At 34.6% G+C, this 122,178-nt stretch overlaps 15 protein-coding genes and 2 pseudogenes across 26 annotated transcripts; 6 read left to right on the top strand and 11 right to left on the bottom strand.

The window, feature by feature from the left end:
- The first annotated feature begins 7,835 nt into the window (after positions 1-7,835).
- Positions 7,836-12,774, top strand: LOC102631468 (methylenetetrahydrofolate reductase 2-like). The gene is made up of 11 exons (XM_006478450.4): positions 7,836-8,423; positions 9,656-9,716; positions 9,817-9,899; positions 10,065-10,238; positions 10,337-10,510; positions 10,600-10,700; positions 10,802-10,913; positions 11,354-11,434; positions 11,530-11,707; positions 11,916-12,250; positions 12,374-12,774. The coding sequence occupies exons 1-11, from the start codon at positions 8,022-8,024 to the stop codon at positions 12,455-12,457; spliced, it is 1,785 nt and encodes a 594-aa protein (XP_006478513.2). The 5' UTR covers positions 7,836-8,021; the 3' UTR covers positions 12,458-12,774.
- Positions 12,775-12,929: 155 nt separating this feature from the next.
- Positions 12,930-15,267, bottom strand: LOC102606872 (uncharacterized). The gene is made up of 2 exons (XM_006478451.4): positions 14,358-15,267; positions 12,930-13,253 (listed from the first exon to the last, which is right to left on the bottom strand). The coding sequence occupies exons 1-2, from the start codon at positions 15,021-15,023 to the stop codon at positions 13,110-13,112; spliced, it is 810 nt and encodes a 269-aa protein (XP_006478514.2). The 5' UTR covers positions 15,024-15,267; the 3' UTR covers positions 12,930-13,109.
- Positions 15,268-15,435: 168 nt separating this feature from the next.
- LOC102607153 (methionine aminopeptidase 2B) lies at positions 15,436-21,315 on the bottom strand. The gene is made up of 12 exons (XM_052437294.1): positions 21,162-21,315; positions 20,797-20,923; positions 20,024-20,063; positions 19,830-19,937; positions 19,520-19,619; positions 19,159-19,304; positions 18,981-19,072; positions 18,759-18,853; positions 17,823-17,919; positions 16,990-17,133; positions 16,671-16,888; positions 15,436-15,802 (listed from the first exon to the last, which is right to left on the bottom strand). Exons 2-12 carry the CDS (start codon positions 20,921-20,923, stop codon positions 15,692-15,694), a joined length of 1,278 nt encoding a protein of 425 aa, XP_052293254.1. The 5' UTR covers positions 21,162-21,315; the 3' UTR covers positions 15,436-15,691.
- Positions 21,316-21,970: 655 nt separating this feature from the next.
- On the top strand, positions 21,971-34,108 carry LOC102607648 (uncharacterized). The gene is made up of 20 exons (XM_006478453.4): positions 21,971-22,419; positions 22,526-22,565; positions 22,686-22,934; positions 23,843-23,942; positions 24,019-24,093; positions 24,422-24,520; positions 24,803-24,919; positions 25,033-25,148; positions 25,346-25,445; positions 25,665-26,023; positions 26,375-26,705; positions 27,965-28,179; positions 28,905-29,123; positions 29,673-29,859; positions 30,681-30,931; positions 31,829-31,921; positions 32,000-32,101; positions 32,349-32,706; positions 32,985-33,122; positions 33,204-34,108. Exons 1-20 carry the CDS (start codon positions 22,203-22,205, stop codon positions 33,894-33,896), a joined length of 4,059 nt encoding a protein of 1,352 aa, XP_006478516.2. The 5' UTR covers positions 21,971-22,202; the 3' UTR covers positions 33,897-34,108.
- A 2,828-nt stretch (positions 34,109-36,936) lies between these two features.
- Positions 36,937-38,571, bottom strand: LOC102607947 (anaphase-promoting complex subunit 13). 2 transcript variants are annotated; one of them, XM_006478454.4, is made up of 4 exons: positions 38,429-38,571; positions 37,823-37,911; positions 37,673-37,726; positions 36,937-37,248 (listed from the first exon to the last, which is right to left on the bottom strand). In XM_006478454.4, exons 2-4 carry the CDS (start codon positions 37,896-37,898, stop codon positions 37,187-37,189), a joined length of 192 nt encoding a protein of 63 aa, XP_006478517.1. In that variant the 5' UTR covers positions 37,899-37,911; positions 38,429-38,571; the 3' UTR covers positions 36,937-37,186. The 2 variants fall into 2 exon arrangements, with proteins under 2 accessions (XP_006478517.1, XP_006478518.1); XM_006478455.4 differs by lacking the exon at positions 38,429-38,571 and adding an exon at positions 38,298-38,369.
- A 551-nt stretch (positions 38,572-39,122) lies between these two features.
- LOC102608815 (WD-40 repeat-containing protein MSI1) lies at positions 39,123-43,842 on the bottom strand. Of its 8 annotated transcripts, XM_006478459.4 has the most exons (9): positions 43,746-43,842; positions 43,519-43,637; positions 43,026-43,091; positions 41,938-42,324; positions 41,155-41,481; positions 40,708-40,860; positions 39,920-40,044; positions 39,639-39,734; positions 39,123-39,518 (listed from the first exon to the last, which is right to left on the bottom strand). In XM_006478459.4, exons 4-9 carry the CDS (start codon positions 42,280-42,282, stop codon positions 39,290-39,292), a joined length of 1,275 nt encoding a protein of 424 aa, XP_006478522.1. In that variant the 5' UTR covers positions 42,283-42,324; positions 43,026-43,091; positions 43,519-43,637; positions 43,746-43,842; the 3' UTR covers positions 39,123-39,289. The 8 variants fall into 8 exon arrangements, with proteins under 8 accessions (XP_006478522.1, XP_006478523.1, XP_015385856.1 ...); XM_006478460.4 differs by lacking the exon at positions 43,519-43,637 and having other exon boundaries at positions 43,746-43,769; XM_015530370.3 differs by lacking the exon at positions 43,746-43,842 and having other exon boundaries at positions 41,938-42,356; positions 43,519-43,739.
- Positions 43,843-43,974: 132 nt separating this feature from the next.
- LOC102609484 (60S ribosomal protein L24) lies at positions 43,975-45,406 on the top strand. Its single transcript, XM_006478461.4, has 5 exons — positions 43,975-44,103; positions 44,288-44,363; positions 44,654-44,755; positions 44,833-44,981; positions 45,073-45,406. Exons 1-5 carry the CDS (start codon positions 44,093-44,095, stop codon positions 45,227-45,229), a joined length of 495 nt encoding a protein of 164 aa, XP_006478524.1. The 5' UTR covers positions 43,975-44,092; the 3' UTR covers positions 45,230-45,406.
- Positions 45,407-48,271: 2,865 nt separating this feature from the next.
- On the top strand, positions 48,272-51,359 carry LOC102609763 (mediator of RNA polymerase II transcription subunit 22b). Of its 2 annotated transcripts, none has more exons than XM_006478463.4 (4): positions 48,272-48,478; positions 49,630-49,778; positions 50,373-50,438; positions 50,767-51,359. In XM_006478463.4, the coding sequence occupies exons 2-4, from the start codon at positions 49,638-49,640 to the stop codon at positions 51,004-51,006; spliced, it is 447 nt and encodes a 148-aa protein (XP_006478526.2). In that variant the 5' UTR covers positions 48,272-48,478; positions 49,630-49,637; the 3' UTR covers positions 51,007-51,359. The 2 variants fall into 2 exon arrangements, with proteins under 2 accessions (XP_006478526.2, XP_006478525.2); XM_006478462.4 differs by having other exon boundaries at positions 48,276-48,478; positions 49,618-49,778.
- A 1,352-nt stretch (positions 51,360-52,711) lies between these two features.
- Positions 52,712-57,015, bottom strand: LOC102610283 (serine hydroxymethyltransferase 3, chloroplastic). Of its 2 annotated transcripts, none has more exons than XM_006478464.4 (12): positions 56,743-57,015; positions 55,599-55,847; positions 55,308-55,503; positions 55,030-55,204; positions 54,828-54,945; positions 54,625-54,737; positions 54,401-54,523; positions 54,179-54,283; positions 53,956-54,042; positions 53,770-53,877; positions 53,368-53,440; positions 52,712-53,276 (listed from the first exon to the last, which is right to left on the bottom strand). In XM_006478464.4, the coding sequence occupies exons 2-12, from the start codon at positions 55,813-55,815 to the stop codon at positions 53,002-53,004; spliced, it is 1,590 nt and encodes a 529-aa protein (XP_006478527.2). In that variant the 5' UTR covers positions 55,816-55,847; positions 56,743-57,015; the 3' UTR covers positions 52,712-53,001. The 2 variants fall into 2 exon arrangements, with proteins under 2 accessions (XP_006478527.2, XP_024954793.2); XM_025099025.2 differs by lacking the exon at positions 56,743-57,015 and adding an exon at positions 56,257-56,276.
- Positions 57,016-58,251: 1,236 nt separating this feature from the next.
- On the top strand, positions 58,252-67,999 carry LOC102610589 (DNA mismatch repair protein MLH1). Its single transcript, XM_052435674.1, has 15 exons — positions 58,252-58,739; positions 58,859-59,104; positions 59,361-59,495; positions 59,615-59,828; positions 60,598-60,746; positions 61,789-61,887; positions 62,792-62,855; positions 63,924-64,059; positions 64,787-64,881; positions 64,975-65,083; positions 65,564-65,729; positions 66,046-66,207; positions 66,450-66,624; positions 67,301-67,464; positions 67,740-67,999. Exons 1-15 carry the CDS (start codon positions 58,491-58,493, stop codon positions 67,782-67,784), a joined length of 2,208 nt encoding a protein of 735 aa, XP_052291634.1. The 5' UTR covers positions 58,252-58,490; the 3' UTR covers positions 67,785-67,999.
- Positions 68,000-68,786: 787 nt separating this feature from the next.
- On the top strand, positions 68,787-73,870 carry LOC102611203 (putative disease resistance RPP13-like protein 1). Its single transcript, XM_006478467.4, has 2 exons — positions 68,787-73,205; positions 73,332-73,870. Exons 1-2 carry the CDS (start codon positions 69,002-69,004, stop codon positions 73,355-73,357), a joined length of 4,230 nt encoding a protein of 1,409 aa, XP_006478530.2. The 5' UTR covers positions 68,787-69,001; the 3' UTR covers positions 73,358-73,870.
- Positions 73,871-74,161: 291 nt separating this feature from the next.
- LOC102611488 (ankyrin repeat-containing protein BDA1-like) lies at positions 74,162-76,061 on the bottom strand (annotated as a pseudogene).
- Positions 76,062-77,102: 1,041 nt separating this feature from the next.
- LOC112498149 (uncharacterized) lies at positions 77,103-78,614 on the bottom strand (annotated as a pseudogene).
- A 14,851-nt stretch (positions 78,615-93,465) lies between these two features.
- On the bottom strand, positions 93,466-97,692 carry LOC102615036 (cation/H(+) antiporter 19). The gene is made up of 3 exons (XM_006478479.2): positions 97,195-97,692; positions 96,114-97,112; positions 93,466-95,975 (listed from the first exon to the last, which is right to left on the bottom strand). Exons 1-3 carry the CDS (start codon positions 97,396-97,398, stop codon positions 94,737-94,739), a joined length of 2,442 nt encoding a protein of 813 aa, XP_006478542.2. The 5' UTR covers positions 97,399-97,692; the 3' UTR covers positions 93,466-94,736.
- Positions 97,693-100,738: 3,046 nt separating this feature from the next.
- LOC102611774 (50S ribosomal protein L18, chloroplastic-like) lies at positions 100,739-102,687 on the bottom strand. Its single transcript, XM_006478469.4, has 3 exons — positions 102,421-102,687; positions 101,527-101,688; positions 100,739-101,078 (listed from the first exon to the last, which is right to left on the bottom strand). The coding sequence occupies exons 1-3, from the start codon at positions 102,622-102,624 to the stop codon at positions 100,929-100,931; spliced, it is 516 nt and encodes a 171-aa protein (XP_006478532.2). The 5' UTR covers positions 102,625-102,687; the 3' UTR covers positions 100,739-100,928.
- Positions 102,688-103,395: 708 nt separating this feature from the next.
- Positions 103,396-109,754, bottom strand: LOC102612063 (DEAD-box ATP-dependent RNA helicase 50). Of its 2 annotated transcripts, XM_006478470.4 has the most exons (8): positions 108,450-109,754; positions 107,599-108,086; positions 106,701-106,895; positions 105,532-105,719; positions 104,991-105,204; positions 104,552-104,683; positions 104,245-104,420; positions 103,396-104,114 (listed from the first exon to the last, which is right to left on the bottom strand). In XM_006478470.4, the coding sequence occupies exons 1-8, from the start codon at positions 108,844-108,846 to the stop codon at positions 103,877-103,879; spliced, it is 2,028 nt and encodes a 675-aa protein (XP_006478533.2). In that variant the 5' UTR covers positions 108,847-109,754; the 3' UTR covers positions 103,396-103,876. The 2 variants fall into 2 exon arrangements, with proteins under 2 accessions (XP_006478533.2, XP_024953987.2); XM_025098219.2 differs by lacking the exon at positions 103,396-104,114 and having other exon boundaries at positions 104,262-104,406.
- Positions 109,755-109,908: 154 nt separating this feature from the next.
- LOC102612362 (rhomboid-like protein 14, mitochondrial) lies at positions 109,909-111,961 on the bottom strand. Its single transcript, XM_006478471.4, has 2 exons — positions 111,579-111,961; positions 109,909-111,146 (listed from the first exon to the last, which is right to left on the bottom strand). The coding sequence occupies exons 1-2, from the start codon at positions 111,792-111,794 to the stop codon at positions 110,376-110,378; spliced, it is 987 nt and encodes a 328-aa protein (XP_006478534.3). The 5' UTR covers positions 111,795-111,961; the 3' UTR covers positions 109,909-110,375.
- Positions 111,962-122,178: the final 10,217 nt, after the last annotated feature.

Genomic DNA, 122,178 nt, shown 5'->3' with positions numbered 1-122,178 from the left:
ACCTTTAAGTTCCCTTCTTTGGAAAGTAATGAAGATTCTTTCTTCCCCATTATTAAAGAAAGAAGTACGTCAGAATTGGATGGCATTCCCAACCTGGCCGTACAATTCCTATACACAATTATAAAATTTTGACCTTTCATAACTCATCTATGGTTTACGAAATATCTATTACCTTCATTCCAGCAAGTCCAAGTTAATCGTAATAACTCCACTTTATTTATGTATTTTTGGGTCCATGTGGATTCTAAATACATACATTTAAATTTTTGTAGGGACCAACCCAAATATTTATTAATCTCACTATATAGTTTATAAAGGTAAAAAAATTTGGCTGTATTCTATATTTTTGTAAAAAGAAGAAAAAGCCCCATAATTGCACCCTGAGTATTATTGAGAGCAGAATCCCACGTTATAGCTAAATATCTCCATTTTTTGCTCTCAATTGATACGTCATTCATTTATTAAATAATATAATAGTAACTTTTTAAAAATTTATTATTCAATAATGAATGAATGACATAAAAAAAGGACACAAATGTTAAATTTCTTTGTATTATTCTATAAATTAAGAGTAATGCTAAGCATCCTAACATTTAAATTCTAGGTTCAGTCTCAATTGATGTAAAATTCATTAGGTAAAAACTTATTTAATTCTTATGTTTTTAGGTTAGTGTCCGCTTAGTCCTTATATTGTTCAAAGTACCTCAAAACATCTCAATTGTTAAACCGTTGACATCACTACCATTATTTTTTTTTTATTCCTCTTGACTTGTTCTTACAATATTATCCTTTTATAATAACGTTTCTTTTTCTTGGACATTAATGAAAAAAAATTAAAATACTAATTTAATCTTAAAAATAAAATAAAAATAATATATATTAATTTTTGTGAATGCTTATGTTTGTCAAAAAATTAATACTATAGAAAAAATTAAATTACCAATTTTTTTGGACACTAAGACAAAAATTAATATATTAACTCTTTAGCTGAGTGTTCCATAAAAATTAATATATATTTTTTTGGGATTAAATTGGTAATTTATTTTTTTATTAATGTCTAAAAGAATCAACATTATTGTAAAAGAGTAATACTGTAAAAGCAAGCAAAAAAAAAAAAACAGAGATGTTAATAATTTAACTGCAGATATATTTTGAGGCATTTTTAAAAATAGGTAAAATCTCGTTTAGTCCTTATATTTTGATATTAGTACCTATTTAGTCCATATATTTTTAAAAATACCTTAAAATATCCTTACTGTTAAGTATTGACACCCTTACTGTTATTTTTTATTCTTTTTAACTTACTTTTACAATATTACCCTCGTACAATAATATTTCTTCTTTATTGGACATTAATAACAAGAAAAATCAAATTATCAATTTAACCCAAAAAAAAATAAAATAGAAACAACAAAAAAATCAATATTAATTTTTTTGAATACTCCACGAGGAATTAATATATTAATTTTTTTATTAATGTCCAAAAAATTAGTAATTAAATGTTTTTAGAATATTTATTTTTTTGACATAATTTCGACAAAGATTAATATATATTTTCTTTGTTTTTATTTTATTTTTGGGATTAAATTGGTAATTTTATTTATTATTAATGTCCAAAAAAGAAACAATATTGTAACAAGGGTAATATTGTAAAAGTAAGCTAAAAGGAATACAAAGTAACGGCATAGGTGTCAATAATTTAAAGGCATGGGTGTTTTGAAGCATGTTAAAAAATATAGAGACTAAATAAGCACTAATCTCAAAATATATGGACTAAACGAGCTTTTACCCTTTAAAAATAAAAGATTAAACGAGCATTAGCTTTAAAATATAGAGATTAAACGAGTTTTTACCCAAAATTCATCTATTAAATAATAAATAAGTAATTTTTTAAACTATGGAATTTGCCATCAGTGACATAGAACTCAAGTTGTAATTCATACTTTTGAGTTTGAAGATAAGCACAACGTAACTGGATAAGTACGGGTGAAAAAAAGTCTTGTGTTTATTATCAAATTTTCATTCTTAATTATTGCAATGCTTTTTTTAATAATATATTAACATCCAATTGAATTAAATTGTATCGATGTTGTACGAATGGATTTGTATGGTTTGATAAGGAGAAATTCAAACAAAATTTTGATGATGTAATTTTTTTTAAATTACAAGATAAAGTCCAAGATTAGATTTGACGCAAAATATATATTCATGTAAAATAAGGTATATCATATCGAGCATGTTTGAGAATTGAGATAGTTTAAGTTGAAGAAATATTATTTCATGTGATTTGAATTTTTGAAGATCTTTTAATGCAGAGAATATTGTTTAGCACATAGCTAATAAAAATCTCTTATAATTGCATGATTTAGGTGGCGTTTGTTTTTTTAACTTAATGACTTAAAGTGACTTAACTTAATTAATTAAGTTAACTAAAAGTGTTTGTTTTTATAACTTAATGAGACTTTTTAGATAATCTTGACTTAATAAAATAAGTCAATTTTTTTCGCTTTTTACTTAATGGAGAAACCTTAATTAAGTCAATTACTTGCTAATGTCAAAAATATCCCTGCTTTATAATTTATTTTTCATGTCTATCCTAAAACTCACCCATAGACATTTACCTCACATAAAAATATCCATGTTTTTTCTTTATTATATTATATACGATAAAATTTGAAATTTATGATATTTTATATATTAAAATTCTAAAATAATTATGTATTCACTTGAATATAGTTTTACTTATAAATGTTAAAATATTGTTGTATTTAATATATTATTTATTTGACATTCAAATTTAATAAGGATACAAATGTAAAAGTACATATTTTCAACTTTTTAAGTTGAAAAAAACAAACAACGTAATACTTATTTTCTGATATTCAGACGAAAAAATAAATATATTATTTAGATTCAGACATTCAGATTTATTCAGAATTCATACTAATTCAGGTCTATTCAGATTTCAGACAAAAAAACAAATGCCACTTACTTGCACTCCGAATCATATCCACGTCGACTAACTTTTTAAAAAAATTACATCATCAAAAATTTGTTTGAATTTTTAAGTTCGTATCATTACATTAAAAAAAAATCATTTAGAGGTTATTTAGTTAAATTTGTAATGATACGATCTTAAAAATTGACCTTTTTCTCTTTCTTTTTCTTTCTTTTTATTTTGAGTAATGATATACTTACAAACTTATCTTATACAAACTGATGTGACATGATACAATTGGTTAAATTAAATATCTTTTGGCCTACGTGATTTATTTTCATTATTTTGTATTTTCATTCAACCAATGAATTGATGCCATATTAATTTGTACAAAAAAAATTGTATACAATAGTTTGTGATTATATCATTATTTTTTTATGAATTACAAAGTTAATTGGTCTTGATTTGACTATGCATATAATCTAATGTAAAAGACTAAAATAGACAGTAATAGATCAATTGAGGATTCATTTGAGATTGGGTTGAAATGATATAAGCTGCTTATTTTATAAGGTTTGACAAAAATGGTGTTTGGTAAATTTTTTTAAAGTTACTTATTTCATAATTTTCTACATTTTGATAGTAGTTTTTGAAAGTAGACAAAGAGTTGCTTTTTCTAAGCAGTATATTTAATAAGTCATCACTTCTTTCTAAAATTTTTAATATAAACTAAATATTTTAATAAAAAGACAATTATGTCTTATTCTTTTATTAATCCTAATACAGAAGAACCTCAATAAATTAATAATCTTAAGACTATGAAAAATCTATTAATTTAGCAAATATTATATCAATAAATTTGTAATTGATTAATTTATTAATAAATTAACAAGGGAATGAGTCGGACTATTAGCACCCCTCCAGAATACTATTGAAATCCCTTTTTTAATTATATTCCATTTAATAGCAAAAATACCCTTTTTAATTAACACTCTTTTTATTTATAATTTTTTCAGTTTCTAATAATTTTCTCACTCTTTCAGTCTTAAAATCTATATACTTCTCTTCAAACTTTTTTATTATTTAATTTCTAAAGAAAAAGTAAGAAAAACATTATATTTAGAAAATAATGAATATTATATGGGTTTAATACAATTTTATCTTACCTATAAATTTTGGGTTCATTGGGTTCAACTATTAGTTTGAGAATCCTTAAAAAATTAGTTGCAATGGGATATAATTTTATTTAATTTAATTTTCCTTTATGTTGTATCTTAATTAAGTTGTTATGTTTATTACAAGAATTTTGTTTTGGCTTAGAGTATTATTTCTTAAATTCAAATTATTTTAATGATAATAAAAAAGTTTATATTGTGTAAGCAAAATAAAAATGAGGAGAGAAAGAAAATATAAATGGTTTAATTCTAGTTAATATTGTCCTTAAAAGTAATTGTAATATAACAGGAGTTTTATGAGATTAATCAAGGGGTGTCAATAGTCCAACTCTAAGGAAATTGATCGAGAATCCCTCAAAATTACACTTAATTTTACACAAGTTCTATGCCTTTAGATTTAAAGCTTATCAACAGTTAGGATTTAATATATTAATGGCATGAAATTTTATTATAAATTAAGGCTCCATCTGGTAGAGTTTATTTAAATAGAGTTTTTGTTAGTAGAACTTTTATGAGTAAAGCTTTCACCCAAAATATTTTAGTTGTTTAGTTGTCAATCAGAACTTTTATTAAAAATTACATAATTACTTTGATATGCAAGTTTTTTAAGTTATATTATGAAAAACATAAAATAAGATTGTACTCCTAAAAACTCAAAATTTAATTTTTTACTAGTAGAGGCAAAATAGCTTATTTAATTTTCAAAAGCTCTACTAAAAAAAACAAAAAACAATAAAAATTTTGATTAAAAACTTATGAGATTAAATAATTAGTTATAACAATTAAATAAGTCATACTAAATAACTACATTATTAGTATCCCTCTTGAGGCTTGCTCTCCAACAATTATCTTTCTTCAATGTTTTTTTCCGCTCCCTCTCTCCCATCTATTTTCCTTCTAACTTTCTTTTTCTTCATATCTTGTTTTTCATCAATTGATTCCTCTTGCAGTTTTACCCAACTGAGAATGTCTTTGAATAAAAAAATAGAAAATATAAATATAAATTTATTCCCCATGAAACTGCAATTAAAGAAAAATTCAGGTGTATATGTGACCAATACAAATGGAGTTAATGGAGGTAATGTTCTGTTTAATCAAGGGAAATTGCAAGGGAAATTTTGATTTTTTTTTTCTTTTTTTTTTTTTTGTAACTTAAATATACATGCCATACATCTTTGAATCTTGAAATTATAAAATTTCAAAGTAAATCTATCAATATCTTCTAATCCGCCCAATTCTAAGAGAGATAAAATAACAAAATAAAAAACAAGAAAGGAGATGAAAAACGGAGGTAACCAGGAGAAAAATGTTGGTGGCGTGCGACCAATTGGGGCAACGGTTTCAGCCGGCTTTGGAATAATTTGAGGAGAAGTTTTAAACCAGTACGTAATTACTTTGATTTTATGATAACGCCCCAGTTCAGTATCAAATTGTTAAAATTTCCGAGATAATTTTGAAGAATTTCAAATTTAACCCTGATTAAAACAAACAAATTTCTAAAATTTATTAGTTTTGATTCTATAAATATGAATTAGCCACACCTAAATGACGACAAAAGAAATTTAACAAAACTAGGTAATACTTAAAAAAATATGAAACCATAAAGTTTCTCTATTTTTTTTCCCTCTTTTTCTTTTTCTTTTTAGTTGTATACATGAAAATATTGTATATAATTGTATCGGTAATGAAACCATCATATATTGTTTTCAAAACACAAAACCTTGAAGGGATAATGGTAATTAATAGCCCTGTATTCATGGTTTATATTATAAGTTGAATGTGCCCCAACTAAAATTATTTTCTAGGTACGTCCTTGGTGACAGAGAGTGGAAGATATTAGAAAACGTTGGGGAAGAAGATGGATGCGAGGAGAGGGAAAGCGTGGATTAATGATAAAAATCAAAAAGATTAATCTCAATTAATCTATTAAATCCGGACTGTTGATAATCTTTTATTCTAAAAACTTAAAATTAGTGTATAATTAAGCGTAATTTTAGGAAGCTCCTCATCCGTCCCCAATTAATAATTATTAACTTATAAAGATAATATCATGCTCATAATAAGTAATTTATGAAGTGCAAAAGTAGTAATTAAAGAATATAGTAACTTTGAGAGATGATTAAATTATTGAGAATGTAATAGAAATAATAAAGAGGAAGAAGCTAAAAATAATAGTTCTACTGTAAGAGTCCGTTTCGAATAAAATAAGCACGCAATACGATAATGACAATGAAAAATTTCTTACTGCAAAGTAACAATATCATGCCCGAACTTCTTTTAGCATTACAGAAAATTAGAGAAGAGATTCAAGTCAAAATCAACTTCAAGAAGAAGCAAGCAACATTGAAAAATTATTTTACAAAATCCTCACAGACGTATCATATGTATTTTATTTTAAAATAAATAATTATTAATTTATTTGCTAATTGCATCCTATAGGAAAATGAGGTCTTTTTGAAATTTTATTATCTAATAAATTTATAGAATTAAAGATTTACCATATTGGCTCCTAATCAGGATCCACAAACACTATTATTTGATTGAGATTATAAAATTATCTAGTAATTTAGAAAAGTTCTATTGTATATGACTAAAAGTAATTTAAACTTATATTTATTTTGTCGTTATATGATAAAATATTATTTTTGTAATAAAATTTATCAAACACATGTATATTGTTTTCGAACGCATACCTACCACAACAATATATTTTATTTCATCCACAAAATTACTTTTTCGATCAACAATTTATTTCATCTGTATAGTATAAACAACTTATTTCGTCAACTACCACAAATCAAACTAGCCCTAAATTCCTTCCTTCCCAAAGTAGTCGAAAATTCTTTGTTCCCCATTATTAAGAAAGAAGCAAGTCAGAAGTGGACGGCATTCCCAACCTAGCCTTACCATTCCTAGTAACAATTGAAAAATATTGACCTTTCTTAACTCTTATATAGTTTCAGTCCAAATTGATGGTAATAAGTCCACTTTATCTATTTATTTTTGGGTCCAAGGGATTCTAAATACACAAATTTAAAATATACTCTAAAATTTTATTGAGACTAACCCAAAAATCTAATAATCACACTATATAATTTATATTAGGAGAAAAAAATTGACTACATTCTACATTTTTGTAAAAATAAGAAAAAGTCATGTAATTGCGCCTTAAATATTGTTGAGAGCACAATTCCACATTAATGTTAAGTATCATATTATTTAGATACCAGTCAATATGTCATTCATTCATTGAATAATATTATAATAATTTTATTAATTTTAAAATTTATTATTCAATAAAGAAAGAAGGAACACACCAAAAACACACACACACACACACACACAAATATTAGAATTCTTCAATATTATTCTATAAATTAAAAGTAATGTTAAATATTTTAATATTTAACCTAAGTTCAGTCTTAATTGACGTGACATTTATCTATTGAATAATAAGTAAATAATTTCTCAAATTATAAAAACAATCATCAAATAAATGAGTGAGATAGAACTAAAGTTGTAAGTTTGTAACTTAAATATTAGAATTTTTGGTGTGTGTGTATATATATATTTTTTGGAAATGTTGGCATATTACTATATTATTTAAATTAAATTACGAATGGCGATGAGGGGTGACGTTACTGACGTAGGAATTGATATCCTCGTCTCCAGGAATCGGGGTTGTTGGGTGCGCCTGAAAACCATTATAAAACAGAAACAAGCCCATGTTAAAAGCACTGTCCCACACCCTCATCCCACCTCACACACCCACTCTCTTTCACTTTCATCTCGCATCCATTCTTTCCATTTTTCTTTTTCATAAATCACCCTCGCAGATCTGAACTCAACCGACAACTCACTCGTAAACGACCTGTCGGTGGCAGCAGTAGCTACTCTCCGAACCAAAAATGAAGGTAATAGACAAGATTCAAGAGAAAGTAGCCTCCGACAAGGTCGTCTTCTCCTTCGAATTCTTCCCGCCGAAGACGGAAGATGGCGTCGAGAACTTGTTCGAGCGGATGGACCGTATGGTGGCCCACAACCCGGCATTCTGCGACATCACTTGGGGGGCGGGTGGCTCCACGGCCGATCTCACGCTTGACATCGCGAACAGGATGCAGAACACGATATGCGTCGAGACGATGATGCATTTGACGTGCACGAACATGCCCGTCGAGAAGATCGATCACGCTCTTCAGACTATTAAGTCCAACGGCATACAGAACGTTCTCGCTCTTCGCGGCGATCCTCCTCACGGTCAGGATAAGTTCGTTCAGATCCAGGGTGGCTTCGCCTGCGCTCTTGATCTCGTAAGTAATCGTAGCACTACTTGGTGGTAAACACGCTCATTCTGATTTGATTAGAACAGTGAAAATGAAAGAAAAAGTTATGAGGGTTCAGAATGCCGTATTATGGTCGAATGCTAATTTAGTCCCTATAGTTTAAACTAATTATTCAGTAAGTCTCTATATTTTTAAAAACTACTTAAAAATATGCCTGTTGTATATACGTTTTCGTTAAAATCTATTTTCACCTATCAAACTATAAATGATGATTAAAAGTGTAGTTAACTGAAGAAGATGATTACAAAAGTGAAAATGGAAAAGATATGAGAGTTCAGAGATGCCATATTGTGGTTAAATGTTAATTTTTTTGTCTACAATTTGAACTAATTATTCAGCTAGTCTCTGTATTTTAGAAACAAATTCAAAAGGAAGATGATGATTACAATGGTGAGAAAGAAAAATTAGAGTAAGATATGTCCTTTCACTAGTAAATGTTACTTTAGTCCCTATAGTTTGAGCCAATTACATGGTTTGTCTCTCTAATATTTAAAATTACTCTGAAAGATCCTTGTTGTATTTTTTTTCTGTTTGAATTAACTTAATTATTTTCACGCGTTGGATGTCAAATTTGTTTGAATTTCAAGTTATATCACATAGAAACAATATTTCATCATTGAAAATTTAGATCCGATTGCTCTGGCTCCGGAAGGACGACTGGTGTTTTGGGTAATTTTTGATAATTAATGTACTAATTGGGTAATTGGATTGGCTCAAATGGCAGGGACTAAATTAGCAATTATCGGTCATGTCACTTGTATGTAGTATTACTTCACTGAAGAAGCAGGGCGCGGGTTATGTTGTTTTTCAGATTTTTTGAGTTTGAAAACATAATTTGGAAACAGTAAATCTGAAAATAATTAATGATAATTTTTTTGGTAAATTATATCATTTAAAATATGAGTCCTCTGTTCTGTTGTGCTGAAGGACAAAAAAAAAAAAAAAGAGCTCTTTTATAGCACTTGATTAAAATGGTACCAGAGAATTGCTTTGTCATATATATAAATGTATGTGAGTTTTTGTTCACGAACAAGTAAATAGTGCTCACATATCCTGTAGAATGGACTAAATATATATGATTTGTGTTGAGAATACTGAAAGTTTGTCTGAACTCGTGGCCGAGTTGTTTGGATTAGCAATATTTTGCCAGTAATGCATAATGTTTTGATGTGTGTTAATATGAGTGAGGGTTGTTGCAGGTGAAACATATTAGGTCTGCTTATGGTGATTACTTTGGCATCACAGTTGCTGGTTACCCAGGTATTTATTATTTTCTTTACTTTTGTTGTTGTAGTAGTGATGAAGGAGTACTTTTTTTTTTGTTTCCATAGTAGTGATTTTTGTTTACATTTATGCTCAGAGGGACATCCGGATACCATTGGACCTGATGGCGTGGCCAGTAATGAATCATATCAAAGTGATCTTCTTTATCTGAAGAAAAAGGTCTCTCTAATGTGTATTTCTTGTAATGCTTTGTCGTATACTTTGCGTGATCAAAACATTAAAATCTTAATTAACAGCTGATGAAAATAGAAAATTGGTGATTTATGTTGTTTGTCATTAATATAACAACGGATGGATTGTGCTGATGGTCAACTTATTTTGTAGGTGGATGCTGGTGCAGATCTAATTATCACTCAACTATTCTATGATACTGACATGTTTCTTAAGTTTGTGAATGACTGTCGCCAAATTGGAATTACCTGCCCCATTGTTCCTGGAATTATGCCCATTAATAACTATAAGGGTTTCTTGCGCATGACTGGCTTTTGCAAAACAAAGGTATGTTGTTAACTGCAAATAACATTATGTTAACATGGTTTTGGTGGTTCTGCTGTTTATATTAACATTAGGTTGGAATTTAATGACATGTATTTTAGATACCAGCTGAGATTACTGCTGCCTTGGAGCCTATAAAGGACAATGAAGAAGCTGTTAAAGCCTATGGAATTCACCTTGGAGCTGAAATGTGCAAGAAAATTTTAGCTCATGGGATTAAGACTCTGCATCTTTATACTCTAAACATGGAGAAATCTGCATTAGCTATATTATTGGTATCCTTATTGGGATTGTTATGGTGTTGTTTGTGATTAGTACTTATCACTAAAGCTTGGTGTTCCTAATGATAGACATACATTTGCAGAATCTTGGTTTGATTGAAGAGTCCAAAATTTCCAGATCCTTACCCTGGAGACCCCCTACTAATGTTTTCCGCGTTAAGGAAGATGTTCGTCCAATATTTTGGTATGAAATAGAAATGAAAATGTAACATTTGGACCAGTATTCAGTTGATTATTAAAAGTGCAATGTGGTTTTCTATAACCTGATTATTGATATGATTGTAGGGCTAATCGTCCAAAGAGCTACTTATCAAGGACAGTTGGTTGGGACCAGTATCCACGTGGACGATGGGGTGATTCTCGTAACCCATCATATGGTGCTTTATCTGACCATCAGGTACACATGATAATTGAACTTCATATCTTGTTTTTCCAATTGTTATGTTAAATTCTAAAACTTTTCAGTGATATTGGAAACTAATGCTTAACTGAAATTCGAATCAAATATTGCAAATAGTCTATGTTATCATCGTTTGTTTATTAATGCTTTTGAACTGCTACATAGTTGAGAGGCACTCTCCCTCGTGTTATCTCCGTCGAACATTGCAATATGCCATGCATGACCCTAGAGATGAACTTTTCAGTGATAATTGAAAACTATACTTAACAGAGATGCAAAACAGATATGGCTAGAAGTCTTTGTTATCTTCATTTGTTTGTTATGCTGAATTATTGCTTTGAACTGCTACTGAGTTGAGAGTCATTCTTCCTGTTGTTATCTCTATCAAACATTGCAATTCGCCATGCATGACCCTAGACATGTTTTTTTTTTAACAGTTTATGCGGCCTCGTTCACGTGACAAGAAACTTCATGAAGAATGGGCTGTCCCCTTGAAAAGTGTTGAAGATATCTATGAAGTAAAGTTTCCATCTGAGATGAATTCTTTTCTTCCTAATCAAATAATTACAACTACAAATGTTAATATATTTCCGATGGAATTGTTGCTTATCAGAAATTTAAGAATTACTGCCTTGGGAAATTGAGAAGCAGTCCTTGGTCAGAGTTAGACGGGCTTCAGCCAGAGACCAAAATCATAAATGAACAGCTTGGAAAGATCAATGTGAAAGGTTTCCTCACTATCAACAGCCAGCCGGCAGTCAATGGTGAAAGATCCGATTCATCTTCTGTTGGTAAGTAGAAAATTTTTGAATGAATGTTAGGGTATTAAAAAGGAGTGACACATTGATATATCCTGTCAATCTTAAATTTTTCTGTGACTTTTTACACTTTGGTGAGACTTGAGTTAGAAGTGAATTGACTATAGCTTTTAGTTTGCCAAATGTTCCATGTTCCATCATGAGAGGACTTTATTAACATCTTTGACTCGTGTATTTGCAGGTTGGGGTGGGCCAGGAGGATATGTTTATCAGAAAGCATATCTAGAGTTTTTCTGCTCACCAGAGAAGTTGACTGCACTTGTTGACAAAAGCAAAGCTCTTCCATTCATAAGCTTCATGGCTGTCAACAAAGAAGGAAACTGGAAAGCCAATGTTAATCAAACTGATGTGAATGCCGTAACTTGGGGGGTCTTCCGAGCCAAGGAGATTATCCAACCGACTGTTGTTGACCCTGCCAGCTTCAAGGTGTGGAAGGATGAGGCATTTGAAATTTGGTCAAGATCATGGGCTTCATTGTACCCTGAGGGAGACTCATCAAGAAAATTGCTTGAAGAGGTTGGCTCTCTTTATTAATATTTGCAGTTGCAGAATCTCTTCTTATTCACTAAAGAGTCACTTGTGCAGCAATTGAGACTAGGATTCATTTCAGTAACCCTAAATCTCTTGTTAAACTTGCAGGTGCAGAGCAGCTATTATTTGGTCAGCTTGGTGGATAATGATTACATCAATGGGGATCTTTTTGCTGTTTTTGCCGATCTCTAGGTTAAGCTGCTGTACTCCATGGAATTACAACCTGATTTCATCAATGGTCATCTTGTACCCTCACTGAAGCCATTTGAAGTGTTGCCTTCTCTCAAGTTAATTTCAATTGAAATTTATCCAAAATTACAAGCTTACTGATTGTATTAATAAGATGATAGGGATTTTGATACCTCCCTGATGCTCCATGCAAATTAAATTGGCAGCTTTCATTCTATTGAATCGCTCCTAATCATTTGTCAATGGAAGTTGCAATCTGAAAATTGTAGCGTTACCTAAATATATTTAATTCCAATAAAGTGAATCTTTGTTTTTCTGCCTTTCGGAAAATGTGCAGCAGTAGATAATATGTGCTTTTAGTGTGAGGCATAGTGTGGCTTTCGAGTGTTTTGCTGAGTACTCTGATTCCAAGTAGAGCCCATATATAAATATCAGGAATTGAAGCAAAATGTACAACTAAGCCAACAAAATCATGTTTCATGATGACGGTGAAAAAAATGTTTGCTTAGAATTGGAGCAACCTAAAATTAAGGCTGGATCCCTTCTGTCTGAAGTTCAAAAAAAAAAAAAAAAAGGAAAAAAATCATATGGAACCCAGGAGTTCGGGGTACCAGGGAGCCGTACAAGACCGAGTGGAAACAAGTTCCTAGTTGGGTTAAGAGATATTTGCATTCTTCAGAGATCTGCTCATCACCGCACCAGCAGAAGTCTGCATTAAATGCTCTCCAAGCATAGCAACCAAAGAAGCATCTGTCTTGAGATGAGGCTGAACCAATTCCCAAATCTTTTTCTTCTGAACCTGCAAAACATATAACAGGAGAATGAAAAGCAACTCTAACAGAATCATCTGCTACGTGATTAAAAAAAAAATGACAAAAACATTAAACTCTTAATACACATAAATAATGCACCCTGTGGCCAATCATCTCTACTCATATGCCAATCTTTTTTCTGTTTAACGAGGCAAGACACAAATTATTCCAATGTGAAAACCAGAGTCCCACAGGCATTTAACATAATGTGGTTCCAACGTCCAATATAATTGACAAAAAGATTAGTGTCTGAAAAAAATAGTCTGACTTTCATGTAAGAGGTTTATCTTGTGGAACAGTCTAAACTATATGCTAGTTACAATACTGAGATTCCACTTTCATAAGTCAAAGTAACCTGAAATTTCCTAGTCTATAAAATGAATTTGGTACACACTTCATTCATCCTTGAGGCCGCAAGGGTATGAAACAACAAAAATTTGACAAAAACTCTCATGTGCTTCTAACCAATGGAGCAAAAAGAGTTAAAAAGGCAAGACATTCATATATAGGATTATAATACTAGTAGAATGTATGCCAAAGAAAGTTTCCATTGGTATGAACAATATAATTAAGGGCATGCAAAGACAATATCACCCACAATTAGAATGCTTAAATTGATTTCAAGTGGAAAATGTCCCTACCTTAACAACCAATCACACATTAGCTAAACTTGTTGCCTAGTCCTTGTCCTGTGGATAATATCACTAACATCACGTTTCATGCAAGCTAGTCTTTTTGCCAGACCCTTGTTACTTGCATAATGTCCCTAACATTCCTTCACATGCCGGGAAGTTTTTATTTACCTAGTTCTTCTCACATGGTAAGAACATGCATGAGTTTAGCTATAATATCATATATAAGCTTATGGGAATAACACATACTCAAAAGTTAGCTCTAGAGTCATGCAGAGTTATGCCTGAGCTTTATATACTTAGCCCAAAATCAATTCTCAACGATAATGTCGCTAACAGGAGCTAGTTGGTTCCACTGATAAAAATAAAATCTCCAGGAATTCAGTTTCTTTTCCATTGACGCAATGTTTAAACTAATTATAGAAAAGAATGCTTCATTGCAGAGAAGTTGATCAAAACCTGATTGGGCGAGGCAGGAGCAGGTTGATTTTCTTTATCCTCTTGGGAGCCAAACCAGATCCTTTCACCAGGGACAGAACCTTGAGGCGGCTCAAGAAGCTCAACATTTTCATGGGCAGCATCGGAGGCAGCCAAGAGCATACCATGAGACTTTACACCTCTCATGTTCCTGGGCTTCAAATTAGCAAGCACGACGACACTCCTATCCTGCAAAAACTCAAGGGGAACGTACTTAACAAGCCCACTGCATATAATCCTCGGCTCAGCCTCGCCCACGTCAACTTCCTCAACGTAAAGGGAGTCCGCCTCCTCGTGTCTCCACGCTTTGATTATTCTCCCAACCCTTATGTCGAGCATGTTAGCTGCATCCTTTACGTTCACACTATTGTCCTCCACTGCTGGTCGTGGCAGTGATTCAGATGTGGTGGTGGTTTCTGCGTTGGCGTTGGTGATTGGAGAAGTGCAAAACGATGACGTTTTGGGATGATGAGGGCGGAGGAGGAGGAGGGCTCTGTCAGTTCTTGTGATGGTTGTTATTGGTGATGAGCGCAAAAGGGGAAGTTGAGGAGGAGTTCTGAAAGAAGCAGCAGGAGAGAAGGAGGAAAGAAGCATGTGCACGCGAGCACTGCTGCTTTTCAAAATGCTGGCGCTAACAGTAACAGCCATTGTCGTCGTTGCCGTAGCTATAAGTTCAGTCAGAAACGGTGATGACTTTTGCTCAAATGCAATCTCGGTAGTTATGGCCTTATGGGCTCCGCCTGTGGATGACGTGCTTAATTAAGATTGCCACTCCGGCTTATGAATCAAGCTTGGGATCTATTGGAAGTAATGCGATTTTTTAAAGTTATCTTGTGAATTATAATAACTTGAGGCTCAATTATTATGCGACGATTCCAACAGGTACCTCAACAATAAAGCAGGCTTTGTTTCGATTGGTATCTAAGTGATATTTATGTTCATAACCCGAAGCCTTGTTCAGTTGTTCGTCACAAATTAGTTAGAAAGATAGTAGTAAAATAGTTGCAACTAGAAATACACATGTGACTTAATAGATTCGTTAAAAACCTGCGCCATAAAATGTTGTGAATAAATTTTATTGAATCATTACCAAGAGAACAAAACCTCTGCCGACCAGCATAATCACATAGGTAGTAAACACTGATCTACTCCTGGCTCTGCCTCAAGCTATAAACCATTAAGCTAAGAGAAGCTAACATCGTCGTCACTTCCACTCAAATAAGAGGTTTCAAACAGAAAATTTTACAGTCCAAACGGTAAAAGGTGTACAGCAATCGTGCAGATAAGTTATTGACAAAATTTTAATATCATCCACTTCAGTAGTCATCTCCTCTGGATATCACCTCTTTGCAGGTCGGCCGTAGTAAGATGGTATGCTCAAACTGAGACACATAGCTGCCCTTAATGTCGCAGAGAGGAGGATATGGCTGCCAATGATAAACACACAACATACAAATACTTAATTTTTAAGAAAATAATTATAGATCTACATCCTTCATTATCAAGAATCACTGTAGGAATGCACACTTATTTAGTAGCTTTTTCCATTCAAAAATCAATTTTCACTCAAAAATATAATACGGCAGAACATGAACTCCCAACATCACATAAAAATGTATGAACAAATAACAGGCTTGAAATAATCAAGGATATCAATAGAATTGTCATATTTGCATTAACCAACATTAAGTTCCTCCCTGCTACTGAAATTTTTGGGGTTCCCAAATGCTCAAAAATTAACCTAAAGATCTTGCAATAGTGAAGCATGGAACTATTTTCACAGAGTTGGATGATACATGTGTTCTCTCCCTCTTTCTCTGCCCCTCTCCCCATCATTTTTTATCCTTCAGTATCAAAAGAATAAGAAAGAGACATTTTTTAGCAGATTATAACTGTAGATATTGGCTTTCCTTTAACCTTGCATCTCTCTTCTCAGGTTCTTTTCATATTTGTTTCAATAAACCCTTTCATTACAAAATATAATATGCCACAATTTAAACCTTTCCCATTCCTAACCTAAGTCTCTATGATACGTGCAATTCTATCTTTCAAAGTTGATCATATGTTTTGTCTACTTTTCCAATTCTGCTAATGTGCACACCTAAGTGTTGAAATACACTTAAATACCAGATGAAAATGGAGAAATTGTTATCATAAACCATTTATAAAGAAGTGGCAAATTAATTAGTTGGGAGAACAGCACAAAATCATATATTTGCAAAAAGCCAAAATTTTGGAGTCAAGTAAAAGGACCGTCAATCCAGTAGATTGGTAATGCCGAAAAGAGAAAAATACCTGAACAATGCCAGTATCACACAAATTCTTCAGGGCCATCAGATATTTAGTCTCTCCAAGGCGATCTAAATACCGTCTACAGAATGCCAATGTAGAGAAATTCTTGTTGATTGTTGCTAATAGTTGCTTGGCTCTGGGAAGCCTCAGTGGGATGTGGCCAACATCAAAATTTTTCATGTAATGGCTGCACTCAAGATCTTCTCTGACATATCCTTTCCCTGAACACAAGAAAAAGATGGTTAATTACACTCTAGGTGGTGATGCAATCTCCTTGCTGGATGTTTTGCAAGATAATTCCTTGACTTGCAAAAATAATCACCTGTTGACGCAAAGGTTTCAATTGCGAAAAATTCACCCTCTTCCATCTTTGTCTGCTCCCCTCCTTTCACAATTGGAACAGACTTTCCAGCATGGATCTGATAACGCCCAATGCTGTGTCCATTCAAGTTCCGGATACTTTTAACTGCCATGAAAAATAATAATTCCATTTATGTATATGAATATAAGCATATAACTATAGCATGTGTAGTGAATCTGGAGACAAAAACTATTAATCATGAATTCATTAGCCAAGTAAAAGGTTAGAAAAATATGGACAGCTCCAACAGAGTTTCCTTGGTGGTTGCAGATACACCTGAAGCATAAATTAGGATGCTGTTAGCCTAATCTTAAATTATGTAACAGAAAGTAAAGACTGGTTTGATAAATTCCAGGACCCTCATTACTAGAACAGACGAGGAAAAGTTTGAAGACAAACATAAATGTTTCGTAGGCCAGTCAATGTTGGGCTTTATTACGCCATTCAAATGCCAAGTGATTTGTGAGTAAGCTAAAACATACGATTTTATTTTTCAAGGACTTGTGAAGATAAGACTACCATCTAGAACAAACCCCACTGATTAGAAGATCTAGTACTTTCTGGTAGATAATAACTAACAACCATTAAATTTGTATGTGATGTACACACACATTGATGGAACCAAAGCAAAACCATCTAGTTTGCTAAGGAGGCCAAGAAGCATGAACCATCTGCAGGAACATGGATACCAACAACATTCACATAAATGTCATAGTTAAAATACATTCCATTATGTACCATATGTTAGACTAACTGAAAATAGTGTAAAATAACAAAACTTCCAAAAATTATACCTTGAAACACCTTTCCATTTATTTCAACCTCGTATGACTCCATGACTTCTTGGATTGCGGCACCAATATCACAAAGTCGGACATCGATCCCTGCTTCCTGAATAGTTTAAACAGTTATAATTGACATTGTTTCAATGGTAAAAGAGCCTTTGAATGTCACAAAATATTTTCAAAAACATTTTAGTGAGTAATTGCAAATTTCAAATAGGTTAAAAAAATTGGAATATATAACAGAGAGATGATAGATGAAGAAAAGTGGATATGTTCTTAGAATTGTGTATCTCAACCGGGAAAAAAAAACCATCGGGTATAGGAAGGAAAGGATAGGGGTAAAGTAAAAGAATAACAGTGATGAGTTAGATAGGGTAAAGTAACAGTCTTGTGAATTAGGCAAAGAAAAAGAATGGAGACAATGAAGAAAACCTAGCAGAATAAACTATAAAAAAGAAGATATTCCTTCCTCTAAATGACCTTTCTGTCAACCCCTCTGCTTAGACGAGTAAATTCTTGAAGGCCTAGAGATAAATCCACTCCTCTCCAATCAAAGGCTACCTGGTAACTGTTCTGATACTAATATAATTATCACACAAATCATAGAAAGCAACAGTTCCACTCAGGTAGTGGGTTAGTTGTAAATTGCATGCGGAAATCAGCTAACAGAATCAGGCAACATCTTCATACACTTGGTAAACTAGTTTTCCAGGACAACTGTAATAATGACAGGAAGATGACAAGACGCTCAAATGCAAAAAGTCCACCAAAATGTTTATTGATATTTATGATAATAAAGTCTTAAGAAGGAATAGATAAGGCTTTTTGGGAAACACAGGAGAGATATCGTGGAAGTTTGTATGGTATAAATCTAAATCGCCAAAGAGACTCAGATTACTAAAAGAATGCATGCATAACAAGCAGTTTGATTAAGAGATCAAGTACCTTGATACCCGTATTGGTTGCTTCTCGTGAAGCTTCAAGCAATGGATCAAACACAGGATTGAATGCCACTGTGAATGCACAGTCAACAATACATCCTGCGAACCCAAACAATCATGTTACATAATAACTCCACTTAAGATAAGTTGCAAGCCAAGAGAACAACATAGGAAGTTAAACGCATTTAAAAGATCAAGAAGGTAAATGGAGTAATCATTGTATTACCATCAATATGAGTCCCAAAATCCAACTTCATTACATCATCATACTGAAGTACAGTCTTATCTCCACTATTTGGGGTCCAATGTGCGGCAACCCTGACAACAGAAAAGAGCTTCAAGTAACAACACAACTATAAATACATCAAATCAATGAAACTTCAAATGATATATAGAGAACTCACCAGTTCAAGGAGCATCCAGTAGGAAATGCAATTCCTGCTTGCAGGCCATTTTCTGATATTAGTTTACGAACTGTGTTCTCCAATGTTTCACAGAGGTCAGTCATTAGCATTCCAGGCTTCAATATGCTTTTAATGTATTTCCGCACCTATAGAACATCAAGAACCAATAATGATGATATAACTTCTTTTTTTTATCCCAACCCACTCTTCTCTTTGTTTCCTATCGCAATTCCCACACATAAAAGATAAAGAAAATAATGATGATTTTAAAATCAATTTTGACTAGGCATAACAGAATGAAAAGAAAATAATTAGTTCTTATTCTATGCAGCGACAAATGCACATAAGACCAAACAGCAACCTGTCGATGAACTTCTGCGGCTTGGCGAACTGAATTGTATTTTGGTTTTTCAAGGCGCTCCAACTCCCTCTTCTCTTCAGATGTAGTCCTCCATAAATTACTGATACAGGAACACCGAGTTAAATGTTAACCTCTAAAATCCTAATACGAAATGAGAAGAGAAGGCACGTGTGCCGATACAAAATTAAATCCGTCATAGTTGAAACAATATACCACAGAACACTAATTCCAACTTCATCTTAGAAACATTATTAAATATAACTGCAATAAATCAAAAAAGTTGTAATCAAGGAAAATAACAAATACTCACTCGTCTTTGTACTGCTGAATTTCACCCTCAGGAAACTCCCCAGATGGGAAAAGATCAACTACAGGAATAGATGGTGGATCAGTTTGCTGAGGCAGTTCCTTCTTTTTCCTGGGAACCAAGACAAGCACAATATGTAATTTTCAAGTCAAATGTTCAAAACAAGAAAGGACATTAAGGTAGAAAAAGGTTCTCACTTGCTTTTGTTTTTCTTCTTTTTCTTCTTTGATGAAACTTCTGCTAGATAACAGTTTAAAATTTTGTGCATATATTAGCAAAGGGCCAGCAAATTTTAAGAACAAAACCTTAAAGGGCACTAGTTATTAAAGTAATAAGATTCAGAAAGACCACCATTCTATTAAATCAGGATAAAATCACTAGGCACAAGAAGGAGGATTAGCTTTGTATTAGAGTAAGGCTACCTTTGAACCAATAGGAGCATGATTACTGTTTAAGTATCATCATAGGAAGTGAAAGGGACATGCTCATTTATAATAACTTCAATGGCCAGATAATTAATATAAAATGCAAGTAGATAACTTGAACAAAGTCTTTTAAGCAAGCAAGCTTTTAAATAACCAGGGGCCAAAACATTTTTTATTGTCATGATAAGTTTACTGTTAGACAAATTCACTTAATTGCAAGTTACCATCAATTTACTTTCCCTAAATCTTGTTGAGAGTTAACATAATTTGCTTTTTCTAAATCTTGTTCACCCTAAAAAGCATCATCAGCACATTATCAAACAACAAAAAGATTACCATACCCTTATAATAAGTACTAAGCAGTGCAGATAAAGAGCAACAGCATCGAAGTTGCTACAACACAGAAGGTGAAGCCTTTCGTTTTATCAGGTATACTAATGTTCTTATGCAGCATTTGAAAGGGTATAATTATAAGATAAAATCAAGCACAACGGCAATTATACGGTGGAAAAAACGTTACAAATCGTTGAATAGCAAACCATCACCTTTTCCCTCCTCTTCCTCGTCTTTTTGCATCGAAGAAACATCAGAGTGCTCTTCATTTCCATTTACCGACTCCAAAGTTCCATTCTCTTCGATAGAAATTTCTTTACTAACATTTTCATCTGCCATCTATATATAAACCAGATTCAGAACATTAGTAAAGTCAAATTCACTTAATTGCAAGTAACCATCAATTTGTTTTTTCGGAAAGCAATGCACAAATAATTTCATAATATCGAATTTTGTTCACAGATAATGAATAAGAATCAACTCGAACTGACTAATATACAAAAAAAAAATTTTGATGATCAATAATCTGTTTAAAAAGGAAAAATAAAAAAATTATAATTAGTAAAGCTATGCTTACCTTGTTGAAGCTGCAACCAAATGTTCTCTACACACGAAGACGAAAAACTAAAAACCCTTTCAAGCCCCTCGCGTCTCAACTAACCGCATTTTATATATGAAACGACAGTCAGCATTTAGCGCCGACCTGTCTTGACTTCAGTGTTCAGGGGCTTCATCTCGGAGGTGCCTTTTATTTTGGGCTTGTTGGGAAATGGCCTATTGGATCCGTATTAGGCCCACCAACTGCCAAATGGACCGAGTGTGTGTAGAGTATAATGCTAATTGCTATATTACCTTTGGTCCGCTGCTTAGTTTAATTAATGTATAAATATTGGTTTAATCTGTATATTTTAATTAAAATCCTTATTTAGTGCATATATTTTAAAAGATAACTTAAAATATCTTTATTATTAAGTATATTATAAAGTTACCTTTTATTTTTTCTTACTTTTATAATAATTCTTTGGAACAATATTTTTTACTTTAATTTTTTAATTTATATAAATTTAATTAACAAATTAGATAATTAATATTTATTAATAAATTAAAAAATAAATATCAATATGAATAATTGATATTTTTCATACCGTTGTAACAATCTTATTATTATTATTTATAAATAAATTTATACAGCTAATTTAGAATAATATTTAATTTTTTACAGTAATTTTATAATAATTATATTACTTTTAAGTCTAATTTAATAAATTTTTTATTAATATTTTTAAGAATATAATTATAAAGGTATTATGATAAAAGTAAAAAAATAAAAATAAAAATAAAATTATAATAGTCTCGTCAAGTACTTTATACAGGAACTAAATAAACAAAATATTGGGAACAGTCATTTAATCCGCGCCGGGAGTACTAACCATCAAGGTAAACGACACCGTTAGGAAGCAGATCTGGAATTGCAAAGCTTCCGTTTTCAGAATTCTTTGGAAATGAGAGATTAATGATGGATTGATGGTAGAAGAAAAATAAGAAGTGAAAAATTCGTAGCTTAGAATTTTCTTAGAAGCTCTTTGGAGCTTTGAGAGAAGAAGAAAAGAGGAAAAAAATGCTGCGGCTAAAAGCATTCCGGCCAACAAATGATAAAATAGTGAAGATTCAGTTACATCCGACGCATCCATGGCTAGTCACTGCCGATGCATCGGATCACGTCTCTGTTTGGAATTGGGAGCATCGACAAGTAATTTATGAGCTCAAAGCCGGTGGCGTTGATCAAAGACGCTTGGTTGGAGCCAAGCTTGAGAAGCTCGCTGAAGGCGAATTAGGTTCGAATAATCAATCATCTTTAAGTAACTAATTAGTGAATTACTAAACCAATTGATTGCTCGATCCAGTTTTCTTAACAGTTTTTATTTTTATTTTATTTCTCAGAACACAAAGGAAAACCAACAGAAGCCATGCGAGGAGGCAGGTAATTAATTGAATCCCTGCATTCGCATTTGCATCTTCATTTCTTCTTCTTCTTCTTCTTTTTTCATATATATGCGTTTGTAGAAACCTGATTTGCGTCCATATGGTTTCGTCGTTCAAGTGTCAAGCAGGTGAACTTTTATGATGACGATGTACGATTTTGGCAACTTTGGCGCAATCGAGCTGCAGCTGCTGAGGCTCCCACAGCTGTCAGCAATGTCACTTCAGGTTTTGCTTCTCCTCCTCCATCAACTAAAGGAAGGCATTTTCTTGTCATCTGTTGTGTAAACAAAGCCATATTTTTGGACTTGGTCACAATGCGTGGCCGTGATATACCCAAGCAGGAACTTGACAACAAGTCACTTGTCTGGCAAGTACTTATTACTTTCACTCATTTTATTTGTTGTTTTATCAGAGATTAGTTCTTTTGTAATAAGTACCTTCTTTTTTCTGAATTGAAAAATGGATGTAATCTCACAGCTGTGGCTGCAGATTTATAGATAATAGCTGTACGATTTTCTGATATGTGTTAGGACTTGTTGCTGTTTAGAACCCTTATACCTTATTTCTGTTTGTTAATTCTTGTAATTTGAGGGAGACAAATGTGTTGAACGACTGACATTTGTGATATGTGCTCTTTTGCTTTCATGTTGTTCTGAAGGAAATGAATTTGGTGTTCTAGTTTCCTCTGTAATGGATAATCTGTCTAATATCAATTATTTAACGCATTAGAAAGATGTTTCCGAAATTCGTAAGGTTATCGTCATTTGTACTAGCATGATAGTAATGACCCTTCAGTGCTATCGTGCAGCCAAAATTATCCAGCAGATATAAATTCTTTAGTTGACACATGTTATTGCGTAGTGTATTTTTCTGTCCAGGCGATGCCTTGAAATTGGTGGTTAGTTTTTGGCGGAAACCATACTATTAGCATATCATTTTATCACAAAAGCTTTATTTTTGGTTTGTTATGGAAAGAAATGAGAACAAAAAAATAGGTATTATTTCAGCTTCTTCTTTTTAAGCAACTCCGGAACCTTAAATCAAGAGTAATCAGTTTTAATATTTATAATGTGTGCATAACCCAAAGGTGTGTTGATGCCAAAAGAGATTATATTTCTGCCAAACTGTTGTTCACTTTGTGATTATGGAAATTATAACTTGTTAAACTCCTGATATTTTGTTTGCCTAAATTGTATCTTCTGCTTTGCTATGTCTTCTTAAAGCGCATGTTACATATTATTCATTATATTTTCATTTTATGGTCATTTATTGCAGTATGGAGTTCCTCTCTAGGTCTGCTGTTGGTGATGTTCCCCTTGTTGCTTTTGGTTCATCAGATGGTGTTATCAGGGTTCTATCAATGATATCGTGGAAGGTTTGTGGTCAGTCAAGTTTTTGCTCTGTTGTGCTAATTCTGATTGTTAGTTGTGTTAAGTTTTATTCTTCTGCAGCTTGTACGAAGATATACTGGAGGGCATAAAGGATCGATATCTTGTTTGATGACTTTCATGGCTTCGTCTGGTGAGGTAATGTTTAGTTTTTCAAGTTTTCATTGTATATTCCACTTTTTGGATCTACTGTCAGGCTTGAAATCTTTGTTTATTTTTGGTCTATATGCTAGAGTTATCAGAACAGTATGAGGTGAGGCTTTCCGACATTTTGTTTTTTCTAAGATAAATGGCTGCACCAATGAGAGAGATGTGTACCTGAAAAGCTGAGGCATCCTTGTAAAAATTACATAAAATTTTACTGAAAGAAATAATGATATCATAAATGATAAAGCGCTTCATTTCTATCATTCTATGTGTCATGAAAATGGAAGTTTGAAGGGATTATTTTTGGGTACTTTTGTAGGCGCTCCTTGTTTCGGGTGGTAGTGATGGTTTACTTATACTCTGGAGTGCAGACCATGGTCAGGATTCACGTGAACTTGTGCCCAAGCTAAGTTTAAAGGTAACCGTTCATTAATATCCCATTTTCTACGCTTTCCATTTTCTGAATATGCTTGTCCTGGCATTTTATATCCTTTCTTTCTGTACTTAAGAATAATTCTAGATTGTTAATGGTTTATATTTTACTGAGATGCGTTCTCTTTTGGTTAATGTACTTTGGACAAATTTATTTCTGTGCATGTACTTGTGGCTTCATGAATGCAGATTGTATTTTATGCAATTGTTGTGGCTCTTTTACCAGTGACGTTTTTTCTTTTTATATTTTTATATACAATACCAATAGGCACATGATGGTGGGGTTGTGGCTGTTGAACTTTCTAGAGTGATGGGAGGTTCTCCGCAGCTAATTACGATTGGTGCGGATAAGACGTTAGCCATATGGGACACAGTCTCTTTTAAGGTACTTTTACAAGTTTGAGGATTCGTTGCTTTTGTAAAAGTGCTTGTTATTATTGAAAGATAAGAGTAAAACCCTGGCATATTGTTTTTACATTTATTAAATTTCAATCACAGGAGCTGCGGCGAATTAAACCTGTTCCAAAACTTGCTTGCCACAGTGTGGCATCTTGGTGTCATCCTCGGGCTCCAAATCTTGACATTTTAACTTGTGTGAAAGATTCCCATATATGGTAAGCTTATACCCTTCACCGGCTACATTTGTTACAGATCTTCTTATCAGTTGTTTATGAGGGTCTTTGTGCTGTGATTAATGAGAAATTCATTGCTGCTCCCAGAAAAAGGATTTAAATATTGATGGAGTTTAACGTAATACCATTTAGTCGATTATATATGAAGGACCTTAGAACATTGTTTAAACTTTTGGCAGGGCTATTGAACATCCCACGTATTCAGCTCTGACAAGGCCTTTGTGTGAACTTTCTTCATTAGTACCTCCTCAAGTTCTAGCACACCATAAGAAACTGAGGGTGAGTAGTAGTTTTTGTACTTGCAAAATTTCCATATTAGTGGCTCCTTTCTGTTTATGATCTCTTATAGTATTTCGATGCTTCATACAGTTTTCTAATTGGGTTTCTTGAATGAAATTTTATTCATCCACTTGAACAAGGCCCTTTCACCAGTATTATTTTTCTTGTCCTTAATTTCTTGATTACATCTTACTTGATATCCATAAATTTCTACTACAGGTTTACTGTATGGTGGCGCATTCTTTACAGCCTCACCTTGTTGCTACTGGTACCAATGTTGGTGTTATTATCAGTGAATTTGATCCTCGGTCTCTTCCAGCTGTAGCTCCCCTACCAACACCCTCAGGAAGTCGGGACCACTCAGCTGTCTACATAGTTGAAAGGGAGTTAAAACTAGTAAACTTTCAGTTATCTAGTGCTGCAAATCCGTCTCTTGGAAATAATGGCTCCTTATCTGAAACGGGAAGGTTGAAGGGGGACTTACCTGATGCATTGCAAATTAAGCAGATCAAAAAGCACATCAGTACACCTGTTCCTCATGATTCATATTCGATTCTTTCTGTAAGCAGTTCGGGGAAGTAAGTATCTTTGACTTTCTCTGTAACGCTGTGGATTATTTGGCTTTTGTGTTGTTCAGTTTCAAATCATATTAAAGCAGATGATTCGATGTACAAATGCAGTTGCAGTGATGTATTTGGTTATTGCACCGTTTTTATGCCATATAAAAAGCGTAAATCATATTTTTGTACTAATATATGCCAAAGCTGAAGAGAACTTCTATTCTTGTTAAAGTCTGTTTTAATTGCTTCTTTTTACATGATAATGACTTATATTGTACTCTAAAGTGAGAAATTTCAGCTGAAATTGAATCCTCTGTATTTGATTTGCATGACATGATAGCTTCTTATTATAGCACAATTTGATCTCAGGTATCTTGCGGTAGTCTGGCCCGATATTCCCTACTTTTCTGTCTACAAGGTCAGCGACTGGTCCATTGTTGATTCAGGCAGTGCAAGGCTTTTAGCGTGGGATACTTGTCGTGACAGATTTGCCATATTGGAATCTGCATTAACTCCTAGGCTTCCTATAATTCCTAAGGGGGGTTCATCAAGAAAAGCAAAAGAAGCTGCTGCTGCTGCAGCTGCAGCCCAAGCAGCAGCTGCTTCTGCTGCTTCCTCGGCTACTGTTCAAGCTCGTATCTTGTTGGATGATGGGACATCAAATATATTAATGAGGTCTATAGGTGGCTCCAGTGAACCGGTATTTGATATCTTTCGGTCTTTCTCCATGTATACCATTTTCTTAGTTTTAAAGAGTCGGATATCAGAATTTGACAGCATTCTATGGTTTTATAGAAATGTTCAATGGATACCCATATATCTCTATGCCTTTCTATTTTCACTGAGTTCTAAAACAGGGACTACTTTTGACTATCATGTTTGTTAAGCTAAGTTAATCTTTTCTGTTATTTATCATGCTGGCAATTATCTGCTATTTTTGAGTCATGCCCAAACATTTGCCATGTGTTTTTGGAAATTCTAAAAAGGAAATTCAAATTCTTTAAGAGGACTTAGATTTATTTTTTTAATGTTCTTTTGCCAATTGTTAATCAACTAACATAGAAAAGAAAGCAGAATTACTTTTGAGAATCTTGATTTTTTTTTTTTTGTTTTCCTTTTTCTTGAAACTATGTAGTTTGTCAAGCTGAAGTTAATCTTTCTGTTATTTATCATGCTGGCAATTATCTGCTATGTCCAAGCCTTTCCCATGTTTTGTTTTTTTGGCAAATTATAAAAAGGAAATATTAATGCTTAAGAGGACTTAGATTTATTTTCTTAGTGTTCTTGTGCCAGTTGTTTAATCAACTAACTTAGAAGATAAAAATGGAGAGATGATTCAGTGCTTGTGGTATATTTAATTTTATAAACTTATTTTAAATCCCCCCCGAATGTGTTCTTTTCACATTCATATTAATTCTTTTAGTGGCTTTATTTTGTCTTCTTTATACCATTAGTTGTTGTCGTGAGCCTGGAACTGAAGTGTTTAATCAAGTGTCTTATCCCTGTTCTAGGCAATGTTGTAGTTGTATCTCCTTTCAACCAGATATGTTTTGGTTGATCCTTACATGGCATTTGCTTTTTCCACTTAAATATATAGCAGAACTGATTTCCTGGCTGTGCACTGAACTGTTATGAGATTTAAATTTTAAAGGTATTTGTTGGAGGAATTTATCTGAATTTCTATTCTTAACATAATAAAACAGTGGGAGAAATATATCTCCTTCAGTGTCTGTAGCTTACTTCGCTCTTATCTGATCTCCTTGTCTGTGTTCTTATATTGAAAGTTAGGTCTAAATTGTAGGTCATGATCAAATTCCAGTTATTGATGCCTAATTTGAAACTGATAGGGCTAGGTACCTCCTGCATCTACCTTTGCATGGCAATGTTCTGATCATTTGACCCACAACCCAGAAACTTCAAGTGCTTATTTCCTTTCTCATAGAAAATTTATTCTTGTAGGTTATTGGCTTGCATGGGGGAGCACTACTTGGTGTGGCCTATCGAACATCTCGAAGGATTAGCCCTATTGCTGCAACTGCTATTTCAACAATTCAGTCTATGCCTCTGTCAGGTTTTGGAAGTAGTGGCCTTTCTTCTTTCACAACTTTTGATGATGGATTTTCTTCTCAAAAATCTCCTGCTGAGGCAGCGCCTCAAAACTTTCAGCTATACAGGTGAGGATGGAAGTTGTTTGTTTTACTTATCTGTCATTAAGAGGCTATTGCTTGTAAAACCTGAAGTCTTCAGCTTTGAGGCATTAATTGTTGGTCTCTCTTGGTTTGTTTTTGGTCATTTTCATTTCAATTTATTGAAGCTCTCATATTAAATTACTCAATAGGGATGGATTATTATCTTTGTGGTGTATGCTAATCCATCCTGTCATTTTCCTTAATGTTTTGTGGAAGTACTAGAAAATAATATTAATGATTTAAAAAGTTGTAGAAAGAAAGCAATTTTTAACTATTCTTCTATTCCCTTCCTTTGCAATTTTGGTCTTGAAAATAGAGGAGTCCTTAGAGCAGAAGAAAAAGGTTAATTTGTTTTCTATCATCCATCATAGGTCCTCACCTCGCAAGCAATGTCCAAAACTATCCAGTTGCATTTTTCCTACGAATCCTGTCAACTTGCAGAGTCACCTCTTAATCCTGTAATCAACATGGTCATTTTGGATTCAGTTGGTCGTTAGACCTTATAATGCTGTGTGTGTTCTCTTCAGCCTCTAGGTTTAAATCAGATTAACTTTTCCCATTGCTATTTACATGATTCTCTCAGTGTTTTCTCTTCTAATGTATCAAATGGTATACATTCGTGTAATATATTTTTTGTCTGCAGATTAATAAGATCTGTATGGGTTCCCTTTTTATTGTATATAATGTTTAATTAAGGTTTTAATGTGCAGCTGGGAAACTTTTCAGCCTGTGGGTGGCCTACTTCCTCAGCCAGAATGGACTGCATGGGACCAAACTGTTGAGTACTGTGCTTTCGCTTATCAGCATTACATAGTCATATCTTCCTTGTGCCCTCAATATAGATACCTAGGAGATGTTGCGATACCCTATGCTACAGGAGCTGTTTGGCATCGGCGGCAGCTGTTTGTGGTCACTCCAACTACCATTGAGTAAGATATTGGTTCAAAACTCATGTTCCTATTCAATTGGTTAAAAAATCTACTGCATTCTTTATCCTTTTTTCCGGTTTTATACTTAAAAGTGCTCGTGACATGGCATATTTGGAATTAACATTTTGATGTTTAGGTTACTAAGGAAAATTCTAGCTGAATTCAAAGAATGATAAATGTCTCTACATTGAATAAAGGTTTACTGTTGCCTTTGTTTCCAAGACTTGAAAAGGGGATCACTATTAATCTGAAGTTTCTTATGTAGTTACATACTTGAAACACTGGTTATCAAGTGTCATACTATTCTTAATTAGCTGTAATAAGGTTCTCTCTTATTATTTTCTGTAGACTGGCTATCCCTCTTTTACACACACACACACACACTCACGCGCACGCACGCACACACAGAGATAATCATTCTCTAGTGAGGGCATCCTCACCCACTAACTGCCAAAAAAACACAGTTTCCAATATATTGGAGTGTGTGCAGGGTGATTTGTGAAATGGAGTAATGAGTATACCATGCACGTTTGGCATGCTATTTTGCAGATGTGTTTTTGTGGATGCTGGGGTTGCAGCCATAGATGTAGAAACAATGAAGATGAAAGAGGAGATGAAATTGAAAGAGGTACAGTCAAGAGCTGTTGCTGAGCATGGGGAATTGGCCCTTATTGCAGTAGAGAGTTCCCAGACTGCTGCTCAAGATAGGATAAAGTTGAGACCCCCAATGCTACAGGTTGATAACTTTATGTCTACTGTGTGCATTTCAAGTTCATCTCTACTGGAATACTGTAAATTGCTATTTAGATTTCCTTTGGCTTGCCGAAAGAGTTTGGCACCTTATTTTAGCTCTGAAATTAGCTGTGTCTAGCTAGAAGGATATTAGTGAAACAAACAAAGAAGGTTAAGCTGAGCTGAAGTTGAGAGAACTCTAGTGTTATTGAGGGTTAGAGAAACATAATTCAATTGTGTTAAGCTCTGTGCTGGTGAAAATCATCATGAAAATTTACTGTTTAATTATCTGTCTCTTTTATTCACTGAAACTTTCACAAATGAGTGTAGTTTTTTTACGCTTTTCTTTATAGGTTATCTATGTACTTCCTATAATTATATGATAACTTATATGAGCTTGAAAAGCATCGTTTTGAAAGGTAAAAGTGGAGTTAGCTATTGTTGAAAGATCTTCCAAAATATATTCTAAATGCTTAGTGCCGCCAAGTGCTTGGCTGAGTGGTTTTCAAGCAGCGTTACTTGGCTGGCCACCTGTGTTCAAATCCTTGGGAAGTAGGGGGCTAAAAAAAAATCAATTTGGGCTTTACCCACCTCCCTACATCTGAATGCTTGCTGCACAGGGTAGCATTTATAAGCAGCATTCTGTTGACTGATATTCTTTTGTTGCTGTGTTTGGTCTAAATTGTCTCAAGTAGTTCATGTGGGAATGCATATTTACATGCTTGTTTATACAGACACACACAGGCATGCACCCAATTATTACCTGTGTAATGCAAATAAAGAAATCTGTGTTTTTCCTATATGTATGAATCTTTCTTCATTCAGGTGGTCCGGCTAGCTTCTTTTCAACATGCTGCTTCAGTCCCACCTTTCTTAACGATGCCAAAACAAACTAAAGTTGAAGGGGATGATTCTATGATGCCAAAAGACATTGAAGAAAGAAAGGTTAATGAAATAGCTGTTGGTGGTGGAGGGGTGGCAGTGGCAGTCACTCGTTTTCCAACAGAACAGAAACGACCAATAGGACCCCTAGTTGTTGTGGGTGTTAAAGATGGAGTTCTTTGGCTTATTGATAGGTAACTGGACCCTATTTGCTTCAAGAATCCTTTGGCTACTTAAGGGCCTGTCTGTTTTTGTTTTTTGCTACCCATTTTTATTTTTGTTTTTGGAAAACAAGTGAATACATGTTCAGTTGTTTAGTGAAAAAAAATCCATGAAATAACTTTTTATGTTTGTAAATAAGAAATAAACTAATAGATATTGCTTAATAGGGTGCTTTTTTTTTATAGTTTTTTTTTTATTTCAGGAGTAAAATTAAAATAGTTCATCAATAATTCTTTCTTTGCAAAGTTTGTGATACGTTTTCTTGTTTCCTTTCATTAGTGTTATTTTAGTTGTTCGCTTTCTGGTCTTAGGGCAGTTTAGTAGCAATGTCGAGGGCTATTGAGTCCTTTTCTACCAATTTGCAACTTTATCTAATGGCAATAACAGTCCTTAATTTTATATTATTAAGGTAAACGCTTATCTAGTTGTAAAAGAAATCGCGCTTATATATTGTAGTCTATGACGAGAATATGTAAATAAAATTGTTCAATTCTGCTTTCAATGGTCAATGTATGCATATAAGATTTTTTTTTTTTTTAATTTGTTTACTTTTTTTTGTTTTGTACTTTTAATTGTTTCCCTGATTCTTCCTGCATACTGCAATATCCATTGCAACAATGATGGGAGACTAAGAACTCTATAATTGCATTTGCTTCAATTCAGGGCTGTAATTTCTTGCTCATGAAAATCTACAAGTTTTACATTTTGCACCTTCTGAAAGGGGAGAGTCTTATTTTATTTTTTCAAAATAAAAGGGAAGAGTATCTTAGTTTGCACCTTTCATGACGTGTATGCTGGTCAATTATAGTCAAATTATGTGATGTAATTAGCAGATTGCATTAAAATCATTTCTACTTTTTCTTCTTTAGGTACATGTGTGCACATGCGTTATCCCTAAGCCATCCTGGAATTCGATGCCGGTGTCTTGCTGCCTACGGAGATTCTGTTAGTGCAGTCAAATGGTATTACTATTTCACATGTTCACTTTAGATGGTGATTATAATTCTGTCCTGTTTATTAACTTGTATTTTGTTATACAGGGCAAGTAGGCTTGGTAGAGAACATCATGATGATTTAGCACAATTTATGCTAGGGATGGGATATGCCACTGAAGCACTTCACTTGCCTGGAATATCTAAAAGGTGTGTGAATATTAATTAATTCCCTTTTGTTTCTGGGTTTCGGATACTATTATTATCATTAGTCACTGTTCACACCATGAATTCATGTCTTCTGCTTTTCAATCTCACTCGTCTGTGTTGTACTGGACTCTTATTCATGTTCTTTGGATAATAAATAGAATTTAAGTCATTCAAGCCCATAGAAATTGCAGCAACATTGTTTAGTCATTGTTTTCAATATGATTGATGAATTCTGCTTGTTTCTCAGGTTGGAATTTGATCTAGCCATGCAGAGCAATGATTTGAAAAGAGCTCTTCAATGCCTTATTACGATGAGCAATAGCAGGGACATAGGACAAGATCATCCAGGGCTTGATTTAAATGATATTCTCACTTTAACAACCAAGAAGGAAAATATTGTGGAAGCCGTTCAAGGAATAGTGAAATTTGCTAAGGAGTTTCTGGATCTCATCGATGCTGCAGATGCTACTGGACAAGCTAACATTGCACGTGAAGCTCTTAAGAGATTAGCTGCTGCAGGTTCAGTGAAAGGAGCATTGCAGGGTCACGAGTTAAGAGGTCTTGCTCTACGACTTGCAAACCATGGAGAGTTGACACGACTTAGTGTACGTACTGTGACTTTTATTCGTGTTTCTCCTGCCCATCAATTCTAATAGCTGTTTGATTCATGCTATAACATGTTTTATCACTCATCTACTGTAAAATAATTTTTTCTGTTAATCCATTTATAATTTTATGTATGATTATGCTTCTGTTTCACTGGTTCTGAATTAAATTGATGCATGCAAGAGAATTTCAGCCTTACGCCGTGTTTTACTGATCTTCTTGATGGTTTCTTTTATATTATCTTAGTTCATCAATTAATTATGCACATGTCCTGCAGGGTTTGGTAACTAATTTGATCTCACTTGGCTTGGGACGTGAAGCAGCATTTTCAGCTGCAATTTTGGGTGACAATGCTCTCATGGAGAAGGCATGGCAGGATACTGGAATGCTTGCTGAGGCTGTGCTTCATGCTCATGTACGACTTGTTTGTAAAAACTGTTTAGTTTTAACCCTTAATTTGATGCTCTGATGTAACCAGCTTCATGAATTCTCTCAGGCTCATGGGCGACCATCACTAAAGAACTTGGTTGAGGCTTGGAACAAAATGCTACAGAAGGAGGTCGATCATACTCCAACAGCAAAGACTGATGCTGCAGCTGCATTCCTTGCTTCCCTTGAAGAACCCAAGCTTACAAGCCTGGCTGAAGCAGGGAAGAAACCTCCAATTGAAATTCTTCCACCAGGGATGCCATCTATTGGTTCAATTACTATTCAAAAGAAACCTGTGCCTGGTTCACTGAATTCGCAGCAGCAACCAGGCAAACCGCTGGCAGTAGAAGGTTCACAGCAGCAACCAGGCAAACCACTGGCAATAGAAGGTTCACAGCAGCAACCAAGTGAACAGTTGGCTGTAGAAGCACCACCTACGACGACACCCACAGAAGAAAGTACTCCACCCCCAGGGGAGGGTAGCGAACCAACTTCAGGTGATAAAGGCCCTATTCAATCCTCAGAAAGTAATTCAGATCTGGCTGCTTCTGCTTCAGTAGAAAGAGCTCCGGCAGCATCTATTACTGATGAGGCAGCTTCCGAGGGACCATCGCAGGTAACAGATCCTCAAGAAAAACCGCAGGATCCGGGCACTCCGGAAACAAATGTTCCAGGTACATCAGCTGCTCAGGAAACAAATGTTCCAGCAACATTACCTGCTCAGGAAACAACTGTTCCAGCTACATTACCAATTGAGTGAGGGTGATAAACTTGCTTAACTAGCAATCTGAGTAAAAATCCTTCTACTAATTCTTTCAATTTTGTGGCATTTTAAACCATATAGGGTAGAGGGTCATGTGAGCTGTGTAAAATTGATTGGAAAGAAAGCAGAAAGTTATTTTTGTAAGTTTTTGTGTATGTTCATGATTTTTTTTTTTTATATGACAGAGGCTTCCTTTGCTTTGGTTTGAATCTATTCTTCTCTGGCTCTTGTGCGTTTGTATCGTCCTGAGTTCGTTCGTTCCGCAATCTAGTAAGTAACAGTGGCTCAACCATATTGAGTAACTAAAGCTCTAAACCTAAAAAGGAAAAAAAAAATTATGCGTCTTTCAACGGATGTCAATTTCCAGTGTTTCTGAAGCTTTGAGAATAATATCCTTTTATCCAATTACCTATGTAGGCTTTTTCTTTAATAGCTAATCTTTTGTGTTCGAGTAACTGCAGGTATTAATAATAACTAAACTATAAATTAAATGAAATAATAGAGAGCACAAAACATACAAACTTCAGATTAAGCACGTTTAATTTGGTATGTTAGCAGCCGAACGTTGCCATGTTCAAGTTATTAATGCATAGCATATCTTTAATTCATTTGCATTAAATTGGAGTAGATTAAATTTCATGTAGATTAAATTTTTTACAAGGGACTGATAAGACTATCAAATAAAAAAAAGAAAAAAAAAAAGAAAAGGATTGATTAGACAATATAGGATCCTGCAAAGTGTTTGATATAGTTATAAATAGAAAATGAAAACTCGATAATTCAATTTTATTATTCAAAGCAATCAACAGTGGCTACCAAAAACTATATCTAGAATCTCTATGCAACCAAAAACTATCCAACAAGTTAACGAACCCACAAATGATTATTTTTAATTGTGAAATTGCACTCCCAGTTTCCACTACATTATCAACTATATCCTTTATTATAAAAGAAAAGATAATCATTAGATTTAATTTCCTTCAATTTTTTTGATTTTTTATTTTCTTTTAAGATTTTATTTAAATTATAAAAATTTGAGAGCACTTAAATATTATGCCTAACACAAGGGGATTACGCAAATAAAAATAATAATAATCTATTGGAAATCAAATCTTGTTTATGACCTCCATATATTAAGCATGTCAAAAATATTGAAATATGAGTTTGTATGGGAAATAAAATCTCATTAAATTTGTGTATTTTTTTTTTCATTATTTACAATTTAATTTGTCCAAATATTTATCCTAAAAATTTATCTCAAATGACGTGCCATTCATCAATTAGATACTGAGATAATGTAATTACTTAATGTTGATGCAGAATTCTAGTTGTCTTTAAAGCTGAACAGGTTATCTCGTCAATGCTTACACTAACTTTGATTGGGACACAATGCTTTTGGTACTTTTCGAGATTAAGCAAATCCAATAACTTGGATTTGCCTCCTTCCTCCTTCGTAACCCGCACTCACAAAAACAGATCAGGGATGCCGGTGGTTTTTCTAGCAAAAACCCTCCGATACTTAAGTTAGTATGCGCGGTTTTGGGAAAAAAAGTTGGATCTTAGATTTGCGCAAGATAATAATTGCTGAGTCAAAGAAGAGTGTTTTAGAAAGCTGTTGTTAAAATGAATTCTAAAACCAAAATGCCAGAGTTTCCCCTTCCTCTTTTTTCTCCCCTTCTCTTATGCCTTTTTCCGAGTTTTATAGGCAACCGTTCCCTACGTCTAGATCCTTCCCCCATGTCCTCCACACTCGGGTGATCATGGATCCTCATGGGCCGCAAAAACCATGCGTAGGTTATCGTGCTTCCCCAGATGATTTGGACGTAGCGAAACTGCCGCGTTGATGCAGGATTGTGCCCACCTTTCAAGTAACAAGTCTCTGGTCGGCCATAACTGCACCTCAGAAAGTGCTCTGGCATTAGGACATCTGCTCATAGCTTGTTAAGCCGAGGAGATTCTTCCTCGGCCAAGTAATGAGGACATACGCGGCTAATACTCTTTTCATCACCCAAGCACTTCACTTAAATCTTATAAAAAAATTATCAATGAATTATTGAATGACATATCACATATCATATCATTTGAAATGAAATTTGAGATAAAAATTTTGAGACGTCTATCATTTACTCATTTAATTTTAATGCATTCCAATAAAACAATTATAGCGTGCTTTTTAATTTAGAAAAAAATCACTCGAGAATAACAAATCAACAAAGCAGTTGTTTAATCTATTTTAGCATTCAACATTTAAAACGACTTATGCTCAATTTTTTTAATACGTTTTATTATGTTTCAGGTAATAAAAAGGACTATTTCCATTCCTGTGATATTAGAATCAGTGTGTCATTTCCTTTCTTATTATTCTTTCGTTTCTTTTTTTTTTTGCCCCTTAGTTTCGATTTATTTAACTTACACTAGAAAAAATGCCGGAAAAAAAAGAAAAAGAAAAAAGGAACGTTAGCTTTTTCACGATCCATTGGTTTTGTTATTATAACTTGGGTTTTTTTTTTTTTTTTTTTTTTGGTATTATGACTTAAGTTGATTTGTCGAGTTATACCTGTCAAATCTGTCAAAATTCGATTAACATTTTTTTGAATTATTAAGATGAAATAATTCCTCTTTTCCAAACTATACTAGCACCCGCAACAAAGATGCCAAAGTTCAAATTTTGAATAAAAAAAGTTATATGCATGCTTTTATCCTTAACCCAAGGATTTGAAAGTGAAGCCGGAATTCTACAGGATTAAAATCTCTCAATAAAAGTCAGGCCGGAGTTGCACAAATTAAAAATGAAGGAAAAAAAATTCAAACCAACAAAACTAACCAAGACAACATCCCAATAAGATGATGAAAAAGGAGGAAGAAAATTCTTAGAAACTGAAGGCAGTCAGAAGAAAAAATAGAATCCTGTCCCGTAACCCATAGCTTCCTTCCTCATTTTCAAGAGAGGTTAGCCTTTGTTGTAGTCGTGGAACCGAACCACAACTAGGATTTTGGTTTAATGGGTTCCAAAATGAGGAAACTATGAACTTTAGGATCCCAGAATCACAAATCTATTAAATGTAAATGTCAATTGCTAATTTAATAAATTCTATTCAAGTAGAAAAACAAACACATACATTCTCGCACACTTAAACATTAGAAATTCTACTCCGTATAAGAAAATTCAGATAATATGCCCCTCCAGACTCCCCTGATACCTCATTGCCAGTCGCATCTGAACGAAAAGCTACATATAACTGAGAACCTAACTAAGCTCAAAATGAAGGACAATACATTCAAGAGTTTCACTGGGTACCCATTGCAAGATCATGCCAAGTATCTTCATTCACCTGTTGAGGCTCCTGGTCTGAAACAAAACAAAAGGAAGGAAAAAAAAAAAACCCTTAAAAACAGTTAAAAAGCCAGTAGATGAAGTCAGATGGAAAATATACAAGAGCAAAATCTGTGCATGATGCATAACAAATTAAGAGAACAAACAATTGACATTGGTGCACAGATTACATGTCTTCCCCATACTACCAATCACTGAACAGACAAAACAAAACCTCAATATGTGCAAACTTCATCTTTATGCATTCGTTGGACACTGACAATTACACACAAGCTCAGGTAAGGGGAAGAGAGAAAGAAAATATAACAGTTGCATATATATTATCACTTAAAATGATGTCTGCGCTGTCCAATAATAGACATGTTCAATGAAGCACCAAAAGCCATTAAGATTGGCGGGCATACTATATATAAAGAAAGTTATAACCAAAGAGACATACTTGAGTCTTCAGTATCATCAGGTCGAACAACCAGCACTGGTGGCAATGGGAGATCTGCATTAATACAGATTTACGATAAGAACAAAAATATGACAAAACTAAAAAAACTAAATCAACCGCGTCGAAAGCTGAATGTGAAAGAAATGTTACCATCATCAGGTAGAGTGTCTCTCATCCATTCTTCATCCACAATATCAATTAGGATTCCCTGGCTTAGTTCTGCCATATCCAATCTGTACCTGTAACATCAATCAAACCACAAACTCAAATGTGAAAAGCAAAAAGTTGAACTCCATTGAAAATAAATAGAAATTAATTAAAAGTTGAAAACCCATTTAACCAACCTCGAGTTTTAGGCGAGCAAAGATAAATAGTATAAAAAAAAAAACCACTAAGAGTAAGACAGTTTCAGTTTCAAAGAAGAAAGAACTAAAATGGCTGTCAAAAATTGCAGATTGGCTCCAGTGCGTAAGATAAGAAACATCAACAACCAATTAAAGAGTCTAATTCACAAATTAGTTTCTTTCCCCAGAAAGCAAAACAAGATCAACATTATATGCATTCAATCTGAAGATGATTATTCTTATTATGTTTGGTAAAAAATCAGTAACAATCTATTAGATACCTAAGCAGGCACAAAATCAAAACACATGGACAATGGAATGGAATACCATACAATATTTGAAAGAATGATGAAATTTAATTTAATGATGAAAAATCATAAATAAATTAAGAGAAACAAAATGTAATGATTACCTATGAATTTGACCAGAGATGAGAGATGGCCGAGGGAAAGATCGCAGCCATTATAACCCTATAAAATCCTCAAATAGTGAGACTATGCTGACACTAAACAATATTACACGACTACACCAAATGAGACTGAAAATTATCCAAATACCCTTTTACTTTAGTAAAATGACGACGCCCCTTTCACTTTACGGTTTTTAATTTGTAAATGAGAATGAGACTGAGATTGTGAGTATTCCAAAATCCAAATGGTGACTGAAACATATGAATATTTATGATTTTTCTTTAAAATTAGAGCTGATATAGTCAAATATATATCTTTCGCGTTAACCACTTTGGCCTTTCGAACCTCCACAAGTATAATGTGTAGATATTTTCTTCCTTAATTATATTGTATAATTGAGAGTCTCATAAGCATTAATGTAAATCAATCTCATTAATAATCTAATTTGTAAATATCAATTATAATCTCAAATAATATGAATTATAATTTAAACAATAACCTCGTGTAATAATAAAAAAAAATCTTTCGCGTTGGGATATTTATGAGAAAAAAATGTGTTCCAGGACAATAATATATTTCTGTGTGACAAAAGATTGCTTTAAAACGGACAGTCACATAAATATTAACAGATTTCTGGAATAGTCACGCATGGTCAATAAATGCTCAAAGCCAAATTTTCAAAGAACAGCTACAAAATTCCAAAAATAAACTCTATAATATAAATAGGTCAAATGCAGATGGAGTTAAAATATTCTCTCATTTCCTTAACTGGGAATAGGAAAAAAAAACAAGAGGAGCTACATTCCTCCATCGACTACTATAATTAAGAAAAGGAACTCATGTTGCTATGGGCTAGCTCGGGTTTAAGAAGCTTTAGCGGATTCATCTCCCGGTAAATCATCTTCGTCATGGTAAATGTTCTCTGCCATCTGCCAGATTTGAAGAATGTTGTCTTCGGCTACACTAGAAATAACCCAATCTTCACATGGGTTCCATGAGAAATCTGATATTTTACTCGTATGACCACCATGAATAAAGAGCAACTCTGGCGGACCATCTTCGGCATCCTCCGGTGTCTGTTCCTCGTCAATCCTTAAAAAAAATAAAAAATAAAAAATAAAAAAATAAAAACCAAATAGACTGAATTACTAAAAGTAAGCAAAATAAAAACGGTCATCTAATTGCTAAGGTCCTGGGAGTCCAAGGACATACCTGCTAAGGTCCCAAACCATCAGCCTTCTACCAAGACAACAAGAAGCTAAAATTGTCTCATTCTTTGGGTTCCACCCAACTTGAAAAACTTCCTCTCTGTAATTATGTTTCAACCACATTAAGAAGTTTAAAAGAACAATTTTCCTCAGCTGAAAGTTCTAATGCATTAAGATTATTAAGAAGGTCTTAATTGAAAAAAAAAAAAAAATTGAAAGACATGAATGACAATCAAAATGCAACCCCAATGGCAAAATTGAAAACATGAAAGAGAGAATTCTTACTTGTGACTGTCAAATGTGTGCAGAGCAGTGCTGATCTTGCGTAGATCAAATAACTTAACTGTCTTATCAGTAGACCCCGTTGCCAAAATCCATTCATTAAAGGGGTTGAAAGCTAGGCAGTTAACCTAACACAATATTTTGACATAGGTTTCACATCATATTAGACAAATATATGAAACTCTGTGACTGTAGAATCAAAACTCTTGCAGAAGTTGAAGCTTGCCAATCAGTCACCAGTCAAAGGATATGGGATGAATAGCATTCATTAAATACTCAGAACATCAATGCAATACATAATTATTTCTTATTGTGAGGTAAGTCTGAAATTCTGAGGATTAATGATAAGACGGACCATCTGGCATTGATCATATCAAACCACGCACTGACACAGACAGAGTTATAAGTTTACTTTTCACAGAAGTGCTACTAGCCTAAGGCCTAAAAAGTCTTTAAGGGTTTATCATTCTGATTCCTCAAGAAGAGGTCAAAGAGACAATATAAGGAAGTGAGTAGCAAGGAGTTTAAAAATCCTGGAAGTAAGTGCATATCAATAAATCACTAAAATAATTGAATTGGATAGAATAATTATTTAAAAGGACAGACTCCAACAATCAATCATTAGGAGACTGATCTAATCAATTGAGGTAATGTTGAAGAGAAGGGAACAAAGGGAACACAAGAACAAAAAATGGAAATTTGTACAATAGGTATCTACTGTATCTGTGTGTGCATGTACAAGTGTCTTCATGAGAAAGTCTAAAACTTGCATTGAGAATCGAGACACCGACCTCACTCTGGTGAGCGACAACAGATTGGACTGGTTTGCTCACTGATGGTGTCCGTAGATCCCATATAAGCAGGTATTGATCATCCCCAACAGAACCAAACAAGTATTCATGCCTCAGATGCCATGCTACATCTTCTACAACACCTTCATGAACCTATTTCAGTACAACCATTATCAATATCCAGAAGTCATGCCTCAGAAATACAATTATTCTAATGTCTAAAGGTGATTAAAAAATATATATAATAATCCTTGTCTTCAGAGTATCAAGGGGCTTTATTAAGACTGCAGAAGGCTAAGATTGGATTTCGCAGCCACGCATATTCACATTCAACATCCTTAAATCTAGTATGTTGCTACAAGGTAAATACTGTAAATTACAGGGGGGCTTCCATCTGATTGTTCATAATGAAAGCAAAAAATTTTCAAAATAGATAAAGCACTCTACCTTAAAAATCTGCATGGCCTCAAGAGACTTATTCTTAGGAGCTGCATTGATGTCCCATAAACATATTTGAGCATCATCAGAACCACTTAACAGATGACCTTCCTTGAACTTGCTCCACGATAAACCGTATCCTTCAGTGCTATGGCCCCTCAGCCTCAGATCAGGACTACATGCACCATCCAGAGGAGGTTTAGAAGGGTGTTTGCTATAATCAAAAACATAGACCTCAGCACTAACAGTCTTCGTGGCAATAAGAAATGGATTCTGAGGCATATAACGGGCCCGGTTAACCTCTCCATCATGGTTTATTTGCTGAATTATTTGCACCTGCAATGGAAGACATTTTTATATTTTGACTAATTTTTCATAGGTTTCTTACCATCATGTATGAATCAAGAATTGTTTCTAAAATCTGATTCATCAATCACATGCACCATAATCAAACTACAACTTTCAGGAAACAAAAAGTGAGACACAAAAATAACTGTCGGGATATAATAGTTTTATCCAAACCTAAACTTCAGTAAGAATGTTAAGCAGAGTAGCTAGAATAAAACTTGATAAAGGTGAAATCTCTAAGCAATAAACCAAACTGATAGAAAACGAAAAAAAATACCTAACAAAGAAAGAGAGAAGAACTACAAAAGTTAACGAAGATCCAAAGAACCAAAAACATTTCCCTACCCATACTATACAACATAGAAAGATACTTTTAAGGATAAAGTAAAGATTCAAAAGCGCAATATATAATCCAATTTCCTTCGGAAACATCAGCACAGTTACCTTGCCATTGGCACAGCCAAAGCCACCAAAATCAGAGCGGTCATCATCGTAATGGCGGGCATCATTCTCTGAGTCATCAAGAGGAAGCTGGACCTGAGCAAGCATGAGATAGTTGGGCTCATTCTCAGATGTGTGTGTCCCAAGGATCATTTTCTGAACAGAATAGTCTTTGCCAGGGGGTTCTTCTCTATCAGGCAACCACTCAACAGTCAGAGAAGGCCATTCAAGGGCATGTGTGATGACAAGATCATACAGAAACGGAGTGTTCTTCTTCCAAATCTTGTATTCTTCATTTATCAACCTCTCTTCTATCTCTCCCCTCATCTCTTCCTCGTCTTTTCCCATTGCTCTTCGCTCAATTTCTTAAGTTTTGTTGCCGCCAAAGTCCTACAGTTTGGAAGCCAAACAAACCCTAGCAACTTTTTATGCGTAGATGAAAAGATCAATGTAAGGCATTGAAGATAAGATAGATGTACACTACTTCAATAGGAAAGATGTAAATCCTTACAAAAGCTTAAAATAAGAAAAACACGAAAACACTGACAGCAAATGGAAGTGAATTTTTTTTTTCATAAGATATGATTAAAAATTACTTGTCAAACACGAAAATTTTATCTTCAAATCAAAACAAACCACAACAACGAAAACAACAAAACAATTACCATTTCGATACAATTAACTTCTTCAAATAGACAAATTCAGAGAAGTATTAAAATGAAACAGTAAAGCATCATAAACCTGAAAACAATATGAAAATGCACCAAAAAGACACAAGCCATCATAACAAATGATAAAAACACAAAACCCGAAAAAGCAGGTCATTTTGCTAAAGTTCAACTTAATACAGATAACATAGGTTGAAATTGATTCATCAACAAGCAGAAAATAAATAAATAAAACACAAACACAAAGAACTCAAGAAGTAAGTTACAGCCACTCCATTGAAGATGCCCAGAAAAAGGCAGACTCACAATAGCAATCAACAAAGAACAAAATCGTTTTTCAACCAGGCATTGAATCTAATTCTACAGTTAATAACATAAAGAGGAGAGAGAGGGGAAAAAAAAAAAAAGAAACCAGTATATTACCTACTTCTGCAACTGAGGTAGATGCAACTCCATTCATCTGCTTTTACAATTATTTGCTTCCCCTAACTGCAACATGAACAAGTACTCAATCCTAAGAGCACAATAACATAAAACCAGCTAACCATCACCGAAAAACAATTAGAACCAGATAACCCATAAGCAAAACCCATATATAGTATGCATTTTGCGGCATAACAATAGTAAGGTAAAACCCTAAAAACTAAGACAAAGTAGCCACAGAATCGTTCATTAAACCCTACAATTCCTAAAATTCTAGAACCCCACATCTAATCTCTAATCCTTTAACAGTGTAAATCGATAACAACACATATAAATGAAAGCTAGACAGTAAAACCATCTAAATCGTAATACCCTAGAAGCCCAAGCATAATAAACTAACTAAAACAAAGGAACTAAAAAGCACGACAACCCTAGCATATAGGTATCAAGGGAAAAAGGGTTTTCACTAAATGGAAAAATAATGACAGGATACCGGTAAATTATTATTAAAATGGAACTGGCGAGCGGAGGAGGAAACGGCGCCAAAACCTCTATCTCAGCAGATGAACCTATTGCTCCCTTTCTCTCGACGAAATAGAACCCAAAAAACGACTGAAAATATGATAGAAGGAGAAAGCTAAAGAAAGTGGAAAAAATAAAAAGCAAAATTAAAAAAATAAATAGATTTAACTGTTAAATTAGAGAAGAAAAAGAGCTAACCAAATGAAGCGAGAGCGGCGGAATCTGAGATTTGAGATGTTGAGTGGAGTGGGAAAAAGAATAAGGGTAATTTGCACCGAGTACCCTTGTATTTATCAAAACTACAGTTCAAGGAACAAGTTTGTTAAAAACGTCACTCACCTGCTAAATAAGAATTTAAATAAAATTACGTAGCTGCCCTTGTATTCTATTGAGGCCAGTGATTTTAGTATTAATAATGATCAGCCCATACGTAACCGGCCCACAGGCCCATATTTGAGTGCGAGGAGCAACAGAGTTATATTAGGTGCTTGGCTTCTAGGGTTTCTGAAATTTTGAAGCCGCATCCAGCAACACCATCAGAAACCATGGTTCTCAAGTGCGTTCTCTCCTCTTTCTTCGTCTCATCAGTTCTTGTTTCTGTTTCCTGTGCGAAAGTTTTTGTGTTTCATACTTTTATTTTATTTATTTATTTTTGCTATATCTGTATTCTCTTTTTTTTAAAAAAAATTGTATGAACAAAGAAGTGACCCATTAATTGTTTGTTTCTGGTGTATCATCAGGACTGAACTTTGCAAATTCAGCGGTGCCAAGATATACCCTGGTAAGGGTATCAGATTTATTCGTTCAGACTCTCAGGTGATTAGGTTATTTCATTTTTTGTATTTGGAGTTTAATTATGTCAACATATTTTGCTTCAAATTTTACTATATAATTTCCTTTTTTCACTGGCTTGTTGTTAGATTTGAGTAGATATAGAAACATTTCTAATTAGTTGGCTTTATAGCATTAGCCTGGAATCTATAGCATTAGCACGGAATTTTTGTTACAAGTACTGATGAATTTGTATGAGATTGACCAGCGTAGAGCACAGTCAGTCATTGATGGTTCTAAATTAGGCACTGATGTTCTCTTTGTTGTTGATGAAGGTTTTCCTCTTTGCCAATTCTAAATGCAAGAGGTACTTCCACAACCGATTGAAGCCATCGAAGCTTACATGGACAGCCATGTACAGGAAACAGCACAAGAAGGTATTTTTCTTTTGTAACGTCCTTTGAATTCAACACCAAAATCACTATTTCTGATATAATTTGTGTGCTATCTGCAGGACATTGCTGCTGAGGCAGTTAAGAAGAAGCGTCGTGCCACTAAGAAGCCCTATTCAAGATCTATAGTTGGTGCCACCTTGGAAGTTATCCAGAAGAGAAGAACTGAGAAGCCAGAAGTCCGAGATGCTGCACGGGAGGCTGCACTTCGGTAGGCTTATTATTACCCATATGTACGTTTTCTATTCTGTTGGGTTCGAAGCTGTATGCATTACTAACTGATGTTGTGCTGTGATTTTCAGTGAAATTAAGGAGAGGATCAAGAAGACTAAGGATGAAAAGAAGGCAAAGAAAGCGGAGACGATGTCCAAGTCACAGAAGTCTCAAGTCAAAAGTAGCGTGCCTAAGGGTGCCGCCCCGAAGGGCCCCAAGCTAGGCGGTGGTGGTGGAAAGCGGTGAATTGCTTAGTCTTTTCAAATCTGCAGATGAGTATAAACAATTAGAACTTAATTTCATGTTTCTTGTATGGATTGATCAATCATGTAGACCAGATTTTTTTGTGGTTTTTGTTTATGGTTTTGCATTGGGAGTTAATTTGCCTTTTACTTAATTGAATCAAAGTTTTCTCAAGCATCATCAGTTGACTGTTTTGAGTAGTTGCCTACGGGCATATTTATGTGCATGTGTTTCTTGTCTTTGATATATCTAATTGTAGTAACATGTCTTTTGGCTTGCAAAATTTTGTGAAAAGAGCACTGTGAAATGCAGTTCACTTGATTGCCACCCCAACTTTGTGCATGTTTACTTAGAAGTAGGTAATGAAGTTCGGCCATATACCAAGATATGTTGTTATTATAGTCCAATAATTGTGGTAATGTACTAGACTGCCTTTGATCTACACGGCGCCTTTCTTTATTATGCGGAGATACAATGCTGAGATTTACTTTACCAAAATGTTTACAAACTTTATAGTCTGACCTACAGTAAAACCCGAAGGCCTCTTTTTGAGAATGACGTGAAAACATTATAAGTCGTTTGTTTCATAAGTTTTGATAAAAATGGTGTTTGGTAAATTCTTTGAAAGTTATTTATTTAACAATTTGAAACATTATTAGCAGCTACTCGCTTGTATCATATGTTTTGATAAAATGGTGTTTGATAAATTTTTTAAAAGTTTTTTTTTTTTGAGTAAATTCTTCTATTTTGACATTAGACTTTAAAAGGAGGTATATGGATGGCAAAATTCGGGTCCGGTTTCTTCTTCCCGGACCCGGATTAAACCTTGGTTTTTTTTCATTCGGGTCCGAAATGGGTTCAATTCGGAAAAATTCGGGTTTTCGAATTCTGGGTTTTGAACCCGGATCAATGAATCAGTTTCTAAAATTGTAAAAATAAAATCTTAATACATTTTCAATTAATAACACATCCGGATTGTAAATCATCCATAAACAATACAAATTTCTAAACAATAACACATCCAATAATATAAATCCATAAATGTCAATATTTCAATTAATAAAACAACCACAAATATTTCTCCATAATTTTCTATGAAACCTGCAAACATCGGGCTTGATGTCTTGAAAGCGACGACCTTCTTGTCTTGAATGATGTCACAAAGCGAAAATAATTAGCACGTTAATCCAAGGTAAAGCCCTTGTTTGTTTGCAAAGGAAATGAAGGAAGATCCATGGATTAGTTAAAGATTAATCCAGTCATTTGGTCTCCTGCGGCCAAATCGAAGATGTAAACGAATGGAGTTTAAGAAAGACAGAGAGCGGGGCAAACTGAATAAAGGAGCGGTGTTGAGGTCGAATTGCGAGCGATCTGACAGAAGACGCAAGGCGTCGGCGACGGTGTCGAACCCGAGCTTGCGACGGCAGCAGCCTGGACCGATGATGATGAATAGACACTTTTCCTGCAGTAGTCAGCAGGCGACAGTTGCGATATGAGGAAGAGGAATAGATAAAATTAGTTTCTTTTTTCTTTGTATTTATATTAGTTAATAAATATAATTAAAAAATAATATTAAAATAAGATATTTGGGTTCCGAATATACGGGTTAATCCAAACTCGGAACAGGACTCGGATATATCCGAGTCACTAAAATTTATTCCGAATACTCCGGTACGGATTCAACCTGGCCCAGATTTTTCGGGTTCGTCTGAGTCCGAGCTGGGTTCGGGTTAAACACCATCCCTAAGAAGGTAAGAGTTGTTTTTTATAAGTCACTAAAATTCATTTCGGATACTCCAGTACGGGTTCAACTCGACCCAAATTTTTCGGATTCGTCCGGGTCCAGGTCAGATCCGGGTAAAACTGTCATCCCTAAAAAAATAAGAGTTGTTTTTTTATAAATAATTTATTAAATAAGTCAAGATGTACGATATACCTATTTTCTAATATTCCAAAGGAAATAAAAAACGCCATACGTTATGGTCCATAGACGTGACCCCCCTAATAACTTTAGTTTGAAGACAAGAAATAGTTTATAAAACTGTTAATTGATATTTGTAAATATTTTTCTCCTAAATTAGCCTATGTAATTAATAAATACAATTGTAATTTGTAAATGTTTACCTCTTAAATTGGCTCTACTAAATTAAATTTATGAATATTTAAAAAAAAAATCAACTTCCTAGTTCCTACAATACATGAAGAAAGAATCGAACCTTAACAAAGAAATGTTCACAATTCAACCAATGAACTATGTAGACTTTGTCAGCATATTTAAATGTCAAATACTCATAAAAGAAATTAAAGTAATAAAATAAATTGCATTTATTTGTTGGGTGTCAAAGTTGACTAAGTGAACAAATTAGGGCATCTATTTAACAATAATGTGTGTATTCATATAATTATAGGATTTTAGAGTATGTAATTGTCAAAATCGAATTTTAAACAAATATACCAACCAAAATTACATTTTAACTTGTAAAAAATCATTTACAAATTACAATATTTTCGGTTCCATTGCTTCGAAATCAGACATCGCCACGTGCTAGCTGGTAGCTGCTTCACCTATTATCTTTTTGGAAGCAAAAGTGTTTTTAAAACTCAGTATCACTTTTTAAAAAGGGTTAATTTTGTCCTGCCCCCAAATGTTTCAATAGTTTTTGACACGCACTCATATATTTCGAAAATACTCATTTCACACCTAATTATGTTATTTTAACCGTTTATTCTAACGGTCAAAGGGTAAATTTAAAAATTTATATCCTAAATATTATTTGATGATGATAAATTAAATTTATTTGATAATTTAATTGATGGAATTATTATTAATTACCTTTAAATAAAATTTTTTAATGTAAATATTAATTATTAAATTAATATTTTATCTCATTTTATTTTTCTCTAATTCAAGATAAGGGGTATTTCGGATATTTACTTAAATTTTAAATAGGACCATTAAATATAACGGTCAAATTAACAGAATTAAGTGTGGAGTGAGTATTTTCGAAATATATGGGTGCGTGGCGAAAAATATTGAAACATTTAGGGGCAGGATAAAATTAACCCTTTAAAAAATGAGAATGAGAGTACTTGGAGAAAAATTTATAATAATAATAACAAAGAAACTAACCCCAGCCAAAACTCACAAGCCGGCGCAAATACCAACCTCAGCTTGCCGCCGTTGATCTACCAGCCACGTCCCCAGTCGCCGCCGCCCTCGCAGCCCGTTCACTGCCCGTGCTGGTAGGCAAGGTAACATTTGTGCTTGCCAGAATTTGTGCAGCTTGTCTGAATAAACTTTAGTACACTCGCTCTTCGCACTGAATTTTCGAAACTTATTCGAATATAAAACTCACAAATGAAATAGAGCGATTCTCTCTCGTTCTAAAGAAACCTATTGAACATATTGATGTTGTATTGTTGTATACCCATGTTCTTGATTCTGAAAAGCATCTACATTAAATTTTATAACATCTGGACTTTTTTTTCTGGGTGCCGGTAGTTAAAAAGCAATCTGAACGTGGATCTGATCCGGATTTGTTCAAATGAATGAGATTTTGTGACGTACAGTTGGTGTTTTGATTGAATTCATTGATGATTGATCATTTGGTTCATATTGAGTTACTGTTATTGAAAAAATTCGGAAAGACTGTAATTTGGCATCTAGGATTTACATAATTTCAGATGATTATTAGTATTCAATCTCCCCTCAGCCTTATTACGGGATGGAGCTGGAGAGGCTAAAATGGCTCTTTTATTTTGCTCAGCTGGAATGTATTGAGAATGAAATTTTAAAGGGACCATGCTTGGTCGTGTTTGCTGTTTCATTGTTATTTGAGACGTGCTTTATTTACAGTCACTGTTGATGCTATCGAATGATGTAATGACTGAAAATGAACATCAAAAAATCAATATAAGTAATAACAGAAGGAGAAGAATTAAACATCCTAATGCCAGGCAGTGAGTGGCCAATGAAATGGCGTGGCAAAGGATGTTGCTGACTCTCCCAAGCCATGGAATTGTATGGGGGAAGTTCATACACATCTATGGCAAGGCATTGCATTGAGCATTGTGGCATGTGCAAGCCAAGGCGTCCTATGAATTGCTTAGCACCACAATAAGGCATAAAATACGAAATTAGGATATGGGACCTCTACAATTTTTTTTTTTTTTTTCAATTCCCTAATTTTTTAATTCTCTCTACTATCAGTCTAAAATTATTCAGTTTATGAGCAAGCCACACTTTATTTATAGCATGTGATTGAAGGCAAACATAATTGCTTGGACTAGTTTTGACCAAGTAAACAGAAATTTTACCTTATGTCCATTCTTATTAAACATTGGACCTAGTTCCCTTATCTTTTTAATCTTATCTTTTGTGATTGGTTCAGTTATTGAAAAAGTTAAAAGAATGAATAAAGGAGCAGGAAGTGGGCCCACAGCTGCCGCAGCAGCTGCAGCAGCTCAGAAGCAGAAGACTCTGATGCAAAGAGTCGAAACTGATATCGCAAGTATTGTTGACAATTTCAGCCAGCTAGTCAATGTTGCAAGGGTATTCTACTGCTTAGAATCATTTCTTTTCTTCGTTATCACTCTTTTCCCACTTAAAGTAACATATAATTGGCTTCTTATGATGCAGTTATTTTAGTATTTTCTTGACTCTGTTGATGCACACGAAGAATTGATTGTTTTATGTTTTAGTTTAAACAACTTCCCTGCTGTTGAGAGAATCTTGCAGTCAATCACTTCAGTTATCTTGAAATTGACTTACATTTGACTTATATATTATGCTTAAAAATATTAATAACAAAAAATGTGCAGTTATTGGTTATGGTTAATATAACCTAATCATAGGAGCAAAATTGATTAATGAGACATCTACAAGTTTAAGTGAACATTGGAACAGAACCCTTATGGAAAGAATTTACTGACTAGTTTATTTGCTTGCTTCAATCTTGCACTGCAATGTCTACCTGGGGGCTGAGGCCTTGTATGCAAACAGGAAGTTCTTTCTTTTTTAACAATCATTTTAAGGTTCTCTCATCTCTGGAGTATTTTTGCTATGGATTTGACTATTCATTATGACATTTATTGAAAATTTCCTCGGAATCCATATATTCACTTGGCAGCATCTTATTGTATGTAGGTGAATGATCCACCCGTCAGAAACTCACAAGAATCTTTCATGATGGAGATGCGGGCATCCAGAATGGTTTGTAAATATTTAACATTATTTATGATTACATAGATGTTTTACTGTGCTTTACTACCATAAATTGCTAGTGAATTCTAAATTTCTCTACCAGTTGTGCAGCACAAACCTGACCGATTTCCTGCTCTTCATGTTATTTGATAAACTGAATGGTCCACATAATTCTGATCTGTTGACCTTCTTACTTGTTGAAATCATTCATAGTTTAATTATCTGCTTGTAGTCTGCTTTAAATTGTGGTTAAGCCGAGCTGCTTCTACAACTTATCTCATAATCATGTCTAAAAATAGTTTCTAACTGTTTCCTTTTTTTCATTCACGAAGAACAGGTTCAGGCAGCTGACTCTTTACTTAAGTTGGTCTCAGAGTTAAAGCAGACTGCTATTTTCTCAGGATTTGCATCTCTTAATGACCATGTAGAACAAAGGACTAATGAGTTTAACCAGCAGGCAGAAAAAACGGACCGAATGTTGGCTAGAACTGGAGAGGAGGCAGCTGCTAGTCTTAAGGAGCTTGAAGCTCATTATTATTCTTCTGGGCATAGGACAACTCAAAATTCTCAACAATGAGTTTGTGTCTAATCTAAGGACCTAGAAAGAAATAGATACTTGAACAATTTTTTGTGCTCTTTTTGTTTAGACACGACCGAATGATGTGTAATATGGAAAAAAGGAAATTCAGTGCCACTTTTCAAATGGAGTAGAATAGGGATTAATGGTACAATATTGTTTTCAAAGAGCCATATTGGACGTGTAAGCAAGAGCTAGAGCAAGAGCACTTTTGTTTTACAAAATTGTAAGAAGTTCCAACTGTTGTGTAGCATAAATACTTTGGACAAATGACTGGTATTTGTCCAACTGGGATTTATTAGGTTGTAAAGTTAGTAACTGCATCAAATGCAACCCTGATCTTAACTTAAAAAGCTTCTATTACTTGATGAGCTAGTTAAATTTTACAACTGAAGGTGAGACATGATAATTCGATTTAATGACATCATCACAACAAAAACTCATAGTTGATGAAATGGGTGATCATCTAACTCCAGCTTGATGGTGTCATTTGCTTCATCGTTTCTAATTGCACGAACGAAAATCATGATCTTCTGTTCTGTTTTTCTGGGGCTTTTGATTAAATACCCTTTAACAATTATTTAAATACTCCACTTTTTCATTTTCACGAGTACCCTAAGAAATGTAAAGTTTAAAATATCCTTAATAAATGCATCAAATCCTCCTCACTCTCTTCTTATCCAAAACAACTACAAAATCTCTTAAAATCTTTTATAACCTCTTACACAAGTATAGTTATGTATTAACATCTTTAACTCTCATAGTTTTTTCAATTGAAAGGAGGTGCATTGCTCATTAAACAAACCAATAAGGTATGTTAATGTTGTTGGGTTTTAAGTTTAACATTTTATAAAAAAAATCTAGATATTTTCCTCACATTATAATGTTCTATTTTCAATTTTTTTTTCACTATTTTCCTTATATGTCAAACTGTATGCAATATACGTTGTTTAATTATTTTTTTCAGCAAGAGATCATGTTGAACATGTGTTTATGGCGAAAATGTTTTAGGTCGTGTATTTTATTGGACGTCATGTACGTCATGTAGTCGTATAGGTCATGTAATAATGTAGCTCGTGTAAGTAATGTAGTCGTGTAGCACGTATAAGAAATGTAGTCATGTAGTTTGTGTAAGAAATATAATCGTGTAAGTTGCGTAAGTAATATAATTGTATAGGTCGTATAAGAAATATAGTGGTATAAGTAATATAGTCGTATAAGTTGTGTGAGTCATATAAGTCATGTAAAATACATAGGTCTTATAGTTATTTACATAAGAAATTTTATATTATTGTTTTTATTGTAGTAATAGATATGGTTTTAGGACGTATGCATATTTTCTTTAATGGTGTATGAATTGAACAAAATGAACAAAATGACAAATATAAATTTTGAAAGTTCTGAGGTGAAAGGGATAATAATACCACTATTATTCTGTCAATGCAGGGTTACGACATATGCAGAGAGCGCTTATCTTCTGCAAATTCATCTTCATTGATGTATTCGGTGAAAGTGTGAAGGAATAGTTCTCTTAGTTATACCTTTAAGTTTCAAAAATCAATTAATGAGTCGAAAAGCCTATTAACTTCAGAAATGTTCATTGATCAAGCAGACATGCTTGCTTGCACCAAATTTTCGCATTCCAATGACAGGGTGACGTCATTTAAATCTTTTGGTTTACTTAAGAAATATGTTAAAAGAGAAATTGGAAACATGTATTTCAGCATCTGATTAAACCATTTTGTTTTGAGTCATAGATGAAAGATCAAAGACGTCACTAAGTACAATCAACAAATGCTAATTAGAGAAGAGACTAAAAAGACCATTAGATCAAAATTTGGCCCTAGAATTCATCATTTTCCATAAGTAATTTAACCCCTATATTATAATAATTTAATTTTCCCCTGCAGTTCACAGAAGCAAAAACATAGTGCCTGTCATTTTCCCCCATGAGAAAGCATCGATCGGGTTTTAACCTGTAAAACAACTACACAATCATACTCCGGGGATGGGAAACTGGGTTGTAAGAGCTTCAACCCGACCACGAAGATCGGCGACATTATTCATCAACGAGAAATTGGGTGATGTGACAAAATTCATGAAGTCTTGGAGCTTTGATCCTTGAACCAACTTTTTAGCTTCCAGGGTTATTTCTACACCCTCGTGTATAAAGTCAGCAATTGCAACAAATTCTTTCTCAGAAAATCCTCTAGTTGTCATTGCAGGTGAGCCAATGCGAATACCACCCGGGACTAGAGCACTCTTGTCACCTTTACAATTAAACAGTAACAGTAGTAAGTAAATGCGTCATATAAGGAAAACGGACATAAAATAAAATTTAGAACCAAAAGCTAGACTAACCAGGCACTGAATTTTTGTTGAGAGTGATGGAGGCCATGTCAAGAATTTTCTCTACACGAGCCCCATCAATACCCTTTCAAAGAGCAAAAAGTAAATGGTAAGAGAAAATAATACTCAAAGATATGTTGCTTATGAAAGGTTGCAAGCAAAATTCAAAGAGAACTCAGCCTTTAATTACAAAAATTACCAAACAGAAAAGTCAGCAAAAAATTCCATATAATTAGATTTCTGGGCATGTTTCTCATGTGTTGTAATCAAACCAATTATGTTATAATAATACTCCCTTTTCAACATTTGTAAGAATCTTTTCACTTCATTTAAAATTATACTGACAATTGGGCACTCCTTATTGGTACTAGAGGAATAGGAATAAGAAGATTCATTTAAGAACCAAGAACTCACCATCGGCCTTAGATCTACAAGAACCAGGTGATTGTCGCTCCCTCCTGACACCAGCTTGTAACCTAATTCAACCAATCGGCTTGCAAGCGCTCTGCAATTAGAGACCACCTACAAAAATGAATAAATAAAATCAATACGATGAATTGGGGAATTCCTCACAAGAAGTTTTTACCAGATATGTGATACCTTGTTCTGGTAAACTTTAAATTCTGGAGACTGTGCATGCTTCAAACAAACCGCAAGGCCCCCAATTGTATGGTTATGAGGACCACCCTGCAGATATGAAGCCTTCATCATGTCCCACCGATAGTCTCACAACTAAAAAGTTTATAAGAAAATCTCCACAAAAGATAAAGAACAGAATTTAATTCAGAGAAGTTATAGAAAAAACGTAAGAGACAAATCCAACCTGTAAACCTGGGAAAACAGCATTGTTAATGGCAGATTCCAGTTCCACTCCAAGGACAGGATCTTTCTTGAAGAAGATCATGCCACCTCTTGGACCTCTCAAAGACTGCATAGAAATGCATATATTTATTGTCGTGGGGGGTAAAAAATCTAAAGAATCAAAACAAAAGATAAATATAGTAATATTTAAAACTACATGACTATTTCAAACAGTAACTCATACCTTGTGAGTTGTTGTTGTCACGACGTCACAGTACTTGAAGGGGTCAGCAACCACAGAGGCAGCAACAAGGCCACTTATGTGAGCCATATCCATCATGAGAAAAGCACCAACAGCATCTGCAATCTACTCAAGCATATGGATCCCAGTAGTTAGTCACTAATGACGTAGACAGAACATTTTTAGACCGCACACTGCTTACACCAGAACTAGCAGTAACTCCTTACCTGCCTCAAGCGAGGATAGTCAAAGTCACGAGGATAAGCACTAGCACCAGCAATTATGAGTTTCGGTCGAAAGAGAATAGCAGTTTTCTCAAGCATGTCATAATTAACAAGGCCTGTTTAATATTAAAATAGAAATTTATATCAAACCACCAACTGAATTAAAAAGCAACTCTCTCCTTAGAAAATCTAAAAACTAGCATAACCTGTAGATTCGTCAAGTCGATAAGGCATAGACTCAAAATAAATTGAGGTGCCAGAAACCCGTCTTTTAGGAGTCATGAACCCATGAGACAAATGTCCACCATGTGGTAAATCCAAACCCTAGGAAAATTACAATAACATGTTATGAATTTGTGCACTTCTAGACACTGGAAATGAAAAACAGAAAGCATACTAACAACCAACCATTATTCGATCATGAGGTTTAAGAATTGCAGTATAAACTTCAAAGTTAGCAGGAGAACCAGACAGCGGTTGAACATTAACACCCCACTTATTTTCATCTAGGTTAAATGCTGCCAAAGCCCTTTTCTGACAAAGGGTTTCAAGCTCATCAATGTACTCGTTACCACCATAGTATCTGAGGTAAAGAAAACATATGTTTTTTCCATGTAAAATTGAATGAAAAAGAAATACAAAAATTAAAAATTAAATAAAATTTTCCTTGAATGAAGAAAGTTTACCTTTTACCAGGCAGTCCTTCAGAATATTTGTTTGTGAGGCATGAACCAACTGCCTCCATCACTGCTCGGGATGTAAAATTTTCTGATGCTATAAGCTCAAGGCTCTTAAACTGCCTCTCCTTCTCCTTAGTGATAATTTCACAGACCTCTGGATCTGCCTCACCCAGGCTGTAATCCACAAAGCTGCTTCCATCACCTAGACATTGTTGCATAAGATTCAAGACACTAAGCGTAAGCACCAATTCACCAATAAAAAATTTTCTAAAACTAAAGTGTTAAAAAAAATCTTACCTCCAATTTCAGGTATAGGGACAGATACAGAAGATGGTGGCCTCCCAGTAACCAAACTTCCTTCAATTGAAGAACATCTACAAGGCTTCACCACATTGAGCCTAATCTGATTTGGAAATCCAACCATCACAGACCCTTCGGAAGGAAAACGAGAGCCCTTAACCCAAATGGGCTGTTGCAGAGAACCCATAACTGCAGCTCCACTACAAGCCTGCATCTTGGTTTTCACTGGAGTATCTCAAAAATTTCCTACACATTCCAATATATATATATATATATATATATATAAGAATTAAGTCCGAATATCAAACTCAGTATACAGCAAGCAATATGCACATAACATTGCACCGTAAAAAGAAAAAAGAAATTGCTAATTATAATGTGTTTCTCCTTATGTTCTGCAAGTTGCAACTGAAAAGAAGTATCAATAGCAATAGAGAAAATCAAGAGACGCTTAATCTACCCAAAGGTAAGCACAAAAAAATCCACAACCAAACTAAAAAAGTTACAATTCACTAACTTAAATTAAATAGAAGTGATAGAGTTCATCAACCCATCATAAAACAAACAACATCAATGCTGTCACAAACTCTTGAAGCATCAGCTTCAAACATATTAAATTAGCAAGTACGTAAAGCATGATATCAGAAAAGCAAACCTAAGTCTGAGCAGAACTGTCTAGAAGCTATATATATATATATCTAAGTCTGAGCAGAACTGTCTAGAAGCTATATATATATATATATATATATATATTTATTTATTTAATTTTTTCCCCTGCTGTATCTCAGAAATCCACATGGTAAACATAAACAGAAGTAAACAACATGGTTAAGTTTCTACACGGTTTAAAAGAGTAGTCTCATTGAACCACACGCAATATGCAAGGGGTGAAATTGGTAAGCCAAACCCAATCCACAAGGCTTCACTTTGACACGTAATCAAATAAAAACAAACAAACAAACAAACACGCCCTGGATAAAAAAATCTAAATTCAAATTCCTCAATACACCAAATCAACATGCAAGAAAAAATCAAAATAAATAATATCACATAAATCTGCGTGAACAGAGAACAACCTACATAAATGTAAAGAAAATTTCTCGCGAAAAGCAATTAAAGATTATTAGAAAACTTTAAATACCTCTCAAGTAATTTGCTGCAAGCCGAAGTGCTGAATGAGATTGTGAAGTGAATACACGTGCAGAGACGACGGATGGACGACAGCGGCGCCGGCGAGGCACTGAAGGATGCCGATTTTCGTTCAGTGTTTCACGGCGGCTTCGGCCACGGCTTAGGTCTGAGGTTTGTTTGTAAATTGTAACATATATATTTTGCGCAATTTCGTTTGACTATTTTGACCTTAGGGCTAGTGAGAGAATGTGAGACGGTGTCTCTTCCAGTTACCGCCAAGGCGCCAAATACTTTAAGCTTCATTTTCACGCGTTGTAAGGAATAAAGACAATTTCGGAATAGAAATAATTTTTTTTTTAAATAATGATAATGCCACAAATATTCGTATAAATTGACGTGGTGTAAATTTATTGCCCAGATAAAATATTAAAAATAAGAATATATTATTTAGACTAAAGTATATTTTCTAACTAATTAAATTATACCACATCTAATTGTGTAAAATAAATTTATATAATAATTTAAAATTATATTTTTACTCTTTTTTTAATCAACTTTTTTTTATGTTTTTATATTTTAAATTTGTTTTGACCTAAATAGAGTTTACACGGAGGTGATTATATGTCATTATTCTTAATAAACAAAACTATAAAGTTATAAGGAGTAATTAAATTTTAACTATATAATGATATAAAAATTCACAAGACTTTTTAAAATAACCTTTTAATTAACAAGTTCTGACTTTTATTAGAAGCTCTGAGTCTAATTTTTTTTAAAATTTATTAAATCTATGAATATTAGTCAACCAAGACCACCTTTATATTGGTCACCCAATTTTTAATTATATTTCTTTTGTTTTGCGGCAAGAATTCGAACTCGGTTTTGTATTGATCGAACAAGGTTAATGTATGTTCAAAATTATCCATTAATATCGGTTACTGTATTATTCATTTAATTACTTTGAAGATCAGTAGAAGTCTTATAAAGTCTCTCAAAGACCTGACTCTGAATGCGTTTATAATTGAGGTTAGGCAGATGTAACTTAAAAATTACAGTAGTAAAGTATTTAGTAAATACTAATTGTTGTAGTTCGAAAGTTATATATAATAAAAATTTATTATATTTTTAATAATTTTATCAAAATTATTATTTAAAATTTATATTTATTACGTATTATTAATTTTTATTTCATAATTTTAAATTTTTTTCTACATCAATTATGCTTTAAAAGTTATAATATCTCAATTTCAAATAGAACCTCTATCATTGAGTTAGCGATCTAAATAATTCAATCGGTAGATAGAATCAAATAACATAAAATAACAGAAATTAAAGAGACAAAATATTATTCCGGCACGATCTTGATTTGAAAAAAAAAAAGTTATACTCAATACACACCTAGTGGATTGTCCATGATGAAATTATATTTGGAAGCCAATTTCTTCAATCTTCACCATCAAATTTATTTACTCAATACATTAATTTATCCAACACATTACTGTCAATACGATATTTTGAAAATTGTCGAGGTAAGACAGAGAATGAGCTTTAAAAAACGCAGTTGACAAACCCCCCGCTAGTTCTTAGTCGACACGAGTACACTTGCTGCAGAGTGCAGAGCCTTTTTGGCCGCTCGGTTTCACTTGAAATTGAATGTTAGACGACTGTAATCGGACTTGACCGCAACAACGGCATTTTCACACAGTTAATGCTTAATAATACACTGATTACTGATTAGTGATTCAAATTTGGAGCTCAATGGACACTGAAGAAGCGTGGACTCCAGAAGCAGAAGCCGCTGCAGTGAAGGAGCCTCCAAAAATCCATCGGCTAGAAGAGTCGGTAGTGAACCGAATTGCCGCTGGCGAGGTTATCCAACGACCGGTATCGGCCGTGAAAGAGCTCGTTGAGAACTCTCTCGATGCCGATGCCACTTCCATAAACGTCGTCGTTAAGGACGGCGGTCTCAAGCTCATCCAAGTCTCCGACGACGGACACGGCATTCGTGTATGTATCCGTATCCTATAATTCCTTGAATTAATTTCGTTTCCTCGTCAGCAAAAGAACAGAACGACGACGTAAATTTGGTCTTTTGGAAATTTTTGTCTTATTTGCTTTAATTTCAGTACGAGGACTTGCCAATACTTTGCGAGAGGCACACGACCTCCAAGTTGTCAAAGTATGAGGACTTACAATCAATCAAATCCATGGGTTTCAGAGGAGAGGCTTTGGCAAGCATGACTTACGTCGGCCATGTTACCGTCACAACCATCACTAAAGGCCACTTGCACGGTTACCGGGTTTCATATAGAGATGGTGTCATGGAGAGTGAACCAAAAGCATGTGCTGCTGTCAAAGGCACGCAGATAATGGTACTATGAACCCCATGCATCCCTTTATGGGCTTGGCATAGCACAAATTCATTTTTCCATATTTCAAGTTTTTGAGTTGGGAGTTATGCGCAAGTAAGAAAGGAATTTGACATAAGTAATCTTACTGGTTGAAGTTGTATGAGATCTAATGGCTTTTATGCGCACCTAATGATGGAGCTAATGTTCAATTGCGCATTTTGGGTAGAGCTTTTCTTAGGTTTCTTTCATTTTATCTTATTTGTGTGTTTATTATTAGGTGGAGAATTTGTTTTACAACATGATTGCTCGAAGGAAGACACTGCAAAATTCTTCTGATGATTACACAAAAATTGTTGATTTGCTAAGCCGGATGGCCATTCACCACACAAATGTGAGCTTCTCTTGCAGAAAGGTTGGTTACTTGAATGAAAGAAATTCGTTCCTAATATTTTTAATCTATTTTTTAATATATTTTACAATTCTTGCGATATTGTAAAGTGCTTTTTATTTATTTATTGTTAACATACTCAGCACGGAGCTGCTAGAGCAGATGTTCACTCTATTGCTACATCGTCAAGGCTTGATTCTATCAGAACTGTATATGGAGTGTCCGTTGCTAGTAATTTAGTGCAATTAGAAGCTTCAGAGTACAATGATTCCTCAAGTTTTGTTTTCAAGATGGATGGCTACGTTTCCAATTCAAATTATGTGGCAAAGAAAACAACAATGGTGCTTTTTGTCAATGGTATGTATGATCTGTCCAATTCTTTAAAATGGAGAGTGGTTAAATAGGTGATCAGGATTTGCATTCCTATGCATTGGATTTATTGTTCTTCTTCTATTGTCAGAAAGCAACACTTTTTTTTTTGGCCGAGCTATTGCTACTTGTAGTCGAATGCTTGTTAATTTGTATTGCTAAACAAAGAGAAAAAAGTGGGGGGTGGTGGGATTCAAACAATCTCCCTTATAAACGGATAATATTTTCTTTAACTCGTGAGTAGTTCTTTTTAATGCTAAATAATTTTTGGCCAATATAAAATTTTCTTTATGCAAACACATTATCTGCTGATGAGTGGAGGAGACATTCGATAGTAAGATAAAACAACATGATGTCTGCTTAAAATTCTAGCCGCAATTATATCGGAGGTACTACACCCAATTAATTCATGTATACCATGTGTAGTTCAATTAAATATAACTACCAATTACATGGCGATAAAACAAATGCACACATGGCATACATGCAGTAGGACTTGTGTGATGAGTTTTAAAACGCTTGATACTTATGTGTATTTAAGCCAAACATGTGTTGCTTGTGTAAAACTTTTCCTTTCCATATTCATTTGAGTAAACTGATCGGTAAATATATATTTTGCTTATTTTGTTGGATTAATTAATGTTTTTAGACGAGAAACTGTAATTTGGTTGGTGTGTTCTTTACTATTAGTAGAGAATTGATTGTTGGATTTCGTGCAATTAATATTTTTTTCCCCCTTGTTCTTCTTAAACTGCAGATAGGTTGGTTGAGTGTGCTCCTTTAAAGAGAGCTGTAGAAATTGTTTATGCTGCAACCTTCCCTAAAGCATCAAAACCTTTCATCTATATGTCTATAGTGTTACCACCTGAGCATGTTGATGTGAATGTGCACCCAACAAAGAGAGAGGTACAAATTTTTGGTTCCTTGTTCTCCTTTATAGTACGGAACTCCTTCATACTATATTTCAGAGTGGAGATTTTGACAAGAGTTTCATGTTGCTAGAAGAAATCAGCAGAAAGATCAAATACGCATTTATCCCCACAGAACATTAATTGCATTATCTTTGCTCAGAATATGTAGTTGATTTATGTGATATGATGAACCAAACAGGGAAGAAGTTATTTAGAATTTGATGGTAGTTAGGGGTTTTTGTAATTGCCAGTGGTAGTTTACCTCATAGGATTAAGCAAATTTTTGTCTAATGTCAGCTTGGGGAAAACAGGCACTAGATCATGTTTTGGGCTGATGTTTAGATTGGGAGACTGCTTATAGCAGGCTTTTCTCATGGCTATACTGGTTGTCTTTAGAGAAAAACTCTCCTCTTCTTCTCATTGGTAATGGGATTTTAAAGTTTTCTGATATTTGAAATTTGTAAAGGCCGTCCATTGTGCTGAACTGCTTGGGTTTTAATAGATTGTTACTTTTCAAAAAATTAGATTATTAAAGTGTGTGAACTTTTGTAAAGTCAGGGTTTTTTTTTTTTTTTCCTTCTGAATCCTTCTATCCCAGCCGTATAGACAATTTCTGCATCCCATTATTTGAACCTTCCATTTTTATATGGAATGCTAAAGTGCTCCCTAAATGAAGATGTTGGTATGGGCAACGGCTTGTGGAAAACTCAATAGAAATGTTATGGTTCAAAATCGAAGGTCGGTGATGTCATTTTATTCTAATTGTGGCAAAACATTTAAATAAGTTTTAATCCATCGCATCCTTCACTTCCCTTTAGCTGCATTTTTCTGCTCTAAGTTGGCTCATGCCTTCAATTTCTGCTGGGTATCCATTCTTCTAGTTAATCTCTGCACTTTAAAAAGCTTCTTACATAGGAAGGCTGTTGTCTTATGTGATGTGTGGACTTCCTGTTCACATTTTTCTTATCCAAAAGAAAAAGAAAATAGAGTATATGTTGATGTGCTTTACGTAAGAGGAACAACGTATCAATATGCAGGTAAGCCTTCTGAATCAGGAACTCATTGTGGAGAAGATACAGTCAGCTGTTGAATTGAAACTGCGACAGTCAAATGATTCAAGGACGTATAAAGAACAGGTACTTTCATTAAACTTGAACTGGAAGAAATCTGATTCTTTCTAGCTTTTGGTTAGATAATATTTGCTACTGCGTGCATTCAGTAGTCCCATGTTCTCTGCCTGACTCCAAAAATATCAGCCAAAGAATAGAAGACAACTGACAATGTCTTGCTTTTTATCAAATTTGGTATTTTTGTTTTCATTATATGAAAATATTGTATGATTTAACAGAATAAGAAAGTAACAAAAGTGAACCAGAGGTTGAAGGGCATTAAAAACAATACTTAAAACAGCTATTTAAATCCCTTGGGGCCGCCTACCTGGGATATTTATTTTCTGCTGGTTTGCTGACTACCAAGCTTGTGGGGTCTGTCTCTGGCAGTAGTCATGGTCTAGAACTTGGCAAACGTAGAAAGCTCGAGAGATTTCTGGGCTATAAGCCACAGCCTTTTAATTAGTCCAAACTTTTATCAAATTGGATAATTAGTTAAAACCTTATAGATTTTTTATTTTTTATTTTCATTTGCAAACAAACTAAAAAATTTAATAGCAGGAATTTGATAAAGGTAGAAGCAAGAAAAGTAAGGAGACAACTTTTTTAATGACATCATGGAGCTTTATCATGCACAAGTTAATGAATTATGATCCAATTGCTCTCAGTAAGCCTTGCTTATTTTTTCAATAAGCTTATTACAGAAGACTTGTGCATACACACAAAACAACTTGTGCACACACACAAAACAACCTATTTTTATATTTCTTCTAATGTTGTTGAGTACACGATCATTTTCAAGCCAGCATATCATTTGGAATTTCTTTCTTCCATTTCTACTGCCATGATAGTACATTAAGAATAGATTTCCTTTATCTCCGTGTCTTCTAATTTGTGTTTTCTTGGCATCTGTGTTTTGTGCATGCGGCAGACTGTGGAATCCTCTCCATCTAGCCCTTACAATCCAAGCAAGGACTTGCATCTTAATCCTTCTGGTATGGAAAATGTTTTCCTCCTGTTACTGTTGCATGCCTTGTGTTTGCATGATGCTTTTGATTTATTAATTCAATAAGTTTGAAGAGGAAGCCAAAGATTGGTGATAAGTGATGAGATAATTAGGAGAGAAACAATTGAAAAAGAGTGGAGAATATTAAAGAGTGGCGAGATTGAGGAAAGAAACAAAGCAGCTAGTAATTTATGTTGTACTATTTATTTTAATAAATTATTTGAGCATCATAATTATTTCAATTAAAATAATTTCAAAACTCCCTCTCAAGTTGGAGAATACTTTGAAATACAATATTCTACCATTTTTTTTTCATTTAAGTTAATTTTAACACTCTCAAGTCGAGTTTTTACATGTTTTTTTTTTTTATAGAAAATCCCTCACATCTATTGTCTTACCTCTTGGCTTGTTTTTGAACTTGCGGTAATTTTAAATATTCTCTCTACCTTCCTGATACCCATTTTCTTGGACCTTATAGCTTTGACCACAGGCTTTGATTGATTGCACGTCTAATTTTCGTCAGACTTCACTCTTAGTTTAGTGTTAAAAGGGACAGATTTATTGCCATGCCTGACTAAAGCATCTTGAGCATCTAGTGTATTCTTCTGTGCTGTGAGTTTAATACAAACAGCAATGAAAAAGGAGGGGTTGATCAGATCGCAAAAATGTTCTTGTCCTCCCCCCCCCCCCCCCCCCCCCCCCCGCCCTTTGAGAGACAGAAAAAAAAAAAAAAGGAACGGAAGAGACTAAAGAGAAGAAGGTGAATATTTGGCTCTAATTCATAGTCGAAAATCAGGCCCAGACTTATAAAGAGAAGTGAAGAAGAGAGTGAAAACAATGGACAAAGAGAAGTGGGTATCTAGTGTATTTAGATTGAAGCTGACCTCTACTTTATTAATTAACTAATGAGGTTATTATGGGTGTTTGTTACACCCTTTAATACAACATTTTACCATCAAAATAATTGAAAACTCCAGTAAATTTATTTGTCCAGGATGTTGGATTTTTTCTTCCAACTCAAAACTTTATTTTTTTGTTTATTTATCTTTTTCGATAGGGTCAAAATTGCAAAAGGTTCCTGTGAACAAAATGGTAAGAACAGATTCATCAGATCCAGCTGGAAGATTGCATGCCTATGTGCAAAGCAAGCCTCATACATCTGTTGCAAGTGGTCCAAATTTAAGTGCTGTCAGGTATGATTGCTCTTTAATTGGCTGCTACTTGTTTTGAGTGCTGCAGAAATGCTTCTCTAACGTGTTTGAAAATCTCTTGGGCATCAGTTGGCAGCCAACTTTTCTAAGGGAAGTAATTGTCCTTCTGACTTTTATAAATAAATTTTTGTGCACACCGTCAAAGCAAGGTGCATCTCTGTGGTATGGTTGGATATACCCAATTATTGCTCAAAGCATGTGCAAAGAAGAGAGGGGTAGGAATGGAGCTTAGCTGTTGAAAATTGCAAATTATCTAGTTATTCTCAAGAACCAATACAATACTTTCGTTATTGTACAATAAATTGGCGTAATCTTTACGATTTATATTCGTCTGATTTTTTGAGGCCTTTAGGCGATGCTGGATATTTAGCTTTACCTCTTTTCCTGATATTTTCTTTTGTGCTGCTTCTGAATTTTAGGTTTGCTTCACCCTACGTAAGTATATGTACATATTTTAATTCATTTGCAATAGTAGCCATCAGTATTAGTCTATTTCTTCTGCAATGTTTGTGTGAATATGCCAAATCAGTTCTCTTATTTTTCATACAAAATATCCAATTGTAGGTCTTCTGTTAGGTAAAGAAGAAACCTGAACGAAACTGCAGATCTTGCAATAGTAGCCATCAGTATTAGTCTATTTCTTCTGCAATGTTTGTGTGAATATGCCAAATCAGTTCTCTTATTTTTCATACAAAATATCCAATTGTAGGTCTTCAGTTAGGCAAAGAAGAAACCTGAACGAAACTGCAGATCTCACTAGTATTCAGGAACTTATTGATGATGTAGATCGCAATTGTCATTCAGGTAATAACCTGCTCAAGTTCCTTTGTGTTGACTTTCAAAAGCTTTATAAAGAGTAGGGTAACTTTTCTTACAATTTCTTTAATGTATATATAGGTCTACTGGACATTGTAAGACATTGCTCCTTTATTGGAATGGCAGATGATGTTTATGCATTGCTTCAGCATAACACTCATATGTACCTTGCTAATGTAGTGAGTCTAAGGTATGACTTCTATAGATGCGGTTGTAGGAGCTGATAAATGAATGATTTTATATTCTTGCTAGGATTTTATATTTGTTGCTTATCTAGAATGTTATTATTTTTTTCTTAGTGACGAAGGTCCAAAACTGTTTTAAAAACTAGCTTTTCCTTTCAACTTTTCTTGGAGATTGATTACCAATTTAGTTTGTGAGCTTAGTTAAGCGACTCTCTGTTTCTCATTTTTTATCTCTTTCTCTGGTATGATCCCTACTTTTATCTCTCTCATTTTTTTATCCCCTTGAAACATCACTGCTCACAGCTGTGGCTTTTCTCTATGTGAAGTCCCCTGTAGTCTATGGAACAACTACTGCTGGAGCAAAAATAATACACTTTTCTCATTTTTGGTTTCTACTGCAATTCTTTCAAGTTTGTTATAGGCACTAGGATGCTTATTCTTTTAGGCTCTCCTTGTATGAATTTTCTCTCCCTGTGCTCTTACAGCAAAGAACTCATGTATCAGCTAGTTCTGCGACGGTTTGCCCATTTTAATGCTATACAATTAAGCGACCCAGCACCTTTGTCAGAGTTGCTTATGTTGGCTCTCAAAGAAGAGGACCTGGATATGGAAAACAGTGAGAATGATGACCTGAAAGAGAAGATTGCGGAGGTAATTTTCTTTTTTACATTGATTTCCTCATATTAGCTTTCATTATCTTCTGTTATTGTGACCGTTTATTATCAAGTATATTGACCTTTTGAAAATCCTTTTGTTCATGTAAGGTAGTTGTTTTTCCTTTTGCCTCTGGAGCTATTAATGCAGATACTATATATAAAATTATCTTGAATGAAAATTCTCATTATTTGTTGTATTCTTGATTAATATTATTTACATGATAAGAACTTGTTGTAACAGAAGAGCTTTCAAATATGTGATTTTGTCCAAACAATCTGACTGACTTATGTCTCTTTTGATCCTTATATAGATGAACACAGAGCTGCTCAAGCAAAAGGCTGAAATGCTGGAGGAGTATTTCTGTGTCAAAATTGATACACGAGGGAATTTGTCTAGGCTTCCCATCATACTTGACCAGTACACTCCTGACATGGATCGGATTCCTGAATTTGTACTTTGTTTGGGCAATGATGTAGGTTGAAACATTTAATTGATATTCATTTGCTATGAATCTTTCCATTCAGTCTGTTATGGGTTGATGTAGTGACCCTTCTTGATATATCAGTATGATAATTCTCTAATTTCATATTTAGAGATCAAGTTTGCATGTGCAGTTGTGCATACCACAGTTTTGGTATAGAAATCTTACGTCATCAATCTTTTGACATACGTATTTACATCAATGCAAAATGTAACTTTTAATAATTATTGTAGGTTGACTGGGAGGATGAAAAATGTTGTTTTCAAGCAATTGCTGCTGCCCTGGGTAACTTCTATGCTATGCATCCTCCTCTGTTGCCCAATCCTTCAGGTGAAGGTCTGCAGTGTTACAAAAAGAGAAAACCTTTGAAGAACCCTGTAGATATAGAAAGGTACCCGAATGATGCAGGTATGGCTATTCACCCCAGGGAAGTCATCGTATAACTGTTGATATTAAGTCATTTCAGTGACTTAGATGTTGATTTTGTCTCAATTACTTTCATGTGCACGCTATATGATGTGTTGAGTGTCTCTGTAATTTGACACCCTAACATCTAACTACCGTATAAAATGAGCTTCGGAGTTGATGATCAGCAGGTTGGTGTTAATGCCTGTAGTAGTCAAATTAGAATCATGAAGAAAAACCATAAAAGCACCAACAGTAATGGTCAATGAAATATTACAGTTGGATTATCTTGCTCGTTTGCTCGGTGGTAAATCTTTTCCTGCTCCTCCTAGACTTATCTTGTTTTTAATTTGTGGATAAGCTATGTGACTGGTAATGTATTAAAGTTTGAACACTTAGTCACTAGATGTGAGAGTTTGCCTTTTACCAAATCCCTGTGCTATGTGGTTGTTTGCATTGTCATCCCTCCCTATAGTCACAATTACCCATCTCATACCTTCTTATTCTTTTCCACCTTCTGGTGGAATATATTGTGCAAGCATATATTTGTGTTTATATTTAGGGGGATTGACACTTCCCCCGTAACAGCCGCGTTCCTTTGTATCTTCTGCCTGCTTTTCAGACATTTGACCGGTACAATCCCTGGATTTCCAACTTTTCCATTTCTTGTTTGTCATAGGTGATAATGTGGAAAATGAGGATGAGATTGAACATCAACTACTTGCAGAGGCAGAAGCTGCATGGGCTCAGCGTGAATGGTCAATTCAGCATGTCTTATTTCCGGCCATGAGACTTTTTCTCAAGCCACTAAATTCAATGGCTACAAATGGAACATTTGTTAAGGTAAGATGTTGATCTACTGCTCATATTTCTTATCGGTGTTTCTATGTCCTAAAAGTGGATTATGATTTTCATTGCGTTGCATTTCTTTTCTCTTTCGTCTAAATTTGATTAGACTTCTACAGTTCAATAAGGTACATGTAAAGTTTGCTACACTAGAAAAACTAGCCACTTCATAATTTTTTAATTATCTTGTGTGACCGAGGGTTGATTGTTTCAATGTAACTTTAGTCTTGTTGTTCATCATGAAACTGATGTATGATCCTCACTTTCTCTAGGTAGCATCGCTGGAGAAGCTCTACAAGATTTTTGAGAGATGTTAGCTGAAATAGTTCCTTTGAAACCTCAAAATGAAGGTCTTGAGAATGGATGATGTTAATAACGGCTTCCAGGTTTTGTAGTCTAGTTCAATATCTACTTTTGATATAAATATATGTTGTGACAATATTGAAAGGTGGCGAGTTATTAATTGTGGTGTCAGTCACTTCACAATTCACATTGTTCTTGGTTCGTATAGAAAGCTTTTTCTGCAGTGTAATCCCTCTCTCTCCGCTGATTAAGTCGGAAATTCTAACTAAACAAATGAGAATTTGAGTTTTCAAACTACCACAAAGAAACAACAAGAAGCAATAATAAGCTCAACAACAATTAGGATTATGGCAAAGACCCTCGAACTGGTTTCAATGGGTTTTGCTACGATGTATTAGTTGCACTCTGCATTTGTAACAAATTTTTCGTTGTACGTAATAAATATTTTGTTGATTAGTAACTACAAATAAGTTTATGTAACATACATCCTGAAAAACATAAATTATACATGAAAAAAAAGAAGAAAAAGAGTTACTAATAATGAAAAATAATTATTAATAACGACAATGAGATGGATGCTGCGATGTGGCTTCTATATATTACAGGAGACAATAATATTAATAACTTAAAATGACAAATTGAGCCTACCGTGACTGCAATGGAGCAGTTGGAATCTTCTAGTCTTCTAGCTAGCTAGTTATGACTTATGAGAGCAAAGGCCATCTAAGCCCAGAGATAATCCATCCATTCATTGTTGTACTCTTATTTTTATTTTCACTGTTACAAGTTAAAAAAGAAAATAAGTTCTTTATTTCTTCTCAATAAACCCAAATTAACGAGCTATCAAGCTGCCTCAATTTTGAATTTTTAAGTTTTATGATTTCTGCTTCTCAGGATCTACACGGATGGGTTCAATTGAGATTAATTGTACTAAAAAGTAATGTTATAAGAAAATGTATAAGATATAAAATTATTTTCAAGTGCTGACGTCATCTATCAGAATTAATATATATATATATCCTAATTTTTAATTTCACTTTCCGTTATTCAAGGTGGGTATTCACGGATTCCACATTTTTGTCAGCCGGTGGAGTCAACTAATTGTGTTCTAAGCAATCTCTACTGACGTATCTATTCCCAAATTTTCAGTTTCAGTTTGCTTGTTATCTTTATTTTTGCCTTTTCCTTCTCTGTGCGGAACTTGATTCTTTTGTTTCTAAAGAACAAAACCATGGTTGTTGTGGGAGAGATCTTACTGTCAGCTTTCTTTCAGTCGTTGTTTGACAGATTGGCTTCCACTGATTTCCTCAACTTTGTCCGTCAATTCCAAGGCGGAGTTGATTCCGATCAGCTCAAAAAGTGGGAACAAAAACTGAAGATGATCCAGGCTGTGCTGGGCGACGCAGAGGAGAAGCAACTGACTGATGAGGCTGTGAAAATCTGGCTGGACGATCTCCGAGACTTGGCGTATGATGCCGAAGACATCCTTGATGAGTTCGCCACTCAAGCTTTGGAGCATAGGTTGATGGCAGAGGATCCTGATAATCAGCCTACAGCTAGCAGATTTCGGAACATCTTCCCTGTAGCTTGTTTCAATTGTTTCAGTCCAAGCACAATTGGGTTCAATTCCAGTATGCGGTCCAAGGTTAAAGACATCACATGCCGCTTGGAAGAACTCTGGAAACAAAGATTTGAGCTGGGGTTGCAGTTGACTCCTGGAGGGGCTTCATCAGCTATTGCTGCACAGCAAAGACCACCCAGCTCAAGTGTGCGGACGGAACGTGCTGTCTACGGAAGAGACGAAGATAAGGCCAAAATACTTGATATGGTGTTAAGCGATGATCCAATTGATTCCATGTTTCGTGTAATACCCATTGTCGGCATGGCAGGAATTGGAAAAACAACGCTTTCTCGGGAGGTCTACAACGACAAGGCTGTCTCAGATATCAAGTTCGACATAAAAGCTTGGGTTTGTGTCTCTGATGAATTTGATGTTCTGAGCATCTCAATGGCACTTCTCGAGTCAATCACTTGCAAGCCTTGTGACTTGAAGGCTTTAAATGAAGTGCAGGTTCAATTGCAAAAGGCACTGGATGGCAAAAAGTTCTTGCTAGTCTTAGATGATGTATGGAACGAGAACTATAGCCTGTGGGAAGACCTGAAAGCCCCCTTCCTGGCTGCTGCACCAAACAGTAAGATAATCGTCACCACACGCCATTCACATGTTGCATCAACAATGGGACCAGTTGAACATTATAACTTAAGTCTTCTATCTGATGATGATTGCTGGTTTGTGTTCATGAACCATGCATTTGACACTAGAGATCATATCCATGTGCAGCGAATTTCAGGATTATTTCATAAGAAAGTTGTTCAAAAATGCAGAGGCTTGCCCCTGGCTGCAAAGACTCTTGGTGGCCTTCTACGCACTAAGCATGGAGACAATGCGTGGGAAGATATATTGAACAGCAATATATGGGATTTGCCTGAGCAAAGTGGTATTCTACCTGTTTTAAAGTTGAGTTATCATTATCTTCCTTCACATTTAAAGAGATGTTTTGCTTACTGTGCAATTTTCCCCAAAGATTATGAATTGAAGGAGAAAGAATTGGTTTTCTTATGGATGGCTGAAGGTATTATTCAACAACCAAGAAACAATAAGCAGTTAGAAGATTGGGGTAGTGAGTGCTTTCATGATTTAGTGTCAAGGTCAATTTTTCAACAATCAAGTGGTGATGGTTCTAAATTTGTAATGCACGACCTTGTCCATGATCTTGCTCAATTGGTATCCGGAGAAAGCATTTGCATGTTAGAAGAGGCCAATAAGCTGTCAAGAAGATTTGAAAGGGTTCGTCATTCCTCTTACACTCGTGGCCACTTTGATAGTAAAAGTAGATTCGAGAGTTTGTATGAAGTTCCACATTTGAGAACATTCTTGCCTGTGTTTATAAGAGGTGGCACTGATACTAGTTACATAACTAATGTGCTTCTGTCTGATATGCTGCCAAAGTTCAAAAAGTTGAGGGTGCTATCTTTAGAGGGATATTATGTCACTCAATTGCCTAATTCAATTAAAGAATTGAAACTTTTAAGGTACCTAAATGTTGCTGGTACTCAGATCAGAAGTTTACCTGAGTCAACGAGCTCACTAATGCACTTACGAGTCTTGATCCTAAGAGATTGTTCTCGTTTAACAAGGTTGCCATCCAAGATGTGGAACTTGATTAATTTGCGTCATCTTGATATAGAAGGTGCAAATTCACTTGAAGGGATGCCATATGGAATGGAGAAGTTGAAGCATCTGCAGACATTATCAAATTTTATTGTGGGCAAGGATACTGGATCTGGTTTGAAGGACTTGAAGAATTTAAAGTTTCTCCATGGAGAACTTTGTATCTCAGGATTACAAAATGTGAATGATTTACGTGAAGCAGGAGAAGCTATGTTATGTGAGAAGCAGAATCTACAAGCATTATCGCTGCAATGGGGATCTCAGTTTGACAGCTCACGAGAAGAGGTGGCAAAAGAACACACTGTGCTTGACATGCTACAACCGCATACAAATCTAAAGCAGCTGGCAATCACAAGCTACAGCGGTGAAAATTTTCCAATGTGGATAGGAGATCTATCATTCTCCAAGATGGAGGTTCTTGAATTAGAAAACTGCCAAAATTGCACATCATTGCCTTCACTCAGCATGTTGGGATCACTTAAACAGCTCACCATCAAAGGCATGACAAGACTAAAAAGCATAGGTTCTGAATTTTATGGAGAGGATATCTTAAATACTTTTAAAACATTAGAGACTCTTCGTTTTGAGAATTTGCCAGAATGGGAGTGCTGGGACACCAAAGAAAATGGTCTTCTTGCTGGATTCTCTAGCCTCCGGGAACTTTCCATACTGAAATGTCCCAAATTCTCTGGAAAATTGCCGGAGCTTCTTCCTTCACTGGAGATACTAGTAATTAGTAAATGTGCAGACTTGGTAGTTCCATTCTCAAGCTTTCCGATGCTCTGCAGATTAGAAATTGAAGAATGCAAAGGAATTACATGCAGCACTCCAATTGACTGCAAGTTGATAGAGTCTATGACTATTTCAAATAGTTCATTACAAATATATGGATGCAAAGGGATGATATTTAATGATCCTCCGGCTATGGACTCCAAGTCATTACCAACCTCTGTGACTATTTCAAATGTTCTGGAGTTTGGAAAATTCTTGAAGCAGGGATTTCAGCAAGTAGAGACTTTGCGAATTGGCAATTCTGAACAGATCAAGTCATGGCTTCAATTTGACAAGCCAGAACAGGGGTTGCATGTACTCAGCTCTCCCGAAGACGTGTCAATAGAGGAAAATTGCATGAGTCTTGTATCATTTTCTGAGGTAATTTTTCTTATGAATAATCTGCGGTATCTCAAAATTGAAAATAGCAGAGCTTTGAAATCCTTACCTCAGGAAGTTATGGGAAATAATGCACAGTTGGAAAAGTTGTTTATCAAATATTGTGATTCCCTAACATTCATCGCAAAAAGCAGGCTACCTTCATCTCTGAAAAGGCTTGAGATAGAGAATTGTAAGAACTTGCAACATTTGGTCGATGGTGAAGAGGATGCTTCTTCTTCTTTTTCATCATCAGTGACACTGAAACACCTCAGTATAAGGTGTTGCCCCAAGCTCACAACCTTATCATCAACAATCCAGTTACTTGAGGCACTTGAAGACCTCAACATAAGTGACTGCCCAAAGCTGGAGTCAATACCGGATGGCCTGCACAATCTTAAAAGTTTACACAGCATTTGTATATCACAGTGTCCAAGCCTGGTTTCCTTTCCAGAAAGAGGGCTTCCCCACACCATTTCAAATGTTTACATAGTCAAATGCAAGGAACTTATGGCCCTTCCAGATGATATGAACAGACTCAACTCTCTTCAACATTTATGGATAAAAGATTGTCCAAGTATTGTCTCATTTCCAGAGGAAGGTTTTCCAATCAATCTTACAGTACTTGTAATTGGAGAAGTCAAAATCTACAGAGCACTGATCCAGTGGGGATTGCACAGGCTGACCTCTCTTAGACGCCTCTGTATTTATAGATGTGATGATGCAGAGTGTTTCCCATACAAAGAAACGGCAATCATGTTGCCCGCTTCTCTAACTCATTTGCACCTTCGGAAATTGTCCAAATTGAAATACCTATCTTCAATGGCTTTTCAAAGCCTTGCTTCTCTTAAATATTTGTGGCTCGAGAGTTGCCTAAATCTCACATCATTTCCAAAGGAGGGCCTTCCATCCTCACTTTTGGAGTTAAGAATTGAAGATTGTCCGATGCTAAAAAAGGGGTGCATAAGGGATAAAGGAGAAGAATGGTCTAAGATTGCTCACATCCCTTGTGTTATAGTAGATTGGAAATTCATATACGATCAAGAGGAGGAAGGTCAGTTGATTTCTATTATTTAGTTTTTTATCATAGAATGACATCACATCAAGTATTTTAATCAATTAATTTGGTGTAGTATATGAAGAACCTTTGGTATTGCACTTCATTTTCTTTGCTTTGCAGGTGACTTGCGAGCACCAAGATGCTAGAGTTTTGAAGAAATATGTGAAGTGGCTTAATACACTACAGCATCAGACGCTTAAACTTGGAGGAGCATTTGCTGTGAAACCTTCATCCAGGGAGTGCTTGCCATTTGCCCTTATCCTGCAAAAGGAGTTGAAGTCTGCCCACAAAATTTGGTGTAAATCTTCAAAAGTTACTTACGCCGCTGGCTTCCTGGATGCTGTTTGAATTCCTCATCAGGCTACAGCATAAGTTTTGCCCATTTGTTTCTTTCCTCCTATAAGCAAATATTTGAGTTGTCGGATAGGTTTTGATTGTTTATTTACTTAGGGCCCAGCTAAATTGACTATCATTCTGTTGTAAATTAATGTAGATTTTACCCATAGTTTTTACCAACTCAATTTCCTACAGACAAGTTAAGGATCAGAAAAGTAAGAGGTGGACTAAGCACTGTAATTGGCTACGTAGGTGAGTTGCAATGTTTCATACAGAAAAGGAACAAAAATGGAAGTAAAAAAAACTAAGAATTGAGCAAGGAATTTACATCTGCCTAATATAAATGTCTATGTAATAGCAGGAGTTAAAGCTATCAGAATATAGCATTTGATGAAGTAAAATGAGCAGGCCTAGAATATGAATATCGAAATCTTTATTAAATCTCTTCTTTTCACTGATTCTGTGGCTCCACAGTGGCTGTGCGTTCTGTACGCCGCCTCTTTTGCTGTAGTCTGAAGCAGTAAGCTGTAAGTCCGATTGCTAGAGGCAAGATTGATATAGTTAGAATGACAAAAAGCTTCACCTCATCTGGTGCAATGCTTATTACTGCAGTGTCATAGGTGAAATTCATTGCCAAGAAGCTCAAACTGCAGAGGAAACTTGGTTGTTAGGATGTTGATCATTTGAAGTGGCAATTTAAAGCCCAGAGAGTTGAAAAACATATAAAGGCGAAATGCAATTGTGTTCGTAGAACCCCAAATAGACTCCCCTGCAATGTGCGCTTTACTGCTGGGTGTGCTATTGTCTTGCCATGTACCCCCTGGAGGGTTGACACAAAACTGGAAGGTTGTTGTTGCCACCAAAGCAGCTACAACCAATAGTGAACTGCGTGTTTCACCAGGAGAATCTCTTCCCTTTTTAAATTTGAAAAATTCCGTCATGTCATTTTTTGTTCGCAGTGGATTTGTCTCTGCCGATGACACTGCAAGATTGTTCAACTGATGTTTGATTGTCATCTCTCATTCCCGTAGCTCCAGCACTCCGAAGGATCTCCTCAATTTCCCTATCTCCAGCTTCACTCGGGAAGATCAGCAGCAGGTCAAATGCAGTGAGACCGCTATGATTTATGGCATTTACTTCCAACCCCTGTGAAGCATTGGCTTGATGCCCAAGTAAGAGTTCTATTACCTGCAAGTGAATCCAAGTTTTCAATTGTTCTTTATAGTCGGAAGATAAATCATATGATACTGGACATGTATTTTCTTTCCTAGCAGTTATATCAATCATTTTCAAAGTTTTCATGACATGAAGTGTGTCTAACTTGGAAGTCAACCCGTCCTAGGTTATGAAACACTGAGCCTAGTCAATAGATGGAGTTTCCAGCTAACAAAGTTGCTAAAACTAAAATAAGATTGGAGCATGCAATGAGGATATTTTTTTAGTGACCACTTTTTTTATTCACCAGTTTCTGTAGACAACATCATTTTGAACTTCAATAGTGGTTGGTCGACATGATGCCACAGAAACACAGGATTGAACTGAGTTTAGCACTTTCAGGGGGATAAATTTAAAATAGAGGAAAGTTCAAGCTCTTAGGAAACATATTTTTCCCTTTTACTTTATGACCATTTTGAATCCACACTAATCAATTCTCTAAACCACTGTACAAAACTGTAAGGATCTTATAACAGATTTTGACTAGTTTAACCGCATACTGACTTACAGTTGAAATTTCTAATTGAAGCAAATTAGGAACCTTATTGCAGATACATGGTTCTCTAGATTCAAGAGATATCCAGGCTAGTGAAGCTTAATAAGACATGATCTTTCTGTGGCCTCACGGTCTAAAGTCAAACACTCCTTTATAATGATCTGAAAACAATAGAAACAAGAACTAACTTGATTGAAAATTATTGAATACGGGATTAAATATAAGATTGGACTTGCCTGGCGTTGTTTCTTCAAGGTGGCTAGGTGCAGCACTGTATTTCCTTGCTCATCCCTCATATTGAAAATATCTTCCTTCTTCATCTCTCTAATCCAATCCACAATAATTGCAATCACTCCATACTAGCTGTTCTTAATAGCAAAGTGCAAAGCAGTATCATGCTGAATGGTCACGTCTTCGACACATTCTGGACAAGCTGAAAGCATTTCGGCTACAGCATGAGACCTCCCTTTGATAGCTGCACAGTGCAGGGGAGTCTTTGCCTCTGGTCCTTGTAGCTGACAAAGTTTTCGGTCAACTTTCAGTAACTCCCTTACAATGTGCCCTATTGATGATGCCATGTGCATAGGGCTAAAACCATCTTGGTTCACTTCCTGAGCCATATCTGGTCTCAGGTTTATGATCTCCTTTACAAAATCAACGTGGCCATATGCCGAAGCAACATGTACAGGATTTCCTGCTGAAGTTAGTGCAGAGATATGGAGTATCAAGGGATTTTCTCCCAGAAGTTGGTGCAAGCTTTGGACATTTCCTGCTTGTGCTGCCTCAAATAGCTTTCTATCCATTGAGGTGGAATATGCCCTATGCCTTAGTTTTGTCCTTAGTATGTAAGGCACACAGGACTTCACATATGTGAAAATAATAAGAAAAGGAGATATAATTCACGGAGGTATAGTTTCTTTAGCCTTTCCAAGAAAAATTTTCTTATGGACATGAAACCTTTATTTTGTTTCAGAATACCTTAGTAGTACTTGTTTGGTTTCTTTTTTTTTAAAAAAAAAAAATTGAATAAACACTCTGTTTTGCTCGAGAATCAAAGTTTAGAAGAAGTCAAGCTATGTTAAACAATCGTCTGACGAGTGAAGAGCCAAATATTTCATAGAATAAGGTTGGCAAGATTCATCATAAAAATAAGTAAATAAACCAATTACATCATCTGGCAGTTGGTGGCCTGTTAATCAGTCTTTACTCTTATTATTATTATTATTATTTTGAGTTCTGACATCAGGAATTGTAGAATTTAATTGCAGAGATTGATTGCATTGAGAATTAAGATTGTTAGTCATCCCATTTAATAAATTAGACCATGATGTGGCAACGGTAGTATTGTTGAATTGAAAGGCTTCTCAGGTTTTTCTGCTAAATATAGGTGTAACTGGTCAAGTACAGTAACTCAATTTCAAAACCAAAATAAAATAAAAAGTGCTTCCTACCAAAACAATATCAGGTGACGCTGCATGGGTATTGAGGTGTTCTAAATAGAGAATTAAGTAAAAGCTATTATAAATTATCTGGAAGATGTACATAAGAAAGTGTCTCCATAATATCAGGAGTGAAGGCCAGGTGTTGGAAAATGGAAAATAGAGAGCAACACTCAAAAATTGTTGCTTCACTTCAGTTGCTCTTTTAACAGAGTCCATGTATTCAAGAATAGAGCACATAAAGAATATTCAAATCTGTATTCTGCCTTCTGTTTTCAATGATTCTGTGGATCCATCGCATGTTCTATAAGCCTTTTTTCTGCATTTTCTTGCCGATTAATCTGTATGTGTGGTAAATGTAGCCGTGATTGTTTTAGTTAGAATGATAAAAAGCCGCATGCCATCTGCAGTAGTTATTACTCCTAGATGTTTTGAAGGATCATATGATGGTGTTTGCAGCTTAAAAAGCAGGGAAATAATTATGTACTTCCCTGTAAAAGCTTGGTCTTCAAAGAATCAGATGTTAAGCGCCTGACCTCTCTTATTCTCATATTTATGTATGAAACCTTAATCGGAAACAAGTAACTATATTATCTTGATTCAACTTTAAGTGGTAGCCTCCATATTCAACCCCTCCAACTGAAGCCGCCTGCAGGAATAGCCATGTTGAATCAACTTGATTTTACACTCAAATTTACCAAATCGATCTCCTATAAACAAGTCTTAATGATCAGAAAACTCAATTGCTGTGATTTGCTACATAGATGAGTTTCATAAAGAAAAGAAAAATAAAACAATAAACTGAGAATTAAGCAGGAACTATTCTACATTATCTGCTACATGTGCGTAATAAATGTCTCTATAATAGTAGAGCTAAGGCTACTTGCTAACAAAGGAAAACAGAAACCACACTGAAATATTGTTTCTACAGTCTATAATACTGATGAAAAAGTATAACAAGCACACCTAGAATATCCAAATCTTTGTTTTGTCTCTTCTGTTTTCAATGGCTCTATGGCCTCGTAGAGCGTTCTGTAAGCCTCTTTCTGAACTGTGTTAGGCAATAAGCTGTAAGTGCGATAACTGCAGGCAAGATTGCTGTTGTTAGATTGACAAAAAGCCTCATGCCATCAGGTGTAATGGCTATTACTGCAGTGTCATAGGTGGTATATATTGCAAGGAAACACAAAATAAGCTCGGGCTTCAGGGGAAACTTGGGTGTTAGAATGTGGATCATATGAAAAGACAATTTAAAGCCCAAAGAGTTGAAAAACATAAAGATGCCATATCCAATTTTGTTCTTAGAACCCCAAATACCGCCCTGCATTCTGTGCTTTGCTGCCGGTGGTGCTATTGCTTTTGTCAGATATATAATTGTCTTGCCATACACCACCTCAAGGATTGACACCAAACTGGAAGGTTGTGGTAGCCACCAAAGCAGCTACAACCAATAGTGAACTGCATGCAGGACTGTTAACGGATGTTTGATTGTAAGGTTGAGAGGGAGGTGACATCTATCACTCTCATAGCTCCAGCACTCCGAAGAATGTCCTCAATTTCTCTATCTCCAGCTTCACTTGGGAAAATCAGCAGCAGGTCAAGTGCAGTGTGTCAGCTCTTGTTTATGGCATTTACTTCCAAACCCCGTGGAACATCTGCCACATGGCCAAGCAATAGTTCGATTGCCTGCAAGTGAATTCCACCCCCCCCCCCCCCCCAACAAGAACAATTCTTCTCTATAGTGAGATGATAAACTATGAGATACTTACTTGACATGGATGTTATTCCCTAGCGGTCAGTTTGGTAGTCAAGCAACTCCGTCATTCTATTTCTAAATTTGCAGCATATCAGGTGTGCCTAGCTTGCAAATAAAGTCTTTGTAGGGTACAAAATACTGATGGCGTTCTTACCTAAAAATGTTGCGAAAATTAAACTATGACCAAAACATGCAATGAAGCAACTATTCCAGTTTTTATTCACTAGTTTCAATAGACAGCATCATTTTGACCTTGAATGGTGGTTATTCAGCATGATGCCGCAGAAGTACAAGGATGGGACACTTGCATATTAACAATATAAATGATACAATGCATATCAACAACATAAATGAATAAAACTATACAATTTATAAATGACAAAAGGGTCGAATTACATGATGAAGTGTGGAGAAATTTGTTATGTTTTATTGATATCTCAAACAATACAATTCTAGGTTAATATATACATATAGAAAACAACAAGAAAGGAAACTAAATAAAATCCCTACAAATTAGAGACTAAATCAAATCCTACAAATTAGGGATTGACAACTATCAAAATATTCTATCTAAGGCATCAATATTTACAGTGAAACATAGCTAGGTGTTTTCCCACACTCCCCCTCAAGCTGGTGAATGGATATTGTCCATCCCCAGCTTGCTTCTTATACTTTGAAACACCTTGTTACTCAAACATTTGGTTAACACATCTGCTAACTGGTCACCAGTAGATACAAATGGAGTGCAAATTAGGCCATTGTCCAGCTTTTCCTTTATAAAGTGCCGATCAACTTCAATGTGCTTAGTGCGATCATGCTGAACTAGATTGTGTGATATACTAATAGCTGATTTGTTGTCACAATAAAGTCTCATAGGTGCTTCCCATTGAATTTTCAAGTCTTGTAGTACAATTTTCAGCCACAATAGCTCACAAATCCCCATTGCCATGGCTCTAAACTCAGCTTCTACACTTGATCTGGCAACTATGTTTTGCTTTTTACTTTTCCAAGTCACAAGGCTGCCACCAAGAAAGGTGCAATAACCTGATGTTGACCTCCTATCAATAATAGATCATGCATAATCTGCATCAGTATAGGCTTCAAGTGTCAGTCCTTCTCCTTTCTTGAGCAAAATTCCCTTCCCTGGTGTTCCTTTCAAATATTGCAAGATCATGTATACGGCTTGAAGGTGAACTTATTTGGGATTATGCATAAATTGACTCACAACATTAACTGCATAAGCTATGTCAGGTCTAGTGTGAGAAAGATAAATCAATTTTCCTACAAGCCTTTGATATGCTCCTTTATCCACTGCTGCATTTTCATGAGCTTCACTAAGTCTATGATTCGGTTCTATAGGGCTGTCAGCTGGCTTGCACCTTACTTTTCCCGTTTCCTTCAACAAATCCATATGTATTTTCATTGTGATATGAAGATTCCATGCTTTGAGTGGGCAACTTCAATACTGAGAAAATATTTTAATCTACCATGCTCCTTTATCTCAAATTCCTTAATTAAGCATCTTCTTAAAGCTTCACTTCCTTCCAAGTCATTTCATGTTACCACAATGTCATCTACATACACTAATAATGTTGTTACTCCCCTTGAAGCTGAATGTTTGACAAATAAAGTATGGTCAGCTTGACTCTGTTTATATCCCATGGTTGTCATGACCTTAGCAAATGGTCCAAACCAAGCTCTAAGGGATTGTTTCAGGCCATACAATGCCTTTTTAAGTTTGCACACTTTGTTTCCTTCTAAATTAAAACCAAAACCAGGAGGAATTTCCATGTAAATCTCTTCATCCAGATCACCATGTAAAAAGGCGTTCTTGACATCAAATTGCTGCATACATCATCCAAGATTAGCAGCTAGAGATAATAATACTCTCACAGTGTTCATTTTGGCAACTAGAGCAAATGTTTCCAAATAACCAATCCCATAAGTTTGAGTATACCCTTTGGCTACCAACCTAGCCTTATACCTTTCTAGGGACCCATTTGCCTTATATTTAACAGTGAACACCCATTTGCAGCCTATTGGACTCTTCCCCTTTGGTAACTCTACTAAATCTCACGTCTTACTTTTTTCAATGGCCTCCATTTCTATTTTCATGGCATTTTTCCGCTCCATGTGACTTAATGCCTCAGATACTGTCTTGGGAATGGTTATGGTGTTTAGATGTGTGAAAAAAGGTTTTGTGGGTGTGTGACAACTTAACACAAGACATAAAATGAGATAACGGATATAAATGATGTTGGGTACATTTTCGGGTGCCTTTTCTAATAGCAGTAGGAATATCATTGTCATTATCTTCATTAGAACTAAAAATCTTTTCTTGAGAAGGTGCAGTGTGATTAATTACCTCATTACCAGGGGCTGTTTCCAATTCTTGGACTTGCATAGGTTGAACAATAGGTGTTTTTCTTCTTGAATAAGTCAAGATTGGGCAATTAGAATTTTGAACCTGTTTATCCTGTCCGGAAAACTTAGAGCCGGGAGTACAAGGGTTTTCAACTTCTATAAAAACATAATTAGGATTTGGGGAACCTTGAGAATCAATAGGGGTAAGAGCTAGAGGGTTTATAGATGAAGGAGGAGGATAATCATCAAGTTCCAGCAATAAAAATAAGTCTTTGTCCTTATCTTTCATAAGTGATGTCTCCCCTTGAAGATAAGGTTGAACGAAATAGCTTTCTTTCTCAACAAATGTAACATCAACAGACACAAAGAACTTTTTTGTTGGAGGATGAAAACATTTGTATCCTTTTTGAGTTGAAGAATAACCAACAAATACACATTTAAGTGCTCGTGGATCGAATTTTCCCCTATTATGGGAGTGAATATGAACAAAAGATACACACCCAAAAATTTTAGGAACAAGATGATTAGCAGTGTGAAAGTCTGGAAAATATTTTGAAAAAACTTGCACAGGACTTTTGAACCCAAGAACCCGAGAAGGCAGCCTATTTATAAGATGGGCTGTGGTTAAAACAAATTCTCCCCAATAATTTTTAGGAACATTTCTTTGAAACAAACAAGCTCTGGTGATGGCTAAAAGGTGACCATTTTTCCTTTTTGCAACCTCATTTTGTTGAGGAGTGTTAATACATGATGACTCATGAATTATACCCTCCTTTTGGAAATATGGTGATAGGTTTTGGTTGAAATAGTCTTTACCATCATCTGATCTAAACCTCTTTATTCCAACTCCAAATTGATTTTTGACCATGTTGTGAAAAATTGGAAAAATGAAACTCACTTCAGACTTATGTTTTAAAAGAAATATCCATGACATACGGGTGCAACCATCAATAAATGAAATAAACCAGCGAGCTCCTGAAACATTAGGAACTGTGGAAGGACCCCAAATATCACTATGAATGAGTGCAAAATGAATAGATGTTCTTTTATTACTAACAGGAAAAAAAACACGTTTATGTTTTGCAAGTTCACAAATATCACAGTGAAGGTTTTTTAAATCAATTCCTTTAAATAATAATGGAAACATTACTTTAAGAATGCTAAACGAAGGATGTCCAAGACGAAAATGTTGAAGCCAGATTTTGTCTTTATTAGAAATAGAAGACTCAGAAAAATATGACGGGTAAATAGTTTCCAGTTCTAGTTTGCCCACTTGATTCTTCAAGATAGTAAAGCCCATTTTTCTCTCTAGCATGTGCAATCATCTTCCCCGTACCCTGGTCCTAAAATATGCAGTATGAAGGATTAAAAATAACATTACAATTCAAATCTTTTGTGAGTTTATGAATAGACAAAAGGTTAGTAGACAAATTTGGTACATGGAGGACATTTTTAAGTGTGAGGGCTTGATTTATCAAAAAATTTCCTTAACAAGCAACTGTTGATAGGGAACCATCAGCTGTGGATGTCTTCCTGTTGCTTGGACAAGGGTCATAGGTGATGAATTTGTGTAAGGAGTGGGTCATATGGTCGATGGCACCTGAGTCTATGATCCAAGAGTTGGGAAAGGTCGTACATGAGACATTTAGTGCATATAGGGAGGAAAACTTACTTTTGAATGCCAAAGAACAAGTACCTCTCTGGTGGCATCTCCAATGCTCCCAACAAACTCTTCAGCTTTTCAATTTCTTCTCTATTGAGCTTGTCAGGTTTATGAGATTTAACTTCGTCACTAGACTGTATAGAGGTCATATGGGCTTGCCCTTATCCCTTCGACTGTCCATTCTCCATAGTTGAATTTTTATTGGACATTGGTGGCTTTCCATGTAGTTTCCAGCATCGTTCTCGAGTGTGTCGAGGCTTCTTGCAGTATGTACACCATAAAGAATCCTTATTTGTCATCTTGGATGCATTAGTTTGTTCGGTTTCACCAAGAGGTTGTTGACTTGGGCCAGAATACTTAATTATAGCATTTCTTGCGACCATGGTTGAACTCTCCACTGATTGGGATTCAACCATGACTCCTCTTCTACTTTCTTCGCTCCGAATTGCAGCAATGGTCTCATCCAGTGATGGTAAACCTTCATTCTCCAATACTTGCACTCGAACATGATCAAACACCCCATTTAGTCCAGCTAAGAATTCGTAGATCCTCTTTTTTTCAACAAACCTTTTCATCAAGGCAGCATCAGTACTACACTTCATTTGAAAACATTGATAATAATCCATCTCTTGCCACAAAATTTTCAACAAATCAGCATATTCAGTAATAGAACAACCTCCTTGTTTAGTTGCAGCGATCTTGGTTTTAATCTCATAAATTTGAGCAGCATCACCTACCTTGGAATAGATTTCTCAACAGCTTCCCATATTTCCTTGGTTGTGGGAAGAAACATACATGTGTCACTAATCTCTGGACCATTGAATTCCACAGCCAAGACATAACCATAGCGTCTGCTTCATCCCAGGCATCAAATCTCGGATCCCTGGTTTGGGTCCAGTACTAAGTAGGTGACTAATTTTACCCATTCCTTTCAGAAAGGTTCGAACAAACTGAGATCACTTTAAACAATTTTTCCCATTCAATCTATGGGCTACTGGAATGTTTTACAAATCTCCTATTGATGGAGTATTTATGCTGTCACTATTCTGGTTGTCACTTAATTGAGTAGGGTTGAGTTCATCAACAATCTCAGACATGATTGGAATTTGAAAATAATTTAAAAAAATAGAGAAAAAGATGTTAGAAAAAGAATTTAGCAATGAAGGCTGAAAAAAATTCACAAAGAAGCCTAACAAGGCTCTGATACCATGTGGAGAAATTTGTTATGTTTTATTGATATCTCAAACAATACAATTCTAAGTTAATATATACATGTAGAAAACAACAAGAAAGGAAACTAAATAAAATCCCTACAAATTATAGACTAAATCAAATCCTACAAATTAGGGATTGACAACTATCAAGATATTCTATCTAAGGCATCAATATTTACAGTGAAACATAGCTAGGTGTTTTCCCACATGAAGGATCGTTATAGTTAATAAAACACAAATTCCTGTCATAATTCAGTTACAACCAGATCTCCTCTAAGTCCAGCACCAAGCGAAAATCATTTTGGTCTGACAGAAGTAGCTGATAAATTGATTCCAACTCATAATCGATGCTGCTTTCACAGTCACATTGATGGTCAGATGTAATGGCCAATGTTTCTCCACATTGACACTTTCTCTGCTGCTGGTTTTCTTGTAGGCTCGAGTTTTGAGGAGTCTGACCAAGCACAGCAAGGAATGCTTGAAATTGTTGTTCAGGAACACAAGATGAATGATCCGTTCCATTAGTTTCATCAATGCTTTCTCCGTCTCCTATTGATTCTTCAGTATCATCATAAAGCAACGCTTCCATAAAAGACTAATCTTCCTTGATTAACTGAGGCAATACAACATTGTCTTCTTGTTGCACCAATGACTCAGGCACCGCCATGGACACATTAGCAATACACTCCTAATGACAATGATAATTCCCACTAGTTTCTCCACTCTAAAGCATGTTGTTTCCCGAGTCACATTGTTGGTTACATAACATTTGATCAAAATGACTCATTATCATTTCCATAGATGGCTCGTCATGACATTCCAAATTGAATTAGTATCTACTGACATTGATGTTTATGCATTTGATCAGTCACACCAGAATGTTCAGTAACACTGCTTGCAAAGCCCATTCCACCAGATAACCTCTGCTCACTCATCATGCCAAGACTGCTGCAACTTACTTTTTGATAATGGACATAGTTCTGTTAATTTTGTTGGTGGGTTAAAACCCTCTCCACGTCAGTATCTGTCACTTGTTCAGATTGATTGCTGTTGTGTCGAAAATCATTTAACTTTCTTTTATTTTCAGAACCGTACTCCTTATCTTGGCCAGTTGGTTGGTTCTTTCGGAGCCTACAAAGCACATAATTGGTAGCTTGATTCTTGGGAAAATGTAAAGTGTACTCATGCATGATCCAAGCCCCATGAGCCTCACAACCTTTCTTTTCAAAACGAAACCACTTCTTGGAGCCAATTTTAACTTTCGATTGGCCACTTATAATGTCTTTACCGGCATCCTCCCCTTGCCAAGCACCACTGGAGGAACCGACTTTGCGGTCAATTCTCCCTTAGAAGACTTTTTCTTCAATTGGGTGAAGAAATACAAATCCTCATCAACATTCAACAAAGGTCCTCCATGTGAATCTCAAATCTCAGACGGTTTTGTCTCATAAAGATTACAGTCCCTGATGAAATACTCAGCGAGAAGAATGAGTATTCCCAAAACCTTCTTCTTAAGATAATGTTTGATAAGTTCTTCATCTGATGGTCTAAACTGGAAGCCGTGGGGAAGAAAGGGTCTGTGTTCTTGCATTTGTTTGAGAAGAAAATGGTTAATTCAATGGTGGGTTGAGTGCCTGAGAAAATGTGTTGGTGAATTACTGAAAACAAAAAACAGAGATGTCGAAACACAGAGAGAGAACAAAAGTAGATGGTATGTATGTCGGTGAGTGATGATGTGTCATATTTATAGTCTGCGTAATATGAGGAGTAGTGAGGTGAAGCCCGGTGGCTTAAATTGCAAGCTACCACTAGGTTTCCTAAATGGGCAAATTCGAGAAAGGCAGGAAAATATTGCGTAGTTGGTATAACAACTACAATGCGCATTAACTTTATTTTAACTTTCTTTTCTAACCAAATTATTATCGTCCAAGTAAAATAGCCAGCGGCATCATTTTTTCAATTTTATTTTGAAATCAAAATTCAATTGATAATTAAACTAAATATTAATGTAAATATAACTAATACTAACGTAATATTACTAATAATTTGTAATACTAAAATTTAAATTTAATAATTTCGTTCAATATAGCACTGTACATGGTTTTGTATTAAATTTTAATTCAACTTAATACAATATATTATAATTTAAATTATCAACTTTGTAAATAATTTCATAAATTGTTTAGTAAATCTAGAGAGCGAGACAATCACTTGTGAAATAAATTGTCATAAATGTTTGATTTGTGTGGGAGGAAAAAAAAATTCTTAGGGGTTTACTAAAATAGTTGGACTTCGGAGAAAGGCTAGGGAGAAAAAAAAAAGATGAAAAAGGTGAAGGGTAAATGTGGAGATTTGTCCAATAATAGAATGACAATTAAGGTGTACGTAGTGAGCACCGTCGTGGCACAAAATCTCGAGGTCAAAGGCTGTTGACTTTATTCAAAATAAAAAAATTGTCATTAATTGACCGTGGAGCATTGAGGATGAAAATAAACATTATTGCGCTAAAATGCAGAGTTCTAACAGCTTCATATTTCACACCCGCGCCAAAACCTTGAGTATTAATATCTTTAAAATCTTGATTGTTTAGAAGAGAAGGGACCGTGAAAAAAAAAAAAAAAGGAAGCCTACATTGTCATAAACCCATGTCTTGAACAATGTTTCTAACAAGTTTAGGCGGTTTCTAATATGGCGCCAAAGCTTTGTTCTGGTTATTAATTGTATCCCGATATTTTATGACTTCTGTTTTGATTAATTTCCTAATACTTTTATGATCTTTCTATTGAGGGTTATTTATCATCAGCCCCCACAAGTTTCGACTATGTGCACTGCGCACCCACATCTTTTGACTATGTGCATCCCGCCCCCATTTTCGTTCATTTACAGTTAACTTAACAGAAAAGAAGGGTAAAATGATAATTTTGTATTAGATTAAAATAATATATAAAAAAATTTGGGAAATAAGACTTTTATCCTTCGTTTTTTTTTTCTATTCTCTGTTTCTCTTTTCTTTTTTTGTTCTTTTCCTCTGCTTCTTCCCGTCTTTATTCCTTCGTTCTTCTTCTTTCTTCTTTCTTCTTCTTCTTCTTCTTCTTTTTTCTTCTTATTCTTCTTCTTATTCGCCTCCTTCTTCTTCTTTCTTTTTCTTCTTCTTCTTCTTTTTTCTTCTTATTCTCCTTCTCCTTTTCCTTCTTCTTGTCTGTCACTAGTGCTGCATGTCGAAGTGCTCAGCCACTAACTTGAATCGACAACAAAAAAATTGCATGCGCTGCGTGATCTGCCATCACTTCCACTGCTGCACGAAACCGCCGACGGCACCACTTGAAGTTGTCGCCGTCTCCGTCGCCCTTATAATTTGATTTAGGGTTTGAAATCTTTAGTTTTAGGATTTTTTATTTTTGGATTCTTTTTTGTTAAATTTTCTTAGTTTGGGTCTTTTGTAATAGAATTTTACAATGAAATTTGCAACAGCTATTTGGTATAATTTGATTTGGTTTCTTTGTAATTGTAATTTTTTGTAGTTTGATGATGATTCTGTGTTTGATTTTCTTCTTTCCCTTTGGAATCATGCTTTGTCACTCATTTTGAAGTTTACTGGTTTACAATTTCGTTATGATAATGAAAAAAAAATGATTCAATTTAATTTTAAAAAATATAAAAATAGATATTCTTATAAGAAATCTTTATTCTTGATGTAAATTTCAGAAGTTATAAGGGGTATTTTAGTACTTACACATCAATTCAAAACAGGGGTAGGATGGTCTTTTAGGTTAACAGCAGTCTGAACAGTTATAATTAACTGATTTTTTAACGGAAATGGGGGCGGGATGCACATGGTCAAAAGATGTGGGTGCGCGGTGCACATAGTCGAAACTTGTGGTGGCTGACGGTAAATAACCCTTCTATTGATAACAAAATGAATCCACATCTAATTAACTTGATTCCAAATTAATGCTACATTTTTTCAATAATTATTTTAATTTTTACTATCAATGTCACTCGTATTGAGCCTAGTCGATAGATGGCGTTCCTACCTAAAAATGTTGCGAAAATTAAACTATGACCAAAACATGCAATGAAGCAAATATCCCAATTTTTATTCACTAGTTTCAATAGACAACATCATTTTGACCTTGAATGGTGGTTATTCAGCATGATGCCACAAAAGTACAAGGATGGGATACTTGCAGATCAACAATATAAATGATAAATGCACATCAACAACATAAATGAATAAAACTATACAATTTATAAATGACAAAAGGGTCAAATTACCTGGTGAATGACCGTTACAATTAATAAAACAAAAATTCCTGTCATAATTAAGTTACAACCAGATATCCTCTAAGTCCAGCACCAAGTGGAAATCATTTTGATCTAACAAAAGCAGTTGATGAATTGATTCCAACTCATAATCAATGCTGCTTTCATAGCCACATTGATGGTCAGATGAAATGGCCAAGGTTTCTCCACATTGACACTCTCTGTGTTGCTGGTATTCTTGTAGGCTCGGGTTTTGAGGAGTGTGACCAAGCACAACAATGAATGCTTCAAATTGTTGTTCAGCAACACAAGATGAATGATCCATTCCATCAGCTTCATCAATGCTTTCTTTGTCTCCTATCGGTTCTTCAGCATCATCATGAAGCAACGCTTCCACAAAAGACTAGTCTTCCTTGATTAAATGAGGCAGTACAACATTGTCTTCTTGTTGTACCAATGACTCAGGCACCGCCATGAACACATTAGCAATACTCTCCGAATGACAATGATAATTCCCACTAGTTTCTCTACTCTCAAGCATGTTGTTTCTCGAGTCACATTGTTGGTTACATAACATCTGATCAAAATGACTCATCATCATTTCCATAGATGGCTCGTAATGACATTCTGAATTGAATTTGTATCTGCTGACATTGATGTTTATGCATTTGATCAGTCACACCAGAATGTTCAGTAACACTGCTTGCAAAGCCCATTCCACCAGATAACCTCTGCTCATTCATCATGCCAGTACTGCTGCAACTTATTTCTTGATAGTGTACATAGTTCTGTTGCTGATTTTATTGGTGGGTCAAAACCCTCTCCACGTCAGTATCTGTCACTTGTTCAGATTGATTGCTGTTGTGTTGAAAATCACTTAACTTTCTTTTATTTGCATAACTGTACTCCTTATCTTGGCCAGTTGGTTGGTTCTTTCGGAGCTTACAAAGCACATAATTGGTAGCTTGATTCTTGGGCAAATGTAGAGTGTACTCATGATCCAAACCCCATGATCCTCACAACCTTTCTTTTCATAACGAAACCGCTTCTTGGAGCCGGTTTTGATTTTTGATTGGCTGCTTACAATGTCTTTACCGGCATCCTCCCTTTGCCAAGCACCATGATCCTCACAACATTTGATCAGTCACACCATTTAATAATCATGTCAAAATATTGAAACTCAAACCCGACACAAAAATAATCGGGTTACCTAATAATCCGCTTAATATCTATATATTAAAAAAAGTGACATAAAATATTTACACACTATCATACATACGTATGTACATACATACATACATACATACATACATACATACATACATACATACATACATACATACATACATTATTTATCAATATTATAAAATATATATATATATATGTACCAAAATATTACACATTTACACTATTTGATAAATTATGTATCAGTCACAACATTTGATCAGTCACACCATTTAATAATCATGTCAAAATATTGAGACTCAAACCCGACATAGAAAAGTAATCGGGTTACCTAATAATCCACTTAATATCTATATATTAAAAAAAGTAACATAAAATATTTACACACTATCATACATACGTATGTACATACGTACATACATACATACATACATACATACATACATACATACATAATTTATCAATATTATAAAAAATATATATATCTACCAAAATATTACACATTTACACTATTGAGGTTTTAATTATATATATGTAAATAATATTATATATCAATATTATAATTATACATATCTACCAATATTTTATACATTTACACTATTGAATCTCTAAATGTATTTAAAATTTTATAAATAAAACACTGAATTTATATTCATCCTTTTAAAGAATAAAAAAAAAGAAAATCATCCCTAATATTTTATTTTTTTATGACAAGATCCTGTAAATTATTTTAAAATAGAAAATATAATCGGGTCATTGATCGGGTAAATGGGTCAAGAATTTTAACCCTAACCCGACACGGAAAAAAAATCGTGTCGACCCAGACCCATCTCATTTAATAATTGCGTTAAATTCGACTACCCATACCCATTTATTTATGTCGTGCTGGTATCGGATAATCGGGTCGTGTCAAATTTTGTCAGCTCTACATATGTTATAATAATAACAATGATAAGAATAAAAATAATAATAATAATAATAATAATAATAATAATGACATCAATGGCAGTAATAATAATAATAATAAATAGTCATAATTAAAATAATATTAAATATTAACAATAAATAGTAATATACTACGACACTTTGAGGGTGTATCAATCGTCCACCCTAAGTTGACAAAATGTATCTGTCGTCTACCAAGCCGTTACTTGCCGTTTAAATAGGATAATGCCAGAGGGGTAATTTGGTCTTTTCATATGATACAAGTGATAATTTAAGGGTATACAAGTGATAATAAAAAAATTTAAGGGTATACAAGTGATACTTTTCAAGGGTAAAATCGTCAATTCGTTATAATTCGGTTAACTTTCAAACGACAGCTAACGGTTTGATAGTCGGCAGATAGCTTTTGTCAATTTATGGTGGACGATTGATACACCTTCAAAGTGTTGTAGTATTTTTAATAATAGAGCATTTATAGGGTATACGAATGATAATATTGTTTAATATTTATAACAATAATGGTATTAATAATAATGACGACAACATCATGATCATCATCATCATTTTGATTTTTATTATTGCTAATAAATAATAAAGGGCCTATTTGTAAATAATACAAAAATTTTGGATGGTTTTATAAGTTCTGCATGGACCAGAATGCAAAAATGACAGAACTTGATTGCAAGCAATATGGGGATTCTGAAAATTCAATAGGGGTAAAATGGGTATACTCCGATTCCCAACCCCTCGAAATGAAATCAATGAGAATGATTCCCAAATTTATGGGCCCCGCACATTTCCAATTTCGATTCCCGCTCTTATTTTATGAAGCAAACACTATCAACAGTTTCAATTTCGGATTCCAATTTTTCAAACTGAGAAGTGAACATACCCTTAAACTATTTCTTCCTCAATTATATAATTAGTATGAGTAGACATCTCTCCTACCTATCAGACTTTTTTTGGGGAAAAAAAATTAAGCAGTAAGTTTCTATTTGTACTTATGTCTGACTTTATTTTTATGTATAGCCATGTTTATCAAGATCTACTCTCATATTATTTTATTTGTTATTTACTAGCACTTTACACTTAATGACAAAAAATATTTCATTGATTTATGAGTTTGATACTATTGTAGCCCTCAATACAACTCTTTGCCTTATGTTATTGGACTAATTATTAGGATTGTATTAGATTGGATTAATCTGGATTATATAATATTGTCTTATATTTGGTATAATATAATATTATACTATGTTAAATTATATTTAAATGAAATTAAATAGCATTTAAATTATATTTAAATGAAATTAAATAGCATTTAAATTATATTTAAATGAAATTAAATAGCATTTAAATTATATTTAAATGAAATTAAATAGCATTTAAATTATATTTAAATGAAATTAAATAGCATTTAAATTATATTTAAATGAAATTAAATAGCATTTAAATTATATTTAAATGAAATTAAATAGCATTTAAGTTGACATTTAAATATAAATATGAACTATTCTTGAATATTTAATAATAAAATAATTATTAAAATTAATTTAAAAGGCAATCAATAAAAAAATGAATATATAGAAAATTAGTCATTAGGTAGTCATAATGATAATTAACAATTATAAAATTAGATTTGATTGAATAAAAAATAAAATACTATTTAAATATTTAATTTAATTTTTATTACATATTTTAAATTTATTTTATTTTATCAAAAAATTAGCAAATAATATGTACAAAAGTAGCAAATTACTGATATTATCAATTTCATGATTAATTTTAATATACTGATTATTAAATTAATATATACAAGTGATGGTTAATTAAATAGATAATTGTTTTTAAAATTAATCTAACCAAACCCATGTGTAAATTGGGATTGCTAATCTTAGATTAAATTCAAATTTATTCTCCTAAGCTAATCCAAAGTGAAACTTACCAAACATAGTATAAATAATTAATCTCAAAATTAATTGAATCCCACACTCAATTTTAACTTCCAAGCATAGCCTTTGCTTCCCTGAAATAGATATGGGGATTTTAAGAGTTTTCATACTAGAATTTCTGAATGTGGCAACGCCTACCAATTTCTCTAGAGATCAAAGACAATCCTGTGTATTGTAATTATTACTTTTAATACCAAGAAACATAATTGCATTCTTTTTTATTTTGTTTTTTTATTTCTAAGTATTGATGATATTATTATCAAATGTTTAAAAAAAATAATATTAGACATCTCAAATTTTATCTTCATATATGAATGTTACGGTAAATTTTTTTCGAATTATCATAATACAAAAAACAATCATCATTTGATTTACTATTACGTGATTCAAATATTTAGACAAATTAATTATGGTGAACACCAACCACCCCCCCCACCCCGCCCCCCACCCAAAAAAAAAATTATGGTGAACACCACAACAACAAAAGGCCTCGTGATGATTAAAGAGTAAGGCGAGAGCATAGTTAGTTAATTGTACAAACTGGACCCTCTGGAACACTTGCCATTGCCCAACTTATTTACCAAGGAACATGCAGTAAAGATCTATTACCCCTTCAGCTGTTTGGGACATCCTACTTATGGCTAGAGCTGGCAAAATGGGTCATCGGGTTGTACTCATGTCGTGTCAGTTTCGTGTCGTGTTAAATTTAAATCGACCAAAACCCGACCCATTTAATAATCGTGTCAAAATATTGAGACCCAAACTTAACACGGAAAAATAATTGGATTACTCAATAACCCGCTTAATATCTATATATTAAACAAAATTTACATCAAATATTTACACATTGTCGTACATAAATAAATACATATATAATTTAATGATATTATAAAATGTATATATCTACCAAAATATTACACATTTACACTATTGAAGTTTTAATTATATATACATTCTAAAATATACATGTCTAATAATATTTTACTCATTTACATTATTGAAACTCTAAATGTATATAAAATTTTATAAATAAAATATTGTGTTTATATTCATCTTTTCAAAAAATAAAAATAAAAGAGAGAATCATCTCAAATATTTGGGTTTTGATAACAAGAAGTTACAAACTATTTTAAAATAGAAAATATAATTGGGTCATTGATCGGGTAAATGGGTCAAGAACTTTAACCCTAACCCGACACGAAAAAAAATCTCATCAACCCGGACCCAACCTATTTAATAATCATGTTAAATTTGATGACTCGTACCTATTTATTCATGTCGTATTTATGTCGGGTAATCGGGTCATGTTAAATTTTGCCAGCTCTACTTAAGGCAGTGGCAGCCTAAACTTATTTTTGCCATGGATGAATTTTGTGAGTTTGTTGATATCTAATGATCTTTGTTTCTTTTTGCATGGAATTCTAAATGCAAGAAGAAAACACACTCGATACTCGTACAAATAACTATTATTATCCATATCTGGTGGCTAAAGAACAGAAAAAATTGTATCTGGCGCCCATAGTGCTTAATTCCAGGCTTCAAATTGTACCTGGAGACCATCGTGTGAACTCAACACCCTCCTCTTGGTGCTACACCCACACGACTAATGTTATAGAACCTGGCCGGAACCCTGCCATCAACATTTGCTTTCAAAAAGGAAATAGCTCCATCACCACGATCATGCACTCCATAGCCAACAATCATTTGATTTCAAGTAAAAACATTCCTTTCGCTTTCCCTCATCCCATGAAATGCACAAGGAGCACCATCCAAATTGCCACATTTTGCATGCATATCAATAAGAGCAATCGCAACATAAACAGTATCCACAAACCCTCTAAGGGAAGCACTTCCATGCAAGAAAATCACATATTTAATGCACCCACGAGAACACAAGACGAAAGCAAACCAACGAGCGTGAAGTCAAATCTCATTCCATCATACAACTTCAACGCCTCGAGGTAAATAACTCGCTGGGGTGCTCTGACAAGAAGTCATAGCATTCCAGGAAATCAAATTTCTTTCAGACATTTTATCAAGAACGATTCTTGCAGTCTCAATCACTCCATTTGCAGCATAACGTACGAGATTGGTGCTAACAACAACGCATCTCACATGCCCAGATCAAATTATTGACCCATGAAGCTCTTGGCATTTGTTTAGAGACTTAACTCCGTCACAAGCTTTGAGTGTGAAGGTGAAAGTAAAGGTGTCTGGGCGGGAAACAGACGCCAAACGCATGTGCTTTTAGGGTCTGGAGAGTAGATGGGCTATGGGCAAAGGCTCTGATAAGGTTTGAGCAAATAAGAAGTTTCGGATTCAATTCCGTTTTCTGAAAAATAAAAGGAAAGCATTTTATATTTACTTGAAAACATCTTTCAATTGGTCCATTGGTCCATTTTTTTTCTCGTTAAGTAGATGCATTTCTTCCAATTTCTTTTTAAAGTGCCACTATTTTGCAGTGAGGTTCTCAAACATATCTATTCCACGGCGAACTTTTTGTTTGTAAATATGCATCACAAATATTTATGTCTTCGTGTAAGTAAACATAATTAATAATTGGAAAAATAAAATAAAACTACTTGTAAATATATACAAACTTGAAAAGCAAACAAATTATATGCACATGTGTAACACAGAAAGGATTGATAGACGCGAAGCTAATATTGAACGAGGTAATGATGATGTACATGCTACTCATTGTGCTCTCTCTCCCATGGGTGTGTCTGGGACCTCATTTGCATCATCACTCTCTTCCTCCTCCACAAGCGGGTGCAGGTTTAATGTCGGGTTGTATTGTTGCAACACCACAACAGATGCCGTTGTGGAGAATTCGGAGGATGCTAAGAAGCACCCAACGGGGCCTAATTCGGAGCAATATTCGGCACTTTTTGTGTCCATCAAAGGCGCAGTTGGTGCCATTCTTCCAACCAAAAACAAATTGCATTTGTTCATTGACTTCAACACCCCTGCTATTTCTTGCGAGCTTTCTACTAACCTCTCTTCCAATGTGATTGATTCTTGGTTCTTGCTAGCAATGCTCTTAAAGTCTGAGATTATAGCATCGTCGCCTACTTGATCATTGTCTCCTCTAAGAAGATCAATGCTAATCAACCCGGGGGCATCGCTACCAAACGTCAATGACGTTCCTTTTGGAGCTACAAACTTGACAACCGTGAGCTTGATTCCTGGGTGCTCTGCCATTCTCATTCCATAAGCGAGAGCCTCGCAGTCATCAGGGCCACCAAAGAAGGGCACCACAACTGAGTAAGAGACTTCACTGGCTACCACTTGGGTGGTTCCTCCAAGGCCACGGTCCACAAATATCCCCACAGAGCATGGGGCATGTTGTAGGGCACGCCGGTTCACAAGATGGAACGTGTGTCCCAGCGACTCCATTGCTCCATCTAGCCTCTGGTGCTTGTGGAATGGAAGAAGAATCAATGCTGCTCGTTTTCGATGTGCACTTGCGCAAATGTCTTCGTGGATGCTACTGAGAGCAGAGATGGCCGTCATGGGGCGCACTGTCACGCTGCTCAGTTGTTGATAGGCCTCAAATGCAATGACTATGTAATCTCTGTCATCACGCTTCTTGTCCCAGAATGGGAGACCGTTGTTCCTTGCTTTTTGAACCATCGCAATTGCTGATGACCGCTCTGAGAGCTCCATCAAATGCATTGCGTATAAGCAGAGCTTCCCGCGCTTTCTTCCTCTAGATGACTCTACGAGATTGATTAGTGAAGGGATATTTCGGGTGCTATGGAAGCAGGCTAGGATTCTGAACTCTGTTTCTGTGTCTTTTCGCTGAATCGTCCGGTGCTTGTAAGGCGCTCCCTTTCTTGCAGGTTTGTAAATAGCCATCAAAATAGGAGTTGTGATGAAGGTGGTGAACAATGCCATCAAAACTAGGATTGCGAAAGCTTGATCGTTCAGCACCTGTTAAAAACACGCGTCAATATCAACATTATTAACATGCTAGCTCTAGCCAGCGGACACTAGTTAAATTTAGAAAAATTATGTACGATAATGTTAAAGATCCCAGCATTTGAATATCTCAACAGATGTGATAGATACCTTGCGGTCCTTGCCAATATTGAGCACGATAAGCTCCACCAAACCTTTGGTGTTCATAATGAATCCAAGAGCCAAGGATTCTCTTAAAGGAACCTTGCACGACCAAGCCACAACTACCGTCCCAACAATCTTGCCAAAACAAGCATTCAAAATAACAAGTAATAGCAAGCCCCAAGACGTTGCTCCCCTTATGGTTGCAACATTTGTCTTGAGCCCGCTCGCTGCGAAATAGAGCGGCAAGAATAGCCCCGACACCAAATCTTCTATCTTTTCTATCAAAACCCCGGCAAAAGGACCCTCCTTTGGCATTATTATCCCCACCACAAAAGCCCCAAACAGTGCGTGGATGCCAATGGTATCTGTGACAAAGCTTGCAGCTAACACCATCGACAAGGTTATGCATACGTATAGCTCCTTCACCGGTTCACCTTCAGGAGAGCGCCGAGCCATCAATGAAAGTACTGGTCTTATTACAAAGACAGCAAACACCACAAATGCAGCGCCGCTAAGCAAGACCCACACGGCGATCAGAGAAGATGACGAACTACTGAGAGCGATTGCAAGCGCCAGTAGGACCCAGGCGGCAACGTCGTTTACGGCAGCTGCGGACATTGCAATGCGACCCAAGTCTGTAGTGAGGAGCTTAAGCTCGGCTAGAATGCGAGCCAACACTGGAAAGGCCGTGATCGACAGAGAGACGCCCATGAAAACAAGTAATGGTGCTTGATTGGCTCCTTTTAATACAGTGGAACGAAGAACGAATGATGTACCAATGCCAAGCGCAAAAGGCAAGGTAATGCCAGCTAGGGCTATTCCCAAGGACTTCTTGCCCGTACGAAGAATGGATTTGATGTCAAGCTCAAGACCCACGAGAAACAAGAAGAAGAGGAGGCCTATGTTGGCTAGGGTTTCCAATACTGTCATGCTCTTCTTGGGGAAGACCGTGTTAAGAAATCTCTCGCTTCTTCCCAAGGCTGAAGGGCCGAGAAGTACTCCACCCTGTTTGCATGCATTTCAAATATTAAGATCAATAAAGAGCGCATTAATTTCATGTCTTGCTCATTATGTAGATAAAACTTACGATGATCTCAGCGATGACTCGCGGCTGACGGAGAGGCTTGAGGAGGAAGGCAAGAAACCTTGTGAAGGCGACAACCAAACATATCTGAAGAATAATCAAGGGAAGAGCGTAATCGAGAGGATTTTCACCCTGGAAGGACCCATTTGACGTAGCCTTCATAGGGGCCGGGCAAGCCCCCGGCGGTGGATGCTGCTGGGTTGCCATATATAATAATAATAATAATAATAATAATAATATATTATTAATGCTGTAGATGAAGCTGACGCAAGAGCACCAACCACCAACAGCCCCAGCTATAGGGCACGCTCCCAGAGGAAAGATATCTCTTTTATATCCTGTATATATGTTGCGGCAGCAGCCTCTTTAATTCGTGCGTGTATATATAAAATTATATATATCACCTTCATGCATGCTGCACGTAAAACTAATTTGTGTGTTACAGGCTTACAGCTAGCTTCTTCAATCACACAGAACGCAATATCCTAATAATAGAATGCATGACAGAAAGATTTGCGCAGCATATTGAGGAGATCCATTAACAAACTGCTATTTTTTATTGGGTGGGTACTATGAAACACACTGTCGAATTACTAGGAGCTTTCACGAACAGATTTCTCTCCCCCACTGTGTCTGATTTTTATGGTACATTCTCTCACACACCGTGTAGTGTATTTATAATACACTTGGCATATTTTGATATTCAGATAAACTTCTTAGGGTTATTTAAATAAATTAGACCTAATCCCCCTTAGAATTCAATTGAAACACTAAGTTATCGCATATGAATTCTAGATGAGCTATTTAATATTAAATTTATCTCTCACATAAATCAAATCAGCCCATGCATGCACGCCTAAAACCAATAATATATATTAATAATTATCATTTGTTAATAAAACCTCACCCTCCTAACGAATATGCGTCAGGTGGCTTCTAGGTTTACGAATTAGCTAGGGAATAGGTTTTATTATTTTCTGTATTTTATGTTTTTTTTTAAAAGCTGTATTTTATGTTTTAATTCAAAGAAATTTGTACCGTTAATTTACCAATTTCGATGTAAAAATTATATATATAAAACCCTCACTACTAAAACGATATAACTACAGGATTTAAAAAAAAAAATGTTGATGTATATTACTGTTACTGGTAGACGAAAACGCGGATGCTGTTTCTCAACATCGGGTTTATATTCTGGCCTTATGTTTGGTATTAAGTTGCAGCTGTTATGAAAAAAAATTATGGAAAAAATTAATAGTATGTAATAAATATAATTTTTTGAACTATATCTGTTAAATTATAAAAAAAAGAGAGTTAATAATATGTAGTAAAAAAAGTTATTTTCTGGTCTTATTTAGATTTTTCATTGTACAACTATAAAATTAAATTAATTTAACTTTTAAGATACAACAGATAATTTTTACTAAATAGTTTAGTGTTTTAATTTAAAAAGCTACATTTACACAACCTCAATTCCAAACAAAATCTCTATTTAGGAGGGTTCTAGATAATAATATTAGAGGTTTTTAAATAAATATTAGCAAGATTTTATTGTCTGGTTAGGGGTTGATTGGGAAATGCACATATGAGAGGAAGAAGAGAATGTGATGCATTTACGTGCTTGTCTTTTTTTTTTTTTAATTATGTTGATATACATATTTACAATAAAAAAATCCCTAAATGACAGGGGGATAAATAAATCCCTACCCATTTTATTGGGAAGGAAAACGAGCCTCAGCAATGGTTGGGACTCGACCTTGAGAGTGCATGGGTTGCTACAAGCCCCTTGGCACGTGCTTGTCTTTGAAATGCTTGTAATCTGTGTGAAGGAATTCCTGAATCGAAATTCAGGATATTCTTTTGACAACAAGCTCACTTAATGGTTCATGATATTTTTTTTTTTATTTCTGTGGTTGTTTGTACTAGAATTTTTTTTTTTTAATAATTGCTAAATAATTTCTCTTAAAATATTCGAGAACAGGTTATTTGTCTAAATCATCCCTCATTTCTACTGTATATTGAATATGAATTTGAATAAGATGGTCTTTCGATATTTGGGTTTTCTTATATAGACGAATAATCTTTAATTTGAGTGGTTTTGAAAAAGGTGTAATGAAATTGGGGTTGAAGTATGTCGGAAGGACGAACATTTTAATTTGCAATTGTATATGTAGTTGTGTTTGGTTAAGTTCAATCTGGGGTGGTCTGGCCGCCACCTAATATATAATTCAATTCTCTGACCTTGACTTTCTAAGATTAATTAATTAAATAGATTGGATACTTTTGACATTATTAATAAATAGATTGGAAATAAATTTGGTACGGATCTGAATACCGCTGCATCTCCTAATTAAAAAGGCCCACTTTTAATCTGGCGTAGCGTACCCCAGCAAAACCAAAGTCAAAAGCTCACAGAATTCGGAAAGTCAGACGGCAAAGCCTCAGCAAACGTCCACGAGAGTGAGAAGACAAATGAACCCATTGAATTTATCAATACACAACGATATTATCAAACGAATATTGAACCTTAAGCTTTGGTGTAAGCAAGAAAATGATACAGAAAGTCTCAATTACGCTGCACATTCATTCAAGTTATTATTACTATTAGTGCTCTTAGCGCACACAATATGAGCAAGAGCAGCGACATCGTGGATACCTGGGCAAAGAGTATTAGGAATGCCATCGTATTTCTGCTATTATTCAACCCGTGTGACCTAGTTGTTTCTAAGGTGCATGTAAGCATCATGAATAGATTAGGCGATGGCGAAAACGTGACCCTTCATTGCCAATCCAAAGACAATGATCTGGGCCAGCAGAATGTTGCTGACGGAAGCGAATTTGGCTGGGATTTCTCTGTCAATACCGCCGGAACCACACTATTTTACTGTGACATGGCTTGGCAAAATGTTCCACAATACCACTTCGATGCATATGACTTCGGCAGGGACTTTGTTCGATGTGAGACTCAATGCTTATGGCTGGTATCAACAGAAGGTATGTATGGATTAAACGGTCGAACTGGATTCTGGGAATATATTTATCATTGGCCAAACTGATTACATGCAGTTGCACTCCTTGTGAGTAATCTTCAATCCCAGAAGCACTCGAAAACTTTGGGCACCAAAGCTGATGTTACTCTCCAGTTCACACACGGTAACCAAATTCTGTGTTTTTCACTTGAATAAAATTTCTACATCTTAAGAGGATTATTTTGTTCAGCGAACATTTTGACTATTTGCCTATGAGAAGGTCTCAATAACTTACTCTTGATAGTATCATTTTGTGCTAAACTCCTTTCAAAAGATACTCTCTTTTCTGCATCTATCTAATTTCCCAGAGGTACAAGTAATTACAACATTCATAATTGATCGCACATCATTAGATATCATTATTTTTTTATATAAAAAAAAGGCGAGAATGGCTCACCATTTTATCTTCACATCTCTCATCTCAATTCCCAAAAAACCATGAGAATGTGAATGACTCTGTCTTCAGGAAACTTGTTCATAAGGTACGAGATTTGAATTCCACATGCTGCACAATCTGGTTAGAGCACGATAACAACTAAACCAATCTGACTTCACAAAAAGATAAACTGAACAAGAGAGCTTCCAAACATATGATGGTCAGAAATTGTATCTTGTTCAAACATTGATGCTTTCTTCCACCATAAAGTTCAAAGAAAAGAACAGAGAAATGGATTTTTGGAAAAAAATGAACAATTGACTACATAGTTCTTAGAATTGAAGACCATATTCCCGAGCTGCATCGGCTAGGGCTTGTATCCGTCCATGGTATGGGTACCCACCTCGATCAAAGGCTACTTTTGTGATCCCCTTCTCCAAACATGACTTTGCAATCATTTCACCCACCTTCTTTGAAACTTCCTGAAGCCAAAAGCTTCATAGGGTCAGAAATTACATTATTACATCAAAATTAACCACACAAAAGGAGATATCCCAAATTATAACAGCCGTCAAGATCTAGGCAGCAAAAGTGCATTTTTATCAGTTAAATGCATTTAACCCTCATCAAGTAGATTATAGAATGCAGAACCATAGAAGGAGCGGGGAACCTGCCTACAGATTATAGATAACAAAGATACATATCAAAAGAATCAGATTTCAACACACACACATACATATATAAAACAAAAATAGAGGTGGTTCATAAACATTCAGATAATTATTCATAATAGGGGGACATGCAGTTTCTATTTCACTTTGTTGACAGACATATGCAACTGCTATAAACTTATTGATAATATATGATAGTCAGTCAGCTAGCAACTACATTCAATTAGGGTGACCTGTAATCTAAGATCATGAAACTTACAATCGTCGGACCAGAACTATAGTCAAGCTCGTCAGAGATGGGCTTCTGCATCGTCGAAGCTGAAGCAAGTGTGTGCATCTTAGTATCATCAATCACCTGGACATAGAGATGCTTGTTGGAGCGGAAAACACACAGCCTCGGCCTCTCAGGAGTCCCATCAATCTGAGAAAATAAGAGAGATTCATTCATTTTAAAGGAAACATATAACTGTATCAAGGAGAATAAAACATCATCGTCAACATAGAATCAATAAAAGCTCACAGCTACATATCACAGTCCTAGGACTCAATAAATGGCCAAATGCTTATGCATCTCCAATCATTCACCCGTACTGGACAAGCACCACAGAAGACTTGATGCTTATATAAGAGAAGGGGCAGCTGGCTTTGTTATGAAGGTCTTTAACTTAATTTCTAATCATAATCCTGTGGTGGGGTTCAGGCAGGAGCCGACCTATTTTGGGAAATTAGCAGTTTCCTCTCTAATCTTCAAAGGGATAACGGTTTATAATTGTCCCATGTCCTTTTTATCACTTACAATCATAAACACAAATCATTCCAAGCATAGCCGATGACATTTCATGCCAAACTTAGAATGACTTTGAAAAAACTTCACTCACTAAGTTTCTAGACCCAAAATATGCAATAAATAATTGAATATCTCTGCCCTTACAACGTGAACTAGGATAATGTCAAAATCAATCTGGTACCAATCTATCAAAGTACAAAAAAATAAGATTTCTACATAAATGACCCCCAAGAAAAGTGCATTATTCGATTTTGATAAATTAATACAAGAAACCAAAAATGGGATAGATAGAACTAAGAATATAAATGAGTAGTGGGATAATGGGGAAGAGAGATTAAAAATGAAAGAAAGTGGGAGCAGCAGCACCTTCTTTCTGATGCGAGAATGGCGGGCAGTGCGGTCCTCTCTTTTGGTTCTTGGTCTGGTCGAGGCTTCGACGATGAAAAGAGATGGCGGTGCTGGCCTTGGCCTTCTGCTTGCCACTAATTTTGAAACACTCGAAAGTTGCTGACATGATCCTAGAAATGAACTCTGATTAAGCATCCAAACTGAGCTCGCACCGGCTGCCATTCCCTTCCTCCTTACACTTTCGGAACCAAACAGATAGCATTAAAAAATCCCGCAATACTCTTTTTTCTTAATTCCCTTGCCCCTTATCCAGTTATCCGGACCCCGGCCGGTTTTGTACTTTTCAGCCCCTGGGCTTGTAACTATTTAGTATTTACACTGGTTTTTTTGGGTGAAATGTTCATTTAGTCCACCGAGGAGGCTATGCCATTCGGCAGTGTGCAATGTGGGTATCATAATGTGATTTATTATTTTCCATATTAAATTTTAGTAGATTTTAAGGTTAGATTCACTGGAATACTGGGTCTGTTCGCGTCCTACTGCTTTGCGTGTTTGCCAAAATGATAGTATTTGGTGGTCGAGCATATGTTGAAGTGGTAGGACTGTTTTTTACTTTTCTTATTTAACTTCAAATTTACATAAACTTAACATGCATTACATGAAAATCCTATGATAAGTAGATTGAGCCTTACATTTCAACTTAAACTGATATACAACATTTATTAATTTTTTTTTATAAAAAAAGTAGGAGATAACAAATTAATTAAGTTAAACTATAGAGATCAAAAAGCATTTACCCTACTACATATTCTTATTGTATCTATATTCTTGCATGTTATCCCAACCATTACCCTGCAACAAATCAATGTGCTCTAGTAACGTTTAGAGTTTACTCCAACTTTGTAATTTTACACGTGTTGTTATTTTAATTTACTAAAAGATAAATTTTTCTTTATCGTTTTTTTTTTAATACCAAATGTATAATGGAGGAAATTCTGAAATTGTTTCTCTCTACAAGTGGTAAAAAATTACATTTGGACACTCCAGTCAGTCTTTTACAACCAAATAATTTCCTTCACATACATGAACTTACCATATTTCCATTGATCAGCTTGGCAAAACTTGACTAATAATCTAAACAATAGACATTCATAATTTATGACACGTGTCTGCTCGAAATAGTTACAAATTCATTTCAGCGTCACTTTGCTCCCTTCATGAGAATATCCGACCTTCAAATACTTTCTTGCAACCTTGAGAATTCCAGGAGTAACATCACCCTCACTTCTGGCAAAAAGCCACAGATCAGTTGTTAGATCTGTTGTTCCTTCATGCAATATTCATGCTCATCATCCAGTCAAACACTACCCGCACATCATTCAAATCAGCTTTATTTCTAATATTTTTCATCCACACTGTTGATGGGGGCAGCAGCGATTAGCATTTGTTATTACCTCCCCAGTGTGCTATTTTTTCAACGCATTAGCTCAAAAGCTGATGGCACATCGTGCAATGGATGGCCCTTACGATTTCTTTCCATTATCCTTTGCGCGAGAGAAACTTGCTTGCCGACAACAAATATGAATGCTTTGCCTGTTCCTCCAGCACCTCTGGCAGTTCTTCCAACACGGCGCACATATTCACTAGGATCACGTGGAAAGTCAAAGAGTACAACATGATCCACACCCGCAAAATCAATTCCACGAGATGCTCTGCAATGAGTTTCAGATAAAGCATTGTTTTTATTTCATGACTTTCTGCCATAGACCAAGAATTAACTAGACTATTTTTATGATATTAGTGTAGTTCAACTTGACTAGAAAATTTCATAAACTAAAATACCTATCAGTGCAGACTAGAAACAAACGTGCTTCTTTCGAACGTGAAGTAGTGAACTCCTTCATATTTGCAAGCCTTGTCTCTTGGTCAAGAGCAGCATGAAATGGTAGAACTCGCACACGAGTTTCTTTTCTATCAAAACGTTTCAATATATTCTCAACTTTTCTGCATGTCTCAATCTGCTAAGCATGAAATCATTACAAACTACAATCCAGGGAAATATTATTTATGTTCTGTACGATTAAAACTGAACATTCCTTATTTCCGAAAAAAATCCAAATAAATTATTGCACTTATAGCTGAAACACACCTTGTTGCAGAAAACAATCGTCTTGGAAACTGGACTTTTCTCAATCAGCTGCAGAAGAGCAGATTTCTTGTTGAGAAAAGCTGTTTCTGGAGTTTTATCTGATTCTTGATCTCCACTGCAATCTACGAGAAACTGGAAATGCAAACTAGTTAATTTTTTATATTGATTGACTTCAAAATGTCTTCCCCATGTATAACATTTGGTATAATTATGAAAATTACTTTGTTTTGGTACATAATCTACCCCTGAATTTAAACAAATTGGATGCTTATTTGCAATCTCTATGTATTATTATGAAAATCATCTTCTTTTAACATGCAGAGAACAGATAAGAAGTGAATCTGAGTCACTTCCACAGAAAATTCTTCGTATCTTAATTAAAATATTTATGTGCACATATGAAAAAACAAATGGTGAGGAATAAACAACTGAAACTAACCTCTTCAAGACCTGGGCTTATACGGTGCATGCCAGGTCCCATGACTACTTTGCAATCTGGAAAAACTTCAACTAGCTTGTTATATATTTCTACAGGTAAAGTTGCAGTCACAAATAGATATTGTGCAGTGACAGGTGAAGAACTAATCAAAGATTGCAGTGCTACTTCAAAATCCTCATCATTAAAGAGTATATCTACTTCATCCAAAATGGCACTGCAACAAAAAGTTCGAAAAGATATAAGTTCCAGCAGAATATCTTAAAAAGTTTATATGCCATGCCATTGTGCAACAGCAGGACATACAAATGAAACTAAGATTGAGACCACTATGCCAAAAATAGAAGAAAGAAAGAACAAAACACAAAATTGTCTATTACTCAAAATTGAAATCAGAGGGCCCTACAAGTTTTATAATCTCTCTTTTTCTCTCTTTATTTTTTTTATTTTTTCATCCTTCTGGAAAGTCAAGTTTTGTAATCTTATTTATTGCTAAATATAAGAAAAATGTGATTCAATATTCAAGGAAGCTGTCCTTGCATACCATCTAAGATTTATCAGCTGCAAGATTCCTTCTTTAATTAAGAACATGAAACGACCAGGTGTAGCAATTAAAACATCAACACCTTCTTGAAGATTTTCTAGTTGAGTTTTCTGTCGAAAACCTCCTGTCACAACCATAGACCGGAATGGAACTCCAAATTTGGATAACGATCGGCAATTACTCAAAACCTGCAAAAGTTACACCACGATTAACCAATAATAAACACTGCCATTGAAAAGATGTCTACAACACTAAAATTTCAAACTTTGTTCATGGTACACTGTGCATATATCCTTCTGCATTGTTAGTAATTCTGTAGGCCTTGATAATATTGTGCCCCTGTAATACAGATGCCTACCTTAGAAGATAAGCCAACACTTTTTCTTTTAATGCAGTTCTCCCAAATACGGAAGCAAAGATAGGTAAAGATAGAAAAAAGAGAGAGAAGACAAAACTTTTAATTCAAAAAGGAAGTATCAGAAAATAAAAGTGAAATGTGGCCTAAACAAATCAATAGGAATCTCAAACTAATACAAAGAGGCAAAGCCTTTTAGGTATAAGGAAAAGAGACAAAACTTCACCCCTTGTCGGCTTGGGACAGCTTGACAGCTTCTAGTAAGCAATTTTGCTCTTTATAGGGCCACTCCTCTAATCACTACACATACTTTCCTTTTCAGTTACAACCCATTGTGTTTTCTTGTTATCACTTACCGTAGCAGAGCTTGAAACCTTGTATACCACTATTATATTATTAAATTTTAAATTATGTACTAATTAACTTTCCTAAAAGTCCAAAAAAAGGAAGAATATAACACAGATGAGCTTAAAATTTAGAAAAAAAAAATGTTAAAAAGTTCTTTACTATCACTCAAACATACAATTTCAAGCTTCTTTTCTGAAGTTCTATGTCAGCATGCAACATTTTCGACCTTCATAAGATTGATGGCATTATAAAAATCATGAGTTGTTTGTTTGCATATAGAAGTGGAATGACTAGAAATTCACAAACGCAGGTAATTATAAATCCTTCAAACACAGATTAATATGTTCATGCGTATCAAAGAACTGACAGTAGTTTATCTGTTGTCTGAGCAACGATGAACAAAGAAAGGAAACAAATAAGATGAGATAGTGCAATAGATCAGGGATCCATTGGAAAAATAGCTCACCTGAGAAGCCAACTCAGCTGTTGGTGCCAAGATAACTACCCGAGGACTTCCTGAAGTGGATTTGCTAATTCCTTGGAGCTCTTCTTGCCTAAGACGCTGAATCACAGGCAAAAGATATGCCAATGTCTTCCCTGATCCACTTTGATCAGCTAAAATACAGCTCTTTCCCTCAACAACAGGTGGAAATGCCATGGCCTGCAATCATAAAAGAAGTTTGACATGCATACAAATACATCACAGAACAATAACTTTTTGGCAATGGTTGACATGTGATTTTTCAAAACATAAGAGTTATATAATTTAGAAAAAATAAATAAAAACACTAACTTTCCGGCACACAATTGTAGTGACCCTACACAAAATTCATAGTACAATATATAGCTACATATCAGATTTCTACAAAATAATTCACCATGCATATTGAGGTCCCAAACCAACTAATGCCACTATAAAACTACCAACTTTAATGCAAAACAAGAATAGGCAATAAAAGCACTGAGGCAAGAATGTGATGGTGGCTTCAATATTTACTCAAAGAAAGAAAAGAAATGAAAAACTCTTAAATGCAGTTTGAAGTCAGCACAGCAAACAAAATAAATGTAACCCTCGGTTAAGTACATTTGAGATGAATAGGAACAAATGTGACCTTTCTATTCCTTTCTTTTTGTCTTTGGTTGGTGGAAATTCAAAGAGGAAGGATGGCGGAGTTGTTATGGTTCAAATTAGGAGATAACTCTAAAGTTCATGAATGGTAGCAGAATAAAGTCCACGGAATGGAACAGTAATATAAGTAACTATGAACTGACATTTAGAGGTGGATCCTAAGGAAATGAACTCTTGTGCACTGTATTCTCATCACTCTTCTTCTGGTGGTCATAAGAGCATGTTACCAACGTACCTGAATCTGTGAAGGACGAAGGAAATTCTGCCGTTTCAAGGATTCAATCATATAATCACTGCATCCTAATTCTTTAAAGGATTTTCGACTAAAAAAGTCTCCATCGGCAGAATATTTATGTCTTTGCTTCGGGCAGTCTGTTGGCTCATATTGAAGGTTATGAATGGAACCACCACTACGCCATCCTCTATCTATTTTGGTGCCTGATTTTTCATGTTTATTCGACCTACTATTATAATCTGAGATGTTCTTATCAATGCTTTCTGCAGGTACATCATTATCGACTATGTGTTCTCCAAGCTCTCTGAAGTTTTCTAGCGACGGTGTAGTTTTAGAAAGTCTTCCCTCTTGTTTGAGGGCATTTACCGTCTTCTTCCCCATGGCACTGCGTTTATCTACAACAGCTTTTACTCTCTGAGCTTTCAATCTTGAAAAGCTAGAAATCACTCCCTTTTTGGATGGAATTGAACAATCATTGTTTCTCAAAACTGTCATGGGAAATTAAGTAGGTGTGAAAGATCAGCAATCGTATCCATAACGTTTATTAGATTGAGGCATTTGATTAAGAGTAATTATAAATTTACAAAGTCGGGATACAGAGTTTGCAATAGTTTGTACCCCAATTTTGTTAGCAAAACATTATTGTTCAAGGGTGATGCTAGGGGTTCGAACTATAATCTCAGCATTTCAGTCCCAACTGATATGACAGCTTATCTATAACTACGACATTAGCCAGTTATCTATTGTGAGATTAAATCATCTGAAGTTATCAACACTGTCAAATCAATCAATAGAGCTATTCCATTATCTATAATACTACAAGAACCAAGACTGAGAAAGAGAGAGAGGACCTGGAGCTGAAGTGGTGGGTTGAGAGGGGTCCTTGTTCCAATTGGAGGAATCAAGAAGGTGCTTTGGAGGAATGGGAGGGTCGTGGTCGTGGTCGTCGTCAGTTCCACCCCAAACTATCACTTTCTCGCCTGTGTCGTTATCGATTAGCTCACAGGCACCTGCCGTTTCTAATGGCGTCCGACTGTAACCACCGCCGCCGCCATCACCACCACTGGCCCTAACCAAAACTACTCTGGCTCCGGGTCGCCCAACTGGGTTCGGGTTTAGAAGTGGAAGGACGCATTTGTTCATCAGTTTGTCAGTGTTGCTGTTTCTTCTAAGCGGAGGTGATGCCAGAGGAAGACCAAAACTAGCTGCTGCTTTCGCCAACATGACTTGCTCTACTCTTCCTAGCATCGATGACGAATCCTTACTTGTAAGATATTATTATACTTCTCTCTCCGCTGCAACAATTTGATATTTTTGGCTCTCATTACGTTCACACGTGTGCACGGTCCACACGTGCGTTGCATCAGGATAAGACTAAACCAGCGCAATGAATTTTTTTACGGGTTTCATTATCTAAAAGAAGTAAAAAAGTATATAAATTGAAAAAGGAAAATCCAACATTTGTATACAGATTCTGGTAAAGTTCCAAGTTCAACCCCGTTGTTCTTATGACAGCAACAAGAGAATTATCATTTTTCAGAGAAACATTTTGACTAAGAGAGAAACATTACAGAGTACATAAGACATGTATGACTGCTAGTAACAAACCTGACCCTTGACATTTGCTTTGGGTTTCCCAAATCAAATCACCAAACTTATCTCATTTCTACAAGCTATCTTTTGACAACATTTTGGGTATCAACTAGATTCTACAATGAGAGAATATACACCTAAATTGACTGCCACTGTGATACCAAACCCTCATGGCCTATTGCTTGCTTGCTCTACATCGCCCAAAAATTCTTTCTGCAGCTGTCGTCATGTCAAAATTGCAGATTCTAATAATTGGCCCAAGCCCCAATCTGTTCAATCGCTGAATTAATGTCAGCATCAGAAGTTGGATTTCACTTCAAATTATTTCCAGCCACTTGGTCTCTTCAGCTGTTATCATTGCAGGATGGATCCCTCTTGTTCCTTTACGCTGGAATCATTTCCTGGAATGCGAAAGCTACGACTGTAAAATAATTTTCAAATTCCAGTTTGGCAAAGGGATGCAAGAGTTTACACTGGTAAACCGTGGAGAGGCCCATTTTTCTCCTTTAATTTATTAATGCTACAAATGGGGTAGCCAGTAGTAGCCTCCAGGCTTTGTATGCATATTTCTTCCAGCCTAGTAGTGCATGATTGGCACTGTCTGAGAAGTTCTGACATGTCATGCAGAGTGAAGATTCCGCTAATAAATTACACCTGGTTCCAAGAAAATTTGATCTAAATACATTTACTTTTGCTAAAACCAAAAGAGACCAGAAGTACTTCCAAAAATCAAACTAATACATGTAACATGTCGTATTGATGTATTTGGAAATCGTTCAAAACAATCAGTAAACCGTAGCAGGTAATTTATCTGACTCATTACTTCAGCTTGCGAACCAGAACCAACTAAATTCAGTCACCATTTCTGCTGGGCAGTCACTAGAGTTTGACAAGTACAAGCAGTAAACAACATTATAAATGACAATTGATGATTGAGTCACCAACATGGTAGAATCCCTCATCTCAGCAGAACTCAGAAGTCAATATGATATCTCGGAAGGGCACCCCTGTAGTGGTCAATTGATAATCCTAAATTCATTAGGATGCAGGAAACCAGATTCTCAACATTTGCTCCGCAGCATATTAATTGCAGCGCTTACTGCAACAGTATCTGTTCTAGCTTCTAAGAAGGCTGGAAAGTCACAATTTATCTAATGAGTCATCGAATCAATCAAGATTGATTGTCAACCAAATCTTTCAATTCTTCGATGGCGTAATTCTTCCAAGGGAATATTGGAATGACGTGACAGCTGATCAGATGACAAATCATTGCCACTCCGACTTGTTCCACACATCTCACATATGCTTAACCAACCGGAATTATCAAACGTGCATGCAGGGCACCTCCATATGATAGGGGCAGTTCTTCGTGTGTCACTTCCACCAACAGTTCCTCGACCATAAATCCTAGGCCGCCGAAACAGGTATCGTGCAAACCTCAAAGGCCAACTCAATACACCAGTAGCACCTCTAATGATTGTAGTCAGCGGGTCTGAACCCGAATAACCACCTTTCAACTTCAAATACAGAATCCCAGCAAGTATACCACCAAGATGACCAAGAAACGAGACACCAGGCACAAACATCTGAATAATAATCAACTCTGCCCAAGCAGCATATCGTGCCGGTACCAACAGCCCATGTACGTTAGTATAGTCTTCAGACCGAGAATTGAGAACAACTTTCATGGCAAAAAGGACACCAGAAAAGCCAACAGCATATTCAGAGTAATATGCTCTCTCGTAATCAAAGAAAAGTACAAGGGATTTGGCTAGTAGCAGTGTGATGCCCTGGGACATGGCAAGTAGTGCAACAACCATAGCAGCAAATTCATTACTTCCCATTGAAGTTTCCAACTGAATCCCCTTCCATAAAAGTGACATCATATTGTAGAACAGGTGAGATTCACTCGCATGATAGAATGGCGACAAGAAGAATCGTTTGAGGTCCTTGTACTGTTCATCAAATGAAAACATCAAACATTAATCATCCAACATGAGCAAATACTAAAAATATGATTTTGGAATCGGTGTTAAACTGAACTCTTTTGCCACGCGCATTTATAACAGTGTATCTTTAAGATTTAATCACATATAATTTCTTAACAAACAACTACCAACCATGACATTATTAAAAAAAAAAAACTCAGCACATGAACCAAATTGCAAATCTAAAAGCAATTTGCAGGCATTAGAATCTATGTGCCATATCAAAACATTTTAATTTAATTAAAACGATAAACTAGATTATTATTTGTTTTTAATATGATAAAATCAAGAGAACCAATAATGGAAGAATCTGGCAAAAAAAAAAAAATGCAACCCCAATCATGTAATTCCATGCTGATAATTAAAATAAAAGAAAAGAAAAAGAAAGAAAACAAATACCTTAAGGATGAGATGCGGATTGAACCAGACTTCATGGATAGAAGGAACGAGAGAATCGAGGAAGGCGGGTCGGAGATAGATGAGAGTGTTGGTGGCGAGAAGAGCGGCGGTGACAGGCGGTTTCCATGGCAGCCTGTGATACTCGTTGAAAGCGTGAAGAGCCAGCAGCGGCAACATTCCCCGCGACACTCTCCATCCTCCTCCTCCTCTCTCCATCTTTTCACCAATTCTATTCTATTCTTAACCGTCAAGAAAAGCAAAAGCGTCGAGAATTGAAAACCAACTGCGAAGGCCTATATATGTAGTACATACGATCACACCGGCACGGCAGAGAAAAAGTTCCAGATGCTTCCTGATCTGTCCCAGCTTCAGTTACATTCCTTGCTGCGGGTCCAGTAAATTGGTGCGACGTACTGTAATAAAATGCACCGGGATGTTCTGGATTACGTATGAAATTTTGTTAAATATAATATTTTCTATTGGATAGACAATATTCAGTATTTTAACATTTTATATTATTAAATAAATTAAGTTATTATTATTAGCATTTTAAGAGTAACGATATCAGGCCACATAATTATTAAAAAAAAAACATGAGGAAGCCAGAAATGACAAGCTTCCTGTGCCGATTTGAATTTTTAGATTTGAAAATTAAAAATAATTTTAACCATTAAAATGTAACTGAAGAATTCAAAAAGATCAAAGATAGGGCGTCAATTTTAGATTAGATTAGAAATCCTAATGAGTGAGAATCTTAAAATTAGAAACATAGAGTGTGGGTGGAAGTAAGTTTTTTACTTACTCTAGAATGAGAGTGTAAAATAAGAATTAAAATATCATTTATATGTTTACTTTACCTTAAATTAGAAATGGATTATTTTAATTCATAATTTTACTTTTATTTAAAGAATTGTAGTTTTTAATTACAAAATGAATAAAAAATATATTTTTAAAATAAATTATTTATTTTATAATTAATTTTAATCATATAAGTTAATAATAATTATTAAGATTATTAATTATATAAATTGTAAATTTTTTTATTAATTTTAAATTTAATTATGTAAATTAAAAATTATTGATAAGAGTAACAAAAAATGAAATATTGTTATAATGATATAGTACAAAATTAATATTTTTTTAGAATGAACAATTTATTATTATTAAATAAATATAATAATATTAATTTTAAGTAAATTTAACTTAGAATTTATGTTATTATTATTTTTAATAAATGTAATCTTATTAAATATTATAATATTATTATTTAAATACTAATATCACTTATTTTTAATAAATAATATCATTTAAAATAAATATGATATTAATATTTTTTTTTAAACATAACATTATTTTATTTTAATAAATATATAATTGTATTGTATTTAGTATTTTATTTTAATAAATATAATTATATTATATTTAAAAAGAATAGTAAAAAGAGAAGAGATTAAAGTAGATTCTACTCCCACCCCCTCTCATCGGAGTGAGAATCTTACCCCTCACTGCAAAAGTAGAAGATTCATATTTTTACTTTTAATGCTGCGTTTACTTTTTGGATTGGAGTGGGAATCCTGAGGAGTGGGAATCCTTGGATTAGAAGTGTGGAGTGAGAGTGAGAGTAGGGTGTTTACTTAGACTAAATAAAAGTATGGATTGTCAATCAGAATCCTAATTATTTGTTTACTTTGTCTTGTATTGGGAGTAAATTGTTTTAAATTACAATTTTATCCTTATGTACAGAATTATAATTTATAATTAAAAAATTAATAAAAAATATATTTAGAAAATAAAATAAATATTTTATTATATTTATAAATTAATAATAATTACTAATATTCTTAATTATGTAAATCATAATTTTTTATTAATTTTAATTTAAATTATGTGAATAAAAATTATTAATAATAGCAACACAAATGAAATATTATTATTGATAATATAGTACAAAATTAATATTTTTTAGAATAAAATATTTATTATTATTAAATAAATAAATAATTAATATTTATTAAAATTAATGTTTAATATTATTAATTTAAATATAATATTTATGTATTTTTATTTTATTAAATTTAATAAAATAAATATGATATAATTATTATTTTTAATAAAGATGATATAATTATTATTTTTAATAAAGATGATATTATTTATTTTATTAAATATGATATTATTTATTTTATTAAATTTTATTTATTTATTTTATTTTTATAAGGATAAAATAGGAAGAGGGGGGAGTGGATTCCCAGTTTCCCACTCCCACCTCTCCCCATGGGAGTGGGAATCCCACTCCCCACTCCAAAATTAAATGGGACCCACAGATTCCCACTCTCACTCCTCCTTTTTTAAGGTAAGTAAACACTAGAGTGGGAAGAATCCACACTCCACACTCCCACTCCAAAAAATAAACACTACCTAAATAAACATATAAACACTGAAATAAGAGAATTTTATATTCTCCGCTTCCACTCCAGTAATTCCAATAAATAAACACACTATAAATTCTTATCCACTCCCTCTGACTCATCCACGACGAAACTCTTTATCACGCTTGCCCATTGCCGACTAATTGTCTGACATCACCGATCAGCTGTCATGCTATTCACATCAACGACCAGCCTTACAACTCTATTGAACAATGTACTTGATGATTTTGGACCCCTTTTCACCTGCTCAAGTAATTAAATTTAGTATGTTGAGGAAAATTTTTATTTTTATAGGTAGATGGGTTCGGTAATATTAGTATTCAATTTTCTTGATTTTTTTATTATTGGTGTCAGATGTTTTTGGTATTTATGTTTTAATATTACCAGAAATGGCTTATTTAAAATGTAGATTTTTTTTGTTTTTCTATTTATTATATCTATGGGATTTGATAAAATATGTCTATGTAGGGGGTTTCAATTCTTTTGGGATCTTATTATATTTCACTACTGGTTTTGAATCCAATTGATATATACTGTTTTTGGGTATAATTTTTTTTCCTTGGTTGCATAGTATCAGTGACTCTTTGGGGGACTGCACTGATACGTTCACACTGTAGAATTGCATGATCAAGCTACAATTAATGGAGAATATGCTGATGGAAGTTGTGAAATATAATAAGGTTGTTGATTGGTGGCTGCTAGACGCTCGCAGCTGAACGCTGTTAGCTGTAGGCGGCAAGAACAGTGAGAGGCTGAAGGCACGGTGACGGTGAGTGAGGGAAATGAGAGATTTAAGGATTTTGGTTTCGGGTTTTGTTCGATTTATTTCTTTTTTTTTTATTTTTCAACTTTTTTAACTTGGATTTTATAATATATTATAAAGTTTTTCTTAAAAAAATAATATATATACACACACAAACGTGTGTGTAGATATATATATATATATATATTATTCATTATAAAATCTTGACTTAAAAAAAAGCTCTTAATTGAGCCCACCATATATGGACTTTTTAAGCTACAAGTAATTGTCTATGATTTCAAATCGCGAGCTTGGATTAAAACCCGTTAGACAGCCCATACTTTTCTGCCAATACTAAATAGCACCCATTGTTGCTGCGAAAGCACCACATAATAAGCTTCAATTTATGTGCACGACGCAATCAAAGTATTTGAAGCAATTTTGTGTGCGATTGAAATTTTTTAAGTAGTTGGGTGTGGTGCTATTTACAAACGTAGAAAAGATATAATTTTGATTTTTTTTCAGTTAGTTGACGATTAAAAAGATATATAAATATAATTTTATCCTTTTGACAACTAAAACTAATAGAGAAATAACGAATTTTGAGGGGTAAATAAAATTGAGTTTTTGTATTCTTTGAGGGCATTTTGAAGATACCCACTCTAAGTGGGCTGTAAATTAAATTTTAACCTATTTTCGGGAGATTTTGTCAAATCCTTCTTTTATTTTGTAACATGATAATCATACATGCAGTTAAGTAAACTGAAGATTTGTTCTAAAAGCATTTCATGATTGATTGCTGTATAGGTTCCAATTTACAGTTCATTTATCTGAGTTTGTAAATAATAATTATTTAAAGTAAAGATGAAGGTAAATACTAGTGAAAAGAGTAGTTTATAACATAAACGTAAACCATTATGACAACAAAAGTAATATAGGCAACATGAATGACTTAGAACCGCCAAATTTACAAAAGTAAAAAAAAAAAAAAAATCAGGTACAATTATTCAATTAAACAAATTACATAATGAAATCACTATTCTTAAAATACACAATACAATAAGCTAAAAATTTCAACAATTATTCATGACTTTATCAATTTGCACACCGTTATCGCATGATTCCATGTTAGTCTCCCTAGTTTATAACGAAACTGAAGTAGGCAATTAGTCGTTCATTTTCTTCTCACAATTCTAAGCATTGTGTGTTGACTCGGCATCCAACAATGATTCAAAAGATTGGAATAAATTACCCATAAATCCATTTACTTGCCTTTGACAATTAGGCCAAGATTCATATATGCTAGGCTTACGTCCCTCAAATACAATGTAATAGAAATGATGAGCCATTAAGTTTCTACATTCGATGAAAACCAAATACAAATTAGTAATATAAATTGAAAAAAGAAAAAGGATGCATTCTATGTATGCTTTAATAGAACTTGTTTTCATTATGATCCAAATTGGGTTATTTTTCTAGGATATGATTTGTACATTAATCATCTTAAACCTAATTACAACATCCAATAAAATAGTTAGACTAAACTACCTACATAAGATTTTGCATTTTTTTCTTCTGAATAAGCTTAGGAAAAGTAAATCAAAGTACCAAACCTCTAAGTTCCAATTATACAAGCCCCATAAGGTATATCATTGAGCATAAATAACTTTAAAACCACTGAAAAGTTTAACAAAGATCTAAACACAAAACCCTCTAGTTAACTCAGCTAAAATTATATATCAAAAGAAAAACAACTTTAATATTTCATTTTTCTATTTCATTTCTCAGCTACCAAATAATAATTCCTAGATATGTCCAGCAATTAAACATGCATACAGGCCTCCAAAAGTCACTAATATTAAGCAACTGAAATAATATATATATATATATATACGCAGAAACAATATATATCAATTGGACTCAAAATTAGCTGTGAAATCTAATAATATCCTAAAAGAATCGAAACCCCACATTGACATATTTCATCAAATCCTATAGATTTAATAAATAGAAAAACAAACAAAATCTACATTTCAAATAACTAATTTCTAGTAATTTTTAAATATACATACCAAAAAAATCAAAACACCAATAGTAGGGGTGGGCACGGGTCGGGTTGGGTCGGGTTAATAATTAACCCGACCCAACCCGCATATAGAACGGGTTGAAAACATTCAACCCAACCCAACCCATTACATTTTTCAACCCAACCCGTAGAGTTGTGGGTTGGGTTGATTGAGTTGGGCTTTTGAAAAAACTCATTTTTATGGTCTAAACAAAAATTAATTAATTAAAAAAATTAAAAAAAAAACACACATTCCTTACAACAAATCCAATATTTCAAAATTTAACAATTAAATTATTAGTACATAACTAATGAAAAAAAAAAAGTCCATAAATTTAAAATCTTGTTTAATACAAAACATTAAAGTCCAAAAAGTGAAAAATTTTATAAGTCTTCCATACATAGAAAGAGATTTCTCGAAACCATTGCTCAACACCAACCAATAGGAGTGTAATGAAGATAAGTCCAATGACATCAAAATCCAAATCAATCTAAATTAATGACATCAAAATCTGATGCCAATGTTGAATCTATATATCAATAAAAATAAAAATTGAGGCATATATGTTATAACAAATAAATACAAGGAAAATATAAATAGAATAAAAATAAAAATCATAATATAAATATTTACCTGATGTAATTGATTCATAAAATGCCATATCTTCAACCGAAAATGTATCATCTTCTACATCAATACGAGAAGAACAAAGCCAATTTTGCCCACATATCAAGCTCTCTACCATTTTAGGACTCAAAGAAGCTCGAAATGAATCAAGAATGCATCCTCCTGTACTGAATGCAGACTCAGAAGCAACTGTAGATATTGGGATTGCAAGAATGTCTTTGGCTACATTAGACAAAACTTTATACTTCCCACTATTTACCTTCCACCAGTTCAACAAATCAAATGAATCGTCAAAGCAATTTTCACAATCATCTAATAAATATTTGTCCACTTCATTTTTCAACTCTACACCATCCTTTTCTAGCTGCTTCTTTTTCCATTTTGAAAGCTTTGCTACCTTGGCTAATCTATAATCAACAATATCACTTTTTTTCTCTAACTCAGATGGAAAAATGACAGCATTAACAGATTGGTTTTGGCTACCACCATCACATCTAGGGTTATTATTTGTGTAAAAGTCATACAAAGAAGACAATAAGCCCTTAATCACTTTTATGAGCTCACACACAACATTTTCATCATACAACTCCTAAAAATAAAATTTCACAAAACTCAATTTATAATGCGGATCAAGCACAACAGCAACAATTAACAACTTATTTAGAGTGTTGAGGGAACCCCAATATTTGTCATACTTCTCTTTCATCTTCTTGGCCATTACACTCAAATAAGAATCATCACTTAGTATCAATCCTTTTAAATTTGACTCTATAGAATGCATCTCATGAAAATACAAATGTGATGTAACAGACAAATAAGCACTAAATGTTTTTGTAATTTCATAGAAATTCTCCAAAAAATTATTCAACACACTTGCATTCACTCAATCTATAAGTTTTGATGGCCCAATCCTTTTTTTTTCCACCTTCTTTCTCTTCAAAATAGGATCTATAAAATCCATCATCATCCTCCAATCATTCAAAAGCTTTTTGATATACAAGAGCACTCTCTAACATCAAATATGTGGAATTCCACCTAGTAGGAACACCCATCACAACAATACGTTTAGAATCAAGTTTTTCATGCTCAACACATTTTCTAAACCTTATTAATCTAGCCGATGATGATTTTACATATTTCACAACATTGCGAATGCTAGAAACAAAATTATTCATCTATTTCAACCCCTCAGTCACAATCAAATTTATAATATGTGCACAACATCTAACATGAAGATAATCACCATTCAACACAAGCCCACCCCAGCTATTCAGCTTCTTTTTTAAATAAGAAGTGACCAAATCATTCGAACTTGCATTATCAACAGTAATTGTAAATAGTTTATCAATACCCCATTCAAGCAAGCATGACTCAATCAATTTTCCAATTGTATCTCCTTTATGATCATCAATCTGGCAAAAGTTTAATATCCTTTTATGAAGTTGCCACTCATCATCAATAAAATGGGCTGTAATAACCATGTAATTCAAATTTGTATTGAAGTCCAACAATCAGTTGTTATACAAACCCTATACTTATTACTAGCAAACACTTTTTTCAAATTATTCTTCTCATTTAAGTACAAGTGATACACATCTCTAGTAATAGTTCTCCTAGAAAAACGATCAAGTTTTGGACAAGCTTTGCTCATAAAACCCTTCTTTTTCAACAAAACTAAAGGGCAATTCATCAAAAATTATCATCTCAATGCATGTTTTTCTAAGGTCCTCTTTGCTACAAGATATTGCCACAAGATTACTGCCACCACCAGTTGTGTTATCCTCAAACACCAAGGTTTTTTGTTTTAAATCAACTTTCCTATCAGCATAGGCTGTGCATGCTGACAAGTGATTCCATAAAGTACGGGTCCCAATAAATCTAGAATGATACGCATACACTTTAGAACAGTAGCTACACTTACATTTTGTATCATTCTTAAATTTTGTGTAATGTTCCTATACTTTTGACACTTTTCCACCTTTTCCATTGCCTACATGTATATTAATAGCAGTATCAGTTGTACTTTGAGTTGTTGAAGGTGTAGAGATATTAACTACTGGATTACTGAATGAATTTGCTTCCATCTACAAGGAAAAATACCTTTAGCCATGTTTGGATACTACGATAAATAAATATGATTAGAATAATTTTATGAAAAAAAATCCATGTGAGATAGAATACATATGTGAATTTGAGAGCATGACTAGTTAATACTGAAAATATTTCTGCAGAACAATGCCCAGCAGATGTTTGTCGAAAAGCCTTTTCCCAAAGATTGTAATAATAATTATTATTTTATTTATGTTAATCCGATTGTTGATTAAGCTTGACACCATCATAACAACAAAAAATTGACCAACGTTTATCAATAAAAAAAATTATAAAGCACCAAATCATGAAATCAAATGGGCTAGACATTTTAACAATAAAAAATTGGTCAACTTGTTTCAAAACAATAATAAATTAGTAAAATAGAAAGAAGAAAGAACTTGAGCATGTGATGATGTGTAGTTTGGGCAGCTTTTCAAGAAACGTTGTGAGTTGTGATGTTGTTGTGTTCTATGCGCGAGCAGATAAGCGACCAAAATCATCAAGTATACTATCGAGGAGAGTTGTAAGGCTGGTCGGCGATGGACATGGCGTGACGGTTGGTTGGCAAAGTGAGACAACTAGTCTGTGATGTGAGTGCGTGACTGAGACTTTCATGGGTGAGTAAGAGGGAGCATATAAGAATTTAGATATTTTTTAATTCTTAAAATTTACTTGTAATATATTTTAATGATAAAGACCATTTTTAATTTTCAAGTCTAAAAATTCAAAGAAAAATGATGTTTGCCCCGGGTCAACCCCGAAACTAAACAAAACGGCGTTTTTTTTCTTTTTTGCTTCTCCAAAACGTTGCCGTTTCTGATGGACTATTTCACTCACCGTAACTCTCTTCCTCTTCGTTTCTTTGTTTCACCTGGGAATGAGACTATTTCACTCACCGTAAGTCATTCGCGATTCATTTCACCGTAAATCTCTTTGTTTCTTCCTTATCGAAAAACCCCGTTACTTTCCTTCCTCGACGGAGGTCCAGCCATTCGGGATCCACCACGACTGAATCATAGCCACGGTCACCATCAACACTGGTAGTCGAAACTTGTTTGGGAAATTGAACTCACGAAGCGGTAAAGTTCACAGCCTGAGGTAATGCTTCGTTTTTGCCTCTTTAGGTTTTGGCAAAATGTGGATGATTTGGTTGATCTAGGTTAGGCCAATTATAATGAAAATTTAATATCGTTGCTCTGCAAGTGCTAAATTTTCTTAGCTATTGTCATTCCCGTTTAATTAATTTTTAGCTGAATTTGGATAGCTATTGTCATTCTCGTTTTATTTAAGTGTGTTAAATTGCATTGATTTCCCTTTCGCATTTGATTTGGGTACAATTTTGAATTTGCTAATGTTGAGGTTGAGGATGAATGGTGATGAAAAAGAGATTTTGATCTGGAAGAAATGAGAGATTTTTTATTTGAGTCAATTGCAGCTGCTCCTTATCTGTTATTTATGGGCTTATGCAGCTGCTCTTTGTCTGTTATTTCTGAGCTTATGCAGCTGCTCTCTGTCTGTTATTTCTGGGCATGAGAGATTTCTGATTTGAGTCAATTGCAGCTGCTCTCTGTCTGTATTTCATGTTCTTTTTTAAATTAATGTAAGGTGTAACCAAGTGATGAGGATTAATATTATTGATGGAGGCTTCTATTGTATCTCCAGTTGTCTGTTTATGCACTCTTCTTGTTCATTATTTTTGGGCTTGTGAGTGGTGTAGCCATTAATTAATAATATTGCCTTTGGATGATCTTGGTATATAGATTGCGTGCATTTTGGCTTGGTATATAGATTGCTATTATGTTCCATAAGCGTGCTCAAAGAAGCATTGCCTAGAAGATGTTATTAGCTGGCTGGTTGCTTGTAGAATTTATTGGTAACTTTGTTGAACTTTCGAATTTGGGTCGGCTACGCAAGAAATATGTAGCCTTTCTGGTATATTGCTTGTAGTTTTCATATTAGTTGTTGGGTGGTTGCTGGCTGGTTGCTTGTAGAATTTAGTGGTAATTTCTTTTCATGTTCCAGTTTTCATGTTGTTAATATGTTCTAGTTTTCATGCTGTTCATATATTCCAGTTTCTAGTTTTCATGTTGTTCATATGTTCCAATTTTATTTTCTTTAAGGCTAACTAACTATCAAACATATGACAATGAATGTAAATAACAAATAAAAAAATATTACCATAGCCATATTGCTCTCTTGTGTTGGGATTGTAGTAGCCACCTGAGAAGATAAATCATGTATCTCTGCGTCCTAGAAATACAGTCAACACACATTTAAAGTATATATTAAATTAATTTAAAATGAATGCATTAAAGTATTAAATTAATCTAAAGTATATACAATTACCTCTACAATTGTGTTTATCGAAACGTTGTTCGATTTCTGTTTTGACCTCTTAAATTGCTTTTGCTTTCTTTGACAAGGTGGACGACCTTTACGTCGAGTTACTACTGGATCCTGCATGTTACTACTGGATCCACCATCAATGGTTGTATCGTCACCGTCACATCGAATATTTAGAGATATATCCTTTATTACTTTCTCAATCCAACCCATAATGTTTTTGTGGCTTTCTTCATTTTTAGAAGTTACCTCATCAACATCATAAAAAGTAGTGCACTCATCTTTATATCGCTGATGTTCAA

Source organism: Citrus sinensis, chromosome 3 (assembly GCF_022201045.2).
Source record: "Citrus sinensis cultivar Valencia sweet orange chromosome 3, DVS_A1.0, whole genome shotgun sequence".
Classification (NCBI taxonomy): Eukaryota; Viridiplantae; Streptophyta; class Magnoliopsida; order Sapindales; family Rutaceae; genus Citrus; species Citrus sinensis.
The sequence above is the reverse complement of the archived record's forward strand: the minus strand, read 5'-3'. Positions and strand labels throughout refer to the sequence as shown.

Coding starts and splice junctions, on each gene's coding strand:
- LOC102631468 (XM_006478450.4), top strand. CDS start 8,022: ATGAAGGTAATAGACAAGATTCAAGAGAAAGTAGCCTCCGACAAGGTC. Junction 9,717..9,816: donor CACAGTTGCTGGTTACCCAG/GTATTTATTATT, acceptor ATTTATGCTCAG/AGGGACATCCGGATACCATT. Junction 10,701..10,801: donor GATGTTCGTCCAATATTTTG/GTATGAAATAGA, acceptor ATATGATTGTAG/GGCTAATCGTCCAAAGAGCT.
- LOC102606872 (XM_006478451.4), bottom strand. CDS start 15,023: ATGGCTGTTACTGTTAGCGCCAGCATTTTGAAAAGCAGCAGTGCTCGC. Junction 13,254..14,357: donor CTCCTGCCTCGCCCAATCAG/GTTTTGATCAAC, acceptor TATGTTTTGCAG/GTTCAGAAGAAAAAGATTTG.
- LOC102607153 (XM_052437294.1), bottom strand. CDS start 20,923: ATGGCAGATGAAAATGTTAGTAAAGAAATTTCTATCGAAGAGAATGGA. Junction 19,305..19,519: donor CCGCAGAAGTTCATCGACAG/GTTGCTGTTTGG, acceptor GATGTTCTATAG/GTGCGGAAATACATTAAAAG. Junction 15,803..16,670: donor GTGATACTGGCATTGTTCAG/GTATTTTTCTCT, acceptor TATCATTGGCAG/CCATATCCTCCTCTCTGCGA.
- LOC102607648 (XM_006478453.4), top strand. CDS start 22,203: ATGCTGCGGCTAAAAGCATTCCGGCCAACAAATGATAAAATAGTGAAG. Junction 24,094..24,421: donor TCATGGCTTCGTCTGGTGAG/GTAATGTTTAGT, acceptor GTACTTTTGTAG/GCGCTCCTTGTTTCGGGTGG. Junction 28,180..28,904: donor CAAAACTTTCAGCTATACAG/GTGAGGATGGAA, acceptor TTTAATGTGCAG/CTGGGAAACTTTTCAGCCTG.
- LOC102607947 (XM_006478454.4), bottom strand. CDS start 37,898: ATGGCAGAACTAAGCCAGGGAATCCTAATTGATATTGTGGATGAAGAA. Junction 37,727..37,822: donor AGACACTCTACCTGATGATG/GTAACATTTCTT, acceptor GTATTAATGCAG/ATCTCCCATTGCCACCAGTG. Junction 37,249..37,672: donor TGATGATACTGAAGACTCAA/GTATGTCTCTTT, acceptor GTTTTGTTTCAG/ACCAGGAGCCTCAACAGGTG.
- LOC102608815 (XM_006478459.4), bottom strand. CDS start 42,282: ATGGGAAAAGACGAGGAAGAGATGAGGGGAGAGATAGAAGAGAGGTTG. Junction 41,482..41,937: donor TTGGCTGTGCCAATGGCAAG/GTAACTGTGCTG, acceptor CTTCCATTGCAG/GTGCAAATAATTCAGCAAAT. Junction 40,861..41,154: donor AGGCCATGCAGATTTTTAAG/GTAGAGTGCTTT, acceptor GTACTGAAATAG/GTTCATGAAGGTGTTGTAGA.
- LOC102609484 (XM_006478461.4), top strand. Junction 44,756..44,832: donor ACAGGAAACAGCACAAGAAG/GTATTTTTCTTT, acceptor TGCTATCTGCAG/GACATTGCTGCTGAGGCAGT. Junction 44,982..45,072: donor GCACGGGAGGCTGCACTTCG/GTAGGCTTATTA, acceptor TGTGATTTTCAG/TGAAATTAAGGAGAGGATCA.
- LOC102609763 (XM_006478463.4), top strand. CDS start 49,638: ATGAATAAAGGAGCAGGAAGTGGGCCCACAGCTGCCGCAGCAGCTGCA. Junction 49,779..50,372: donor AGCTAGTCAATGTTGCAAGG/GTATTCTACTGC, acceptor TATTGTATGTAG/GTGAATGATCCACCCGTCAG. Junction 50,439..50,766: donor AGATGCGGGCATCCAGAATG/GTTTGTAAATAT, acceptor CACGAAGAACAG/GTTCAGGCAGCTGACTCTTT.
- LOC102610283 (XM_006478464.4), bottom strand. CDS start 55,815: ATGCAGGCTTGTAGTGGAGCTGCAGTTATGGGTTCTCTGCAACAGCCC. Junction 55,504..55,598: donor CCCTATACCTGAAATTGGAG/GTAAGATTTTTT, acceptor AACAATGTCTAG/GTGATGGAAGCAGCTTTGTG. Junction 53,277..53,367: donor CAACAAAAATTCAGTGCCTG/GTTAGTCTAGCT, acceptor TTAATTGTAAAG/GTGACAAGAGTGCTCTAGTC.
- LOC102610589 (XM_052435674.1), top strand. CDS start 58,491: ATGGACACTGAAGAAGCGTGGACTCCAGAAGCAGAAGCCGCTGCAGTG. Junction 60,747..61,788: donor TGCACCCAACAAAGAGAGAG/GTACAAATTTTT, acceptor ATCAATATGCAG/GTAAGCCTTCTGAATCAGGA. Junction 64,882..64,974: donor AGATCGCAATTGTCATTCAG/GTAATAACCTGC, acceptor ATGTATATATAG/GTCTACTGGACATTGTAAGA.
- LOC102611203 (XM_006478467.4), top strand. CDS start 69,002: ATGGTTGTTGTGGGAGAGATCTTACTGTCAGCTTTCTTTCAGTCGTTG. Junction 73,206..73,331: donor ATACGATCAAGAGGAGGAAG/GTCAGTTGATTT, acceptor TTTGCTTTGCAG/GTGACTTGCGAGCACCAAGA.
- LOC102615036 (XM_006478479.2), bottom strand. CDS start 97,398: ATGGCAACCCAGCAGCATCCACCGCCGGGGGCTTGCCCGGCCCCTATG. Junction 97,113..97,194: donor GAGTCATCGCTGAGATCATC/GTAAGTTTTATC, acceptor GCATGCAAACAG/GGTGGAGTACTTCTCGGCCC. Junction 95,976..96,113: donor ATATTGGCAAGGACCGCAAG/GTATCTATCACA, acceptor TGTTTTTAACAG/GTGCTGAACGATCAAGCTTT.
- LOC102611774 (XM_006478469.4), bottom strand. CDS start 102,624: ATGGCAGCCGGTGCGAGCTCAGTTTGGATGCTTAATCAGAGTTCATTT. Junction 101,689..102,420: donor ATTCTCGCATCAGAAAGAAG/GTGCTGCTGCTC, acceptor TTATTTTCTCAG/ATTGATGGGACTCCTGAGAG. Junction 101,079..101,526: donor ATAGTTCTGGTCCGACGATT/GTAAGTTTCATG, acceptor TTTTGGCTTCAG/GAAGTTTCAAAGAAGGTGGG.
- LOC102612063 (XM_006478470.4), bottom strand. CDS start 108,846: ATGCTAGGAAGAGTAGAGCAAGTCATGTTGGCGAAAGCAGCAGCTAGT. Junction 108,087..108,449: donor ACCCACCACTTCAGCTCCAG/GTCCTCTCTCTC, acceptor TTCCCATGACAG/TTTTGAGAAACAATGATTGT. Junction 104,115..104,244: donor TTTCTAGTCTGCACTGATAG/GTATTTTAGTTT, acceptor AACTCATTGCAG/AGCATCTCGTGGAATTGATT.
- LOC102612362 (XM_006478471.4), bottom strand. CDS start 111,794: ATGGAGAGAGGAGGAGGAGGATGGAGAGTGTCGCGGGGAATGTTGCCG. Junction 111,147..111,578: donor ATCCGCATCTCATCCTTAAG/GTATTTGTTTTC, acceptor TTTGATGAACAG/TACAAGGACCTCAAACGATT.